The 143,323-nt window shown below is 44.1% G+C and overlaps 1 protein-coding gene, 1 non-coding gene and 1 pseudogene across 5 annotated transcripts; 2 read left to right on the top strand and 1 right to left on the bottom strand.

Moving 5' to 3' along the window:
• The first annotated feature begins 4,349 nt into the window (after positions 1-4,349).
• On the top strand, positions 4,350-5,943 carry LOC100350633 (peptidyl-prolyl cis-trans isomerase A pseudogene; annotated as a pseudogene). Its single transcript, XR_016230375.1, has one exon. The product of XR_016230375.1 is annotated as a peptidyl-prolyl cis-trans isomerase A pseudogene (transcript).
• Positions 5,944-39,682: 33,739 nt separating this feature from the next.
• On the top strand, positions 39,683-125,112 carry PPP1R21 (protein phosphatase 1 regulatory subunit 21). Of its 3 annotated transcripts, XM_089327683.1 has the most exons (23): positions 40,211-40,414; positions 40,777-40,853; positions 54,713-54,781; positions 58,982-59,128; positions 60,863-60,961; positions 62,975-63,139; positions 63,315-63,373; positions 64,653-64,747; positions 69,517-69,569; positions 70,045-70,194; positions 74,407-74,508; positions 74,597-74,685; positions 79,660-79,796; positions 91,842-91,934; positions 97,772-97,899; positions 102,371-102,523; positions 103,610-103,702; positions 108,179-108,421; positions 116,183-116,215; positions 117,367-117,483; positions 120,241-120,339; positions 121,292-121,420; positions 124,372-125,112. In XM_089327683.1, the coding sequence occupies exons 4-23, from the start codon at positions 58,994-58,996 to the stop codon at positions 124,399-124,401; spliced, it is 2,202 nt and encodes a 733-aa protein (XP_089183809.1). In that variant the 5' UTR covers positions 40,211-40,414; positions 40,777-40,853; positions 54,713-54,781; positions 58,982-58,993; the 3' UTR covers positions 124,402-125,112. The 3 variants fall into 3 exon arrangements, with proteins under 3 accessions (XP_002709766.2, XP_089183810.1, XP_089183809.1); XM_002709720.6 differs by lacking the exon at positions 40,777-40,853 and having other exon boundaries at positions 39,683-40,414; XM_089327684.1 differs by lacking the exons at positions 40,777-40,853; positions 91,842-91,934; positions 97,772-97,899; ... (6 more) ...; positions 121,292-121,420; positions 124,372-125,112 and adding an exon at positions 81,863-81,972 and having other exon boundaries at positions 39,683-40,414.
• LOC127490454 (small nucleolar RNA SNORA19) lies at positions 99,982-100,110 on the bottom strand. Its single transcript, XR_007918403.1, has one exon. It is a non-coding gene; the product is annotated as a small nucleolar RNA SNORA19 (small nucleolar RNA).
• Positions 125,113-143,323: the final 18,211 nt, after the last annotated feature.

Here is a 143,323-nt window from a genome sequence, read left to right as displayed (position 1 = left end):
AAGGTTATTTCTAAGTATAGCAATAATATTTTAAAAGTACCAGTAATACCACCTGTTTGAAAAGTGGAGCATCCATTATAAAATGAACTACTCTCCAAGCAACGTTTTGATCTTAATTTGCCATCCATCTGAACTTCTATACTAAATACTATTTTCTATGTGGAGTTATGGATCAAGTGAGACAACCTTTTCTTTTTTTTTTTTACAGGCAAAGTGGATAGTGAGAGAGAGAGAGAGAAAGGTCTTCCTTTGCCGTTGGTTCACCTCCAATGGCCGCCACGGCCAGCGTGCTGCGGCTGGCGCACTGCACTGATCCGAAGGCAGGAGCCAGGTGCTTCTCCTGGTCTCCCATGGGGTGCAGGGCCCAAGCACCTGGGCCATCCTCCACTGCACTCCCTGGCCACAGCAGAGAGCTGGCCTGGAAGAGGGGCAACCGGGACAGAATCTGGCGCCCCGACCGGGACTAGAACCTGATGTGCCGGCACCGCTAGGCAGAGGATTAGCCTAGTGAGCCACAGCGCCGGCTGACAACCATATTTTAAATAACTACTTTCTAAGGCATCCTTTTGAAAATACCAAGTAACTTAAAATCATACCTTTTGGGAGTCATGTATTTCTTTCCTTAAAAGAGAGTTTTACTCTATTACGAACTGTGGGTTAAAAATACAAGTAGTCGGGCCCAGCGCTGCGGCACAATAGGTTAATCCTCCGCCTTGGCACAGCATTCCATGTGGGCGCCAGTTCTGGTTCCGGCTGCTCCTCTTCCAGTCCAGCTCTCTGCTGTGGCCTGGGAAAGCAGTAGAAGATGGTCCAAGTCCTTGGGCCCCTGCACCCACATGGGAGACCCAGAGGAAGCTCCTGGCTCCTGTCTTCAGATCTGTGCAGCTCTGGCCATTTCGGCCATTTGGGGAGTGAATCAGCTGAAGGAAGACCTTTCTGTCTGTCTCTCTTTCACTGTCTGTAACTCTACCTCTTGAATAAATAAAATCTTAAAAAAAAAAAAAAATACAAGGAGTCTTCCTTACAAATTTCAAGACACACTAACATGATGGTTAACTTTTTAAAACAGAGTAAATCTATTATACAATGTCTAAAAACATTTTAAATTATTGAAAAACTTTAGGAGGAAAAAATTTAACTACTGTGTATTCTTTCCATAAAATAATTTAAGTTTTTTATTTGTTTTAAAGACCGAGTTACAGAGAGCATGAGAGACATGGAAAGAGAGAGATCTTCCATCTACTTTTTAACTCAAATGGCCACAATGGTGGAGCTTGACCAGGCCTAGGCAGGAGCCTGGAACTCCATCTGGATCTCCCACGTGGGTGGCAAAGTCCCAAGCCCTTGGGCCATTTTCCACTGCACTGCCTTCCCAGACACAGCAGGGAGCTGGATCCAAAGTGGAGCAGCCAGGACTCAAACTGGCACCCATATGAGATGCCAGCATTGCAGACGGCAGCTTAACCCAGTGTGACATGATGCAGGCCCCAAAATTTTAAAAGAGAAATGTTTACAAGCTGCCAATTGAAGTTAAAATACATGCAGAACATAACTCATATTTAAGAACAATTTGTTTTCCAAAAGTTTGTTTACAAGTCTGTTGAAACACAGGAGCAGTTTTATAGTGAACTGAACTCAAGCTATAAAGCTGTAATGCAGTATGATGTAATTCCTCCTTAACTGGAAGTGAATCTTTTACCAAAAAATTGCAGAAATGGATTTAGTCCCATTAAAAATTTTTCTCAATCTTGAGATGTTGGTTCAAGTTAATATTTAAAAGTCAGAGTATTGGGGAAGATGTAATAAATAATCCAGGGGCTGGCACTGTGGCTTAGGCTAAGCCACCGCCTGAGGTGCCAGCATCCCATATGGGCACCGGTTCGAGACCCAGCTACTCCTCTTCTGATCCAGCTCTCTGCTATAACCTGGAAAAGCAGTAGAAGATGGTCCAAGTGATTAGGCCCCTGCATCCACGTGGAAGACCTGAAGAAATTCCTGGCTCCTGGCTTCCAATCAGCACAGCTCCGGCCGTTGTGGCCTTCTGGAGAGAACCAACAGTTGGAAGACCTTTTCCTCTGTCACTCCCTCTCTCTGTAACTTCAAATAAATAAATAAATAAATAAAATCTTTTAAAAATCAGAAAAAAAAGATTATAGGAAGTAGAATTAACATAGGGGAGATTTATAAAACTGGAGAAAAATGATTCTTTTGGTTGAGAATTCTGGGGAAACTGTAGCTAGAAACTACTCTGCTAAGTTCATATGATCTTGTGTACTGGAGAGGAGTTGAGAAAAATGTCCTCAGCTTCAGAGAACTGAGCATCTCCTGACTCAGCTTTGAATACCCAGCCCCAAGCAATGTGCTTTAAAGTGTTGGACATGCAATATTCACCAAGAAGCAAAAATAGAAATCCCTCTCTTACCTGTAAATATGAGATAGTGAATTGTGATGATTGTCATGGAAGAAAAAGTGGGGCCTATAAACATGTGACATTTAAGCTGTGATTATCAGGAGCTACCCTGGGAAGCTACCCTGAGAATGTGATTTAACATGAGCCCTAAAAGATTCGAATGTTAACTTGGGAATAAAATGTGAATTGTTCCTGGCAGGGTAATAGTATTCTCTTAATATTTTTCCCTAATTTAAAAAATTTTTATTTTGTTTATTTTAAGATTTACTTTATTTTATTTGAAAGGCAGAGTTAGAGGGAAGGAGAGACAGACAGATCTTCCAACTGCTGATTCACTCTCCAAATGGCCACAATGGCTGGGGCTAGGCCAGGCCAAAGCCAAGAACCCCATCCATACAGGCCACCCATTTGCATACAGGGGTGCAAGCACTTGGGCCATCTTCCACTACTTTCCCAGGCAGATTAGCAGGAAGCTGGATTGAAAGTGGAGCAGTCAGGACTTGGACCAGTGCCCGTATGGGATGCTGGTGTCTCAGGCAGCAGCTAATCCGCTATGCCACATCAGTCCTCCCCCCACCTCTTTTTAAGGAATAATTATATTCTGAGAGTCACATCAAACTCATGATAATTACTACAACACAGTTCTCATCAATTCTCATGTTAATGTGATATTAATAGTAAAAGAGAGATTCAAAGTTCATAGAATTCTAAGAAAACAATGATACTTCCCTTCCTCCCTCCCTGGAATAGGAGAAAACATTCAGTGAATTAAAAGGCTAGTGTGCTAATTGATTATAATGATAGGACTAAGAGTCAAAGGGATCACATAAACAAGACTAGTGTTTTCAAATATTAACTGATAGAATAAAAAAGGGAGAGAACTATCCAACATGGGAAGTGGGATACACAGCAGACTCATAGAATGGCAGATGTCCTAAACAGCACTCTGGCCTCAGAATCAGCCCTAAAGGCATTCGGATCCGGCTGAAAAGCCCATGAAAGTATTTCAGGCATGGAAAGCCAAGACACTGTGGCAAAACAAACGAACAAACATAAATGAAAGATCTCTGTGAGTGAGATCCCAGTGGAAAGAATGGGCCATCAAAGAAGGAGGTACCTTTCTCTGAAGGGAGGAGAGAACTTCCACTTTGACTATGACCTTGTCTAAATATGATTAGTCAGTGAAAAAAGGCCTCCATAGTCTTGGCAACTCATGACAAGAGCCTAGGGTGATTACTGATGCCATAAACAAGAGTGTCAATTTGTTAAGTCAACAACAGAAGTCACTGTGCACTTAACTCCTCATGTAGGATCTCTGTCCTTAATGTGCTGTACATTGTGATTTAATGCTATAACTAGTACTCAAACAGTATTTTTCACTTTGTGTTTCTGTGTGGGTGCAAACTGTTGAAATCTTTACTTAATATATGCTAAATTGATCTTCTGTATATAAAGATAATTGAAAATGAATCTTGGTGTGAATGGAAGGGGAGAGGGAGCAGGAGATGGGAGGGTTGCGGGTGGGAGGGAAGTTATGGGGGGGGGGGGAGCCATTGTAATCCATAAGCTGTACTTTGGAAATTTATATTCATTAAGTAAAAGTTTAAAAAAAAAAAAAAGGCTAGTGTGCTGGCATCCCATATGGGTGCCAGTTCTGGTCCCAGCTGCTCCACTTCCCATCCAGCTATCTGTTGTAGCCTGGGAAAGCAGTGGAGGATGGCCCAAGTGCTTGGGCCCCTGCACCCGCATGGGAGACCGGGAGAAAGCACCTGGCTCCTGGCTTTGGATCTGCATAGCTCCGGCCATTGCAGCCATTTGGGGAATGAACCAAGGGAGGGAGGACTTTTCTTTTTCTTTTCTTTTCTTTCTTTCTTTCTTTCTTTCTTTCTTTCTTTCTTTCTTTCTTTCTTTCTTTCTTTTTATTAGGCAGAGTTAGACAGTGAGAGAGACAGAGAGAAAGGTCTTCCGTTAGTTCACCCCCCAAATGGCCGACACGGCCAGCGCACTGTGCCAATCCGAAGCCAGGAGCTAGGTGCCTCCCCCTGGTCTCCCATGCGGGTGCAGGGCCCAAGCACTTGGGCCATCCTCCACTGCCTTCCCGGGCCACAGCAGAGAGCTGGACTGGAAGAGGAGCAACCAGGACTAGAACCTGGCACCCATATGGGATGCCGGCACTGCAGGCAGAGGATTAACCAAGTGAGCCACAGCGCCAGAGGACCTTTCTCTCTGTCTCTCCCTCTCACTGTCTGTAATTCTCTCTCTCAAATAAATAAATAAAATCTTAGAAAAAAAAAAAAAAAAAGGCGGTTTTGCAGACGCCGTTGTCGCCCGCAGCTGCTCTCCGTCAGCCATGGTCAACCCCACTGTGTTCTTCGACATCGCCGTCGACGGCGAGCCTTTGGGCCGCGTCTCCTTCGAGCTATTTGCAGACAAAGTTCCAAAGACAGCAGAAAACTTCCATGCTCTGAGCACCAGAGAGAAAGGATTCGGTTATAAGGGTTCCTGCTTTCACAGGATTATTCCAGGATTTATGTGCCAAGGTGGTGACTTCACACGCCACAATGGCACCGGCGGCAAGTCCATCTATGGAGAGAAGTTCGAGGATGAAAACTTCCTGCTCAAGCACACAGGTCCTGGCATCTTGTCCATGGCAAATGCTGGGCCCAACACAAACGGCTCCCAGTTCTTCATCTGCACTGTCAAGACTGAATGGTTGGATGGCAAGCATGTGGTCTTTGGCAGAGTGAAAGAGGGCATGGGCATGGTGGAAGCCATGGAACACTTTGGGTCCGAGAATGGCAAGACCAGCAAGAAGATCACCATTGCCAACTGTGGACAACTCTAATGCGTCTGAGTTTTATCTCACCCACCTGACCATTCCTCTAGCTCAGGAGAGCGCCCTCCGCCCCATCTGCTCGTGACACCCTGAATTGTGCTCTCCCTGCCGGTCTTTGGTTCCGTGTTTTCCTTACTTCCCCTCCAAGTCTAGCGGAATTGCAGAGTTAAAAGTTATGATTATGAAATAAAAACATAAAAAAAAAAGGCTAGTGTGACTGCAAAACAAAGGAGCTGGGACCAGATCTTACAAAGCCACAGGAGTCCAAAATTTGGGCTTAAAATACCTGTTGTTTTTTTTTTAAAGCCCTAGCCTGCAGCACCAGTTTGAGTCCTGGCTGGTCCACTTCCTATCCAATTCCCTGCTAATGCACCTGGGAAAGCAGTGGAAGATGGCCCAAGTCCTTGAGCTCCTCCTGCACCCACATGGGAGACGGAGACCCGGAAGAAGCTTCTGGCTCCTGGCTTTGGATTGGCTCAGCTCTGGCCGTTGCAGCCATTTGAGGAGTGATCCAGTAGATGGAAGACCTCTCTCTGTGTCTCTACTTTTCTCTGTAACTCTTTCAAGTAAATAAAATAAATCTTTAAAAACAAAAAATCCTGGGGAAGCCACTAATATTCACACAAATTAAAAATGTTTGCTTTCCATTATGAAAAAGAAAAGGCAAAAAACAAAATGGAATAAAATATTCACAATACTTCTGACAAATGATTGTATTCTTTTTTTTTAAGATTTATTTTATTTATTTGAAAAAAGAGTGTGAGGTAGAGACAGAGAGAGAGGTCTTCCATCTGCTGGTTCACTCCCCAGATGGCCTCAACGGCAGGAACTGCGCAAATCCGAAGCCAGGACCAGGAGTTTCCTCCCAGTCTCCCACACGGGTGCAGGGGCCCAAGGACTTGGGCCATCATCTACTGCTTTCCCAGGCCAGAGCAGAGAGCTGGATCAGAAGAGGAGCAGCCGGGACTAGAACCGGCGCCCATTTAGGATGCCAGTGCTTCAGGCCAGGGCTTTAACCCACTGCGCCACAGCGCCAGCCCCAACTGTATTCTTAATATATGGAGAGAGCACTTCTACAACTCAATGAGCCATAAACCCAGTAAGGAAATAAGTAAAGCGACTAGTGTTGTGGCACAACTGGTTAAGCTACCGCCTGCACACCTACATCCTTGGTTCAAGTCTTGGCTGCTCCACTTTCAATCCAGCTCCCTGCTAATGGCTTAGGAAAGTGGCAGATGGGGGCCCAATACCTTGAGCCTCCCTTCTCACGTGGGAGACCCAGATGTGGTTGCAGCCTCCTGGCGTCAGCCTGGCCCAGGTGTTGGCTGTTGTGGCCATTTGGGAAGGAAACCAGTGGATGGAAGATGAAAGATCTTTTTCTCTCCTCTACCCCTCTCTGTAACTCTGCCTTTCAAATAAATAAATAGATCTTAAAAATAAAAATAGGAAGGAAAAACAGAAAATATTTAACAAAGTGTTAACCAAAGAAGATACATGAAGAGGCAGTAAAAAGAAGATGACATGCAAAGAGGTTCATTGGTTATCAGGAAAACGCTTAATAAAACTACAGTGAAACACCCCACTACATACCCAGTTAACTCAGGTCTAAAATTAAAAAGACTGACAATATCAAATGGTTTTGAACATGAGCCATTGGAGATCTTCATGTAGCTAGTGGAAATGTAAAATGGCACAACCACTTGGAAAACGGAACACTGGTTTCTTCTAAGCACACTACACTTGCTGTAGGGATCCAGTGTGTAGCTTGGGTTGCCATTCCAAACACTGCAGGCTGAGTGGGCTAAACCATGCAATTTATATTTATGGTTCTGCAGGTTCTGAAGTCCAAGGTCAAGGTATCTTCGGGTTTTGGTTCCTTCTAAGGCCTCTCCACTGCCTTTCTCAGGTGTCTTCTTGACATTTCTGCTTGACAAACAAACATCAGATCCAAATTTTCTCTACAGTATAAGAACACCAGTTAGACTGGATTGGGGCCCACCCTAGTGGCCCCATTTTTAACTTAGCTTACTCTGCAAAGGCCTTATCTCTAAATATAGTTACATTCTGAGAGAGGCAGGGCTTTGAAATGTGAAGTTGGAGTAGGGAGAGAGACACAATTCACTCCATAACATCCAGCAATTTTGCTACTGGTTATTTACTCAACAGAAATGAGTTGTACATGAATGTTCATGAGGCAAATGCTTATAGCAGTCTTATTCATAACAGTCCCAAACTGGAAACAATTGCAATGTTTATCAACTGGTGACTTAAACACATTATGGTGAATCCTTACAATGGAACACATCTCCTAAAAAAGAAGAAGAAACTGCTGATAGCTCAACAATGTACATGAAACCAGTCCAGACACAGGATCCCATTTACATGGCATTTTTAAAAAGATTAAGCCTCTCCATTTTTTAAAAAATATTTATTTATTTGAAAGAGTTACACATAGATAGGAGAGGCAGAGAGAGAGGCCTTCCATCTGCTGGTTCACTCCCCAGTAGACCACAGTGGCGGAGCTGTGCCGATCCGAAGAGAGCCAGGAGCCAGAAGTCTCTTTCAAGTCTCCCATATGGGTGCAGGGGCCAAAGGACTTGGGCCATCTTCTACTGCTTTCCCGGGCCATTAGCAGAGAGCTGGATTGGACGTGGAGCAGCTGGGACTTGAACCAGTGCCCATACGGGATGCTGGCACTTCAGGCTAGGGCGTTAACCTGCTGTGCAACAGTGCCGGCCCCAAAGCCTCTCTATGTTGACAGCAGATCAATGATTGCCTAAGGCCCAGGCTGCGGGGTGGGGGTGAGAAAGTTAAGAACCTATACGCATGTGGCTTGTGGCACAGTGGGTTGAGCTGCCACCGGTGACACTGACACCAGGATCCCATATGAGCACTGGTTTGAGTCCAGGCTGCTCCACTTCCAGTCCAGCTCCTTGCTAATGCTCCTGAGAAAGTTGTGGAAGATGGCCCAAGTCCTTGGCTGAGCCCCTGCACCCATGTGGGAGACCTGCAGCTATTTGGGTGGTGAACCATCGGATGGTAGAGCTCTCTCTTTCTTCCCCTTTCTCTCTCTGTAACTTTGCCTTTTTAGTAAGTAAATCTTTTTAAAAAGAAGAGAATTTTCTTGGTATTCTAATTTATTTTTTGCAGAACAAAAAAACCCAACTTGCCCTATTTGAATTTCAGAGTAAGAAAAAAAAATATTTACTAGCAACAAGAGAAATTGAAATACATCAAACAACTTCTATTACTTTCAGAGCTGATAGTTGTATGAACACCCTTCAAGTCATGCTGATGACTCCCAGGCAGATTTTGAGATGGACTGGAGAGAAAGAAACATTAAGGAACCCTCTGATGATGGTTAGGGGTGACGGCCAGGGTGAGGGGTGGGGTGGGGTGGACAGGAATGGTTGCTAGGAGTTCAGTGGCTTTTTTATTTTTTCTTAAAGAACCATTTGAATTGTACTTAGTTATCTGTGATAGTATTATCCTGGAATGCTGTAACTACTATCTAGTGAATGTTTTCTGTTTTCCCGTCACAGTAAGCACACAGCCAAGCCTTTATATATATTGTTTGTTATTTAATGTAATCCTTGCATGAACTCTATGAAGTAAATGAGATCAATATTTTTTATTTATAGATGAAGAAACCCAGACTCAAACAGCTTAAATTGCCCATGGTGACACTAGCTACTAAGTGATTTAAAAACCAATTCTGATTCCTAAATTTGTGCCTTAATTACCAAGTTTCATTGCCTCTAGGTTACAGGAATATCTAAGCACAAGAACATGCTTGGACATTTCTTCATTTGTTTAGCAAATCTTATTTAAGTACTTAGTAAATATCTACCACTGTGTTGGGTCCTAGCGGTTTGGCATGAATAAAACAGGCAAAAGTCTTTGTTCTCACAGAACTTTTATATTCTAGTGGGAGGAAGCTGACAAAATTAAAATTTGGGGACCAGCACTGTGGTGCAGCAGGTTAAGGTTTCATCTGCAGTATGGGCAGAGTCCCAGCTGTTCCACTTCATATCCTGCTCCCTGCTAATGCGCCTGGGAAAGCAGAAGATGGCCCAAATGCTTGGGCCCCTGCACTCATATGGAAGACCCAGAAGAAGCTCCTGGCTCCTGGCTTTGACCTGGCCCAGCCCTGGCTGTTGCAGCCATTTGAGGAATGAACCAGCAGATGGAAAAATCTCTCTCTCTCTCTCTCTCCCCTCTCTCTGTAATTCTGCCTTTCAAATGAATAAATCTTTTTTAAAAATTAAAATTTGGTAAATTTTAATTTATCAAAAGAAATGATAACTGCTATGCAGAAGATTAAGGTGAGGAAGAGGAAGCAGAATGGCCACTTTCAGATGACAGAGAGAAACACTTACCAAGGGTGGCTCCTGCGCAGGGATTGGAATGGAACTCAGAGGGAGATGTCCAGATATCCAGGGGAGGCTTCTCGGGAGGGACCAGCAGAAGTAGAGGAAGTGGTGCTGTAAGCAGAGGTGTGGCCTTTAGTGGTTTACAGGAGCAACAGAAGGACCAGCTGTTTTGCCCAGAACAGACCATGCAAAGGAAAGACTGGTGGGAGATGATGCCGGAGAAGCATTTGGGTTCTGGGAGCCACACAGAATCTAATTATAGTTAATAATTAATCTAATTGTGGAATCTAATGTATATTTTCAGAGGCCAACCATCATACTAATAGAGGGCTAACAGCAAATCTAAAATGCAAATTCCTAATCAAATGGCTTTCTGACATCTAACCTATTATAATCACTTCAAACCACAACTCCTGAACCTAGAAATGTACAATCAAGGAAGTTTAGAAAGGAGTAGTTTCTCTGAACTGGTGTACATATTACTGAGCCTTATTAACAAGTTATTTTGTAGAGTAAAATCTTACCTATTCCCACCTATATGAAATCCAGCCCACATTACTGACAAGTTTATTAAAACACATACTTACTACTTTTACACATAATTGGAACTAAACCACCCAAGCTTTTTAGGCATTAAAGGCATAGAGAAGAATCGTTTTATAATTAGCCTGACAGATTTCATTAATCTGAGCATTCTCTTAAGGTCTTGCCTAAAGGACTGAATTTCTTAACAGGAAGAGTAAAAGTAAATACAAAATTGATTCTTGACCAAATTGTACTATTGTCAGTTTTACAACACCATTACTTAGCTCACACACTCACTGACGCTTCAAGTAACCATAACCAGGCACTTTAAGGGCTCCAGGGTTCCACATCTTTCTCGTCAAATGAGCAAACCCCACGTCAGCAGAACTTCCCCTCGTATCATATGCAGATTTTAAAAGAATTTCTACCCACTCTGCACAGCAAGCTGAATTTTTAAAAGAAATTATATGACATTTGAAAATTGCTTTTTTTCTCCCTAAATGAAAGTATGTGAAGATCATTCTCAGGATAAGTGTTTCCTTATAAATTACTTCTGTCTACATACTCTCTCTTCTTTTAGACAAATTTCCCCCAGGAAATGTGAGGTCAGCTTCAATTCCCTTGAAGAAACACGTTGGTTGTTCAAATGAGAAATTATGATGCTTCAATTCTTACAGCCGGCTTTGGTTAGAGCCTGCAGTGTAGTAGACACTCCAGCTGACGTGCTACAGGTTCTTTATCAGTGGAGGTAAAAGCAGAGCCATATATAATTTATTAGTTCTCTCTCTGTGTAATTGCTTTCCAGGAGAATTACAGAAAGAAATTCTCATTCTCTCTTCTCTTTCCCAGGGGGGTTTGCCTTTGTCACAGCTCAACCATAAGCTTTATATGGAGTTGAAGCTTTTGAAATAGAGCATTAATTGGAAACAATTATCCAATCATACCAGCTGTGACTATGCTGTATACTGAATATATACCAAGAAAAGAAAGCATTTAACAGATGATTTAATGTAGCAGCCCGGCATAATGAATCTGCAACTGACACTGCAATCCAAAAACTAATGTCTTCAATGGATGAACTAATCAACAGCACATAGTGTAAGAAAGAAAAGAAATACTGTTTGTTTATTAAAAAGAAAATAAAGACTATTAGGCTTGATTTTCAAAGCAAGGCAAACATGCATGTTGTAAATTTCAAAAGTAATCAAAGAGCTTATGCCTCTTATCTAAAATGCATGGGATTTCTACAACTGTTTAATTTTAAAGGAAAATATCCTTTCAAGTTTAATCAATTTTTTTTCTTTTACTCTTTTGATGCCTCATGCATGTACCCTGAGGTCTAGGCTGTCCTTGAAATTGATGCTTTGGAGCCACTTTAGGTACTTCTCAGATAAGCACCAAGAGGAACCTGCCTTGTGTGAAATTCCACTCTGCAAGAAATGGCTGTGATAATGAGCTTCTGGGCAGTCATTTTCTGCCTGTAATCTATTCAGCTTCTCAAGTGCTGACCAAGTGCTCAGCACCGGCAGCGAAAGGCTTTGGCTGGGCTTGCATTGATTAAATGTACATGGAGATAATCCGTATGCCGTCAAGGAATATTTTTATGGATAAAAAATCCACTACCAACACCTGCAACATTGGCTCTATGAGAAATGGAGAAAATATTTCATCTAATTTGTTATCTCCACATTAAAAAAAAAGGAATCAAAACACTTTGCTACCAACTCTTGAGTCCCCTTACTGGTGCTGTCTTGACAAAGAGATGCCATTCCTTCATAGGCTGTGATGTCACCTTTGGCCAATCATAACCTTCCTTAGGAGACGGGAGGATAAGTCTGGAGACAAGGTGAGTGACAGCAGGAAGCAATGCAGCAGTCACTAGGCAACCAGAGCGAGCCTTTAGTGGAAGAGAATTTTAAAACATTTAACCCTCCCGCTGTCTGGGCTTCTTGTTGCTGGCACGGCAGGAATCTCTGGACAGAGCCCTAATGTGAATAATGCAGCCTGTTCCAAAAGCCAGGGAACTTCCCTCTTAGACTGAGAACCCTTACTCAGCTTGAAAAGATGATAATATAAGAAATTTGTAAAACCTCTTTTTCCCAAGAGTCACAGTCTAAACCACATGAGTATCAGCCCATAAGCACAGGTGTGTGTGTGCTCTGAGCAAAGTCACACTACAGGGGCATTACGGGGAGCTGAAATCGGCCTCGCCAAGGTACCTCCTTCTTAGGCAATCTGGAGAATGCTTTTCCTCATTTGTTGCCCTGACGGGGTGCCAGTTTGTAATTTGTCTGCCTGAGGAGGTGCTTGTTCCAAAGCTGGGCAGAGTTGCTGTGTTTGCTCTTGGGTGGGAGGCCTTGCAAGCACATCTTGTCTTTCCAACCAGTGGGAGGCTCTGCACCATTGTCCTTCCTCCTTCACTTGACTCTGCTGTAGAAGTTAGCACCGGGCTGGACAGACCCAAGTGTGGACTGGAGAGATTGGTTCCAACTGGTTATCCAGAGTTATCTCATTGTAAATTAATTCTGTATAAATACTATCTTGCCCTTCCTCTAGACAAATTTTACCCAAGAAATGTATGGTCAGCTTCAGTTCACTTGAAGAACCATTATTTGCGTTTGTTTCCAGAAAAAAAAAAAAAAAAAGGTTAGACTTCTCTCCTAAAGATAATTTTTTTAAAACTTAATTTTCATTTTGTTTAAAAGGTGGAGAGATCTTTCATTCATTGGGTCATTCCCCAAATGACTACAAAGACCAGGACTGGACCAGCTGAAGCAAGGATCCAGGAGTTTCATCTAGGTCTCCCACATGGGTGCTGGGGCCCAAGTACTTGGGCCATCCTCTGCTATGTAGCAGGGACCTGGATTGGAAGTGGAGTAGCCAGGACTCAAACCAGCGCCCATATGAGATGCCAGCATTGTGGGCAGCAGCTTTACCTGATACACCCACCACAACACTGGCCCTGCAAAAGACATAATTTTAATCCACTCTATATTCACAGCCGTAATTCACCGCTAATCTTAATATTTAACAAGCAAAAAGTAGGAATGATGTAGGCAGGCATACAAGTTAAAATTGATTAGGTTGGTGAGCTGGAAGTCCACGCCTTCACCACACCCCTGTGTCACCTCATGCCTCTACCTGGCCAATCAGGTTAATTAACCACTCCCCTTTGAAAGTGGATTAAAAGCCTGGGACATGGTATGCCTGCCCTTTCCTGTCCTTGGCCTCTTGCCAGTATAGGGCTTGCTGCAGCCCTGCACCTCCAGGGTGCATGGCCTTCAGGCCACCCACCCCATACTTCCTGGTTTAGATGTTCCTCCACGTGGCTGGATTAAGTTCCCAGCTGCTGGCTTTGGCTCCAGGTGTTGCAGGCACTTGGGGAGTGTACCAGAAGTGGGAGTTCTCTCTATATATTTGTCTCTCTGCCTCCCCAATAAATAAATAAATATTTTTAAAGTGGTAAAATTAATATCACACAAGATAGATTCTAAGGCAAAAAGTTATAATAAGGAAAGATACTTTATTTTGACAAAAGTACAGTCTACCAGGAAAATGGTCTGATAGCCCTGAATATTTGTGGGCAAAATAGGTAAAGCAAGACTGGTTACAAAGAGTTTGACAAAATCACAATTAGAATGGTAACTTTAATAAGTCTCCCAAATTTACAGGATACATAGAACAAAATAATTAAGATAAAGTTTGTATGTATACTTAGTAAGCTTGAATTAATAGATGTAGCACTTTGTATTCAACAAAAATATATATTCTGCTAAGTAGACATCTTTTTCATCATTAGCTCCCACTGGAATTATTTTTTTCTTTTTGTTTACACTTTTTATTAGAACAAAGAGAAGATGTTTCATGTAGTTCATAGATACAATTCTAAGAATATAGCAATAATTCCCCTATCCTTTTCAAGTAGACGTTTGAAAAGGTAAATACTATCACATTCTGTGACCAAGAAATTAATAAGGCGACTTTCCCTACCATCAAATTAAATAACATGGAACTAGTCATACAAATTTAAGACACAAAGGAAATATAATCTGAAATTATAAATTATAATCTAGACATTAACAAATGAAAATTCATAGCAAAATATGTATTCTGGGGGGAATTCATAAAGATTAAGCTTTTGTAATAAATATGATATGAGGGTAAGTGCTATGACGCAATGGGTTAAGCCACCTCTTAGAACACCAGTTCAAATCCTAGCTAATTTGCTTCTGATCCAGCTCCCTACTAATCCACCTGGAAAGGCAGCAGACGATGGCTCAAATCCTTGGATTCTGGCCACCCATGTGGGAGACCCAGATGGAGTTTCTGGCTCCTGACTTCAGCCTGGCCCAGCCCAGCTATTGTGGCCATTTGAGAATAAACCAGTGGATGGAAGATCTCTTTTTCTATGTCTCTCCCTCTGTCACTCACTCTGCCTTTCAAATAAATAACCATTTAATACAAAATAAACTTGAAGTGCTGAAATAAATGAAAGAGGGTGGAAAGAACTAGTATGAAGCTGAAATTAAAAATTAATAAAAGGATAACAGTAGACTATAATTTCTTAGAAATGAAAATAGGCTTAATACATAAACCTATGAATTATTAGTTTGAAAGACAATGAAATAAGGAAACTTCTCACAAGTATGATTATGACAATAAAAGAGACTACAAATACACAATGATAGAAGCAGAAAAGTGGTGTAATGATTGGTACAATAAATTTTATTCTTATAAGAATATTATATGTTTTAAGGTGATAGCTCTGAACATTTAGATAAAATAAATAATTTAATGGAAAAAATACAAATATATAACTTACCTTAGAAAAATGGAAAAGTTTGCCAAATACACACTTATCTCCATTTTTAACAAAAATACTACTTCAATGGTTTAATAGATGAATCTACCAGTCTTTCTAGAAGCAGGTACTTTCTTATGGCAATTGCTCCAAAGACTAGGAGGGGAGGGAAGGACAGTGTCTTGGTTTATTTTCAAAGCTATAAAACTCTAATACCAAACCAGCAAAACACTACAAAAATGCTACAGGTCAGTCTCCAGAAGACAGTGTCTTTTTCATCTATAAAATAGACAGGTTTACAAGGGTGATGTAACTTGATGTTGGCTTGGTGTTAGTAGGTGTATACACTGGTACAACCTTTATGGAGGGTTGTCAATGCAATTTTTTTTTTTTTTTTGACAGGCAGAGTGGACAGTGAGAGAGAGAGACAGAGAGAAAGGTCTTCCTTTTGCCGTTGGTTCACCCTCCAATGGCAGCCGCTGCCGGCGCGCTGCAGCCGGCGCACCGCACTGATCCGATGGCAGGAGCCAGGAACCAGGTGCTTTTCCTGGTCTCCCATGGGGTGCAGGGCCCAAGCACCTGGGCCATCCTCCACTGCACTCCCTGGCCACAGCAGAGAGCTGGCCTGGAAGAGGGGCAACCGGGACAGAATCCGGCGCCCCGACCGGGACTAGAACCTGGTGTGCTGGCGCCGCTAGATGGACGATTAGCCTAGTGAGCCGCGGCGCCGGCCGTCAATGCAATTTTTTAGGGTTCCCATTTAACCCAGAAATTCTATTTCAAGAAACTCCACCCAAAAATAGAATAAATATTTTATTTATTTTCAAATGATTTGTTTAAAAGAGTGACAGGGAGGGAGGGAGAGACAGAAAGAGAGAATTTTCCATTGGCTAGTTTACTCCCCAAATGCCCACAATAGCCAGGGTTAGGCCAGGCAGAAGCCAGAAGCCAGGAACTCCATCTGGGTCTCCCACATGGGTGGCAGGAACCCAATCATTGGGCCATCACCTGCTGCCTCCCAGGCACATTAGAATGAAGCTGGATTGGAAATGTTGAGGAGCTGGGACTCAAACCAGGCACTTTCATACAGGATGCAGGCATCACCCAAGAGTAGCTTAACTCTCTGTGCCAGAACATGCATCTCAGGTTAAGGATTTTAAAAACTGATTGCAGGGGCCAGTGCTGTGGTATAGCAGGTAAAGCCACCATCTTCAGTGCCAGCATCCCATATGGGCGCCGGTTCGAGTCGCGGCTGCTCCACTTCTGATCCAGCTCTCTGGGAAAGCAGTAGAAGAGAGCTCAAGCCCTTGGGCCCCTGCACCCTCATGGGAGACCTGGAGGAGGCTCCTGGCTCCTGGCTTCTGATTGGTGCAGCTCCAGCCACTACAACCATTTGGGAAGTGAACCAACAAATGACTCTCTCCCTCTCTCTCTCCCTCTGCCTCTCTGTAACTCTGCCTTCCAAATAAATAAATAAATCTTTAAAAAAATTGATTGCAATATAGTATAGAATATAAAAAGTTTGGAAATAACCCTAGTATTCTCTAAGTCCAGTGATTATAATGAAATACTTAATTGTTGGCCGGCGCCGCAGCTCACTAGGTTAATCCTCCACCTAGCGGCGCCGGCACACCGGGTTCTAGTCCCGGTCGGGGCGCCGGATTCTGTCCCGGTTGCCCCTCTTCCAGGCCAGCCCTCTGCTGTGGCCAGGGAGTGCAGTGGAGGATGGCCCAGGTGCTTGGGCCCTGCACCCCATGGGAGACCAGGAAAAGCACCTGGCTCCTGGCTCCTGCCATCGGATCAGCGCGGTGCGCCGGCCGCAGCGCGCCGGCCGCAGAGGCCATTGGAGGGTGAACCAACGGCAAAGGAAGACCTTTCTCTCTGTCTCTCTCTCTCACTGTCCACTCTGCCTGTAAAAAAAAAAATACTTAATTGTTGGGATATTTAAAATATTGATTTCTTTTTGTTAAAGATTTATTTATTTATTTATTTGAACAGTGGTTACAGAGAGGCAGAGGTAGAGACAGGAAGAGAGGTCTTCCACCCACTGGTTCACTCCCCAAATGGCTGCAATGGCCAGAGCTGTGCCGATCCAAAGGTAGGAGTCAGGAGCTTCTTCCAGGTCTCCCATGAGGGCACAGGGACCCAATCACTTGGACCATCTTCTACTACTTTCCCAGGCCATAGCAGGGAGCTGGAGCTGAAGTGGGGCAGCCAGGACTCAAACTGGCACCCATATGGGATGCCAGTACTGCAAGTGGCGTTTTACCCTCTATGCCACAGCACCAGCCCCAAAATATTGACTTTTTAAAATATTTATTTTATTTATTTGAAAGGCAGAGTTACAGAGAAAGAGGGAAAGAGACAGAGAAATAGATCTTCCATCTACTGGTTCACTCCCCAAATGGCCCCAATGTCCGGGGCTGGGCCAGGCCTAAGCCAGAAGCTTCTTCCAGGTCTCCCACATGGGTGCAGGGGCCCAAGGACTTGGGCCATCTCTACTACTTTCCCAGCTGCATTAGCAGGGAGCTGGATCAGAAGTGGAGCAGCCAGGACCAGAACCAGCATCCATATGGGATTCCGGCTTTGCAGATGGCAGCTTAACCCGCTATAAAACAATGCTGACCAGCATGATCTATTGTTAAGTGCAAAAAGAGTTTATACCTCAGAATGTATAGCACTTACTTATTTGCTTAGAACAAAGTCAACAAATACACTCATATGTGTGTTCACACATTGAGACCTCCTAAGAATTCTGCAACAAATTAGTAGGAAAAGTTATCTCTGGGGTGTGAGGTTAGCTGACAGGAATGTATTTTATGTAATTCTGTATTGTTTGAATTTTAACACTGAGCATAAGAGGTAAAAGTAAGATTACCACTTTTGTAAATACATAAGTAGGAAAGTCAGTAGACAAGATAGGAAATAAAGCTATTAAGTTTCCTATCTCTCTTGCCCTTACAGAAAAACAAATGAATGCATATGTAGATAAATACAAGTATCAATGTTCTTCTTTCTTCCCTATTCATATCCTTCAGGTCAGATACAATTCCTGACTCTACTCGTTTACACTATTGTGATCATACCAATAGCACTGGCTTTCTCTCTTCCTTTGCCTGATTTTTTTTTTTATGGACACAGAAAGAAAGGGGAAATAGTGCATCTGATGGCCGACTTTGGAGCTGTGGTCCTCAAAGTTCTTCCAGAAATTTCTCTCATTTTCTTCAGTTTTGCTCAGAGTTTTAAGTCATTTAATACCCTGTAATTAATTCTTTTTATTTAAGCCAATTAGAATGAATTCTATCTCATATGACACAATTCTGAATGCACAGGGAGTTATTAATAGCCATAACGAAAACAGTGGTTCACAAATCAGCTTATTTTGCAGATATTTTTAAGGCCATTATATCAAGTCACCAAAAACCAAAATTGAATTATTTTACATGAAATTTATTGTGTTAATAAATAAGTTTAAGAGTTGGGTTGGGGCGGGAGTTGTGTCATAGTGGGTAGAGCCACCACTTGCAGCACCAGCATCCCATACGGGCACCAGTTTGAGTCCCGGTTGTTCCACATGAGAGACTCGGAAGAAGCTCCTCGATCCTGACTTCAGCGTGGCCCAGCCCTGGCCGTTGCAGCCATCTGGGGAGTGAACCAGCGGATGGAAAATCTCTCTCTCTCTCTCTCTCTCTCTCTTTCTGACTCTCCCTCTCTCTCTTTCTGACTCTCCCTCTCTCCATAATTTTGCCTTTCAAATAAATGGAAAAATTAAAGAGAAAGAAAGAGAAAGAGAGAGAGAGAGAGAAAGAGAGAGAGAGGAAGGAAGGAAGGAAGGCAGGCAAGAAGGGAAATACTGCTGATTGCCAGTGGTAATTATAATCCAGGTCTGGCTGCATGGATGTTCCTAAGTTCCCCAGTTTTTCTGGATTCATCTTCCTTAAATAAAATTGCTAGCGTTAAAGTAGCATTGATCTCACTTCTATGGCACACAACTAGAATGTGAGTACCACATTGTTTTATTCAGTAATATATCCTTCTATTTACAAAAATGCTTGGCACATAGCAGATAATCAATAAACAGTTGCTAAAGGGATCACTTCAAGTGAATGCTGTGTGTCATATGGAATGTACCATCTTTATTCCTTAACCTACTATTACTGGTTAGAATAAGTTGGAAACAACCACATCTGGCTGGTTTCCAATGTCTTATTAGTATAAATCAAGCACTCACCAACATTCTTGGTTTTGTATTGTTCAGTATAACCTTAGTTATTGTCTTGATATAAATTCTTAAAAGAGAAATTGCTAGGTAAAAAGGGATGAACTTTGAAACTTTGAAAAGTGCTGCCAAGTTGTCCTCTGGAGAGAGTTTTGAAGCAAAGAAAGAATTAGAAATTTCCAAGTACAGAGTTTTTTTAAATTATTTTGCATATCTCTGGATATTTCCCAGTTCCAAGAATTGGCATGGCTTCAGCCCAAGAACAATTTCTGCAAGGTGGAAAATAAAACAAGCATACTTCAGGAATGTTTTCTGGGGTACAGTTGACTGAAGGAAATGGAAGGGAAAATAAGTAACTCCTCAGCCCAAGAAACCTCAGCCCCAAGAGAACAGACTCCTCTCCAAGCACCACCAAGAAGAACTGCACAGCACAATACAACTCTTTTTGGAGTACAAACTCGGTACAGCTCTGTGCTGGCTCTCATACCCAGCATATCCCTCCCATAGCATTGGCCTCTTTAGGGTATAGTGGCCCAGCTCTCCCCTTATGCCCAGACCATAAGCTCCAGGGGAAAGACCTTGTTGGTTTCATCTTGCATCCCTGGCACCCAACATAAGAAACACAGTAGATGCAGTAAGTGTTTGTGAAACTGATCAGAATTCCCCTAGGAGAAGTCTAGCGGGATTGGCACAAACACTGGAAAACACACACACTTGTAGTCATTTGAATGACTATCAAATGTAGGAAGCTAAACCACTGTCATCTTGACTTACCACTCTAGATTTACGTCAGTTTTGGGGTTTGAGTCCCTTATCCTCAGATGAGTCTGCTTCCTCCAGATTTGTTTAGTTTCAGGATGTAGGTAGAGGAGATCATGTGATGAGGCTTCCCTCTGCTCCTTTGTATTAAACAGCAGCCCCCAAATCGAAGCCCACGTAAGCTTGAGACCCTGAGCCAGGTAATTGAAAAGATTACCTTCCTGGGGCCTGCGCTGTGGCACAGTGGGTTAACGCCCTGGCCTGAAGCACTGGCATCCCATATGGGAGCCGGTTTGAGACCCAGCTATTCCACCTCCAATCCATCTCTCTGCTGTGGTCTGGGAAAGCAGTAGAAGATGGCCCAGGTCCTTGGGCCCCTGCACCCATGTGGGGGACCCAGAAGAAGCTCCTGGTTCCGGATCGGCATAGCTCCGGTCATTGCAGCCAATTGGGGAGTGAACCATTGATTGGTTAGAAGACCTCTCTTTCTGCCTCTCCTCTCTCTGTATAACTCTAACTTTCAAATAAATAAATTAAAAAAAAAAAAAAGATTGCCTTCCTGTCTTAAGATCTGTGTGTTGTATCCACACTTGGGGCTGCAGCAGGTTCCCTGGGCACCAGCACTGGGTAAAACAATTCAGTAGAGGTGGCTAACTGCCTACTCAATATCCCTCCATTCATATTCTTCACTGCATAACGCAATATTATTAGAGACAGCGTGCACTGAATATGTTCCATTTCCCAGCTTACACTGAGGACAAAGTAGTCAATGAGGTACAAAGAGAGCTGTTGGGCGGAACTTCCAGGAATACTCCTGAAGGAGGCTTTTTAATCTGCCAATCTGCCAAGTTGCTTTGCTCTTCCCTCCTTCCTCTTTTTTTTCTTTTTCCTCCTTCCTATCTAGATCACAGACATAATGCTTCAGCAACCAGTCTGTGACCATGAACTTGATGATGAAAATCAGTGGTGAGGTTGCCAGGACAAAAAGGATAGGCAGTTTAGACAAACCAGCCCAAGACTGCCTGCTTCCAAATTTATTTAATTTGCAAGAAAAACAGACTTCTATCTTGTTTCAGCTATTGATACTTGAGGACTCTGTTAATAGTAGTCATAGATAATAGCAAATAGAATGGTTTTCCATGGGGTTAAGAGCATAATATTGAAGGCATCTGGGAAATTTGGTGAGGGTTGCAATTTTCGTTGTTGTCCCAATCAATGGGAGCACTATTTATATTTGGTAGATGAGAACCTTGTATATCCTGTCACAGAGGTTCACGTAGATTTTAAATAAAACAATTTTAAAAAGCAAAATGTTTACAGTTACCTGTGCTTTGAACCTGTGTTTTGAACCCTGTTTTTATTTAAACACAACATATTTTTTTTGCATGGATTTAGACATACCTAATTTTTCAATTCAGTTGCCATGTAAGACAAAGAAATCTTGTATTTGCTTTTGAAACTTTCATAGGATTTGCTTACCATTTGCAAATGTAAAGTGACATTGGCAACACTAATTTTATCTAATACAGCACATCTGTATTAATCTATGGTTACAGTTACCCCATTCGTGCTGAATGTGAGAATAGACAAAGCATTTGACTCCTTCATCGTACCTCCTAATGAGTTGGGCCCAAGTACTTTCATATTGAAATACATGTTACTTTATTTTAAATTACCTTCCTTTTATTTTTTCTTTGTATCTTTCCAGGCAAGGCATTATACTAACCCTATCTTTAAGAAGGAATGGGTAGGTAGATGTATTAGTCATATTTTTGTTACTATAACAAGTACCTCCCACAGGCTGTTTATGAAGAAAAGAAGTTAATTTTGGTTTATGATTTTGGAGGTTCCCTGGTCAACATCAGGCAGGCTCCATCGGTTTGGCTCTCTGGTGAGGCCATAAGATAGTGAAGGAAGGATCCCACGGCAAGTCAGGAAGCAGAGAGAGAGAGAGAGATGCGAGGCTTCTATAAGCAGCTTTTGATGAGAATTTCCTTCTGGGGGCATGGGCCTCTGACCAAAGGACCTCCCAGCAGGCTCCACCTCTTAGCCACCATAATTGGATCAATCTGTCACAATTGGATCAAGCCTCTATCCTGTTAGTACAATCATTCTAGGACTGCATGAGTTCGGGAGCCAAGTCATGTTCAGACTATAGAAGTAGATTATATTATTTATAAATTTCATTTCAGGGTCATCATAATTGCTCTATAAACTGAGCAGGGAAAGAGCATTGGTCTTCTCAGTGCCTTTCGTTCTAACTGCCTTAGTGCTCAGGTGCAGAAAGCACTGACTATTGGGAGCCTAGTGTTGGGGTCTGTGCTTCAAAGCAAAACAGCCACAATTTCTACCTCCATCTGGGGCAGCCTGGCCTTGGCACAAATGCAGAAGATGCTTCATATACAGTGTCTACTTGGGAGCTCATTCTCTGTGAGAGTTAACAATCCCACACAACATAGATGGAGCCAGAGCTCGGTGTCTGTGGGCGTGGAGGCAGGGCCAAGACACAGCTCTGGAACTCCAGGGACTCAGAGAGGAAAGGGTGGGGGAAGAGGGAGCTGGCCATCTGGGGGCAGGGAAGGAGTGCCAGGGCCAACAGCATGCACTGGGCCACCGGAGGACTTGCGCCAGCCCTGCCAACTTCACCGTTCGCCTTGGTCAGTCCTCTGGAGTGTCTGAATTAACCACATCGCGCTCCTTAATTGGAGCAGATAATTGGTGAGCTGGCTTAGTGCTCAGGAAATGTGTTGGGATGGATTTGGCCGAGCGGAACAGGAAGAATGGGGACCACCTGATTTCATCCTGTGCCAAGGAGGGCCATATAAAGCAGCAGTGTCTCCTATGGAGCCTGGCCCAGGCAGAGCAGGGAGACCAAGAGGATCACAGGGACACAGGCTGGCCGGGCGCCCTGGGGCTGGGCTCTGGGGTGACAATGCCTCTCTTCTGACCTCTGCGTCTGTTTCTTCTGTGATGAAATAGATGAGGGTACACATGTTACCAGCCCCTGACAATCACGTTACTCCAGCCCATCCAATCCACAATGCCACTTGGATTCCCGTCCTGTGGGTAGGAACTGTGAAGGGTGGAGTATGGGGGTGGGGGCTCAGCCTCCCTCCGGAGGATGCCCTGGAGGAGTAGGAGGCACGAGACTCACATCAACAGTCCTTGCAGGGCCCTCTGGCGCCTCGCCTTCTCCCCAGAGAAATCCCCACCGCTTTCCCTTCAGCTTGGGAAAGGCGGTCAAACCTCCCGCCCCTGCCCTTTGCCCAGCTGCTCTCAGAGGGCCCCGGGGAGAGGGCTGTTTGGAGGTGGCCGTTGCCAGGGTAACAGGGCCGAACAGCGGCAGAGGTGTCACTGTTGCTTGGGATGCAGGCAGTGATGTGTGTGCCTGATGACCGCCTTGACCGCCGCACGCTCTTGTCTAGCTCCTTTTTTGGATTTTTCATTGTTGGACAACCTTTTGCTGTGCACACAAACGCAGGCATGTGCACAATGTTGGTGTATGGATTTTCTCCTGAACAGCCAGGAGCCCTGGTTGCAGCTGGCCCACACGGAAGGCAGAGCCAGTGCTGGCTCTTGTGGTTCTTTGTGCAGCCAGAGGTTGACAAAGTGAGACCCTGGGCAAGTCTCTTGACTTCTCTTATTGCCAACATAGCAGTGAAGGCTTTTATGTTCTTTAAGATGTATTTATTTAATCTGAAAGAGTTGCGGCTGATGCCGTGGCTCACTAGGCTAATCCTCCGCCTAGCGGCGCCGGCACACCGGGTTCTAGTCCCGGTCGGGGCGCCGGATTCTGTCTTGGTTGTCCCTCTTCCAGGCCAGCTCTCTGCTGTGGCCAGGGAGTGCAGTGGAGGATGGCCCAAGTTCTTGGGCCCTGCACCCCATGGGAGACCAGGAGAAGCACCTGGTTCCTGCCTTCGGATCAGCGTGGTGTGCCGGCTGCAGTGCGCCGCCTGCAGCGGCCATTGGAGGGTGAACCAACGGCAAAAGGAAGACCTTTCTCTCTGTCTCTCTCTCTCACTGTCCACTCTGCCTGTCAAAAAAAAAAAAAAAAAAAAAAAAGAGTTGAGAGAGAAAGAGATCTTCTATCCACTGGTTCGCACGTGCCCCCAGATGGTTGCAATGGCTAGCACTGGGCCAGGCAGAAGCCAGGAGCCAAGAGCTTCTTCCAAGTCTCCCATGTGGGTACAGGAACCCAAACACTTGGTCATCCTCCACTGCTTTCCCAGGCCATTATCAGGGAGCTGAATTGGAAGTGGAGTAGCCATGAGGGACATGAACTAGCACCCATATGGTATACCGTTGTTGCATGATGCGGCTTTACCTGCTATACCACAACTCCAGCCCTGGCTTTGGTATTCTAAAGGGAAACTTAGGGACAGATTACCAAAGAACACAAAACCAAATTTTTTAAAAAAGAATGTATTTATTATTTGAAAGGTGGAATTACAGAGAGGCAGTGAGAGAGAGAGAGGTCTTCCATCTGCTGGTTCACTCCCCACACGGCCACAATGGTCAGAGCTGGGATGATCTGAAGCCAGGAGCCAGAGCTTCTTCTGGGTCTCCCCCATGGGTGAGGGGCTGAAGGACTCGGGCCATCCTCTACTGTTTTCCCAGGCCATAGCAGAGAGCTGGATTCTAAGTAGATCAGCTGGGACTTGAACCAGCGTCCATATGGGATGCCAGCACTGCAGGCAGCAGTTTCACCCACTATGGCACGGCGCCAGCCCCATAAAAACCATACTTCTGACATTATTATTATTGTTTACCTACATTAGAGTACATGGGTTTAATTCCCAGCTCTGGCTCATGATCCCAGCTTCCTGCTAATGTAGACCATGGGAGGCAGCAGATGGCTCAAATAGTTGGGTCCCTGCCATGTGGGAGAACTGGGTGGAGTTTCTGGCTCTCAGATTCAGACCAGCTCAGTCCCAGTTGTTGTGAGCATTTGGAGAGTGAATCAGTGGATGAGAGATCTTTCTGTTGTTGTCTCTCAAAAGAAAAACAAATTTATTCATTATGATCCAGCAGTTATTCAAATGAGCATTTTCTCTGAGTAGACCCAGTTGGTGTAGAGCTGTCCACTAGTAATAGTAACATCCATTACAAATGTGTAAATGCAGAAATTCATTTGTATTTTTATTAAGCTTGTTCATCATGCACAGCTTAGTGTGAATTACAGACATTAATCTCATAAGAGCTATAAGTGGCATACATTTGTAGAATTTATTTTGTAAATAAATAAGCTATAAAAATCATCAAATCTCTCCAAAGGTACAATGAATCAGGGAGTTACATGTCATTCTGTGACCAGCTTGTAAATGACTTATTAATCAATTTCCATAATTATATTCTTCACTGGTACATTGTAAAATTTCAACCAGAATATCAAACTCTTGGTGCCCTTTAGGCATCTAATAATTGAGAATTATTACTACTAAGTTCATATTCTTAAAAACTGATACATGTGCAAAGACACACATCTTTTTGTACACTTGTGTACACACTCCTTCCAGATAGAGTTTCACTCTGGTGGAAATGGACAGAAACTGTCTTCAGAATCCCAGCATGGAAACTGGACATTTATTTTTTGTTTCCGTGCTGTCCGTCCTCTTATCCCCCTCCTGTTCTGTCCAGCACTCCCCCGCTCTCCTCCTTCCTGGAATTGAGAGCTAGGTCTGGAGAGAAGGGCTCTGTGTGGTCCTTTTCAGGGAGAGTGGATCACAGCTGATGTGCAGGTCACTTCTCCCGGGAGTCCAACCTCCGGCCACAAGCACACAAGCCTGGCTTGCACAGCCTGAAGACTCGCCACACGGGCACCCAGGCAGCCGCCTCCTCGATGAAGAGGGGCGCATTCCACAGAGGTTGTTTCCCCAAAGCATTGATTCCTCCTCTGGATACAGACACTTTGGACTGCGGGGTGGGGGGTGGGGGGAGAGATCGGAGCAGGCTCGCTGGTGGGGTCAGACTTTTCATCAATGAGCTGATTTGTCAAGTGACAACAAACTCGCACAACATGCCCCAGGTTCACTGAGCTACAAGCATGGTCAGAGAGAGAGAGGGAGGGAGAGGGAGAGACAGAGAGAGGTCTTCCACTTGCTGGTTCACTCCCCGGAAACAACCCAGATCAAGTCCCGCCCTGCGTTCACGGAGAAGGCCGGGAAGAGGCGGTAGTGGGACTGGGCTGACACCACAGAAACTGGCAGACGCCCCCAGCACTCCCTCGGACCGTGAGCCGGCCTCTCGCGGTACCAGGCCACGTGTCCGGAGCTGCGGGAAGACCCGCTGCAGTCTGACGTCATCTCCTGCTTCCCTCGCCCCTGCTCCCGCCACACCCGCCCCCTGCTGCTCCCCACTTCCGGTGTGTGCGGCCCTGCTGTTCCCTTGCCCCAGACAAGCCCGCCCAGTGAGGCTTCTCTGACCACCTCCCCGCGAGCCTAACCCCTCCGCGCCTCCCCTGGCCCCCACCCCAGCCCTGGAGTCTGCTTCCTTGGATTTATTACTTCTGCCCACGTTCGCAAGATGGTGACCGCTTCTTCACGCGGCCTGGCAAGGCTGGCCAGATCAAACACCGGGCCCTCCAGAAACCGTCCCTAAACTTCGCTCCTCTGCCTCTCCAGCCGCGGAAGGGCCGGGTTCTTGTTCCTGGAGATCCCGGAGCCCCCCTCAGAATGAGCAGCCGCTCAGATAGACGCTCCCGCTCTTTTTCTCCGCCTCCGCCGGGCCGCGGCACCGGAAGGCCCAGCCCCGGGCCTGGCGCTATGTCGGTGAATACTGGTGTGCAAGGGAGGGTAGGCAGAATGCAGTTCCACGCAGTCCCCTCGGTGATAGCGGTGCTGGGAGGCCTGAGGCGGGGAGGGATTGGCAGTCGCAGGGGCCATCTGTACCTGGGCTCTGAGCAAGGTGCTCCTTATTTATGTTGCGCTCCACTTTTTCCTCGGCCCTCTTCCCTGCCTCTCACTGGCTTGGCAACTCCCAGGTTCCAGGCTACGGGTAGTTTTCCACCCGGGAGAGAAGGCAGCTACCTTCCAGGTATGATGGGAGGGGATTCTGGAAGGTTCCATGTTTCCCAATACTTTCTCCACCCCAGTGCCACTCTCTCTTTTTCCTTAAGATTTTACTTATTTAAGAGATGGGGGGGATTTTCCATCAGGTGGTTCACTTTCCATGTGGGCTGGATGGCCAGGGCTGGGCCAGGCCAAAGCCAGGAGCTCAGAACTCCATCAGGGTCCCCTGCGTGGGTGGAAGAGGTCCAATCTGCTGCTTTCCTGGCAGGGAGTTGGCTCAGAAGCGGAGCACAGGGGACTCAAACCGGCCTGCCAGCATCACAGGTGCAGCTTAACCCACTGCGCCCCAGGGCCAGCCCCTCCCGTGCCACTCTCCTGGGGGACCTCTCAGGGGTGTGATGGGCGTGTGAAGGATATCAGTCTTAAGGGTTCCACCGAGATGCTTCTGTGTGGGGATGTCAGAACACAGGGCTAGGAGTTGTGGCAAAAAGCTCTGAAGACAAAGCTCAGGATGCAGCAGGAACCCCTGGGAGCATGGGAGGGGGCAGGGGTGGAGTCCTGGGCAGAGGCAGCAGGCGCCACGCAGGGAGCACAGGGCAGAGCAGTCAGGAGGGGCCGAGGGTGCAGGCCTCCTAGAGATTCTGTTCCCTCCCTCATAGCCGCGGGTAGCCCTCCAGGAGAAGGGTCTTCTGGGGCAGGAGCTACTAGGATCAGATCTGCGGTTGGGAGTCCTCTCCCGCAGGCCCTGGCTTCCCCAGAGGCATTGGTTCCGCAGCAGGAGCTGGCCAGAAGGGACCCCAAGGCCCAGGGATGTGCTGGGAGTCAGTTCCTGGGGCCTAGGGAGCACAAGCAGGTCCGAGCGAGTGGTCCTTTCCTACAAGAGGTCTCTCCCACCAATGTGGCTTCTAAAGGTCAGAGCCAGATAGAGGCCTCTGTCTGTCCCCAACAAAGCCCCCATGCACCCAGGCCAGCGCTGCTCTTGCCCTTCCTGCAGATAAGGGCCCACACCTTAAAGCCCAGCTTCAACGCAACCTGGAAAGTCCCAACGCGTCTGCAGGACGAGCTGGTAATCTTCCAGTCACTCATTTGCCTTACCTGCTCTGTTCCCACTGGCTAATTGATTCCTTGAAAAGGGTATGGTGGGATGAGCTCATCAGAGACGTGCCTGAACAATGACAAACGCCGCGCGGTCCCCAGTTACCCCGACTGCTTCGACTCCACGCGGACAAACCCGGGGAGGGCGCGCCCCCTGGTGGTGGCTCGAGATTTTTCCAGGCAGAAGGAAAACGCTCTTGGGCAGCCATGGCTCCTGTGGGAACCGCAGAGAAAGGAAAGGAGGGGATTTTTAGGAACCTGCCCAGCCGTGTACCCATGCGTGATAATTTCTCCATAGCTTTTGTTGATTGAAATATGAAATAAAAGTGATGGGTACAATCCACTTCTCACTATGGCCTTGAGATGTGTTAATTTTAGCAGGAAGTGAATCTTCAGCCAAGGCAGAAAGCAAGCAGGTTGAGACTGTCCCTGGTCCCATAAGTAAAGAGAACGTGACCTCGAGGGCTTCCATCGACTTTGCTTTGACATTGTGAGTTTTGCATTCTTTTTTTGCTTACCTCAGGTAATTAATCTTTTATTATGAAAATTTTCAAATATATGCATATTGGTGTCACCTGAGTTCTGGAGTATCAAAAACGGGGCCCTCCCCCCCTACACCTCCCCCCCCCCCTTTTTTATCTACTCCCTCCCTCCTTTGTTATGATAACCCAGACATCACGTTGTTGCTCTGTCCTAAATGCCGCAGTCTGCATTTCTGGAACAGTGGGCATCTGCTCACGCTGTCACACGTCGGTGTCACACCTAAAACTCCCCAGTTCCTTGCAATCATCTAACTGCCCCTCCGGTCTTCAGCAGGCAGTCTGGATAACATTTTGCAGGTGCCAGGAGCCTGCACATTGTTTGTTAGGTCTCTCAAAGCAGCTTCTCTGTCTCTCTCTCTCTTCCCCACACTACTTGATGGGTTCCTGCTTCCAGCGAAAGGTGCAGGAATGAGGCATGCGGTGGGTGGGCTCTGACAAATGTGTACACCTGCTACCCCGCACCTGATCAGATGCAGAACATTCACGCTGCCTCAGGAAGTTGCCTCCTACAGTCAGTCCTCTCCTTGGCCCCATCCATCCACTGCTCGAATTTCTTTCACCATAGGTGGGTTTTGTCTGCTGTAGAGTTTAGTATATAATAGAAACCTACAGGATGTCCTTGTTTTGTGTGTGGGTTTCTGCATTAATCAAAATGCTCTTTAAAAAAAAAAAAAGGTTTATTTGTTTGATAGACAGACTTAGAAAGAGAGAGCTCTTTCATCTGCTGGCTCACTCCCCTGAATGACCAGAACTTCTTCCTGTGCCAGCATCTTTCCTTCCCCTCCTTTGATGGAGAGAGTGGTCCCTGAAAGTGAAAGTAGAGACAGATACTTGGCAGCCTGACAAGTGTTGAAGTTATGTTTTGGGTTGCAGTCAGCACTGGCAAAAATACAATCATTATTCATCTATCTGACAGGCAGGCAGAGAGACAAATAGATGCGAGAGAGCTCACATCAGCTGGTTCACTCCCCAGATGCCCGCAAGGGCCAGGGTTGGGCCAAGGCCAACACTGGGAGCTTGAACTCAGTCGATGCTTCCCACCGTGAGGGGTGACCAATGACATCACTGCCTCCCGGGATCTTCCTTGGCTGGAGGCTGGAATCAGAATCAAACCAGGATTCGAAACGAGATGTTCTGGTACGAGATGGAGACAGCTTAACCTGTAGGCCAAACACCCATGCTGCAAACATTAAATTAAGTTAAAAATACCTTGTCTTCTCAGTGGTTTGCTGTGGAGGCTCTGACAGGCCAAAGACTCCCCTGGGCTCACGAACAGACCATTGTCCTGAGAGACTGGGCCTCCAGAAGGGAGGGGCATGGGCAGGGGAGGGAGGAGATGCGAGGAGAGAGCGGGAGAAGGCAAAACTGGAAACCCACGCAAGATGACTTTTTTCCAAGATTGAATTTATTTATTTGAGAGGCAGAGTTACAGAGAGAGAAAGGGAGATCTTCCATCCACTAGTTCACTCTACAAATGGCCACAACAGCCAGGAGTCAGGCCAAAGCCAGGAGCCAGGAGCTTCCTCCAGGTCTCCCACGTGGGTGCAGGGGCCCAGGCACTTGGGCCATCTTCCTCTGCTTTCCCAGGCTGTAGGTGGAGAGCTGGATTGGAAGTGGAGCAGCCAGGATTCGAACCGGCAGCCATAAACTGGCTGAAAGGTGAGGAGGAGGTGTGGAAGCACTGTCTGTAGGAGAGGGTTGCGGCTGCTTCCTTCCTGAGGATGGCCCGCCCAGCACATCCCTCCGGGTGCTTGGCCTGCCTGGGACTTGCGGCAGGTGTTTGCTCCCTGATGTCAGCCAGTAGAAGGGGCTGACAAAGGCCTCCTCTGTGCAGATCTTGCGTTCTAGGATAGGTGTGGCGTGACAGGCAGTTCACACGCAAGGATGTGAGTGTCAGTAGTGGTCCTGGTTTTGAAAGTGCCCAAAGGGTGGCAGAGAAAGCATGGCTGGGACAGAGAGGAGAGGCTGTGTTGGAGAAGGATTTGTGGAGGTGATGGGGGGGGGGGTGGGAAGAAAGGCACCTGGAGCAGGGAAAGATGCAGAAGGTGTGGGCAGCTGACTGAGAATCATAACTACCAGAGAGCCAGGAACGAGGGCCGGCTCAGGAGTCAGGGGCTTCCTCTGTGTGGACAGGAAGCCGTGCTCACTCTGCCACTCAGAGCCAGCAAGAAGGAGCGAGGGGCTGGCGCTGTGGTGTAGCTGGTTAACGTCCTGGCCTGAAGCACCAGCATCCCATATACTGCTCCACTTCCAATCCAGCTCTCTGCTATGGCCTGGGAAAGCAGTTGAAGATGGTCCAAGTCCTTGAACCCCTGCACCTGCATGGGAGACCCAGAAGAAGCTCCTGGCCCCTGGCTTTGGGTCAGCACAGCTCCCACCGTTGCAGCCATCTGGGGAGTGAACCAGCGGATGGAAGACCTCTCTCTCTCTCTCTCTCTCTCTCTCTGTCTCTCCTTTCTCTCTCTTTGGCTCTCTCTCTCCCCCTTTCCTTCTCTGTGCAACTCTGGCTTTCCAATAAATAAATAAATCTTAAAAAAAAAAAAAAAAGAAGAAGGAGCGAGGCCTGGGGAAAGAGAGGACAACGAGGAGGTCACTTTAAAGTGGACGATCGGCCTCAGGCGAGCCCTCATGGCCACTATTTCTAATAAACTACCAGAAACCTGTAAGCACCTCATACATTATATACATCTGGGAGTTGTGTTTGGCCGTTTCCTGCCATTAAGACAGACAGGGAAAAAAACCATCTGGGAGGAGGAAAACACCAATGGAAGCAAAGACACGGGGCGGGGCAGGGGATGAGGTGAGAGCTGTGAAGTGCTTCAGTGGTTGGGTTGTCTGAGCACCCCCCGGGCCCTCAGACCAGCCCCCGCCTCTTTCCCAAGTAAAGAGTTCCAGTGGCTCTATCTCATGCGAGCACAAGTTCAAACACGCTGGCAAGTGCAGCGGGCCTCAGCACCCTTACCCTGCCCTGGGCCCTGACTCTCAGGGTTTCCCACGTGCGGGGCTGGCGCTTAACCCAGGCTAGAGAGGATTCAGTCCACACCAGAGGCTCCTGGTGTGATCTGCCCGTGGTCGCCGTGCCACCTGGGACCAGCTGTGCCGGGCTCTCTGCTCGTTCTGTCCTGCTGTAACTGAGAGGCTGGGGCACAGCCAGAGGAAGGAGTTACGAAACTTCCGAGGACAGAACTCCTATTTTTAGTAGGACTCCTTGGAGTTGCAGATCATCAGATTCTCAGATTTTTGCCTTGCTGAGCATTCATTACTAAACCTGACCTTGGGAGCTATCTGCCCAGGAGAAAATCACGCGCAGAAAACCTCTTTTTTTCCTTGGCCTCCCCTCTCGGCTTCTTTCAATCTCGTGGTAGAAAGATGTGCATTTTTCTCACCGGGTTAAAAGTAAAAATATTGGTGGTGGTGGGGCAGGGGGTGCCTAGCACTCTGGTGTACTGGATAAACCTGCTGCCTGCAATGCTGGCATCCCTTATGGGCCCCAGTTCGAGTCCCAGCTGCTCCACTTCTAATCCAACTCCCTGCTAATGGCCTGGGAAAAGCAGCCCAGGATGGCCCAAGTGCTGTGAACTCAAGCCTGAGCAAAGCTTATCATACCGCTGTATGTCCTCCGTCAGTCACATCACAGCCTTGTTGTGCTTAGGGACGTTGTCTAGTGCTAGACAGCACTCAGTACTGCATGGGCCCTCCTGAACAGCAAACCACCAGCAAAGGTGGGACACTGAATGCATCGCAGGAAGCACGCATACTTGCAGCGCGAGAGTGGGAACGCGAGCGAGACAGTGGCAGGCTTTGTTGCTCTGCAGCCGGGAACGTGGCCTTTGGGTGGCTCACATCTTCTGTTCTGTCCCTGTTTGCAAGTGACATGGAAAATGTTGTGATTTGGGGATTACCGATATACTTTGGGCAAATTTTCAGATACTGAGTCTGTGAATAATGAAGATTAGCTAAACAGTGTACACCAGAGCCTGCTGTGAGTTGGTAAAATCCAATTTTTGCTTGTGTTATGTGAATTTTTAGAGACGTGAGAGTTAAATGTGTAGTATTCAGATATAAGCCACTCACTATTAGCTTTGGTAAGCTATTAAAGGAATGGCATTGCATTTAAAATAGTCCTCAGGTCAGGAGCTGTTCTTCATAATAAGATCTAAGACTCCCAAAATTGTGGGTTCCCGAGGCCACTTGGGAGCTCACTTTTCATCTTTACCTCAACCACGCTCCAAAATCACAAAACAGGTATGAGCCCCACAACTGTAGATCGTCTGCCCACCCATGCCACGGCTCCAAAGGATCCAATGTGTGTGGTGAGGAACGTGCTTCACAGAGGGGCGACACCTTGAGCCGGGACCGGGGTGATCCTGCTTTTCTTTCCGTATCTTCCCTGGGGTGACCTCACCTTGCGCAGTCTCCCGTGTGGGAGCTGCAGAACTTGTACTCCATCACAACCACTCCACAATGCACGGGAAGCCACCAGGTCCTCTTTCATGCCAGCCCTGTTGTTCGGAGTGGAGGATGAAACATAAACATACTGACTCCGGCCTATGTGGTCTGACCGCAGTGGATTCCCATATGAGGTACGCAGAGAAAATGGACCCTTCCTTCCTTCCTTTTTTTTTTTTTTTTTACAGGCAGAGTGGACAGTGAGAGAGAGAGACAGAGAGAAAGGTCTTCCTTTGCCGTTGGTTCTCCCTCCAATGGCCGCCGCAGCTGGCGCACCGCGCTGATCCGAAGGCAGGAGCCAGGTGCTTCTCCTGGTCTCCCATGGGGTGCAGGGCCCAAGCACTTGGGCCATCCTCCACTGCCTTCCCAGGCCACAGAAGAGAGCTGGTCTGGAAGAGGGGCAACCGGGACAGAATCTGGCGCCCCGACCGGGACTAGAACCTGGTGTGCCGGTGCCGCGAGGCGGAGGATTAGACTAGTGAGCTGCGGCGCCGGCCAACCCTTCCTTTCTTTAGCATGGATCTAGTCTTCCCCGAAGTCGCCTCTCTGTTGACAGTGCAAAGCCTAACTCATAAATGAATCACATTCTAGTCTCTTAGTGAAAAATTCACTTTTGGTTTACAGTAACCCCTCTTTGCAGGAAACGTGTTTGTCCCCACTTCCATCCCCTTCCTCTCTGCTCTTAGGTCACTTTTGGGTGTGTGGAGAGCACACTGTGCCCTCAAGAGTATGGTAGGGACCGTGGAACTGTAGCAACTGTGCCCCCGGGGCAGCTTTCTGGCTCTCACTGGCCGTGGAGTGTCCCTGCTGACCCTGGTGGCACCTATCACAAAAGCTTTCATCTGGGCAAAAAAAAGTGGTTTGGTCTCTCATGACATGGCTTGATCTTGGGGGGAAGGGGGCGTGTCCTGCTAACCTGCCTCTCCTATGTATTGATGACCCCATGTTAGAGCTGACTGCTCCAGGGATGGGCACCTCGCCAGGCAGCACCCATCAGAGACCTATCTGAGGAATTTTCAGATTGGAACTTAGTTTGCCTCTGGGGACAAGGCTGTGAAATGGGAGCCCAGGCCCTGTGTGCCGCTCTGCTTGCTACCCTGTAGAAGCAGAAGTAGACCTGCAGGGCGGGGCAGAGACAAAGAATGAGAGTTGAAAAAGCATTCAGACCGGGGCCTTGAGATCCTGCAGCTCTGTTCTTCCTGTTACTGCGTGAAACACGCGACTTCCAGTAAATTCCCCTTTTGGGTGTAAGATAGTTTGAATTCAGTTTCTCTTAACAACTGAACAGCAAAAACACCCAAACCATATGCTTTTAAATGTTTTAGTGATCATTATAGCACTTGCATATTTTCAGTAATTCTAGGACTTGCATTTATACTATTCTCCATAAATATACTGTACTTTTTGAGAACTATTATTGGCAAATATGAAACAATTGAAATTTTTTTTAAAAGATTGATTGATTTGAAAGGCAGAATCACAGAGAGGGAGGGAGAGAGATCTTCCATCTGCTGGTTCACTCTACAAATGGCTGCAGTAGCCTGTGCTGAGCCAAGTAGAAGCCAGGAGCCAGGAGCTTCACCCAGTTCTTTCTCCCATGTGGGTGCAGGAACCCAGGCACCTGGGCCACCCTCCATTGCTTTCCCAGGTGCGTTAGCAGAGAACTGGAATGGAAATGGAGCAGCTGGGACTCAAACCAGCACTGATATGGGATTCTGGCTTCACAGGTCATGGCTTTACCCACTACGCCACAGTGCCAGCCCCAATTGAGATTCTAAAAAATTTTCTTATGAAATGTAAAACCCACACAAGAAAGTGCACAAACTAAACCTATACCTCAGAAGGAAGTATCATGAAATTAACACCACATAGGTGAGAAATAGAACATTGTCAACACCCCCTAAACTCACCTCATGTCCCCTCCCAACACTTGTCATTACTTCCCCACAAAAAGTCACCATGCTTCTTTGATGGTGATTGCATCCTTACACTTTTTTCTTCTTCTAGTTTGGTCACCTGAGCTGTTAGCTGAATTCTGCTATTTTAAAATATTATATTAATGAAATCGTACAGTATAAGTTTTTTTTTTTTTTTCAGAATCCAGCCTATTTTTCTCTGGATGACTTTTTCTGAGACTTACTGAAAAACTAGTATAGCTGCAGCTTGGTCTTTTTCATTGCTGCTTAGTGTCCCATAAAATGAATGTGCTCGTTCATTCAGTTATCCACTCTGTGCATAGACATTTGATTTTCTTTTATTTATTTATTTGAAAGTCAGGGTTACAGATAGAGAGAGGAGACAGAGAGTGAGAGAGCCTCCGTCTACTGGTTCTCTCCCCAGATGGAGCCAGGAGAAAGGAGCTTCTTCCTGGTCTCCCATGTGGGTAACAGGGCCCCAAAGACTTGGACCATCTTCCGTTGCTTTTCCCAGGCCATAGCATGGAGCTGGATTAGCAGTGGAGTAGCCAGGACTTGAACTGGGGCCCACATGGGTTGCTGGCATTGCAGGCGGCTATACCTGCTATGCCCCAACGCCAACCCATGAAGCTTTTTTGGTTTTGTTTTTGGTAATTAGGGTTAATGCTGCTATGAATATTTCTGGTGAAAACTCTTGGTGAAAATGCTCACATTTTTACAGGGTATATACCTTAGAATTACTGGGGCCTGTATACTGTATGGATCCTTTCAAATGAGTAGATAATAACACATTTTTTCCCAAATGACTACACCCGTTCACATTCTTACTCGCATTTTATGTATGTTTCTCTAGTTCCATATCTTCCCTAACACTTGTCACTCTTTAATTTTCGTCATTTGTGTGGGGTGCAGTGGTATCACTGAGGTTTTACTTCTACTTCCTCCTGATGACTAATGGAACGGAGTATGCTTTTGCATGTTTCTTCATTATTTTTATATCTTCCTTTGTGAAGTGTTTTTTGACGTCACTTGGTCATTTTCCATGTGGTTGCCTTTCTTCTTTATTGATTTGTGAAAGCTCTTTATATATTTGGATAAGGGACCTTTGTAGTATAAATATGTTGCAAGTGGAGTCTGTACTGTGGCATAGTAGGTCAAGCAGCTGCCTGTAGTGCTGTCATCCCTTATGGGCACTGGTTCATGTTTTGGCTGCTCCACTTTCTGTCTTTTTTTTTTTTTTTTAAGATTTATTTATTTATTTGAAAGAGTTACAGAGAGAGAGAAGGAGAGGCAGAGAGAGGTCTTCCATATGCTGGTTCACTCCCCAACTGGTTTTGAACTGGTGCCCATATGAGACTCCGGCACTGCAGGCGGCGGCTTAACCTGCTACGCCACAGTGCCGGCCCTGGCTGCTCCACTTTCAATCCAATTCCCTGCTAATGCATCTGGGAAAGTAGCAGAGTATGGCTGAAGATCTTGAGCCCCTGTGCCCACGTGGGAGACCTGGAAGAAGCTCCTGGCTCCTGGCTTTGGCCTGGCCTAGCCCTGTCCATTGTGGCCATTTTGGGGAGTGAAAAAACAAATCAATCAATCAATCAATCAAGGACTTAGGCTGTCCTCCGTTGCTTTCCCTGGCATTTTAGCAGGGAGCTGGATCAGAAGTGGAGCAGCTAGGACTGGAACCAGTGCCCATATGGTGTGCTGGCACTGTAGATGGCAGCTTTACCTGCTGCACCATAGCACCAGTCCCTCAACTGAAATTTTAAAACAATGCATTTGACAGAAGAAATAGATTGGAGAGTGGAAAGTACATTTAGAAATTCAGCAAAATGAACTTATACAGGTTCTCTGACTAAAGTTGCACATTTTTTATGATTAAAAATTCTAGGGGCTGGTGCTGTGGCACAGCAGGTTAATGCCCTGGCCTGAGGCGCAGGCTTCCCATATGAGCGCTGGTTTGAGACCCGGCTTCTCCACTTCCAATCCAGCTCTCTGCTATGGCCTGGGAAAGCAGTAGAAGATGGCCCAAGTGCTTGGGCCCCTGCACCCGTGTGGGAGACCCAGAGGAGGCTCCTGGCTTCAGATTGGCCCAGCTCCGGCCGTTGCGGCCAGTTGGGGAGTGGGCCATCGGATGGAGGACCTCTCTCTCTCTCTCTCTCTCTCTCTCTCTCTGCCTCTCCCCAAAAATTCTATTGATTTTTTAAAAAGATTTATTTATTTATTTGAAAGGCAAAGTTAGAGAGACAGAGAGAGATCTTCCAAACACTGGTTCACTCCTTAAATGGCTGCAATGGCCAGGGATGGGACAGGCTGACATAGGGGCCAGGAGCTTCTTTCGGGTTTCCCATGTGGGTGTAAGGGCCAAACTTGGACCATCTGCTGCTGCTTTCTCAGGCATATTAGCAGGGAGCTGGATTTAAGTGGAGCACCTAGGACTCAGACCCATATGTGACCTGCTGCGCCACAGTGCCAGCCCCCCAAATTCCATTCTTTTACAACCATGGAAATATATTCACAATATTTAATTGTCCCACTTTGTTGGTATCACAGAAAACTAATAATAATAATTTAAATATCCATTGTCTTAAAGGTACTGGACTGTATGATTTGTCTATCACCAAACTGAAAAATGTAAACATTTTTAAAAAGTTTATAATTTACTTACCCATTACAATGACTGATATAACATGTAGACTCAGCCCTTCTCTGTTAAAGTCTTGGCTTACTCACAAATGGATTAACCCAGGGTAGTGCAAATACATTTTTTATTTTATTTTTTAAGATTTATTTATTTATTTGAAAGTCAGAGTTACACAGAGAGAGAAGGAGAGGCAGAGAGAGAAAGAGAAGTCTTCCATCCACTGGCTTACTCCCCAATTGGCCACAATGGCTGGAGTTGCACCAATCTAAAGCCAGAAGCCAGGAGCTTCTTCCGGGTCTCCCACATGGGTGCAGAGGCCCAAGGACTTGGGTCATCTTCTATTGCTTTCCCAGGCCATAGCAGAGAGCTGGATCGGAAGTGGAGCAGCCAGGACTTGAACTTGAACTGCCCGTATGTAATGCCAGTGCTGTAGGCCGTGGCTTTACCTGCTACACCACAGTGCTGGCCCCGCAAATACATTTTTTAGAAAGATGTATTTATGGGGCTGGCACTGTGGTGTATGGGTTAAGCCACCATCTGCAGTGCCAGAATCCTATATGGGCACCAGTTGTAAAGTTGGCTGCTCCACTTTCAGCCCAATTTCCTGCTGATGTGCCTAGGAAAACAGAAGAGGATGGCCTAAGTGCTTGGGCCCCTGCAGCCCCTGAGAGACCCAGGCCTAGCCCAACCATGGCTATTGTGGCCATTTGGGGAGTGAGCCAGTGGATGGAGGCTCTATCTCTCCCTTTCTCCCTTTCTTTCTGTAATTCTTTCAAATAAATAAATAAATCTTAGAGAGAGAGAGAGAGAGAGAAATCTTCCATTCACTGGTTTACTCCTGAAATGGCTGCAACGGCCAGTGCTGGGCCAGGCCAAAGCTAGGATCCAGGAGCTTCCTCTGGGTCTCCCACATGGGTGGCAGAGCTCAAATACCTGGGCCATCTTATGCTGCTTTTCCCAGACCAATAACAGGGAGCTGGATTGGAAGCAGAGCAGCCAGGACACAAATGGGCACGCATATGGGATGCTGGTGTTTCAGGTGGCAGCTTTACCTGCGATGCCACAACACTGGCCCTGCAAATACGTTTTTTTAACCATGGAGAATTTCATTCTGAAGTGGAAATATTAAATATTTACATTAGAAAATTTAAAGAAAGAAAATAACATTTATGATCTTTTGTTCTTTCCAATCACATTATCTTTTCCCCTTTTCTTACTAGAGGCAACCACTATGCAGAGTTTGATGTGTATCATTCCAGTTTTTGTTTCTGTGTTTTTAGTACATGTTCAAGCATCTATGAACAATACAAATTTTACTTTATAATTTTATTATTAGTTATTAATGTTTAGGATCTTCCATCTATTTCATTCTCCAAATGCCTGCAACAGCCAGGGCTGGGCCAGGCCAAAACCAGGAGCCTGGACCTTCAATTAGATCTTCACCATTACCTGCTGCCTCCTGGGATGCACATTAGTAGGGAGCTGGACTGGAAGCCAAGAGTCAGGACTCAAACCAGCACTCCTATATGGGATGTTGGGATCCTAAGGGGCACCTTAACCCCACAGTGCCACAACACCCACCTTGTTATTTTGAATGAATTTTTTATACTATAGTGTACTGCAGTTTGCTTTTCATATTTATCATGGTGTTTGGCCATGTTGATATATAGATATATGCAGATTTGTGTAGACTCTAGGTGGTTGTTTTAACTGCCACAATGTAACTTAACAGCAGTTACTAACTTATTTAGCCATACCTTTATCAATGAACATTTCAATGCTGCGATGAATTGTAATGCCTAGAACAACTCTAAAAATATTTAATGAATGAGTGGAAGCGGTATAATTTTATAATTCAAGCAAAAGCAGCAAAAATAAATAAATAAATAAATGGTCTCAGCAGGTTGGTTTTGTTTCAATTTACCCCCACCTGTTTTTTTGTTTTGGTTTTGCAGTTAACATCCATTCTCCATACGCAAGGCGACAATCAGCACCTGAAATTTCCCAGCGGTCTATTACTCAGCCACTGTGAAAGCTCTGGTGTGGTGTGTGTTTACCAACAGGGATGGGGGATGGAGTGAGTACAGTATGGACACAAACAAGTAATATCAGAACACAAGCCATCTAGTGTTTGGTCGGGAGCAAGAGCGAGTGGCAGCAGCAAGCGTTACAAATTTTGGGGCGGTCTGAGAGTTTACAGCGAAGGGCAAGCGCGGCGCTGCCATAACCCGATGAGGAGATAGCACAATACAACGGACTCTCCCCATTGGGGTTCTGAAAGATGTAACCAGCCAACGCCAGTCGGTTGCCATGGGAACCACGGGGCGGGGTACGGCCAGAATTCCTGAAGCGCTTAGAATGTTTCTTCTTCCGGTCCTCCGCCCTTCGCAACCACTGCCCCTCTCCTCAGTACCCCGCCCATTCTGTAGCTTCTCATTCTCTTCCTTTTGAATCCGCTCTCTCCGTTCCAGGTCGCCATCTTCGACCATGCGTCAAGATGGCGCCCTCGGTCCCAGAGCAGAGCCGAGGCGCGCGCGGCGTGCCGGGGCGCGGGAGGGTGGGGCGGCGGCACTGAGACGTCGCCCCGCCTCCGGGGGTCGCTCCGCCCTCGGCCCCACTCCACCTTCCTCCCACCCCGCGAACCCGGAAGTGGAGGAGGCGCGGCGGCGGTGGCCGAGCAGGCAGACGCTGGCAGATCCGTCCCCGGGAGCGAGCCTGGGGTTGGGGGCGGGGGGTGGGGCGGAGCGGCCTGGGCATCCTGGCCTGGACGGGGCGGGGGAGGCCATGGCCTCGGCCGAGTTGCAGGGGAAGTACCAGAAGCTGGCTCAGGAGTACTCGAAGGTACCCATCGTGGGCGGGGAGTAAGGGATCCCTGGCCCTGCGGCCTCGGGTTGCCTTGGCAGCGACTTGTCGGGACGGTGGGGGCTGCTGAGGGGGCACGCGAGCGCCCCTCTTCTCCCCTCTGCTGCTCTGTCCACCATTACCGCGCCTCCACCTGCAGCTCCCAGGAGATGTGGCCGGGCGGTGTCTGGGTCCGTGTGCGTGACTGCAGGAAGGAGCTGGAGTTCGGTCCTTCCTTCTCTGAACTAGCGGGCTTGGGACTGCGATGTCAGAAATCCTGGCCGCTGCTCTGGTGTTGGCCGGGAGGGGAAGGGAAAGGTGTGGGACCGCCCCTCATCTCGCTGCTTCCTTAATTTTTCCAGCCCAGTGATGGGGAAGATCAACCTTTCTCCCTTCCCACAGGGATGCCATTGAAGATAGAGACCTCCAGTTTGGGAGGGTAAATGGAGTCCTTCGTTCAACTGCCTCACTGCGAGTGGGTGGTTCCAAGTGTGTTGCGTGCATTGGCAAGGTGTTGTCTGGGATGATTCTGAAAACATGACTTCTAGGGCTGTGTCCTCTGCCTCTTGTCCCTCGGTCTCCTGGAGTGAGGCAGAGCACTCAGCAGGTGTTCAGTACATGTTGAATTAAGCAAAATAAGGATCTGTCCCTTTGTGGTGTGTATGGCATCCGTTTTCTAGAGGATGGAAGGAGCCCTGTGTTTGGAGAAGGGTGGTGCAGTTTCTGGACAGGGTGGTTCCTTCTGAGTATTCTAATGAACTTATTACAACAGAATCTTGGTCTTTGGCCATGCAGCAGTCATGAAGCTTAGTTTTCAGTGGTCTTGGCCTTCATGGAATCTACCGAGGGACAGCCTCCTTAATACCATTTGGAGAAACTGAAACAAGTTTTTTTCTCCTTACGGTTTTACTCAATGAATATTCAGCAAGGTGCAACAAAATGTTCTTTGAAAAGTAAATCCTATGCCTAAACAGACACATTCACTATCAAATAGAAGCCTTTTAAGATACTAGACTTAGTCCAGTGGTGCAACCCTTAGCAAAAGTATTTTGCATTTCCATCTGTGGCACGGTGTCAGTGATGGCAAGTTTTCATCCTTTGAAGGAGGATTTCCTGGTTCAAGGGGCCAGAAGTTGTTTGGAGCAAATCCCTGTGATGAAGTGGGGTGGGGGTGGGTGGAGATGGCAGTGCTCAAATTTGTCTCTGTGTGGTTGAAAATATTTCATCAGTATGAGGGAAACAGAATTTCTTTACCAGAAAGTAAACAAGCTTAGAAGGCAATTCCAAGTCGCAAAATAAGATTTCCAAAAATGTTTTGAGCAATGATCACATTGCTGAAATAATTGTGTAGCCTCCTCAAGTAATAAAAACTTGGGAAGATTTTATTCTTTGTGGCATGTCAGCTTGTTCAGCAGACACTATGTTATGAGCCCCCTGTGAGCAGTCAGCCAGGGTCTGTTGAATGAGGCAGGGTTCCAGCTTAAGGAGTCACCTTTAACAGAGTGTTCAAACATGGTACATAATTATGATACAGTATGACAGGTGCTAGTTCAGTGAGAACAGAGGGGACATTGTGGGGAAAGGTGTCAGTTACTTAGATTGGGGAGTAGGGAAGGAGGAGGGAAGGAGAAGGTGGCAGCTTTCTGTGCAAAGGAGTAATTTGTTTGCTGACATAGAAGCTCCTTAGATACATGGCAGAGAGTGGGAAAATGCGCTTGGAGAGGTGATCTGGACCCAATCGTGGTGGTGGTGGGGCATATTGTGTGAACTTTATTTTTTTTCTTTTTAAAGATATTTATTTACTTATTTGAAAGAGAGCAGGAGAGACAGAGAGGGAAGGAGAGAGAGATTTTCATCCATTTTCATCCACTGTCCAAATGGCTACAAGGGCCTGGCTCAGACAGGCAGAAGCGAGGAGCCAGGAGCTTCATCTGGTTCTGCCATGTGGGTGGCAGGGGCCCAAGTACTTGGGCCATCTTCTGCTGCTTTTCCAGGTACATTATTAGAGAGCTGGATTGGAAGTGGGGCAGCTGGGACAAGAACTGGCACCCATATGGAGTGCCCATGTCATAGGTGGCAGCTTCACCTGAGCCACGGGGTTGGCCTTGAACTTTACATTTTGAGAAATGGACATATGCCAAAGGTTAGTTGGGGAGTGACATTACTCCTGGGAAGAAAACTGGCAATTGTATGGAGAGTGGATTGAAGTAGGGAAAGATTGCTGAAAAGAAGTCTGGACCATAGGCTCTTGGAATAGTTTCAGGGAGCGTAATATAGGATTAGATAAAGTTAGTGCCTTGTGAGATAGGAAGATCTAGATTCAGGAATTACGGTTAAAAAAAAATACTAGGCTCTGTCCATTTTGAGTACCTGCTTTGTGCATAGCACTAAACCCGTGAAGAGTGTGTGAGACACTCATCCTGTGTCTCCTTTCTTGGGGTTTGGTGAGTGAGGGAAGACTCAGAGTTGATCCTGAAATTTTGAGGTGAGGGGTCCTGACTGCCCCTGACAGAGTGAGGGCCGGCAGGAAGGAGGACCTGTTTGGATATGTTACAAGTTAGATGCTTCAGGGCTGGAAGGCACATTGAAGTTAAATTAATGGGGCCAGCGTGGTGTAGGGGCTAAAGCTGTCGCCTGTGATGCTGGCAACCCGCATGGGCACTGGTTTGTGTCCTGGCTGCTCCACTTCTGACCCAACTCCCTGCTAATGGCCTGGGAAAAGCAACTGAAATGGCCCAAGTGTTTGGGCCCCAGCTACCTGTGTGGGAGACTTTGGAAGAAGCTCCTGACTTCAGCCTGGTCCTGCCCGGCTGTTGGGGCCATCTGTGGAGTGAACCAGTGGATGGAGGATCTCTCTCTCTTTCCCTCTCTGTAACTCTTTCAAATAAACAAATCTTAAAAACAAGAAGTTAAGTTACCGTTTACATACTAGCTTTAGGTGACATTGGAGATAATTGCTGAAAATTTGTAATGGAGATGGAGTGGCTAAAAGTCAGGACAAGGACTAGCATGTTTGGAATAGTTCTGTAAGGATGAACTTGGAGAGTTAATCAGGGTAGAAATTGCAGGGTATACCCGTGGGAAGGATATGCCAGAAGGAAGAGGAGATGCTAAGGAGACTGTAGAAGACTGATAGACTTGGGCTGATTTCCCCTATCAGGCCTGAGTATTTTTTTATTTTAATTGTAATGTGATGGAAATTTCAGAAGATGAGAATCGAGACTGGTCAAAAAGCCTCATGAGTTTTTTTGTCCTGTGTCTGTTCTCATGCCAGGCTGTGTCTAGATAAGATCTCTGCTGCCTCTGGAAGGGGTATTTCACCTTTTTATTACTTTCCCTGCTGCAGAGATCCTGTTACAACATTTTGTTTATTTAGCATACAAAGTAAAAATATTAATCTGTAGAAGGAAACCTCCATATCGAGAGAGCAGCAAATAAGGAAACCAAGGACATTCAGAGAACCTTCTCCTTCTGTTTTTTAAAAATGTCTCTTTATTTTTAATTTTGTTTGAAAGGCAGACAGAGCGTGAGAGCGTGCACAGGCACTCTCTTCCACCTGCTGGCTCACTTCCCAAATGCCCGCAACAGCAGGATTGGACTAGGCTGAAGCCAGGAGCCAGGAACTCCATCAGATGGGTAGCTGGGACCCAGGTACTGTAGCCATCATCTGCTACCTCCCAGGAGGCCTTAGCAGAACAGTGGATCTGAAGTGGAGGCAGGTGTCCTAAGCAATGGCTTAACTCCTGCTCTGCCACAGTGCCTCCCCTTCCTTCTTTTACAATGCTGATTTCAGTCTGTGTTTTAGGAAAAGGCCCATCCCTTGCTCAAGATCTGTGCTCATGATCATTTTTCCTTTTGACAATGGGGCGGTGGGGAGGGGAGAAGCAGTCTGAGGAGCTCCCATGAAAGAGACTGAGGATCTAGTTAGACAAAAGATGAACCATGGGGCTCCGGGCTGTGGCATAGCAGGTAAAGCTGCTGCCTGCAGCGCTGGCTTCCCTTATAGGTGCCAGTTCGCCCTGGCTGCTCCACTTCCTATTCAGCTCCCTGCTAATGTGCCTGGGAAAGCAGCAGAAGATGGCCCAAGTGCTTGGGCACCTGTACCCGCAAGGGAGACACAGAAGCCCTTGGCTCCAGGCTTCAGCCTGGCTCAGCCCTGGCTGTTGCAGTCATTTAGGGAGTGAACCAGCAGATGGAAGATGTCTCTATTTGCCTCTGCCTCTCTGTAACTCTGCCTTTCAAATAAATAAACAGATCTTTAAAAAATAAAATGAACCATGGAGGCTGAATAAGGTGAGAATTGCTGAGGCAACCGGGTTGACAAAACAAAGCATTGTGGAAGGGTCAGCAAAATGGAGATGAGAACCCCAGTACTTTGAACCATTAGGAGGTCATTAGAAGTTTTTAAAAATTTGAGGTTCAGTGGAGTAGGTGGGAGAGGAAAGGTATGCAAATGTTGGTTTTCAGAGATTTAGGAAGATAACCAGTAAGAGATACAAGTCATCGCTTTGAGATGTGAGGGAAAGCTTATCAAGACCTTAGGTACTACACTGTAGATGAAGAACGAAAGACCGTTTGTTTCTTGCTTGTTGTTTCTTTGGCCTGCTGTGCATCGGGTGCCCTGGTGTATCTTGTTAGGAAGAAGAGATGTGAAAAGTGCTCAGCTCTGGCTTGATTTCGGCCTGCTTTGTTTTCAGGAGCATACTTGCCTGGTACTGTGGTATATGTAAGCAAGTCTCCAGTTCTGTCTTCCCCATGTTGGTGTTATCCTGGGTCAGTGTATTAAGTCAGCTTTTCATCACTGTAAAATAAATAGCTGAGAAAAACTCACTTACAAAAGAAGTTTTGTTTTTGCCCATAGTTTTGTAAGTTCACAGTCCAGAGTCAGGTGGCCCCAGTGGTCTGGCATCTGGTGAAGACAGTGAATGTTGGAGTGTTTGCTTAGGAATAGTCACACGGCCAGCCAGGGAGCAGAGAAGAGTGCATGTTCATTCTCTTGTTAGGAAGACACCATGAAGGGCTTGTGTTATGGTACAGTGATTAACTCACTGTTAGCAATTCTGGAATCTCATATCAGAGTGCTGATTTGAGTCTCAGGTGATCTGCTTCTAGTCCAGCTACCTGCTAATGTGTCAGGGAAGGCAGCACAGAAGATGGCCTAAGTACTAGGGCCTCTGCCATCCATGTGGGAGACCAGAAGGGAGTTCCTGGCTCTTGGCTTTCACCAGGCACAGACCTGACTTTTGAGACCATTTGAGGAGTGAACCAGTGATGGAAACTCCATCTCTCTTTCCTACTGTCTCTTCCTAATAACCTAATTTGATCTAATCACTTTCCAAGGGCCCACTGTTAATGTAATTGGATTGATACTGGGGATCAAACCTTTAACACATAGGCCTTTGAGGGACACTCAAACTAGTATCTAAATCATAGGTGTTAATAATTTTCAAAGTGTGGGTCCTGGACCAATCATAACATGATCTGAGAATGGGTTAGAAATGCAAATTCCTGAATTCACCCTGGACCTACTGAATCTGAAACTGGAAATGGGACCCAGCAATCTGCGTTGTAGCAAAACTGTCCAGGGGGAGCTGGTGTTGTCCTATAGCAGGTAAAACTCCCTTCTGCAGCGCTGGCATCCCATATGGGCATCAGTTCAAGTCCCGGCTGCTCTGCTTCCAGTCCAGCTCCTTGCTAACGTGCCTGGGAAATCAACAGAAGATGGCCCACATGCTTGGGCCCCTGCACCTACATGGAGCCCCAGATGAAGCTCCTGGGTTCTGGCTTCAGCCTGGACCACCCCTGGTGGTTGTGGCATTTGAAGAATGAACCAGTGGACGGAAGATTCTCTCTCTCTCTCTGCCTCTATCTAACTCTGCCTTTCAAGTAAATAATTAATCTTTAAAAAAAACCTCTCCAGGGATTTGGATACCCAATAAAATCTGAGAATCCTTGCTTAAGGAATGATATCAGCATAGAAGCTTCTGTCAGATCATTTTTTTCTAAAGGTTTATTTATTTTATTTGAAAGGCTGAGTTAGAAGGAAAGGGAGAGGGAGGGAGAGAGAGAGGGAGAGAAAGAGATTGATCGATTCCATCTGCTGGTTTACTCCCCAAATGGCTGCTACAGCCAGATTGGGACAGACTGAAACCAGGAGCTAGGAGCTTCATCTGGGTCTCTCAAGTGGGTGCAGGGCCCAAGCACTTGTGCCACATTTTGCTGCTTTCCCAGATGCATTAGTAGGGAGCTGGATTGAAAGTAGAGCAACCAGGAATCAAAGTGGCATCCACATGGGTTGCCAGCATTGCAGGTGACTGCTTAACCCACTACGCCATAGTGCTGACCCCTCAAATAATCTTTTTAAAGTTCTTTCTGCGGCAAGAGAAACCAGTGGGTTTACCTATCACTTGGGATGCTGGCATCGCATATTGGAGCACCTGCTTGAGTTCCAGCTGTTCCATTTACAATCTAGCTACCCACTTATGCACCAGGGAAGGCAGTGGCTGCCACCCCCTTGGAGACCCGGATGGAATTCCAGGCTCCTGGCTTTGGCCTGCTTCAGATCAGGCTGTTGTGTCCACTTAGGAAGTGAACCAGTGGATGGATGATCTCTTCTCTATCTCTCCCTTTCTCTGTGTCACTTTGCCTTTCAAGTAAATAAATTTTAACAACAGTGGAAAAGCTAAATTATTTCTTCAACAGTTTACTTTTAGTTACCAAGAAGACTGCCTTTGGAAACTTTTTAGAACTGTATTCTTTCATTTTTTAAGATAAATTTTTATTTGAAAGACAGACAGATGGACAGATGGAATCTTCCATCATTGGTTCATTCCCTGGGGCTGGGCCAGGCAAAGGCTGAGAGCTGGGGACTGAATCCAGGCCTCCCACATGGGTGTGGGGATCTAAGTACTTGAGCTATGATTTACTGCCTATCAGGGTGGTAAGCAGGAAGCTGGAATAGGAAGTGTAGCCAGGACTCAGGTACTCCCACATGGGTGCTCAAGTGACATCTTAATCACTGTGCTAAATGCCCACCCCAGGACCTGTATTTTTTATTTTTTAAGATTTATTTATTTGTTTGAAAGGCAGAGCTACAGAGAAAGAGGGAGAGACAGAGATCTTCCATCTGCTTGTTCACTTCCCAAACGGCTGCAATGGCCAGGGATAGGCCAGGCTGAAGCTAGGAGTCCAGACTTTCTTTAGGGTCTGCCATGTGGGTGCAGGAGCCCAAGCACTTGGGTCATCTTCTACTGCTTTCCCAGGCACATTAGCAGAGAGCTGGATTGGAAGTGGAGCCGCCAGGATTCTAACTGGCACCCATGTGGGATGCCAGTGCTGCAGGTGGCAGTTTTCCACTGTGCCATAGCGCTGGCCCCAGGACCTTAATTTTTAATGCAGAACTACTTTTATTGGGAAAGGGTCAGTTTTAATCCAGAATATTTCCTCTCCAGACAGCAGGGCTTGACACAAACTGATTGCCAGGGACTGATTGTCCCTCCTATAAGACAAATAGATTTAGGGCCTGGATTGGATTAGAATCAGGACCCAGCTCTTTTTAACCTTGATGTGTAGGGTTCACTACTAAAGTTGGATTGGAGAAAATGTTCATGTTCAGTGCTATCCAATATAACTTTGTTTGAGAATGAAGTATTCCATATCTGTATGACCAGCAGGGTAACCACTAGCCATGTGTGATTATTGAGCCTTCAAGATGAAGCTAGTGTGACTGAGGAACAGAATTAGGTTTTATTTAATTTTTAATAATTTAAATGCATGTGTTGGACTCTTGGTTTCCCTGTTGGAAAGTGCTAGCTTAGATTCTAGATCAGTGCTTCACAGATGAGAATGTCTATGTGCCCCACGTGAGGACTGTGTTCAGCTGAAGATTCTGGTGTGGTTGCTCTGGGGGGAGGCCTGAAGTTCTACTCCCAGGTGATGCTGTTGGAGCTGTCGATGACCACACATGGAATACATGAATCTAGAGAGAAGAGGTGGCCTGTTCTTCCTCTTCAGTTCAGCTGACTCACTGTCCCGTCACTGCAGGGGCAGCTGAACTGCAAAAGGGTGAGGGATTTATCCGAGTTCCCTTATATGGGAGCAAGAGGAAAGGTTCTTGTTGAGGACAGATTTGAGAGGAGGTTTTTCCCTGCCTCAGTGACAAATAACTCCATCCACTGGTACATGGTCTGTAGCTTGCACGTACTTTATCCCTCTCTAGAATAGGAACAAGTAAGTAGGAAGAGATAAAGACCAAGTAGTATCCCCAGTGCTTTAGAACACTTAACGTGTTAGAATTGGAGGGAGCTTAGGGATCCTCCAGGACCGATAATGATGCTAGGACTGCAAATGAACTCAGTATCCTGAAGTTTTGAATCAGGGTTTTGGTGAGGCTTAGGGTTGTCTGTTGTCTGTTATAATCATTACTTTGTATGTTTCACAGTTTGTTTATAGGATTGTAAGACTGTATCAGTATCAAAATATCCATTGCATGAAAAAACCATGTAAGAATGTTTTTAACACAGAAGATTGTTGAGGATTAGATGAAAAAACATGTATGGTGATTCCTCACCACTTTCCAATTGAGTAATACATCCTTAATTGTAGGTCAGTTAGCTTATCACAGGTGCCCTAATGGCATGGAGAGATCACAGTTGGCTGATCACCATTCTGCTTTTAGAGAGAGAGAGCTTTGTGATAAGCCTGACTGAGACCCAGCTAATCCAGAACCACATTACATAGGATTGGTCTGGGCAGTGGTCATTAGAGTTAGCCTCAGGACTTTTGAGGATTCTTTGTGTCCAGTGGGATCATGAGGTTCAAATCACTTGGAGAGGGATCTTAGAAAGGAACTGTTGAAATAATGACAGTGTCTTATATAATGCCCTGCATTGAGACACCTGTTTATATAGTACTTAACTGATTAAGTAAAAATTTATTGAGTGCCTTCTGTGTCCATAGCATTGTCCTTTGCTTGTTAGGTAGGAGGTACAAGGAAGTATACTATAGTCTCTACCATGAAACAGTTTAAGTTGGGAGATGATTACCGAAGTCGTACATAAATTAGTCAGTGTAAATTTTATTCTAAAAACTAAGATTAAAACTTAACAGTTTAATAAAAGATTTGTTGTTATGATGAGTTCCAGAGGAACTGAGGGGCAGGCTCACTGGGCCACAGGGAGTGGTTGGGAAAAAATTATGGAGGGGGTAGGACTAGAGGTAAGCAGTAGGCTCCTAGAAGAAAAAAATGAGATTTCGTTGACTAAAGTAAAGAATGGGTGTCTTCTTTCCTTCTTTCCCCCTTCCTCCCTCTGTCTCGTCTCGTCTCGTCTCGTCTCGTCTCCTCTCCTCTCGTCTCCTCTCCTCCCCTCCCCTCCCCTCCCCTCCCCTCCCCTCCCCTTCCTTCCTTCCTTCCTTCCTTCCTTCCTTCCTTCCTTCCTTCCTTCCTTCCTTATTTGGTTAGTTAGTTAGTTAGTTATTTGAAAGGCAGAGTTACAGAGAGGAAGAGGCAGAAAGAGAGAAAGTTGTCTTCCATCCACTGGTTCACTCCCCAAATTGCCCCAATGGCCGGAGCTGGGCTGATCTGAAGCCAGGAGCTTTTTCTGGGTCTACCACTTGGGTGCGTGGGCCCAAGCACTTGGGCCATCTTCAGCTACTTTTCCAGGCCATAGCAGAGAGCTGGATTGGAAGTGGAGTAGCTGAGACTCGAACCGGCGCCCTTATGGGGTGCTGGCACTGCAGGTGGCAGCTTTACCTGCTATGCCACAGTGCCAGCCCCGGGTGTTTTCATAGTAAATGAAATGCTAATCAGAAAATTACAATATGATGAAAAGTTAGATTTTAAAAGATAAAGAGAGCTTTTGGAGACAAGTGTTTGGTATAATAGTTGAGACACCCACATTCCATATCTGAGTGCCTGTGTTTGATTGCGTGTTCCACTCCTGATTTCAGCTTCCTGCTAATGCAGATCCTGGTTGGTATCAGTGATGGCTCAGCTCGGTGGGGTCCCTGATGCCCACATGGGAGATCTGGATGAGTTCCCAGCTCCCAGCTTTGGCCTGGCTCAGCCCAGGGTGTTAGCATTTGGGGAGTGAACCAGTGGGTGGGAGCTCTTTCTCTCTCTCTGTTTCCAAAGTAAAAAAAAAAATTAAGATTTATTTATTTGAAAGACAGAGTTACATGAGGAGGGGAGGGAGAGAGAGACAGAGACAGAGAATATATGAATCTATCTGCTGGTTCATTCCCCAAATGGCTGCAATGGACAGGGCTGGGCCAGGTTGAAGCCAGGAGCTTCTTCCAGGTCTCTCATATGGGCCGTCTTGTGCTGCTTCCCCAGGTGCATTAGCAGGGAGCTGGATTGGAAGTGGAGCAGCTGGGACTGGAACTGGCACCCATATGGGATCCTAGCACTGCTGAGCCAAAACAAAGGCTCCTCAAATAAAATAAAGTAAAAATGCAGAATCTTAGGTACCACCCCAGACCTACTGAATGAGATTATGCATTAAAAAAGAAAAGGAAAAAAAAGATGGCATGGGTTTGGAATTCCAATTTTCTCTTCCTCCCCTGAATCCTGAATGGATCAGAAGAACTTGGCAAAGAGCTGTGGTAAATAGGCTGGCTGTATGGTCTTCAGGAGAGCTTTGTGTTCTAATGGAGACCTTAGGACAGTTATGTGTGCATGCACTGGAGTCCCCACACTTATGTGCCAGAGGCATTCATGACCATCTGGTGATCTTGTACCTACATCTGAGACAGAACCACAGTGCATTTGCCTCCCCTCCATGGTGAATGCTGGTGAGGAGATGAAGATTCCAAAAGACCAGACTGATCGCACAGCAGGATCAGCATTTGACAAACTGCTCCTTCAGTGATGGTGGCATTAGTGATGCCGAAATGCAGGAAATGTCAAATGCCACAAAGTGTCCTTAAGCTGACGGGTAGAGAATGGCAAGTTTATCGTCATCCTTTCCTACCTATTAAAAGGTGTTGTAGGTATTTCTGAGACCTGCATTTTCTGTTAAGCAGTTTCATTGAAATGGTGTTTGAGTTGTCAACTTAACAAGCAGTATTTCCATAAGCAAAATCCAAATCACTTTGTGTTAATAATTTAATAATAGATTAAATTTTAAATAAGCACTACTTTGAAAATTTTGAAAGTGGGCTGTTCAGTTTGCTTTAAGTAACTTTTAATGTGCCTTAGCAATGAAAATTGAGGTTCCCTCCCTTTTTATTAATTGCTGTGGTTCTGATCCTACAAGAAATAATCAGTTTAGTGAACTTCAAGCTTCATCCTTTGTGAAACAGCCATGAGGAGGTTCTAAGTGCCACACATAGAAGACTCTTAGAGATTAAGATCAAAGTTAGGATAGCAGAATAAAATGAGACCAGACGTGTGAAGTCGGATTGCTGTCTTTTGGGTTTGAAATTACTTACTGCATTCTATCTCAGTATAGAACATTATCCCTGAACATGTTGGTGTTGCTTAACAAGTAGAACATTCTATGGTGGAAGTCAACATGAAAGTGGTAGTTTTCTTTTGGACTTCCGGAACAGAAATTGTCAGACGGGGTCTGTAAAGGTCCAGGTAGCGGCCGGCGCCGCGGCTCACTAGGTTAATCCTCCGCCTAGCGGCGCCGGCACACCGGGTTCTAGTCCCGGTCGGAGCGCCGGATTCTGTCCCGGTTGCCCCTCTTCCAGGCCAGCTCTCTGCTGTGGCCAGGGAGTGCAGTGGAGGATGGCCCAGGTGCTTGGGCCCTGCACCCCATGGGAGACCAGGAAAAGCACCTGGATCCTGGCTCCTGCCATCGGATCAGCGCGGTGTGCCGGCTGCAGCGCGCCGGCCGTGGCGGCCATTGGAGGGTGAACCAACGGCAAAGGAAGACCTTTCTCTCTGTCTCTCACTGTCCACTCTGCCTGTCAAAAAAAAAAAAAAAAAAAAAAAAAAAAAGTCCAGGTAGTAAATATTTTAGGTTTGGGGCTATATGGTTTCTTTGTAATTACTCATTTCTTTGGTTGTACACAATAGGTAAATGAATGAATATGGCTATGGTCCAGCTAAACTTCAGAATAGGTAGCAGGGCAGTTTGGCCCTCAGATCTTAATTTGCTGGCCTCTGTTTAAGAGAATTCATGTATATACTATATTTTTTTCCCTTTAAAGTAGGAAATGCTAGTATTGTTGATTGTCATGTAATATTTTAAAATTTGACTTCTTAGAAACAAGGGCCATATCTTTGCTTCCTTTTCCCTCTAGATATCATTTAGTACAATGCCTCATACCAGGCAAACTATAATAAATATATCAGTTGTACCTTTGAGTCATTCTGACTATCAGAGCTATTTCCATTTGTGGAACATTTTAATGTAGAAAGTGCTTTGATATAGCTTTCTTATCTGGTTCTCAGAACTGCCTCAGAAGAAGTAAGGAAGGGTAGATGTACTCAGCCATTTTGTAGATTGTATAGCTGAAGTTCAAAGACTGAGTAGTTTCCCAAGTTTATATTGTCTAGAAAACGGCAGAGCAAAGATTCAGATCTGCTTTGTGTTGTAGAGAACTGTGGTCTTAAACTTTCTAAAAATGGAGGAAGCTCATCTTTTTAGTCTTTCTCTGTTGCTGAATATCCTGTAGCATTCCTGCTTTTATCTTAGCATCTTAGCTAAACTTTCTGTTGAGTTTTAAATATTCAGTTTAAGGTTTTACAGTCAGGTTTTCCTGCTGTTGGCACAGAAGAGTGTCATTTCTGTTCTCTGATCCCAGGAGACAGATCTGAGCTATTCAGAATTAGAATAGATAGATAAAATTGTCCCATTCTTTGACTTTCTCAAAGAAGACTTTAATGCTGTCTGTACTGAGCCCTTGGAATGTTAGTCTGCGTGCTTTTTGCTTGGGCTGTGTTGGGCTTAGATGTTTATACTTAAAGCTGAGTTCTCTTTGCTGAGAATATTTTCCTCTTTACTATAGAAGTAAGTTTTGTTTTTTAAAGATTTACTTATTTATATATTTGAAAGACGGGATGATAGAGAGAGACACATACAGAGAGATAGAGAGATCTTCCATCCATTGGTTTACTTCCCAAGTGCTTACAACAGCCAGGCCTGGATCAGATTGAAGCCAGGAGCCAGAAATTCTATCTAGGTCTTCCACATAGGCGGCAGGGATCCAAGAATATGGGCCATAATCTGCTGCTTTCCCAGGTGTATTAGCAGAAAACTGGATTGGAAATGGAGTTGCTGGGATGCGAACTGGCACTCTGATATGGGATGTTGGCATCACAAGTGGTGGCTTAACCACTGAGCCACAGTGCTGGTCCTGAATTTTATATTTTAAAATGCTGCCAGTGGTAGTTATACAGATGCGTTTAAAAGTAAAAATTCACCTGGCTGTCTAATTTTTGACTTGTATACTTATAGTAGTTGTACTTCAATTTTTAATAATTTACTATAAAAAATAAAGTCCAAATTCTGCTACTTCTCTGAGGGCATCTGCCATCTCTCCAGCTCACTGCTTTTCTGCCTTCAGCATAACTGTGCAAAGCAGTTTGCGGTACTGTCTAACTGGCATTGTAACTCAAGTCAAAACTGCGAGGGTCTGAATCTCAGCGTTGCCCCTGTCTTCTCTGTGCATCAGTTTCCTCACCTGTAAATGGAGGTAGAGCACCTGCTTCCTAGATTCTGCGGAGTAGATGAGCTAATTTTTGGAAAACAGTACAGTGTCTCCCATGTAATTTTTAAATGGAGCCACCCTAGTGGCTTTTGTATCTGCCTCAGCTGGTGCCCGATCACAGGTCTGCCGTTCCTGAGGCCATTATCTGTGATGACACTTGCATGTCTAATATTAGGCACAGTGTCCTATTGCATAGGTTAATGTCCCACATTTTGCTTTTCTGTACAATTTTTATTCTATAATTAGTCCAATTGCATGTATTTTGCAAATGAATGGTGTGCCAGAATTTTGAGGAAATTAGCTTATTTTGTACCTTGTTATTTATTGTATTAGTTTCTATTTAGGAATGTGACTTGATTCCATAGGACAAGCAATGCACTAGAAATAATGGGATTTGGATTTTAGCCCCAGTTTTGCTGTTGGTTAGTTTTCTGTCATAGGGGAACTCAGCCTGTGTGTCCTTAACTGTAAATGGTGAGTTATATCTCCTACCCTCTTTGGGGCTAATGTCTTTTTGTTTTCATAAATAGGTGAGAAGATATTTAGTTACTCAGTGAATGATTCGTGTGAAGTAATTTGGAGTGATTTTCTTGCTGTACCAGATTATAAAAAAATAATGATTGTTTTCTCTGTTTTCAGCTTCGGGCTCAGAATCAGGTCCTGAAAAAAGGGGTTGTAGATGAACAAGCGAATTCTGCTGCTCTGAAGGTACACAAAGGGGTCTTTGTGTGGGGAGGGCGAAGGTAGTATTTGGTGGTGCGCAGAGCTCACAGTGAATTCAGCTGTTTTTCTGGGTTAAAGTCTCAACTCTGACACTGATTCACTAGGGCAGGGGATGATAGTGTAGTTTTTTGTGTTTAACTTTCTGAATTGCTTAGGTATGAGTATGATCTTTGTTTGAATATGATCTTTGCTTTCCTTAGCCAAACATTACAAAATAGTATTATTTGGTTTTAATACATTTCTTCTGTACCTCAGGGCCTTCATTTAGCTACATTCATCTAGATTAATAGGGCTTCTTATCTGTCATCATCACTGGACAGCACTCTCAAGAGTCTGTGTCATACTCATATTTGTATCCCCAGCATTTCTTTTTTTTAAATTTTTATTTAATAAATATAAATTTCCACAGTACAGCTTTTGGGTTATAGTGGCTTTTTCCCCCCATAACTTCCCTCCCACCCGCAACCCTCCCATCTCTCGCTCCATCTCCCATTCCATTGACATCAAGATTCACTTTCAATTAACTTTATATATAGAAGATCAATTTAGTATATATTAGGTAAAGATTTCAACAGTTTGCACCCACACAGAAACACAAAGTGTAAAGTACTGGTTGAGTACTAGTTATAGCATTAAATCACAATGTACAGCACATTAAGGACAGAGATCCTACATGGGGAGTAAGTGCATAGTGACTCCTATTGTTGACTTAATAATTGACACTCTTGTTTATGGCATAAGTAATCACCCTAGGCTCTTGTCATGAGTTGCCAAGGCTATGGAAGCCTTTTGAGTTCACCAGCTCTGATCTTATTTAGACAAGGTCATAGTCAAAGTGGAAGTTCTCTCCTCCTTTCAGAGAAAGGTACCTGCTTCTTTGATGGCCCATTCTTTCCACTGGGATCTCACTCACAGAGATCTTTCATTTAGTTTTTTTTTTTTTTTTGCCAGAGTGTCTTGGCTTTTCATGCCTAAAATACGCTCATGGGCTCTCAGCCAGATCCGAATGCCTTAAGGGCTGATTCTGAGGCCAGAGTGCTGTTTAGGACATCTGCCATTCTATGAGTCTGCTGTGTATCCCACTTTCCATGTTGGATCATTCTCTCCTTTTCAATTCTATCAGTTAGTATTAGCAGACACTAGTCTTATTTGTGTGATCCCTTTGACTCTTAATCCTATCATTATGATCAAATGTGAACTGAAACTGACCACTTTGACTAGTGAGATGGCCTTGGTACATGCCACCTTGATGGGATTGAATTGGAATCCCCTGGCACGTTTGTAACTCTACCATTTGGGGCAAGTCCAGTTGAGCATGTCCCAAATTGTACATCTCTTCCCTCTCTTATTCCCACTCTTATATTTAACAGGGATCACTTTTCAGTTAAATTTAAACACCTAAGAATAATTGTGTGTTAATTAAAGAGTTCAACCATTGACTCCAGCCAGGATTATTAAAAAGAAACTTTATAGTCAGAATTTGTTACTAAGTTGTTGTTTTGTTGAAATCATTGAAGGGATGACCATTATCTCTCTTAACAATGTTTAAAACGTATTACTGGGAAACATTCCTTTTGTAGCACTGGGGAAAGTATTTCCTACCTTGTCATAGTAGCCAGCTATTTTTTTTTTTATTAATTTTTTTTTTTTTTGACAGGCAGAGTGGACAGTGAGAGAGAGAGACAGAGAGAAAGGTCTTCCCTTTGCCGTTGGTTCACCCTCCAATGGCCGCCACGGCTGGCACGCTGCGGCCTGTACACCGCGCCGATCCGATGGCAGGAGCCAGGTACTTCTCCTGGTCTCCCATGGGGTGCAGGGCCCAAGCACTTGGGCCATCCTCCACTGCACTCCCTGGCCACAGCAGAGAGCTGGCCTGGAAGAGGGGCAACCGGGACAGAATCTGGCGCCCTGACCGGGACTAGAACCTGGTGTGCCGGCGCCGCAAGGCGGAGGATTAGCCTATTGAGCCACGGCGCCGGCCGCCAGCTATTTTTTAAAACAATTTTTAAAAAAACTTATTTATTTGAGAGGCAGAGAGAGAAAACTCTTACTGATGGCCCTCAATGGCCAGGACTGGGCCAAGCTGAAGTTGGGAGCTGGGAAGTGAATCCAGTCAGTGAGTAGGTGGCAGGAACTCAATAACTTGAGCCATCACTGTAATCTCTGAGGGTCTGCATTAGCAGGAAGCTAGAGTCAGGCATTGAATTCTGGCACTCGCACTCTGATGTGCGCTGTGGGCATCTTAGCTGCTAAGGCTGCATGCCTGCACCTGCTCTGGGTTTTGACACCCCCCTGTTTCTGGTTGTGTTGGATTAACCTTATGAGGGTGACATGATAGTACTGGTGGTGACAGTGATGGCAGTGGTAATCATGGCAGTTGGGTCCATCGAGCACTCACTAGGTACCAGGCGTTGTGCTAAGTGCGTTGTGTCTGTTATGTCATTTGGTGTCTATAAAAGCTCAGTGAGAGTAAATAACATTTTCATCCCTGTTGCAGAATCCAGGGTTTAGAGAGGTTGGAATGAATGTCTTTAAAAATTAATGATAGGTTAATGGGCTGGAGCATTAGTCAGCTAGTGATAAGTAATTATAAGGATGTAAAGACCTTATTTTTTGTTTTTCTATTTGTAACAGTTGTCATTATAATTAGAGTAGAAGTGACAATGTGTCTGTTTGCTAGATGTGATTGTTATGAGGTCCTCTGGTACAGTAAGCTTTTGATTTTATTGGGTTTGCTTCTTCAGTGAGTTGTTTTATGTAGTAAAATTAGTCATTGATTTGAAATATGTGATGATTTGAACTTGGGCTGGTTCTAAGTTTACCTTTGAACTTCAAGTAAAAATGAAAGACCTATTAAACAAACAATAGAGAAGAAAAACACTTTTCTATGTAATGAGAGTATTTCGTAACATCCTTTAGCACTGCTCTCAATATGAAAATAATGTCAGTAGGTTATAAACACTAGCCTATGGTTTTTGTGTTGCTGTTTCAATACAGCCAAATCCTCTGTTCACTAAAATTTGATCTCTTCTCAGGTTTATAATTGTTTCAGTGAAAGTAATGCAAGTGCAGTTCTTAAAATAGTATGTGGCTATCTGTGTTTGATTATCCATGAGTACAAATTGTTCAGAACATCTTAAGTAAAATATAGTTAGAATAATATTTATAAAAAATAGAATGCAACTAAACATTTCTCTTCAGTTTTCAACTTTCTTACCCATTATAGTAAGCAGTAAGAATGGTCAGCAAAAGATGTGTTTTGTTGTTTCTAGACTTTGCTTTTATTTTCATCTAGCTTTAAAGCAAATGTAGGGGTAGGTGTTTGGTGCAGTGGTTAGGAGACCACTTGGGATGCCCTTATCCCATGTTGTCTGAATCCTGGCTATTCCACCTCTAATCCAGATCCTTACTATTAAGTACCTTGGGAGACAGAAGGTGATGGATGGCTCAGGTACTTGGGTCCTGGCCACCCATGTGGGATACTCAGATGGAATTTGGTCTCCTGGCTTCAGGCTGGCTCAGCCCTGCCTGTTGTGGGCATTCGGGGAGTGAAACAGCAGAGGGAAGATCTCTGTCCTTGTATCTGCCTTTCATATAAAATGAAAACAAATAACAAAAATTAAAAGAGAAGTGAATTAATGTATAATAACGTGAAAAAATTTTTGTGTTGTGATAATACTGGTTTTTATCTTGGACAAATCAGAAGACTTAAAGTAAAAATAAATATATTGAAAAGACTTCATTTTGACTGATTGAAAATTCAGAAAGTATTTTTAGAAAAAAGAAATACAAATATATTTCTTCTAAATACTGTTCACTGAAGGGTATTATCAGTGAGTCAGAAATTCTTAAAAATTCAAGTTTATAAATTATGTCTGTTCACTGTCTTAGAGTTAATAACATACTTGTTCATATTTTACTTTAAGTTGATGATGATCTATTACTTCAATATATTTGCTCTTTTATTTTATTTTTAAATTTACTTGGTTTTGCCAAAACTTGATTTTTGTCACAAAATGGAGCTGAAAACATTATAAGCACTGAAATGATAATATACAACTGAAATTCCCTAAATCAAAAGGTTTTTATTATATTTTGATGAAACAGAAATAATACTTTTTTATTATTATTATTTCTAAACCTTAAGGCCAAACTGAAGAATGATCTATTTTCTTTTTGATATAGGAACAACTGAAAATGAAGGATCAGTCCTTGAGAAAACTACAACAGGAAATGGACAGTCTGACATTTCGGAATCTGCAGCTTGCCAAGAGGGTAGAACTACTTCAAGATGAACTAGCTCTAAGTGAACCCCGAGGCAAGAAAAACAAGGTAGGTCAAAGAGAGGCAAGTTGGTGTGGCTGTGTTGTGAGGAGCAGACATCTACACGCCATCGTGGTTTGAACAAAAGACCCTACTGCCAAATCCTCTAGTGTCCCATTGCTACATCTTAGACATCATTTACTGTTAATATATACCAAGAATTAGGAGCATTTTCATAAGAAAGTCAGTTTTAAATCATTTGTTAGGAGCAAACATTATGTCGTTGATTCAGTAGCTGAGAAAAATTGATGGAATAGCTCATGTTGGTCACGATGTTGATGTCTTTTAATTACACCAGGTCGCCATTAACCCAAGATAGTGTAGGGCTTAGTGATTGAGGCGGTTGATCTCTAAGTCTTCTGTGTGTGTAGGACCACACTTCACAAATATGTAGGTTGAAGCAGTAATAATAGGTTCGATAGAAGGGAGGGAGGCACACAGTGACTAAAAATAGCAATGTAAAGGGAAGAACCCAGGATTTGTAGTTAGGCCCAGCCGCCATATATACATCTGTGACTGTAAGCAGATGTTTTAGCCTTGCAGCCTCAGTTTCCTCATCAGAAAAGTGGGGGTGAGTTTCAGGCTTGTTGTGAAGATTAACTGGGATTATATGTGCTGTGTAGTGGACAGTCACTGTTTGCCAGCACCTTTCCTGTGTGCATTTCCCCTATAGGGAAGCAGTTTCTAGAGTAGGCAGTGTTCCAACACAGGGGAAGAAAGGAGGCCCTAACAGCTGTGTTAGGAAATGTCACATGTATGTGCTCTGGAAATTCTGAAAGGTCTTTGGGAAGGAATAGCCATCTCAGCTTCAAACATATTTGCCTCCTAAGACTGTGAAGCTAAGGCTTAGGTGTAACACTTATGAGTTAATTTGAGTATTTTCCAAAGCTGCTGAATAGGTTATTTAGCAGTGTTCCTTACGCATCTCCTGTGTTCCAAACATGTTAGATGTTTAATTTTTTTTTAATAGCTGCTCCATTTTCAAAGGGCTTTTTAATCACTGATTTACACTGGATCAGTAGGTGATGAAAAATTCAGAGAAGGGTGGTGACTGATGTCTGAACACAATTTGTATTGTTGAACTGTCCCTTGAGTAATCTCATTTCTGTGGATGACATGAAAACAAATGTTCATTATTAGGTCTTTTAAATAGTGCTATTCTTCTATATAGAAAAAGTTACTATTAGCAAAAAGCAAAAGGAATTGTTCATAATCTTTGAGCTTTTTCTGTTTATAATAACTTTATTAAAGTATTTTAAAAGAATTTTTAAAATTTAGAAATTTATATGAACTCATGTGTAAATTTACCTTTTTAAGTCCTGTTATATAATTTATTACAAATTTTTAAAGGAGTTTAATAACTTGGACTCATGGAATTGCTAAAACTCCTTTCTCAGATGAAAAGACCAAGTTGAAATGACATTTATTAGCATGTGTATATTGCTAACTCTGTGGGTCTGCTTTGTCCCCCAGCAGAACTACTACTGAAGTCATCTGCAAAGCATCATTAGCTTTGTCTTCTCTCTCTCTCCATGAACTTTTCCTGCCTGTCGCAATATTTTCAGTTCCAACTTGTGTCACATAGGAAAAGTTAAATGATGGACTGTATACCTTTTGCAGGATTGTTTGAGAATGGTGAACACGTAGAAGAAACGAGCTACTAAGGTGATAGAGAATCTGTGTACCTTAAGATTTTCTCTAAAGGATGAAAGTTATGTGGACATAACTTATTCTTTCCACCAGAAAAGTGGAGAATCTTCTCAGTTGAGTCAAGAGCAGAAGAGTGTCTTTGATGAAGATCTGCAAAAGAAGATAGAAGAGAATGAGCGATTGCATATACAAGTGAGAAATCGTTCTGTTTTTCCATATGCAGTAAAAAATGGGCTTTGTGTGATTTGCAGTATGGAAAAACCAATGCAGATAAGAGTGTTTTCTGTCTGTATGAGTATTTTTTTTTTTTTTTTTAGATTTATTTATTTGAAAGGCAGAGTGATGGGGAGGGGAGAGAGTGAGCGAGTAAGAAAGAGAGATCTATCTTTCATTTGCTGGTTCAGTTCCCAAATGGCAATAAAGACTGGTGGCCCATGTGGGTGGTAGGGGACCAAGTATTTGGGTCATCATCATCTGCTTTCCTAGGCACATTAGCAGGCAGCTGGACCTGAAGTGGAGGAGCTAGGACTTGGGGGCCACAATACCAGCTCTGTCTTTGTGGGCATCTTAATGTTTCCTCTGGTCTTTCAAGTATGACATTTGTGGTTGTCTTTTATTCATTTCTTAAACTTATAAATATCATAATGTGGACATGTGCTTTGAAGTGAATGTATTTATTCAGAGCAGAGCAGCATAGTTGTATAACAATACAGAAGTACACTGGGCACTGTTTTATACAGGAAATGGTTGAGAGGATCATCTAGATAGTAGCATTGTTTTTTTAATTTATTGTTATTTTGTTGTTTTTTGTATACCTCTGTTAGAATGTGAGGCCTCTGAGGATGTGGACTCTGTGGGTTTTGTATGCCCAACCCTAGGACAAGGGCTTTCTCATGGCAGGCAATTAGGTGTTTATGGAATATTGAAAAGTCACTGGGGCAGACATTTGGCCTAGCACTTAAGACACCAGTTAAGATGCGCATGCCCCATACTGGGATACCTAGGGTTGAGTTCCAGCCCTATCGTTATAACTGTAGCTTCCTGTTAATATGGACCCAGACCACAGCAGTGATGGCCTCTGTAACTGGCTTCCTGACACCCACAGGGAAACCTGGATTGAGTTTCTGGCTCCTGATTTTAACCCTTTCAAAACCCAGTCTCTTGGCCCCTGCAGGCATATGGGGGGTGAATGAATAGATGGGAACTCTTTGTTAGTCTCTGCCTCTCAAATAAAAATTTAAAAAGTGTTGAATCTCTCCCCAAACCTTTGAATATATTGTGAAAGTAGTGTAGTGTATCTGATTACCTAATTTTTAAAAAACTGTCAAATGGTAGAAAACAGATATACACTAAATCTAAGTCTTTGAAAATGTTAAAATAATGAACTTTTGACCTCTGTGTATTTTCTCTCTAAGCCTGAAAATTCTTAATTAATATTGTATTCTCATTCAGGGAAAGAGCATTAATAACATGTACTTTAATTTGATTGTTTCATTGTGCAAGTTAGCCTAGTAGAAAAGTTATACCCTGGGGCTCGCACTTTGGCACAATGGGTTAAGCCACAGTTTGCAGTGCTGGCATCCCATGTGGGCGCTGATTCAAGTCCCAGCTGCTCCACTTCCAATCCAACTCCCTGCTAATGTACCTGAGAAAGCAGTGGAGGATGGCCCAGGTGTTTGGACCCCTGTACTCACTGGGACACCCAGAGGAAGCTCCTGGCTTCAGCCTGGCCCAGCCCTGGTTGTTGCAGCCATCTGGGGAGTGAACCAGCAGATGGATGTTCTCTCTGTCTCTCCTCTCTCTCGAACTCTGTCTTTCAAATAAATAAATAAATCTTTAAAAAAAAAAAAAAAAGTTATATCTTGACCAGTAGAATACCTGTGTGCCAAAAACTGTTGGAATTCCAAATTCATGAAACTGAGAGGAAGGAGGTATGGCCTTTGGTGACATTTCCTATTTTAAATCTCATGTCTGCTCTGTTTTAGCTGTGAGACATTAGAAATCTATATAACCCCTTTGAACTGAAGTTTCCGCATCTGTAAAAGAAAGATCGATAGTAACACCTCTGCTACACTGTGGGGGTGAAATGAGATGATGCCGAGTGGGTTGAGCACAGCGGGAGTTGCTCAGTGAGTCTCTGCTGTTGTTCTGTCACTTGTATGTGTTAGGATAGTGAGAGAAGAGAAAATGGCCTTTTCTTTTCAGTTTTTTGAAGCCGATGAGCAGCACAAGCACGTGGAAGCTGAGCTGAGGAGTCGGCTGGCCACCCTGGAGACAGAAGCAGCCCAGCACCAAGCTGTGGTTGATGGCCTGACTCGGAAGTACATGGAAACCATTGAGAAACTGCAGAATGACAAAGCTAAACTGGAGGTAAGCACCACTGTTTGTGAGAGCAAGCTAAAAAGTAGCTAAAGCTTTTGTAAATCATCTGTGTGCTTTATGGAACATGGTGAGCCACTCCAGGCAGAAGAATTGCCTGCAGTGGCTCTAGGTATGCTCCCATTTCTAGCCTGAGCCATGTGCCTTTCTTTGCCTTCTCATTTAGATAAAATCTCAGACTCTAGAAAAGGAGGCCAAGGAATGTCGACTGCGGACAGAAGAATGGTACGTGGAAGCGGGATCCCAGGGGCCCTGATGTAAGACTCACAGGACCTGAGATTTGGTGTTAGCAGCTCCTCTGTGTTAACTATGCCTCTGCTGAAATAAGTAGGAACTCTCCAGGGTCCTTTTCAGTTCTGGGATCTCTGTCTTACGGCACGTTAGGCATTAGTCCTCGGCCTGCATGTGTTTTGGGCTGTGGCAGATGGTGTTCTGGGGCTGCTGCACTGAAGATTTCATACTTGTTGTTTCATACTACCCTAAAGAGAGGAAAAAATGACTAATAATCCCTATGCCAGCTTTGTCATGGTACATTCTGAATAAGATACAGGTTATGTGACCTAATTAGGAGATTTCTAAATCTTTTTTTTTTTTTTTTAATTTAAAGAGTCATTTATCTGTTTGAAAGCCAGAGTTACAGAGAGAGAAGGGAAGAGAGAGAGAGAGGTGAGCACCTATCTGCTGGTTCACTCCCCAGCTGGCTGCAACGGCTAGGGCTGGGCCAGGCCAAAGCTAGGAGCCAGGAGCTTCCTCTGGGTCTCCCATGTGGGTTGCAGGTGCCCAGATACCTGGGCCATCTTCCACCACTTCTCACAGGTGCATTAGGAGGGAACTGGATTGGAAGGGGAGCAGTTGGAGCTCAAAGCAGTGCCCCTGTGGGATGCTGGCATCAGAGGTGGAGGCTTAATCTGCCATACCACAATACCAGCCCCAAGATTTCTAAAACTTAAACTGTTACTTAGTAATGTGTGATAAAGGCAGACTCCAGCAATTTATTTGGTACATAACTTAATATTTTAGGTTTTAATAGGATCCATCACACAAATTTCTTATTTCAATTTAATTGTATTAGTAGAATTGCACACTATTTCAGTGTATATTGCTGCCCTTAATTGATTAAAAATCAGAAATTATTAGCTTTTGGGTTCCAGGGAAAAGAATATCAGATAATATTAAAAAAATTTACAGTTACAGTTATTCTTGAATATTTATGTCATACAGAGAAAACTTATGATTTTGAAGTGACTCTAAGGTTACTTTGAGTTTGTGGATATATATTTATATAGTTCTGGTACTGTGATAAATTCTGGATCTACACATAACTTTGCAGAAGTCTCAGGGGCGTTGGTACTGAGACTTGGTGTTTTCTTATGTTTCTTTTAACAACTTTCCACGAAGTTTATCCCAGTTTTCTGAAAGCCTGGTACCAGCTGGTGAGTTAGTAATCAAATGAGGATTCAGTGTCTGATTGGTGATAATCTAGTTTTGTATTTTTTTCTTTCAGTCAATTACAGTTAAAGAATCTTCATGAAGATTTGTCAGGTAGATTAGAGGAATCCTTATCAATCATCAATGAAAAAGTACCTTTTAATGATACAAGTAGGTATTGTGTTTCCATTATTTGTAACTTTGAATCTCTCTGTGGTAGCCAACTGATTATAATAATCTGCTAGGCAAAAAATTTAATTTGTCCAATGGAGGGTTGCATTCTTTTTGTTCTTTTGATCAGCTCTGACTCTCCTGTTTTATAGGGATTTTTTTTTTTTTTTAAGATTTCATTTATTTATTTGAGAGGTAGAGTTACAAACAGTGAGACAAAGAGAAAGACAGAAAGGTCTTCCTTCCGCTGGTTCACTCCCCAAATGGCTGCAATGGCCAGAGATGCGCCAATCTGAAAACAGGAGCCAGGAGTTTTTTCTGGGTCTCCCACAGAGGTGCAGGGGCCCAAGGACTTGGGCCATCTTCTGTTGCTTTCCCAGGCCATAGCAGAAAGCTGGATTGGAAGTGGAGCAGCCGGGACTAGAACTGGCACCCATATGGGATGCCGGTGCCTCAGGTAGAGGAGTAACCTACTGTGCCACACTGCCAGCCCCTTATAGGGAGTTTTAAAATTGTCATATAGCTACTCCAAAGCCAGTCTTCTTTGAAGAAGCCCAAATCCATAATTTTTGATTGCATGTATTCATCATATCCAAACTTAAAAAACAACCTGCACATAAAATAGTTGACTTTTTTTTTTTTTTTTAAATTTTTTTGACAGGCAGAGTGGACAGTGAGAGAGAGAGACAGAGAGAAAGGTCTTCCTTTGCCATTGGTTCACCCTCTAATGGCCGCTGCGGCTGGCGCACCGCGCTGATCCAATGGCAGGAGCCAGGTACTTATCCTGGTCTCCCATGGGGTGCAGGGCCCAAGGATTTGGGCCATCCTCCACTGCACTCCCTGGCCACAGCAGAGAGCTGGCCTGAAAGAGGGGCAACCGGGAAAGAATCTGGCGCCCCGACCGGGACTAGAACCCGGTGTGCCGGCACCGCTAGGTGGAGGATTAGCCTAGTGAGCCGCGGCGCTGGCCAGTAGTTGACTATTTATGTAAGAAAAGTTGTTGCTCATTGTAGGGCTAACTGTGGGAGGTGGATCGCCTCCGTCTGATATCCCCTGCCTCTTGGTCAATCCCCAGTGATAGAAGGAAGTGACTTGGGTAGGCCCTGCTTCCTATGCATCCTGGGTATGGTCTGGTAATCTCTACTCCCAAGAGCAGCAAAATCAAACTTTTTCAAAAAGACAGAACATCATTTGCCAATTGTGTAATCTTTAGACAAAAATTTGAAAAGGTTCTTTGAAAGCAAAGCAAATATTTGATTAGATTTTGGAACTTACATTCAAATGATACATATTTCCTTTTTCTATAATCATGGTTGAAATTAATTTTGTTAAGATTTTATTTGTTTATTTGAGAGAGAGAGAGAGAAGAGAGAATCTTCCATATACTGATTAACTCCCAAATGGATGCAATGGCTGGGGCTGGGCCACACTGAAGCCGGGAGCCTAGAACACCATCTAAGTCTCTCACATGGGTGGTGGGTGCCTAAGTACTTTGGCTGTCCTCTATTGCTTTCTCAGGCGTATTAGCAGGGAGCTGGATCAAAAGTGGAGCAGCTGGGACCTGAACCAGCGCTTTGGTAATTGCTGACTTCAGCTTAACCTGCCACTCCACTGCACTGGCCTGAAATCAGTTTTTTGCTTCTCAGTTTTTCTTGGGGAAGATCTGAAAACAAAACAACAGGAAAGAAAAGAAATTAATGAAAAATAGCAGTTTGATCTTACCCTAAAATCAAGAATATGTCATTATTGTATTGAAAACCTAAATTCCCCTTTTAAAAAGACATCTGTTTCTAGCTTCTACAAAAATGTAAATAACACTGGCACACTTTGACATGCTGAATTCGAAACCTTTACGTTTCATTTTCTCTAAAATCTTTGTATCAGTGAATCATCAGGTTCTAATAATTTCCTTGTGGATTTATCCTTCTTTTGTCACCTGGTTTCAGGTCATTATCACACCACATATGGGTTATTGCTTCTTAGTCCTGGTCATTTGCTGGTGCCTAGATGGGTTGGTGGTACAGGGGATGCAAAAATTTATGACAAAAATCTCTACCTATAAGGAATTGATAGTGTAGTAGAGCACAGATAGCTATAAAAACATCTCAAATGTGTACTAGCCTGGGCCATAAAGAGCCTCTTAGGGTTTCGAGGCAGGAAATATCACTGCTGGGGTTGTTTTGGGAAGCCTTGCTGGAAGACGTGTGCTTTGACCTGACCCTGGATCAGTGAACAGGTTTTACTGAGCAGAGATGAGGGGATACAAACCGGGGAATTGCGTGGAGTGTGGTGTATAGGACAGAGTGTCCATGTTGTTGAGAATAGTAGTGAGTCTACCAGGAAGCTGGGGTAGGTGGGATGTGGTGATGGGCAGTGATGGGTAAGTTGGGAAGGGGGAGGTAGAACTGGACCCTATAATTCTGAGCCAAGTTCCTGGGACTTCACTCACAAGACTGTTGTTTGAGCCAGGAAATGTCACAATGAGATTTGTGTACTCACGAGGTTAGTCTAACAGCAGAGGGTGGACTGCCTTGGAATGGGAGAAGGGAGGCTAAGACTGTTGTAACGATAGTTCTGATGTGCTGTTTTGGAGGCATGAGCACGGCTTGTCAGGGGGCTGCAGACGATCTGTGGAAGGAGAAAGAGCAGCTCGGTCCTTCCAGGGAGGCAAAGGAGAGGGAAGAGACAGTGAAAGGGGACGATTGTGGTGCTACAACTGACAGAACTAACAGGCTCTGTTGTTTAATGTTCTGGAAGACCCTGGGAAAGAAACTGAGGTTGATCTTTTAAGACAGATGCGTCTCCATTTTGGGAGAGGTGAGAATGAGGAGTGCACATTCAACGAGGCCTATGTAGGGACCTTGGATGTATTGGCAGGAAGCTGGGAGAGGGAGTATTTTCAGCTTGAGGGAGCTGGTCTGTTCTACACATTGCCTGGAGGGCTCAGAGAGGATGGGTTTGGAGACTACTAGTTCTTGAGATAAGCACTTCTATATAGGATGGAGGTATTCACCAGATTGCTGGTACAAGGATTTGAGGTAAATGGGTGCTGAGGAGGCAGGCAAAGCAATGCTGATTTTTTTTTTTTTTTTTTGACAGGCAGAGTTAGACAGAGAGAGACAGAGAGAAAGGTCTTCCTTCTGTTGGTTCACCCCCCAAATGGCCGCTACGGCCGGTACGCTGCACCGATCCAAAGCCAGGAGCCAGGTGCTTCCTCCTGGTCTCCCATGTGGGTGCAGGGCCCAAGCACTTGGGCTATCCTCCACTGCCTTCCCAGGCCACAGCAGAGAGCTGGACTGGAAGAGGAGCAACCGGGACAGAATCCGGCGCCCCAAACGGGACTAGAACTCGGGGTGCTGGTGCTGCAGGCGGAGGATTAGCCTAGTGAACCGTGGCGCCGGCCAGCAATGTTGATTTTTAAGCTGTAGGAATGAAAGGAATGGAAAAAGAAGAGAGGACTGAAGTAAAAGAAAAGGTTATATGCACTGCAAGTGGAGGATGAGGGCAGGGAACTGAGTATGATGGAAGCAAGGGGAAAGAAGTCACTGTGGAGACAGAGTTAAATGTCTGCAACAAATGCCCTTTTTGCTAGACAGGTGAGGCTGAAGATAGGAGGGAGGAGGTAACTGATGAACTAGGACGCTGGCCCACTCAGAAGCTGTTGCTAAGGGCCTAGGAGGAGATTGGCTGAGGCAAGGATATTTGAGCCATGGAGTCTGAGATGGAGGTGGGGAAATTTAAGAACCCTTCTGTTTTTGGCTGGGGTCTTCATGACATAGTAGGAGGGAAGCCATCCCATCCATAACACTGAAGAGAAGAGGAGGACTGATATTGAAGGCTTAAAATGGAAAAGATTGGCAGTAGATCTCATGGGAAGTATGAAAGGATGCAACAGTGCAGTCATGGAGTGCTGAGTGGAGCTGAAGCTTCCTTGAAGTTTAAGCAGGATACGTTGTAGTGGTTTGGTGTTAGTATAAAAACATTGTTGAAGGGATGGACCAGGCTGGCAAGGAAAACAAAGAAGGCTGAAAGAGGGCTAAAGAGAGAAGGGACAGGCGCTGATGGATGGGAGATCAAGCAAGGGAGATGTAAGAGAGCGGGTGAGGTGGCACGGGAGCTTTCAGAATCAGATTTTGGTGCTGAAGTTCATTCTGATTAAGGACATGGGGAAAGGAGAGCAAGTTTGAGTGGTTGGGGTCCTGAGTAGATAAAATCATTAAAATCATGAGGTTGAGGAAGTGTGAGGCTAGGTGTTAAGGAAGCTGTCAGGTTGTTGACAGACCTTGAGTAGGCAGAATTGTGAAAGAGGGAAACCATTCAGGAATATTAGGATTGAGTCATTGGCATCAGCAGAGCAGAATGGATTTTCAGGTTTGTAGTGTTGGGAAAACAGTAACGTTTTTGGATGATAATGTAGCAGTCATGTGCAGGGTTGTTTTAGAAGAGAGAATGACTGATGACAGCAAGAATTGAGCCTTCTAAGAAATCCTGATAGGCTCCAAAGAAGTATTTGAAATGATTTCTTAGGAATAGAAACCGAGGAATAGTTTATTTTCTTATACTAAAGTTTAAAAAAAGAAATAGCAGAAATTCTTTTTATCCGAGAAACCACTGATTCTGTGTAAATTTGGTAGTCTATACTGTGATTACGGTGCTGGTTATTTAAAATCCTTATGTAAAGCTGATTTTGCTACAGAACACTCAGTTTTGCAGTTGTTTCTCTGTTATTGCAAATTTGAGCCTTACCACCCATCATTTTTGTTTTGTAGAGTACAGTCAATATAATGCTCTCAATGTTCCACTCCACAATAGGAGACATCAGGTAATACATGAAGTGCATGTTTTCATTGTCAGCATGTATATGTCAGACTTTTCCAGAAACAACACTTAGTTATTTGGGCCTGTTTATTGTTCTAAGTAGTTGTGTTAAACTTGTATATTACTTTCTCATACATTTCTTTAAATTGTGTAACTTTTTATTGAATTCATTAAATAGTATGGATTTTTGCTGTCTTTCTTATCTCATAACATTTGAACTGTGTTGTGAAATGCAGTCCTTTTTTGAGCTATACTTTCTTCTAGGTTGCTGGACCTTGCACTTGAATGGTCAGGTTAAGTGGAGGATTTGGGAAAACTGGTTAGCTGGGAATATTAAAATTCAAGTGAAAGTGAATGAATTTAAATTAAGGAATAATCACACTAGAATTGAAGTGTTTTCTCTAGAAGCAGACTTAAGAAAGTTGTTTTAGAATAATATTTTCATAGTTGGCTCTAACTGTATACTTTTCATTTTAAAGTTAAAGATGAGAGATATTGCTGGGCAGGCCCTGGCTTTTGTTCAAGATCTGGTGATGGCTCTTCTCAACTTTCACACCTATACAGAACAGAGGATTCAGATCTTTCCTATTGATTCTGCCATTGACACTATATCTCCATTGAATCAAAAGGTAAGTTTTACTCCTAAAACCTTCTGTTGCCTTGAACAGATCGAGAGTTGTTTATTTTCAGATCATTTCTGTGCATCAGGCAAATGCTGTGGATTACATGGGAAAAAGCCAAGTCATGATCTTTACCCTCAAGGCAAAATATTCCAAAAATAGGAATTCTTAAGTTCAATACTGAGTGGGGGGTGCTGACAGATCTCAAAGGGAGCGAGTGGTAGGAGATGATCTCGGAGGAGATTGCTGTCAGCGGTTGTGTCTGAGAAGGTTTCTTTGGGGATCTGAATGAGCCTCAAAGAGTCAGCAAGGTTTGAAACAGGACAGGAGTCTCAGGTTTTCCCTTCAGAAGAAGAGGGAGGGAAAGACAAACAGAATCGTGGAGCAGGAAAGCTTAGGGGGTTTAGAGGAGAGGGAGGGGGAGGGGTGGGGAATGGAATGTGAGGTCTCTAGAAGGGAGGAATGGGAGGTAAGGTTGAAAAAGAGGGGAAAATGGTGCCAGCTTAGGACAGAGCCCTTTGGGCAGGCCCAGGCATAGACCTTCACTTTGTTTATAGACTTGAGGTCTTTGTAACTGTTTTGACCAAGAGGTGACATGATGAAAGGTATCATTTTATTTTGCTGGCATTTTTCTCTCTTCTTGTTTGTACTTACTGTGTAACTTTCATCATTGATATATTTGAAAACAGAAAGACCTGTGGAGTAGAGTTGGTCTTTTTCTTCCCACTAGGGTTTGGAGCAGGAGTCATACTGCTTGTCCAGTTGAGCTGGAGGGGATTTTCAGGGTTTGTAAGGTTTATTTATTTTTATTTTTTATTTATTTATTTTTTTTGACAGGCAGAGTGGATAGTGAGAGAGAGAGACATAGAGCAAGGTCTTCTTTTGCCGTTGGTTCAATGGCCGCCGTGGCCGGCGCTCTGCGGCCGGTGCACTGTGCTGATCCGATGGCAGGAGCCAGGTGCTTCTCCTGGTCTCCCATGGGGTGCAGGGCCCAAGCACTTGGGCCATCCTCCACTGCACTCCCTGGCCACAGCAGAGAGCTGGCCTGGAAGAGGGGCAACCGGGACAGAATCCGGCGCCCCCACCGGGAATAGAACCCGGTGTGCTGGCGCTGCAGGCAGAGGATTAGCCTATTGAGCTGCGGCACCAGCCTGGTTTGTAAGGTTTAAATGAGGAATAATAGGAGGTTTAAATATTGCTTCCTTCAATCCATTTGCTTTTTGGAGGGCCTATTAGATTTTGCTTCTTTCCTTTTTTCTCCTCAGCTAATTCTAAGAAAGATTTTTTTTTAAAAGATTTATATATTTATTTGAAAGTCAGTGTTACACAGAGCGAGAAGGAGAGGCAGAGAGAGAGAGAGAGAGGTCTTCCATCCACTGGTTCACTCCCCAGTTGGCCACAACAGCCAGAGCTGTGCCGTTCTGAAGCCAGGAGCCAGGCTTCTTCAGGTCTCCCATGTGGGTACAGGGACCCAAGGCCTTGGGCCATCTTCTACTGCTTTCCCAGGCCACAGCAGAGAGCTGGATCGGAAGTAGAGCATATGGGATGCCGGCATTGCAGGCGATGGCTTTACCTGCTACACCACAGCACTGGCCTCTCTAAAAAAGATTTTAAGGTGGCTTGCAGTTTTTTATTTAGCTTAAAAGAATAAAATAAATATTAGCAAGTATATTAGTTTTGTATTGCTATGTAATAAATTATCCCAAAACTTAATAGTTTAAAGCAGTAAACATTTATAATCTCACACAGTTTCTTTGGGTCGGGAATTCAGGACCTAACTTACTATCTGGGAGCAGGAGAAATCTGGCTTATGATCTCTCATAGAAGATTTCAATCATGATGACGCCGGGGGCTGTATTCACCTGAAGGTTCAACTGGGGCTGGAAGTTTTATGCCCAAGGTGGCTCACCCACATGCCTGATGAGTTAGTGCTGTTGGCTGGAAGCTTTAGTTTCTCATGCATGCAGCTCTCCATAGGGCCGTTTGAATGTCCTTATGACATGGTAGCTAACTTCCCCGAGTGAGTGATCCAAGAACAAGGTGGAAGCCACAGTTCCTGCTATGACCTAGCCTGGCTACTCTTAGCACTTCTGTTGTATTACATTCATCACACAGACCAGCCGTGAGACAATGTTGGTAAGGTGGTGCACAAAGCCAAACATCCTGGGAGGTGGGACTCACAGGGGCTTTCTTGGAGGCTGGCTCCCACAGGGAGGAAATTGAGGGTTCTTAATACAGATGTGTCTTCTAAGTGCCCCATAAGAAGGCCATCTGAAATGAGTCATGCCATGTGTTGAGCTTGACTTGCTTCTTCTTCCTTTCTGTTTTTGTGCATCATGGAGTACTTCTACGGTTTGAGTAGAGTTTATGCCCATAGGTTCCCTTTGTACCTATTAATGTGGCAAACATTTGGATTCTGTAGTCAAGACTTCTCAGGTTCGCAGTCCAATTCTGCCACTTTCTAGCTATGTCCCCTTAGGAAATTTACTTAGTCTCTCAATGCTTCAATAGTGTGTATGTTTGAGAGTTAAATTAGATAATACATGTAAAGCCCTAAGAACAGTGCATGGCACAGAGTAAGCACTTGCTAAAGGTCAGCTCTCAGCACCATCCTTATGCCTCACATGCAGGAAGCTTTCAGTAGGTGCTTTGTTTTCATCAATGGTGGCCTGACTCCAAAAGTCTCTTGAAGTTTATAAAATTGGACTTTGGATCTTTGAAATGCTCTTTATTTATTTTTTAAAGATTTATTTATTTATTTGAAAGAGTTACAGAGAGGCAGAGAGAGAAAGAGACAGAGTTCTTCCATCTGCTGCTTCACTCCCTAAGTGGCCAAAATGGCTGGAGCTGGGCCAATCCGAAGCCAGGAGCCAGGGGCTTCTTCTGGGTCTCCCACACGGGTGCAGGGGCCCAAGGACTTGGGCCATCTTCCACTGTTTTCCCGGCCATAGCAGAGAGCTGGATCGGAAGTGGAGCAGCCAGGGCACAGCACTGCAGGTGGTGGCTTTACCCACTACACCACAGCGCTGGACCCTGAAATCCTTTTTAATATCACTATGGGAAAAAGCTTTCAGAAAACCTGGAGAGAAAAAAGTTGTACATTTTTGTCTAGTTATACTTAATATCAAAAAAATTTTTCTGCCCAATACTGTTAGTCTGTTATGGGAGTTTTCTTTCAACATCTTGTCATATTATATCTACACAGTGAGAACCGAATGTACTAATTTTTGTTTACCTGAAACATTTCATACTTTGAAGAACTTCTTTATTTCTCAGTATTTCACCCCTGGCCTTTGGGCCTGGGAAAGGCCCTGTTTGCTTTTTCTAGTAAGTCTATAGTGTTGAAGGAGATTCAGAAGCCATTTGTTACAAGATGACTAGAGTATTTAAACTCGTTCATGGAATTATAAAGTAGCCCTGTAGGCTTAAAAGTTGACCTTAACTTACAGCTCTGAAGACTAAAGCCCAGAGATGGAGCTACCCAGAGTCTCACTTCAGGGTAGTTTGCAGCGGAGTCAGTTGAATCGCATTTCTGCAAAATGAAACTTTACCTTTATGTACTGAGAAATCAGAATTTGAACCATTATATACTACCTAGATACCTGAGATGGTTCATAAATGAAAATGAACTTTCAATTATGTATAAGTATGCCTGTGTAAATCTGTGCTTCATACTGAATTACTTCTTTATAAATACTAAGGTATCAGTGATAATTATAAAGGTTTTATTTCCTCCTGTTGATGATAATTACATTTCTGGAATTTGTTAACCCCAAATATTGTATACAGTGAAAGTAAGAAACCACTCTCCCCAGTAGACTTGATTTTTGAGAATAAGGCCTATAACACAAAAGTCTTGTCTCACAGTCTTGATTTTCAAATCCCCCCCCCCCCCCCCCACAGTGAGTTAACTGCTTCTGCATAAGCAGGGGTCAGGGAAGCTGACCTGCTGGTGCTGGCTGGTGCTGCAGCATCCCCTGCCCTTTGCCTCTGGTGCCTGGTGTTAGTCACCTTCCCCCTCTTCTCACTCCTCGACTGGGAAAGGGATTCCGACTTGGGGGATATTGTCTGGGACGATTAGAGGGGAGCATCTGTGTAAAAGCCACTTTCCAGAAAAGCTTTTGAAAGGATTTAGTTGTATAACTCAGTGGGTCCGTTTACAAATGTGTTAGTGTTTGTTTTTTCCGCTGATCTGATTCACAGTTCTTTCCTCCTGTTTAGTTCTCCCAGCACCTTCATGAAAACGCGTCCTATGTCCGCCCTCTGGAGGACGGAATGCTGCATTTATTTGAGAGTATTACTGAGGATACTGTGACTGTTCTGGTAATTGTCTTCCTCGTTTTACTTCTGGAGCTGGGTTTCCTTTTTTGTCCAAAGCACTTTTAACTCTGTAATTATTTTTCTTTTCCAGGAGACAACCGTGAAATTGAAAACTTTCTCAGAGCACTTAACCTCCTACATATGTTTTCTTAGGAAGATTCTTCCATACCAGTTAAAAAGGTACTTACCCGGGAGGCCGGAGAGCCTGGGGAATTGTGGTGTAGCTGGAATCCAACTACTCTGCAGTTAAGAAAATAGTAGTCTGCTACTCTTGTGACCTGGCTGAGCTTTCTGCACTACCACTGATTTGGACTTTTGTGGAAAAGGAATAGCATGACTGAGCACCGTGAACATACATTTAGGAAGGCTGAATTGTGGTCTATGTGCTCTGGTTTTTTTTTTTTTTTTTTTTTTTCTCAGTAGTTTTATTCTGTGGTTACTACTGTAACCCTAGAATATTAAGAACCAGTATTTTCAGTAGTTGTGAATGACACAGTTATTGAAAGGAATATTTCACTTTGGGCTTTTTATTAAATGTTTAGATGTAAACAGCTATATCAGAGTTTTACCAGTTAACTTCTACATTTGGATCTATTATCTTTAGGTTTCTTTGAAATGGCATATTCTTGTTTTTACTGTTGATGACTGATTAAAGTTATAAACAAAAGCTTTATCTACTCCAGCTGTAACAGGATGTCACTGAGTAACCTTTAATATTCTATCTTAAATATTTCTGGAAAGGCAGAAAACTGTACGTATAACTGGAAATTTGATTTTAGTTTTTAAGTTTTTATACTTCTGATTTAAAACTACTGAGACTCTACCTAAACTTTTTTTTTTTAAGTTTATTTTATTTTATTTTATTTATTTGAAAGAGTTACACGGAGAGAGGAGAAGCAGAGAGAGAGAGACAGAGGTCTTCCATCCGATGGTTCACTCCCCAATTGGCCTCAGTGGCTGGAGCTGTGCTGATCCGAAGCCAGGAGTCAGGAGCTTCCTCCAGGTTTCCCACGGGGGCGCAGGGGCCAAGGACTTGGGCCATCTTCTACTGCTTTCCCAGACCATAGCAGAGAGCTGGATTGGAAGTGGAGCAGCCAGGATTCGAATCTGCTCCCATAGAGGATGCTGGCACTTCAGGCCAGGACGTCAGCCTACTGCGCCACAGCACAGGCCCTAAACTTTTCTTGATAAGATTTAGCTTTTAAAAAATAGTTGGGGGGCCGGCGCCGCGGCTCACTAGGCTAATCCTCCGCCTCGCAGTGCCGGCACACCAGGTTCTAGTCCCAGTCGGGGCACCGGATTCTGTCCCGGTTGCCCCTCTTCCAGGCCAGCTCTCTGCTGTGGCCAGGGAGTGCAGTGGAGGATGGCCCAAGTGCTTGGGCCCTGCACCCCATGGGAGACCAGGATAAGTACCTGGCTCCTGCCTTCGGATCAGTGCGGTGCGCCGGCCGCAGAGTGCCGGCTGTGGCATTTGGAGGGTGAACCAATGGCAAAAGGAAGACCTTTCTCTCTGTCTCTCTCTCTCACTGTCCACTCTGCATGTCAAAAAAAAAAAAACAAAAAACAAAAAACAAAAAAAACACAAACAGTTGGGGTATCAGTGCTGTGGTAAAGCAGGTAAAGCTGCCACCTGCAGTGCCGGCATCCCATATGGGCGCCAGCTGCTCCACTTCTGATCCAGCTCTCTGCTATGGTCTGGGAAAGCAGTAGCTGCAAACAGATGGGAAGACCTGGAAGAAGCTCCTGGCTCCTAGCTTCGGATCGGCACAGCTCTGGCTGTTGCGGCCAACTGGGGAGTGAACCATCGGATGGAAGACCTCTCTCTCTCTCACTCTCTCTGTGCTTCTCCTCTCTCTGTGTAACTCTGACTTTCAAATAAATAAATAAATCTAAAAAAAACAAAAAAACAAAAAAACAAACAAACAAAACCCAAAACTGGAGATGTAGTGTAACAGGTTAAGCGGCTGCCAGCTGTGCCATATCCCAAGCAACATCTTGACTGCTATGCCAATTCCCTGCCCCAAGGATCTATTTAAGAACTTGTATAGGGGCTAGCATTGTGGTGTAGAGGGTTAGGCTGCCACCTACAATGCCAGCAGCACATATGGGCGCTGGTTTGAGTCCTGGCTGTTCCACCTCCAATCCAGCTCCCTGCTAATGTGCCTGGGAAAGCAATGAAAGATGGCCCAGGACCTTGGGTCTCTGCAACCACATAGGCAATCCAGATGAAACTCCTGGCTTCTGGCTTCAGCCTGGCCCAGCCTTGGCCCATGTGGCCATTTGGGAAGTGCATCAGCGGAGGGAAGATCTCTCTCTGTCCCTGTTTCTGTGTAACTCTGTGTGGGGAGCAACTCGGACTAGACTGTTACTGGAATTAAGACTTATTGTATGCATCTGCTCTCCCACAATATGGCGCTGAGAAGGGAGTAAACAGCTTCTACACAGCTGCCTTTTACCAACTTGACAAGCTGCAGGACCTGCTCCTGATTGGAGGAGAGCAGCGTACTCGGCGTGTGGGTAGCAGAGTTGGGATTGGTGGAAGAGGACTATAAAGGAGGAGAGAGACAACATGCACCGGGAATCTATCTGAAGGAACACCTGAGCAGCCCCCGAGAGAGCCGGCCGGCGGTGTGCCGCTCCCCCGCGGAAGTGGGGAATGTGGCAGGGGGAACCGCCCTTCCACGGAGGTGGAAGGGTCGGTAGCCAACCCGGGAAGAACCAGCAGCAAACCCGGGGAGGGCCGAGCAGACAAAAGAACAGCGCGGGGTCCTGTGTCATTCCTCCGCGAAGAGGGGGAGCGACACTCTGCCTTCAAATAAATAAAATCTTTATAAAATAAAGAACTTTTACAAAAGTATTTACTACTTGAAAGAGTTATACATGTTTATTTTAACTTTACATGATTATATTTTTTATTTAAAAAAGGTTTGTTTATTTGAAAGGCAAGGTGAGAGAGAGAGGGAGAGGGGAAAGGGGAGTGAAAGAGAAAGCTCTTCTATCCACTAATTCACTCCCCATAAGCCTAATACAGCTAGGACTGGGCCAGTCAGAGCCAGGAGCCTGAAACTCCATCCAGGTCTCCCACATTGTAGCAGGGACCTAAGTACCTGAGCCATTAAGCACTGCTTTCACAGATACATTGACGGGAAGCTGGATTGGAAGCAGAGGAGCCGGCACTCAAATCCTGACTCTGATAAGGGATGCACGTGTCATAAGTGGTAGCTTAACCCATTGTGCCACAATGCCCAACCCCATGATCACATTCTTAAAAACACTGGGTAAGTCCTTTCTTGATCTACAGTTCCTTTCACTGGACTCTTCTATTCTGCATGTTTTCAGCCCTCCTTCACTAGGATCTCATGCTTCCTGGGCAATTTGGAGGAATTTATATACCCCTTTCTTTGATAAGGTGACCTGTTCTTTACTAGTAACTGGACTTAAAATTGAGTTAAATATCTTTCATAAATATAGTAGAAGTGGCAAGGGGAAAAGATATGATTATAATTGTTAACTTTTCTAGTTTTGTCTAAAAAGCTGTTTTTACTTGATTACCATCACATCTTAAAATAAATACTGTTCAGAGTCCACAAGTCCACATTTTTTTTTTTTTTTTTTTGCAAGCAGAGTTAGACACTGAGAGAGAGAGAGAGACAGAGAGAAAGGTCTTCCTTCCATTGGTTCATCCCCCAAATGGCTGCTACAGCTGGCGCGCTGCACCCATCTGAAGCCAGGAGCCAGGTGCTTCCTCCTGGTCTCCCATGTGGGTGCAGGGCCCAAGCACTTGGGCCATCTTCCACTGCACTCCCATGCCACAGCAGAGAATTGGACTGGAAGAGGAGCAACCAGGACAGAATCCGGCGCCCCAACTGGGACTACAACCCAGGGTGCCGGCGCCGCAGGTGGAGGATTAGCCTAGTGAGCCGCAGCGCCGGCCTAGAGTCCACATTTTTTATCTTATACTTGTTTTCCAAATTAACTATTTGAAACTGAAAGTGGTAAAATGTGGTTTATGAATATTAAGCATTTACTTTTAAATTTGAACTTTTAAAAAAAGATTTATTTATGTATTTGAAATAAATTTAAATAGATTTAAAGAGAGGCAGAGGCAAAGCCAGAAGCAGAAAGAGCCATCTTCCATCTGCTGGTTCATTCCTCAAATGGCTGCAATGGCAGGAGCTGGGCTGATCCAAATCTAGGAACCAAATCCAGGAGCTTCTTCCAGGTCCCCATGGGGCCTAAGCACTTGGGCCATCTTCTGCTTTCACAGGTCATAGCAGAGAGCTGGATAAAAAATGGAGCAGCCAGGTCTTGAACTGGCGCCCATATGGGATGCTGGCACCGCAGGCGATGGCTTTACCAGCTAATACCACAGCACATGCGCCTAAATTTGAGCTTCTAGATGGTTTTTTCCAATCTTTCTTTTGAAAATACACTGAAGAGATTTTGTAGTGATTGTCTCTGCTACTGTCAATTTCAGTAATACCAGTTCTAGTTTAATTAATTATTTTTTTAAAGATTTATTTGATAGGTAGATTTAGACAGAGAGAGAGATCAGAGAGATCTTCCATCTACGGATTCACTCCCCAAATGGCCACAATGGCCAGGGCTGGGCCAGTCAGAAGCCAGGAGCCAGGAACTCCATCTGTGTCTCCCATGTGGGTGATGGCCTCAAGTACTTGGGCCATCTTCCACTGATTTTCCAGGCCCATTAGCAGGGAGTTGGATTAAAGTGGAACAGCCAGCACTTGAACCAGCTCCTACATGAGATGCTGGCATTGCAGATGTTGGTCTTATCCACTGCACCAAATGCTGGTCCCTAATTAATTCTTTTTAGAAATATTTCTGTCCTGTAACTATTTTAAAGATTTGTAATACTCAAATTATTAAAAATATTTTAATTCTTTGTACTGCTGAGGATGGAAAGATCATGGACAGATGCCTTATTCTTTCTTTCATGCAGTCCTTTGTCACGCCATTGGCATTTGCAGCAGAAGCTGTGTGTATCATGGTATAAAAAGTGGGGCCGTATAAAAAAGTTCAAATCCTTTTTCTGCAGCCTCTCCTTGGATACAGTCGTTTGAGACATTAGATGGTTTCTAATAGGTAATTGAAAATCACTTAGCATGCTCACTTAAAAAATCTCCCCATTCCTAGTTTAGAAGAAGAATGTGAATCCTCGCTTTGCACATCTGCGCTAAAGGCCAGGAATCTAGAGCTGTCCCAGGACATGAAAAAGCTGACAGCTGTGTTTGAGAAGCTGCAGACTTACGTTGCTCTTCTCGCCTTGCCAAGTAAGTATGTTTGTTGCTCATGATTCAGCTTGAAGAAAGACTTGAGAGTACAAGAAGTTGGAAAAGGGAGATGGTTTAACTTGGTAAAGTGAGATGATCTGGAGTCAGAAAAACTCGAATTCAGATCCTCTGGCTCCTTACACATTTATGACCTTGGTGAAATTACCAATAGTGCATCATCTATTTGCCCATTTATAAAATAGAGTTGAATGTTGTAATTATTAAGTTAAATTAAGAAGATAGAATACCAGGCATTGAAATGTACTAAATGTGAATTTCCTTTCTTTCCTTCCTCTTTTTTTAAGTACAGAAGGGCAATTCTCAAGAATTTGTAGCAACTTCCCAACAAGCACCATAGTGGAGCTTTAGTAGTAAAAATAGTTTGTTTCTCTTTGGCCTAATTTGAAAAAAAATATTTTTGAGTAACTGATTAGAACTCAGTTTAAATGATGTTTGTAAGAAATCATGGCAAAGTACTGTGATGTTTTTTTTTTTTTAACAGCTTTCTTGTGATAGAATTTATGTATCATACAAGTTACTCATTTAAAGTATATAGTTCAGTAGCTTTTTTTTTTTTTTAAACGCATGGTGGGGAGCGTGCTGCCTGCCACCGAGGCGAACACGCGGCACGGGCCACTGTTGGGGTCGGTGGGGACTGGCTATCCGAGGCCAACCAAGGCTCCTTTGGCGCTGCCGTATGGTTCTGTCTGGGCGGGATTCTGACTTAGAGGCATTCATTCATAATCCCAGTAGCTTTTTCAGTATGTTCACAGAAACGTACACCATTGACATGGGCAGTGTTAGACCATGGAAACTCTGGAAAGTGGCTGTTGCCCTTCTAGACTCTGATTCTGCCTCTCCCTTGCCGTAATAAGCTACTAACCTACTTTCTGTCTATAGATTTGCTTATTCTGGATATTTCATACAGATGGATAATATAAGGTGTGGTCTCTTGTGACTGTTTTCTTTCACTTAGCACAATGTTTTTGATTCACCCAAGTTGTAGCATGTACTGTTCCTTCATCCCTATTACAGAATAATATTTCATTGTATGGATGTACTGCATTTTATTTATCCAATCATCAGGTAATGGACTTCTGTGTTGAGTGGCTGTTTTGAATAATGATGCTATAGCTATTTGTGTCCAGTTTTTTATGTGGACATACATTTTCATATCTTTTGAGTATATACCTAAGGAGTGGAATTGCTGGGTAATATAGTAATATAGTTCTATGTTTAACTATTTGAAGAATTCCTAGATTGTTTTCTAAAGAAATTTTCTAAAAAATTTCTACCGGTGGAATATGAGGGTTCCAGTTTATACATCCTCTGCTGACATATATTGCTGAGTGACTCTTTGGTTTCAGTGAAGTGGTATCAGCTTGCATTTTCCTGATGTCTAATGATGTTGAACATCTTTTCATGTGCTTATTTGTTGTTTGTGTATCTTCAGAGAAATGTCCACTTGGACCTTTTCTCCATTTTTCTATTGCTTGTCTTTTCTATTATTATTATTTCTATTGTTTGTTTTTTTATTATTGAATTGTAAGAGTTTTTTGTATTTAACATACAAGTCCTTTATCAGGTATATGGTTTGCTGTACTTCCAGTTTGTAGGTTTTGAAAATATTTTTATTTAATTTATTTGAAGGGCAAAGAGACAATGATCTTCTATTTGGTGGTTCACTCCCCAGATGCCTGCAACAGCTGAAGTTGGGCCAGGCTGAAACCAGGAGCTGGGAGCTCAATCCAGGTTTCCCTCATGGGTAGCAGGGACCCAACTACTTGAGCCATCACCTGCTGCCTCCCAGGGTGTGCATTAGCAGGGATATGGAAGCTGGAACTTAAAGCCAGGCACTCCAATATGGGATGTAGATATCCCAAGTAGCATCATCTCAACTGCTACGCCAATGTTCCCATTTAAAAAAATATATATATGTGTGTGTGTGTGTGTGTGTGTGTGTGTGTGTGTGTGTATTTGAGAGGCAGGGAGAGAGAGAGAGCACGAGCGAGTGAGAGAATGAGTGCTGCCATCTGCTGGTTCATTTTCCCAAATGCTCTCAACAGCCATGGGTTGAAGCTGGGAGCCTGGAACTGGGAGCCATCACCTGCTGCCCCCAGGGATGTGTATTAGCAGGAAGCTGGAGTCAGGAGGCGGAGCTGGGACTCCATGCCAGGTACTACAGTAGGGGGTGCAGACATCATAACTGGCATCCTAACTGCCCACTTCTCTTTTCATTTTTGTGATAGTGTACTTCAAAACATTACAGTTTTAAATTTTATGAAATTCAGTTTATTTTTGTTGTTGCTGTTGTTGCTCATTGTTTTGGTGTCATATGTAAGACTCTATTGTCAAATCTGAGGTTCTAGAGGCTTACTCCTCTGTTTCCTTCCAGGAGTTTTGTGCAATTTGAGTTAATTTTTGTATATGGCATATGGTAAGGGTCCAGCTTCATCTTTTGTGTCTGGATATCCAGTTGTCCTAGTTCCATTTGTTGAAAAGACTATTCTTTCCCTCTTGTTTGGTCTTGGCATCCTTGTCAAGAGTCAGGTGACCTTGGCTGGCGCCGCGGCTCACTAGGCTAATCCTCCGCCTGTGGTGCCGGCACCCTGGGTTCTAGTCCCGGTTGGGGTACCTGATTCTGTCCTGGTTCTCCTCTTCCAGTCCAGCTCTCTGCTGTGGCCAGGAAGGCAGTGGAGGATGGCCCAAGTGCTTGGGCCCTGTACCCGCATGGGAGACCAGGAGGAAGCACCTGGCTCCTGGCTTTGGATCGGTGCAGCGCGCTGTTCGTAGTGGCCATTTGGGGGGTGAACCAACGGAAAAGGAAGACCTTTCTCTCTGTCTCTCTCTCTCACTGTCCACTCTGCCTGTCAAAAAGAAAAAAAAAAAGAAAAAGAGTCAGGTGACCACAGATGTATGGATTTATTTCTGGACCCTTAGTCCTATAGCATTGATTTATAACTTTGTTGTATGCTAGTACCACACTATCCCACTGTCTCTTACTGTGTAGTAATTTTTTTGAGAACAGGAAGTATGAGCTTACCTACTTTCTTCTTTTTCAATATTGTTTTAGTTATTCAGGATTTCTTGCAATTTCATTTTAATTTAGGATCAGCTTGCTTGTTTCTGCAGAATGAAGGAAGCTGAGATTCTGATGGCAATTGTCTGTTTGGGGGAGTATTGTGGGTTGAATTATGTCCCTCAAAAAGAAGTGAACTTCTAACCCGCGTACCTGTGTGTGTCAGTCCTTATTTGGAAACAGGGTGTCTGCAGAGGTAATTAATGCAGTGATACTAGATTGAGAAGAGCCCTCCATCCAATGACTGGCATCCTTATAAAGAGAGAGATATTTAGAAACAGACAGTGACACAAGAGAAGGCTGTGGAAAGACAGTGCTAGTAATTGGAGTTATGCTGCTGCAGGCCAGGGAGCAGCCGAGGCCAACAGAAGCTGGAAAAGGCCAGAAGGAATTCTCCCAAAGAGTTTTGAAGGGAGCATGGCTCTGCCAACACTTTGATTTTGGACTTCTGACTTCTAGAACTGGGAATACATTTCTGTTGTTTTAAGTCACCTTGTTTGTAGTCATTTTTCATAACAACCCTAGGGAACTAATACAGTGAGTATTGCCATCTTAATAACATTAAGTCTTCTGATCCATGAATGAGGAATATTTTTGCATTTATGTAGATCTCCTTCAATGTGTTTTTTTTTTGTTTGTTTGTTTTTGACAGGCAGAGTTAGACAGTGAGAGAGAGACAGAAAGATCTTCCTTCCATTGGTTTACCCCCCAAACGGCCACTATGGCCGGCGCGCTGCAGCTGGCATGCTGCCCTGATCTGGAGCCAGGAGCCAGGTGCTTCTCCTGGTTTCCCATGCGGGTGCAGGGCCCAAGCACTTGGGCCATCCTCCATTGCCCTCCTGGGCCACAGCAGAGAGCTGGACTGGAAGAGGAGCAACCGGGACAGAATCCCACGCCCCAACTGGGACTAGAACCCAGGGTGCTGGCGCCACAGGTGGAGGATTAGCCTAGTGAGCCATGGTGCTGGCCTCCTTCAATGTTTTTTTAAACACTCTTTTCTAGCTTTTGTTGTTTGACAGTGGGATGTTGCTTCTCAGAGTGTTCAGCATGGGTACTCAGTCACTCTGGGTTGACCGTGGTTTTGGCAGGGCTCTCCTTCACTGTCTCCTTCCCTGGTTACACCCAGGTTTCACCTCCACTAATTGCTGACTGGCTGTCCTCTTGTTTTCAAAATGCCTTGGGTCATACTTTTGTGCCTGATCGAGTGCTGACAAGAGGAGCACCACACAGGCTGAGAGTGTGCTCATGCCCCAAAGAGCTCTTGATCCTGAAGCCCAAAGCAACAGGGTTTATAAAGGCAAAACCCGCAAAATCGGCAAGAGAATACATGTTTGCTAAGATCAAGCGGGAGTACATAGTTACTGGGGTCAAGCTGACCTAAAACCTATGTGAAATTAATGTCAATTATAATCTTGACAATACCAGTTATAATCTTAAGTTTCAATTATAATCTTGACATTAATCCAGATATTGGTTTAAATCATATATAGGACATAGACAAATTACATTTTTATCATTAACCCAGGTGCAGCCTATCTACTTCCAAGCTTGAGTGATCATGCTAGGGGGTTTTTATGCTTTGCCAAGTGTGATGTAATGGACTGCTGTTGTCCGAGAGTTTTAAATTATAGTTTCAGACCAGAGTTCATGGGGGTGGGGTGGGGGGAGATGCCTTCCCAGAATGGAGTCTCAGATGCTCCAAAATGGAGTCCCTACTGTCGAGGTGTTACTTCATTCTCCCTTTTGTGTTTTGAGACTAATCAAATCTTTGATTCAGCCACATCATATGGATCAGGAAGGATATTTAGAGCAGAGTAACAGGTATTCATATACATGAGTTTAACAGAAGCTATACTTTGTTTAATGAAATCTAGTAACCAGTTAATTAGGCAGGGTCCTACAGTCAGTCTGAGGAGAAGGAAGACTAATGGTCCTGTCAGGCCAGTTAACAGGGTGGTCAGCCATGGGTTACAGTTAAACATATGACTATACCACGACTGTGAGTCTTCGTGCTGTTTATGGTGAGTTTCTAAGTTTTGTTTTGCCTTTTGGAGGGAGTCAGTTATAACTCCTGATTGATTAGCATAGAAACAGCAAGCCTCTCCCAGTGCAACACATAGGCCGCCTTGAGTCAGAAACAGGAGGTCTAGCCCCTTCCTATTTTGCAGTACCATGCCTGCGAGAGAACTGACCTGGTAATTAAGGTGTTCAATACAGCACTGGAGGTGACCTAAGTCTGCATCAATGGCCTCGGTTAAATAATAATGAGACCCACTTCTTTTCATATTAATGCAGCAGTACTTAGGGCTGCTGTTCCAGCAAGTCCCAAGCCTACTAGGATTGGGGCAACCAGAGGGGTGGCTCCTTTTGCTCGGTTTAATTCAGTGAGAGAACTGGAAAAGGAGTAGGCTTCCCTCTGAACCAGAATAGGCATACACCTGTGTTGGGGTCTTAAGCCTGAGGCTGGCCCCTGACCAGCAGGGGCAGTACAAGCACTCCCCAACAAGGCGAACGGGAGAGGTAAGGTCGACGGGTCATGAACACAACACAAGCACCTGTGAGTTCCATCGAAGCAGGAAGTACTTTATTGAGGAAGTGTACAGGCTTATAAAGCTTATGAAAGACATGCGCAGTAGGGGAGCCAATCAGTGAAAAGGTCATGCAGGCGTGGGTGGATCACGCACGGGGCATCTTAAGCAAAGTATAGGGATCATGCACTGTCCACATGTCCGGAACTAAAGTGGACCTATCCCTGCTGGTGGTCTGATCTTATGTAGCTTAACCGCAGCAGCCGCAGACACGCCCCTCGAACATCTGCCAGGCGCCATAATGTAATGGAGGTTTTAGGCAATGCCCAACACACCTGCAGAAGCACATGTACTGATACATATGAGAAAAGGATTACAGGCTTTTCATTTGTAAGAAACTTAATACAGCGAGTTAAACCCATTGCTCAAGCAAACCACAAGTTATTAGTGGGGTGGTAGTCTTTCGTTGAAGGGAAAGAAACATTAAGAGCATGTTCTGGCATGCAAGTATTAGTGCAAGGAGAGTTAAGAAAATCACAATCAGTTAAATATGCAAGAAGCATTTCCTTGGATAGATCCAAGAGAAATAGAAGGTCTTATAGCAAAACATGGAGTGTTAGAACTCACTATCTGGTGAGGGCTTCCTATACCTATGTAATATGGGGAACTTGCTCGGAGGCAAAGCCAACAATCTCATGCTAAAGAGGGCTGGGTATGGTTTAAGAGATGACGCATGTCCTGTAGAATGGGGAGCAGGCTTGAAGCCATAGAAAGGAAGGGCTTAGAGGGTAACCCAGAGTCTGAGATGGGTCCTGGCGTGGGCGGAGCCTCGTGGGTGACAGTAAACAAGTCTTCTAGGCCGGCCAGAGGACCAATAGGCTTTTCTTGTTGAACAGGGGAGATAAATCATTGCTGTATGTGGAACATGGACCCAGGATCTCTGGAGGGCCCAGGCTTGTGAACACATATGCCCAAGGTCAGGCCAGTACTCCATATGGAGTGATCAGGATGAGTCACTCGAATGAAGGCTGGATTGCACTTCCTTCCTCTCCTATAGTAATACAGAGTTTTTCCTCTCCAAAAACTAATAGTCTTTGTGTCATTTCCACCCACCCATGAGTTGGTGGCGAAAGTCACACAGTCCTACTATGGACAAAGGAATTCACTGACATCATTACAGTAGACCTTGACTGGGTTTCCTGGGTAGAGATAAAAATCCTGGTAGGCAAAGTAGGAAGCCCTATTGGTGAATCGGTTCCCATCCCTAATGTGCGGGAAGCGATCTACCAAATACAGAGAGAAAATGACAGGGCTCATCTGATTCCCGGGACCATAGTTTGATCAATTGATCTTTTGGAAGACAACCACTCTGGTGGGAAAGCAACTTAAACTCATAGCCATTTATCGCCATGTTGACAGGAGCAAAGACCAGAGGAATGATTACAGTTATGCGAACTATTATATACAAATCAGTCTCTGTTTGAGGGGATTTGAGTCCTTTGCAACTCTCCATGCTGATGATATACATTCTGAATCTTCCAATGTCTGGCCGTCTGTGTCAGACTGCAGGTGACGTGGGCTTGACTCGTGAGTGTTGAATCCAGGTGGGGATGCCGTCAACCTTTACAGTGGAGAGTGGAGTCAGAATGACAATGTGAGGGCCTCTCCAAGCTGGAGCCAGTCCTTTTGGAACTTCTTGATGAGAACCACATCTCCAGGCTGGAAAGGATGACAGCGAACAGATGACAGCGGAGGGAGTGTAGGACAGACCTGATGGTGGACTGACTCCTGGATCTGTTGTAGAGACTAGAGAGACTTTAAGAGAACATGATTATTGATTTCTCCTTTCTTTACATCTATAAGTTTGGGCAACAAAGGGGGAGGTTTTCCAAACATAATTTCAAAAGGAGTGACTCCTGCTTCAAGAGGAGTACATCTGGCCCTCAGCAGGGCAAAGGGAAGCAGTGAAGTCCACCCCTCACCAGTCTCCCAGACTAATTTAGATAAAGTACTTTTGATGGTCCTGTTCATGCGTTCCACCTGTGCAGAGCTCTGGGGCCAATAGGCACAGTGTAGCTTCCAGGAAATATTAAGTGCCTTACTGGCCAGCTGAGTAATGGATGCAGTGAAGGCCAGGACCATTGTCTTACCCAATAGAGAGGGACAACCCATATCGGATTAATCTGATGGAGTAAAAACTTGGGCAGTTTCTGACCGAGAAATTTTTGCCTCCACCCATCTGGAAAATGTATCTACCAGGACTAACAAATATTTGTATCCTTCCTGAGGGGGTTTTATTTTAATAAAATTTATTTCCCAGTGTACTCCTGGGGACAGCCCTCAATATTGTATTCCTGGAGTTTTCCTTGGTTTTTGACTCGGGTTTACATGGGCACAGGCTGGGCACCTGAGGGCTGTTTACTCAGTCATTTGGCATAGCCGAGGAAAGAAAAACTGTGACTTGACAAGCTGGTACAGTCGAGTGGCCCCCAAATGTGTGGCTGGCGACCAAGGCTGGTTGGTAATACTATTTGTCCCTCCAGTAATATCCACCAGCCTTTAGAGTCTTTTCTTTCCTGTTTATTTTTACCTAGAGATTCTTCTTCAGTTGAATAAATGGGTGTTTCTGGTAATTTTAGGGTAGGAAATCCCTTTAGAGGTAGAAATGTTAAAGGACTTACTGGGAAGAAAGTTACTTCTTTGGCTGTCTTGTCAGCTAAATGATTTCTCTTGGTTATTGGGGAATCCAGTTTTTGATGTCCCTTACAGTAAATGACTGCCACCTTTTTGGCAGCCATACAGTTTCCAATAAGCTTAATATTTTTCTTTGTTTTTAACAGTTTTTCCTTCAGCCGTAAGTAGTCCCCATTCTAGGTAAATAGCAGCATGAACATGAACTGTTGCAAAAGCATACCGGCTATCAGTATAAATATTGAGTTCTTTACTGTGGCCCTAATGCAAGGCTGAGTGAGAGCAATGAGCTCAGCCTTTTGAGCAGAGGTCCCTTGGGGCAAGGCCTGAGCTCAGAGGACTTTATCTTCAGTAGTGACAGCAGCCCCAGCTCTTCTACCCCCATCTCATACTGTGCTACTCCCACTCCCATTGGTGAACGAAGTAAATTGTGCCATCAGCCATGGCATATCCCTTAGGTCAGGCAGAGGCAACTGGTTTAAGACTAACAAATCAAAGCAATATCTATACTGATAGCCGGTATGCTTTTGCAACAATCAATGTTCATGCTGCTATTTACTGAGAATGGGGACTACTTACGGCTGAAGGAAAAACTGTTAAAAACAAAGAAAAATATTAAGCTTATTGGAAGCTGTATGGCTGCCAAAAAGGTGGCAGTCATTCACTGTAAGGGACACCAAAAACTGGATTCCCCAATAACCAAAGCAGTCATGCAGCAGAGAGTTCAGATCATCGTCTGGTAAAAGGGTGGCCGGGTTGAGGCGAGCTGTTTTAGAAAAACTTCAGTCTAGGTTGATCAAAAGTGGAGTCTGGTATTGGGTAAGGTGGGTGTTTGACATCCAGCACACGCTGGCATCCTGTGGCAGTGCTTCCACTGCATGGGGGGCTGAGAGGCATACATCTTGTCCCAGAGTTAGTTTGTCTGCTTCTTTTACCAGTATGGCAATGGCAGCAATAGCCCTTAAGTGCGATGGCCACCCTGATGCCACTGAATCTAGTCTTTTTGATAGGTAGGCCACAGGTCTTTTCCAAGGTCCCAAAGTTTGGGTTAGAACCCTTCTTGCAATATCCCTTACTTAATAGACATTAAGATGGAAAGGCTTAGAGATGTCTGGGGTAGGGGGGCAACACTGCCCCCATGAGTTGCTGGAACGCTCACTCTTCTGTCTCCGTCTTTACCAGGAGCTGATCACCCCAAGCTGTGACTGAGTATAAGGGCTTGGCTATTTCAGCAAAACTTGGAATCCAAAATTGGCAATAGCCAGCTGTTTCCCGAAATTTTCTTACCTGTCTTTTGGTGCGTGAAATGGGGTCTGCAGTAGAGCCTCTTTTTGGGCATTTTAGAATGTTCTGTTACCTTGGTAAAGCTCATAACCCAGCTAGATGGCCTTGGGGCAATGTAGTTGGGCTGCCTTTTTGGAGACTTGATATCCAAGTTTTTGTAGTAAAGTCAGAAGATCTTTAAGGGCCGGCACTGTTGTGCAGCAGGTTAACACCCTGGCCTGAAGTGCCGGCATCCCATATGGGCGCTGGTTCTAGTCCTGGCTGCTCCTCTTCCCATCCAGCTCTCTGCTGTGGCTTGGGAAAACAGTGGAAGATGGCTCAAGTCCTTGGGCCCCTGCACCTATGTGGGAGACCTGGAAGAGGCTCCTGGCTTCTGGCTTTGGATCGGCGCAGCTCTGGCCATTGCGGCTATCTGGGGAGTGAACCAGCAGATGGAAGACCTCTCTCTGTGTCTCTACCTCTCTCTGTAACTCTATCTTTCAAATAAAATTAAAATAGAATAGAATAAAATAAAATAAAAATATATATAAAAAAAGAGAAGATCTTTAGCTCCCTGTAAGCAGGAGGAATTGTCTGGAAGTGCCAACAAAATATCATCAACATATTGCAGTAATGACAAATCTGGGTGTTCAATCTGGAAGGATTGTAGGTCCTGTTGTAAAGCTTCCCCGAATAAATTGGGAGAGTTTTAAATCCCTGTGGCAACCAGGTCCAAGTCAGTTGTTGTATGTCCCCAGCCACTGGGTCAATCTATTTGAAAGCAAAAATTGGTTGACTTATTGGCACCAGAGGGATCTAGAAGAAAGCGTCTTTAAGGTCCAGCACTGTATAGACAACATGGTCAGGTGAGAGCAGGCTGAGGAGGGTGTAAGGGTTAGGGACTGTAGGGTGAATGGTCTATACCCTCTTATTTACCTGCCTCAAGTCTTATATAGGCCTGTAGTCCTCTGTTCCTGGCTTTTGAACTGGAAGCAGGGGCATGTTCAAAGAGTACTTACATGGCTCTAGGATACCCACAGTGAGAAGGTGACAGATACGAACAGCTATTCCCATGCGGGTCTTTTGGCTTATGGGATATTGCTTAACCCTTACTGGCCTGGTGGTGGCCAGAAGGTCGACAACCACTGGGGTGTGGTGTCCTGCCAGGCTTGGGGGATTGTCTTCAGTCCACACCTGAGGGAATTCAGCTTGAAGAGACATTAAAGAGTTAGACACAGTTTCTTTGATGATGGATTCACCAAGTACTCTGATTCTTGTCCCAGCTGATCAACATGAGTTCAACGCTGAAAGAGGTGTGCCAAGCAGATCTCAGGCTGTTTCCCTACACCTTCCATCAAATACTGAGTTCCTAACAAGGAGATGTCAATCAGAGAAATACAGCTCCCACTCCCAGTACCAGAACACCAAGTACTCCTCTGATAATGGAACAGCAACTGTCATCTGATAAATGGGCAGGGTGGAAGATGAGAAATATAGCCCTCCTGCCTGGAGTTTAGCCAGAGGGAGTCCTGTGTTCTTGGTTATCCTTTGAGGGCTGGGGTTGCTGTCACCATGAGCTGGTAGGGGAGGGAGAGGGTAAGGTTTGGTAGTGCAGATTCTCCTGTTGTTACTGAGTTGTCAAAGATTTTCTTGAGTAAATGTTTCTCCAGTTGTTATATGTCCTTAGAACCATTTCCAGAGATCTTAAATTGATTCTTCTTTTTTTTTTGTAATTTCCACATGTCTTTCCAGGGAGCATGTCTATACAGCTTCTCATGCTGTCATACCAGAAGTAGAGCTCCATGATGTTTGAATAATAGCACTGTGTAGGGAATTTTAAAAATGAGAATTATGTTACATAGTGATAAGATAAAAATTTACAAAGATCTTAATTTCAGGAATAATCAGGAAAGATCTCTTCCTGCTTAGCAAATAATTTTGGTTCTTCACCATTAAAAATGTTTGTGGACATGGCACATGCAACATGGTTAGATGTTACTATGTTTGTCACAATTGAATACGCATTTATCCACCCTATATATATATATTTTAAGATTTATTTACTTGAAAGGCAGAGTTACAAAGAGAGAGGGAGGAAGTGGGGTGGAGAGATCTTCCATCTGCTGATTCACTCCTCGAATGGCCACAGCAGCTGGCATTGGGCTAGGCTGAAGGCAGGAGCCTGGAACTCCATCCATGTCTCCCACATGTATAGCAGGGGCTCAGATATTTGGGCCATCTTCCACTGCTTTCCAGGCACATTGGCAGGAAGCTAGATTATAAGTGGTGCAGCTGGGACCCCAACAGGGCTCGTATGGGATGCTGGCATAGCAGACAGTGGCTAAAGCTGCTGGCCATGATGCTGGGTCCTATTTCATGCATCTTACAAGCAATGTTCATTCTCTTTCTTCCCTAAAATAGAAGGAGATAATGGGCATTCAATTTTTCAGAAAAATGCTTACATTTGTGGTTTTGGTTTCCTAGGTACAGAACCAGATGGACTCCTTCGAACAAACTACAGTTCTGTCTTGACAAATGTTGGTGCTGCTCTGCATGGATTGCATGACGTTGTGAAAGGTGAGCCTTGAAAAGAAGATAAATAAGCTTAAAACCTTCATTCCACTCTCTCAGATATTCCTGAATGAGATTGAAACAAGTACTGCCAAGGGTAGCAGACCCCAGATAAAGAAAGGCTTAGTAACATTTGGCTTACATTGAAGCACACAGCTCACCGCCTCCTGCTTTTCCCATCTGCTTCATTTCTAAAGGTAAACAGAGTGCTGAAGGGAAATCCTTGTGCACAGTTCTTTAGGCAAGAATACATTACACTGACTTGAAGGAGGTGTGTGAATTTTACCAAAGCACACTTGTGTTCAGAGGCTTTCAGCAAAATCATTTATACTTGTTAGAACCTAAAGCATGAAGGAATTGAGGAAACCAAAGCTGAAAGTCCCCAGAAGGAATAAACTAACTTTCCATCCTGTGCACCTTGACGTTTCCAGTGCCTGTTTTAAGTCTTGCCTTGTTCAGCATGGACTTAGGAAATGAAAGTGTGTTTTTAAACCTTGATCAGTTTTCAGTTGTTCTTTTGTTCCTAAGAATATAGTCTGAAGGCCAGAGGGGAATCTGTTAAAGCATTTCATGTGTATTTTAGTATGTGATTCTGAGTCCTGTTATAGCTCTTTGTGTCTTTTTTTTTTTTTTTTTTTAAACAAATGACCAGGCCGGCGCCATGGCTCAATAGGCTAATCCTCCGCCTAGCAGCGCCGGCACACCGGGTTCTAGTCCCAGTCGGGGCGCCAGATTCTTTCCCTGTTGACCCTCTTCCAGGCCAGCTCTCTGCTGTGGCCCGGGAAGGCAGTGGAGGATGGCCCAAGTGCTTGGGCCCTGCACCCCATGGGAGACCAGGAGAAGCACCTGGCTCCTGCCTTCGGATCAGTGCAGTGCGCTGGCCACAGCGCACCAGCTGCAGTGGCCATTGGAGGGTGAACCAATGGCAAAAGGAAGACCTTTCTCTCTGTCTCTCTCTCACTATCCACTCTGCCTGTCAAAAAAATAAAGAAAGAAAGAAATAAAAAATAAATAAACAAATGACGAAGCCAATAAACTTTTTTTTTTCCTTAAGATTTATTTATTGAGACCAGCACTGTGGCGTAGTGGGTAAAGCTGCCGCCTGCAGTGCTGGCATCCCATATGAGCGTTGGTTCGAGTCCTGGCTGCTCCACTACCGATCCAGCTCTCTGCTGTGGCCTGGGAAAGCAGTAGAAGATGGTCCAAGTGCTTGGGCCCCTACACCCACGTGGGAGACCGGAAGAAGCTCCTGGCTCCTGGCTTTGGATGGCGTAGCTCTGACTGTTGGCGGCCAGTTGGGGTGAACTAGCGGGTGGAAGAGCTCTCTGTCTCTCTCTGCCTCTCCTCTCTGTATAACTCTGACTTGCAAATAAATAAATCTTTTAAAAAAAAAGATTTATTTATTTGAAAGGCAGTACAGAGAAGCAGAGGCAGAGAGAGAGAGGTCTTCTATCTACTTGTTCACTCCCTAGATGGCCGCAACAGCTGGAGCTGTGCCATCCGAAGCCAGGATCGAGGAGCTTCTTCCAGGTCTCCCACATGGGTGCGGGGGCCCAACATCTTCCACTGTTTTCCCAGGCCATAGCAGAGAGCTGGATTGTAAGTGGAGCAGCCAGGACTTGAACCGGCGCCCAAATGGGATGTTGGCACTGCAGGCGGCGGCTTTACCCACTATGCCACAATGCTGGCCCCAGCTCTGTGTGTCTTTTGGGTTCTTTCTCCCTTTCTTTTTCTTTTAGAGACTATTGGGGTGGGAAAGAGAGGGAAGGAATAGTTATCAAGGACTGTCGGAAGTAGCCCAGGTGCCTAGATGATTCATTGTACTTAATTAACAATTAATGACCAATGGCTAGTTTTGCAAAAAATAGTTTTTACATACTTAAAACTATTAATGTGTGTAATATGTATTAAGAAAGGTATATTAGGGGCCCTCCTGTAGACTGGCACATACCTGTGGCACTGGGGTTTAGTCTTATAAACTATGGTGTTACCAAGCACTTTACCATTCTGCCTGGAGGATGGGCATTTCTGTGACTTATCTTCACTTGTAAAGGACATTGAAGGAAACTATCCTTCTAGAACTAGCCCTGGCTTCAGAATCATAGCTTGGATGGGCAGTCTGGTGGTGATTGACAGTAATCAACTCCAGTGCTGCAGAAGTTAGTTCTGGTCTGTAGAAAAGCTAATTGATATTTTTTCCTGTGTAGTTTTTGGTTTTAGGAACTAAGATTTAGCTGTGACTGTATATTCCAGAATTTGATTTAATTTAGAACTGGATCATTGAAGCCACAAGTAACTCTGTGACAATGAGTTTTAACAATTTTTCTATGCTGATATTATTTTATTCATACTAGTGGTTTCTACAGAATTTCTAAACAGGAGGTGCCAGGCCAGTGGAGTATAGCAATCTGTTGACAAGAATTTTAAAGCTTTGTGAACATAAAAACAAAACAAAACTTGATTTTATGTACATTGCTGTTTTTATCGATAATATATGACATTTTCTAAAGCTGCTTCTGTTTTGCATTATATAAGACTTGAGAAGACATCAAGTAGTCCAAATGAGAGCATGTTTCTGTTGCTGGTTTAACATGAGCTGAGATTGTGGGAGGGTCAGAAACCTCCCTTTATCCCTTTTGTTGTTTCTGTCCTTGAAAATGGACATAATGTAAAGGAAGAATATTGGGAAATGTGAAGGATGGTTGGCAAGCAGAGCATGGGGCCTTCTTGCTAGTGTATAGTTCAAATCTGTCTTCTTACCTAGCTCGGGACATTGTTGTGTATCTCTGATGAAAACGCAGAGTGAGCAGTAACAGGAATTATTTTTAAGAGAATTCTTATTTCAAACTTCTGCCCCTCCTGCTTTGTCCTGAATCATTGCTTGATCTAATTTAGAGGGGAAGAAGGCAGAGAAAAGGGAAGAAAGGGAGACGGTGAGGAAAGATTGCAGCCAGAAGGAAAGTAGGTAGATTGGACTTAACTGTGTATCCTACATGGAAGTAAAATGGGAGTGCATTAGTCTTTTAACAAGTGATATTCTGAGTGAGAATTGTTTGGTCTTTAATCTCAGAGTTGCCTGATGCATATAGACTCACAGGAAACATAAAAGGCAAAAAGTAGCCTGGATCATTGTGGTGGAATGAGAAGGCCATGCCAAGATGGCCGCTGACAAGTGAGCGTCAGTTACTCAGGAATGGCTTTTTAACCCACGTGGCAACAGAGCCTGACTGACAGCAGGCCGTGATTGGATGGTTTCAGAAACTGCCTGGCAACAAGAGCCTGACTGGCAACAGGCTGTGATTGGTTAGGGCATAGACCGCCCCTTGACCCGATTGGCTGCCTTGGCTATGTAAGCAGCTGTAGCAACTGAAATAAACAAGTCTGCGGGCTGCTGGCCTCAGGCCTGCTTTCACCCGATTCCTGGGGTCTGTGTAGTGACTCTGCGCCTCTTTGCCCCCACCACGTTCCTCCCCTCAGAACAGATTCTGTCAGAAAGAATTCAACTTCAACAGATCATATGACTTCTTTGTACATTTTATTTTTTTTTTTAAGATTTATTTATTTATTTGAAAGTCAGAGTTACACAAAAAGAAGATATTTGGACCAAATGAGTAAACAGTTGGGTTGGGACAATTATTATAACCAAACTACAATAGCATGGTATTGTACCTCTTTCATAAGTACTTCAGTTACCTGCCAATCAACTAAGACTGCCTGCTGATCAAGTTATATTATTATGACATTTATAGTTCCAGTAAAATATTGAATAAAATAGTGTGTAGAAAGAAAATGTCTGCTTTAGGAATTAACAAAGTCAATATATAAAAAGCGGTAGGCATTCCAAATGAACTTTTATATGCTTGCATAGCTCATGAATATTTAGAAAATAATTATTTATTTAAAAAATATATTGAACATCACAATGATGTACAAATTAGTTTGTATGTTTACTCTGACATCTGTACTATAGTAATATAAGGTGTTAACAAGGGAGAAAACTGCCTGAAGTGTATATAGAAACTCTAACTTTTCTATAAATCTCAAACTATCTTATATTAGAAGTGTATACACATATATAAGTATGAATAAATACATACATGAATAAATAGCTTTCTAGTTTAAACATTTTAGTGAAAACAGTCTCATTCGAAGAACATAGTCATTTTGTGTTAAGATATGAGTGGGGCTGGCGTTGTGGCGTAATAGGTGAGGCCACTGCTTGAGACAGCATCCTATATAGGATTTGGTTAATGTCCCAGATACTCCATTGCCAATCCAGCTCCCTGCTAATGCACCTGGGAAAAGCAGTGGAGAATGGCTGAAGTGCTTGGGCCCCTGCACCTATGTGGGAGACACAGATGAAGCTTCTGGTTTCTGGCTTTGGCTTGGCTCAGCCTCAGCTGTTGCAGTCATCTGGGGAGCGAACCAGTGGATGGAATTTCTCTTTCTCTGTCTCCTCTTTTATCTCTGTAAATAAATCTGTAAAAAAAAAAAAAAAAAAAAAAAAACCAAAACCATCATTATATCAGATTAAAGCTTAAATACTAGGGTGGGCATTGTGGTGCAGCAGGTTAAGCTGCCCTTTAGGAGGAAGTTGTCACTTGGGTTGCTTGCATCCCATATCGCAGTGCCAGTTTGAGTCCCGACTATACCCTTTTGAATCCAATTTCCTGATAATGCAGCCTGGGAGGCAGCAGGCAGTGGCTCAAATGCTTGGGCCTCTGCCGCATATGTGGAGACCCACAGGGAGTTCCAGGCTTCTGGCTTTGGTTTGACCCAGCCTTGTCTGTTGTGAGCTAACCAGCAAATGGAAAATCTCTTTCTTTCTTTATTGCTCTGCCTTTCAAGCAGGTGAAAATTAAAACAAAAACAAACTCAAATACCATTTCTTTCCAAATAGTTCTATTTCTATTTTTTACTATAGTCTGAAATCAACTAAATTTCTTGTCTCAATAAATAAAATTCTCTGCATAAACACGATAAAAGGTAGTTTTCATGTTTTGTGAAGCTTTATTGGTAATGATAATTAATGCTGTTTAACTGAAATACTCCAAGAAGTTCAGTGGAGGCTGTATAGTGTATAATTACCATTGTAAATCAATATTTCCCTAATAATTCTCCATTTCTCCTCATTTCCAGGACAAAATTACTGTATTTCTCAGAGACCTAGAAAGTTCCAGAGCTTAACTGTTTGGCCAGTCTCATGTAGTGTAATTTCTCTTAGCCTTTTTTATACTTAAGCCTCTCCTCTATGCTTTTTTAACCATAAGCTTTTGTTGTAGTATTCTTAGATTAGAAGTAATAGCACACGAAGCCAGACGCTAGAGTATCCAGTCCTTATTTGATTGTGCTGATTCTTTGTCATTGCTAGTTAGGGTGTGTACTAGTACACTGGCTAAGGTCCAGTAATGATTGTGGGATGTCATGCCTGTATTGGCTGTTCTGTTCCAGCTTTATGGATTGCTTATGTAAGTACAAAATAATTTCTCATTAGTGCCTGCTAGACTATCAAAACAGTGGTTTTAGCTGATAAATACTGGTTAGGATCATTTATCCAATGTAGAATAAGGCCTAATTCTCAAATCAGGAAGAATCAAACCCAGACTGGTTGCTGTAGTAGAGACATCCAAGATGGTGTTGAGAGACACTTCTCTCTAGTCTTTCCACATAGATTTGTGACTTAATTGATATTAAGCATGATTGTGATATTTGTGACCATTCTTTGTCAGATTTACTTTATGCATTTATAAGAATAAATGTGAGATAAATAAATAAATGGGCTGATTTTCTTTATGTGACAGGTGTATGGATAGCAATAAATTTTCATTTGATTGCTTTTACAGATATTTCCAAACATTATAGTCAAAAAGCTACAATAGAGCACGAACTTCCAACAGCAACGCAGAAGCTGATCACAACTAATGATTGTATCCTGTCATCATTAGTGGCATTAACAAATGGAGCAGGAAAGGTAATTGTTTTCTGGTTTATGTTGATATCAAATATGCTCCCTTTTAAAAAATGACAGGAAAATTGATCTGTGAAAGAATTTTGGGATAAAAAGATTTTTGTTATTTAATAAAAAAGAATTGTCTTCCTTTCCCCTCCTCCCTAATCAGTAGTTACAACAATATGGTAATGACTGCTTAGCATTTGTGATAACTAAGTAGATAACTCACTAATTATGTTTTAATTCAAGATTCGGTGGTTTGAAAATTCTAAATAGTATCAATATAGATCCTTGTGTAGATCAGGGATCTGCTGTCTTAAACTTTGGGAGCATATAGAAAAAGAAAAAAAAAAAAAAAAAAAAAAAAACAAAGACCAGTACACCCTCCATTGATACTTTGGGTTTTTTTCCTTTGCTAGTTTTGTTTTTTGGGTACCTTCTGTGATAATGTTGCCTCTCTGGCTTTGTATCTTAACAAGGACTTCAGAGTGACTTCAAGATACGTCATTTCATCAAACCCTTATTATTAGGTAATAATTATTTGGATCATTAAGCACTTAATTATCATTATCAAGTGACCAAAGTACAGTTTCTTTAAAAATCTTTTGATCACAGATTTTTAAAAATATTTTTTCATGTTTTTAAAGATTTATTTATTTGAGAGGCAGAGTTACAAAAAGAGAGGGAGAGACAGAAAGAGAGGTCTTCCATCCACTGGTTCACTCCCCAAATCGCTGCAACAGCTGAAGCTGGGCCGATCCGAAACCAGGAGCCAGGAGTTCTTCCGGTCTCCCACACAGGTGCAGGGGCCCAAGGACTTGAGCCATCTTCTACTGCCTTCCCAGGCCATAAGTAGAGAGCTGGATCGGAAGTGGAGCAGCTGGAACTCAGACCAACGCCCATATGGGATGCCGGCACCTCAGGCAGAGACACTTAGCCCACTATGCCACAAAGCTGGCCCCAGATATTCTGATTGAGTATCTGTAGAGTGTTTGTTCATGTGGCTGTCATCAATACCTTTAATAATTAATAATTCTATTAAGAATTCTTCATATATGTATGAACCCAAAAAACTGTGTTCAGAACTGTCTTAATCCATTTATTTTAGCAGACTCAACATAATTTCTCAGGGAAATGCTAATCTCTTTTTATGCACCATTCTTTTTTCTGATATGTTGGCTATTAAAGGAACAGATTTTCTTCAAATAGTTTTAATCAGAAATGATCATATGTCTTGTTAGGCAGTCAGTTTCATCTTTCCCAAACTTATACCAGTCTTTTTTGCTGTAGTTTGGGGCTGCAATTAGAACATGTTATCTTGGGCCGGCGCCGTGGCTCACTTGGTTAATCCTCTGCCTGCGGTGCTGGCATCCCATATGGGCGCCAGGTTCTAGTCCCGGTTGCTCCTCTTCCAGTCCAGCTCTCTGCTGTGGCCCGGGAGGGCAGTGGAGGATGGCCCAGGTGTTTGAACCCTGCATGGGAGTCCAGGAGGAAGCACCTGGCTCCTGGCTTCGGAACAGCACAGTGCGCCAGCCGTAGCGGCCATTTCGGGTGTGAACCAATGGAAGGAAGACCTTTCTCTCTGTCTCTCTCACTGTCAAACTCTGCCTGTCAAAAAAAAAAAAAAAAAAACAAAAAAACAAAAAAAAAAAGAACATGTTATCTTTGGGGTTCCTGAGCTAAGGGACCTTCCACACCTCCTCGTCTTCTTATCTCCTTCATCCGTGGCATGCCACAAGCTTTCTGAGGATAATCCTAACTTTTATTAAATTAAGAAAAATCCTGCAAAAAAGAGAATGTTGGCATTTTACAGGAGTCTGCATTTGCTGCCTTTTATGGGAACTCTGAAATAGTAAATGCAGGGATATTTCATAGTTTATTTTAGCTTTGCTTTGCCTTAATCCTTAAGATGTTGTCTCAAGGAAAGATATCTGGTCTTCACTTTGGAATTTTTATAAATGATTTTAAACTAAGGTAAGTATTTAAACTGATGGTAGTTGATGACAGCATTAATATTTAACTAATATGATAATATTAGTTAAATCAATCAATTAAATTAATTAATATGATCAAACTACATTTTATGGCTTGTATTTTGTGTATGTGTGTGTGAAGGAGACTGGCAGCATTACTACTTGAAGTTACACGGCTAATTAACCTTCAACTCTTTGAATAACGAAGAAATAACACTGTTCACACATGCAAAAGAAAGCAGGTCAATAAAATGTGCAACCTTGTCTTTTTTTTTTTTTTTTTTTTTTTGACAGGCAGAGCGGACAGTGAGAGAGAGAGACAGCGCACCGCACTGATCCGAAGGCAGGAGCCAGGTGCTTCTCCTGGTCTCCCCTGGGGTGCAGGGCCAAGGACTTGGGCCATCCTCCACTGCACTCCCGGGCCACAGCAGAGAGCTGGCCTGGAAGAGGGTCAACCGGGACAGAATCCGGCGCCCCGACCAGGACTAGAACCCGGTGTGCCGGCACCACAAGGCAGAGGATTAGCCTACTGAGCCGCGGCACCGGCCAATGTTGTCATTTTTTTAAACATTTATTTTATTTTATATGAAAGGCAGAGTGATAGAGACAGAAGGAGAGGCAGAGATCTTCCATCTGCTGGTTTACTCTCCAGATGACTGCAGCAGCCAAGGATGGGCCAGGCTGAAGGCAGGAGCCAGGAAATCCATTGGGGTCTCCCACATGATTGTCAGGGGCCCAAGTACTTGGTCCATCTTCTGCTGTTTCCCAGGAGTATTAGCAGGGAGCTGGATCGGAAACAGCGGCCAGTGCTCAAACTGGCACTGCAATATGGGATGCTGGTGTTGCAGTCTGCAGCTTAACCCACTGTACCACCCATGCCAGCCCCTATGGTTTGTAATTTTAACAAAACCCAGTAGGGTTTGACCTAAATGCAAACATTGGATGTATCTCATGTGGAATAATACTGTATAGTGCAAGATTTTGTAATCTTCACTCTTTGAGTGTAACATGGAATTTTTTTGACATAATAAAACATTAGAAAAATACAACTTTCAGACCATTAGTGATTAATTACTCCACCTTATTGCAGTTTTGTCAAGGTGGACTACCCTGTTTCACAAGTCACTTTTTCTTACTTATCAAAATAGAATGTTCTTAAGTGCAGCCAGTACTAATTTTTCTTGCTGAGACAAAGATACAGCCAGACATTTTTAGTTTTTATTATCATTACGTACCACTGTAGAATCAAAATCTTGCTCAGCAAAATTGTGGTCATGGATCTTTGTGGCTACTTAAATGGATTTAACAAATGTTGATTTTGTAAATGACCAGAATCTACTGAATTTTCAGTCTTTTTCTTATTTTTAATTCACAAATTTAAATTTACCTAAGTAAATTTAACTAGAGATTACATATTCAAGATGCTTATGTTGGGGTGTCACTATGGCATAGCAGGTAAAACCACCGCCTGCAGTGCTGGCATCCCATGTGGGAGCTGGTTTGAGTCCCGGCTGCTCTACTCCTGATCCAGCTCTCAGCTATGGCCTGGGAAAGCAGTAGAAGATGGCCCAAGTCCTTGGGCCCCTGCACCCGTGTGGGAGAAGCTCCTGGCTGCTGACTTCAGATTGGCCCAGCTCCAACCATTGGGGCCATGTGGGGAGTGAACCAGCAGATGGAGGACCTCTCTCTTTCTCTCCTGCCTCTTTGTAACTCTTTCAAATGGATAAATAAATTTTTCTTTTTAAAGATGTTTATATCATGTTCTTCTGTCAGAATATGAAATACTCAAAGTTAAACTATAAATGGAATGTATGGACCCAAACAGATATTTTGAGAACAATCCAGAAGTTAAAGAGGTAAACAACTGATGAAAATCACCTATGGGGAAAATCAGAATGAGTCTTGGTTTTCAGGAAGAATAGAAGTTATCTAGGCTGGCACCGCGGCTCACTAGGCTAATCCTCTGCCTTGCGGCGCCGGCACACCAGGTTCTAGTCCCGGTCGGGGCACCGGATTCTGTCCCGGTTGCCCCTCTTCCAGGCCAGCTCTCTGCTGTGGCCAGGGAGTGCAGTGGAGGATGGCCCAAGTGCTTGGGCCCTGCACCCCATGGGAGACCAGGATAGCACCTGGCTCCTGCCTTGGGGATCAGCGCAGTGCGCCGGCCATAGCGCACCGGCCGCGGCAGCCATTGGAGGGTGAACCAATGGCAAAGGAAGACCTTTCTCTCTGTCTCTCTCTCTCACTGTCCACTCTTCCTGTCAAAAAATAAATAAATAAATAAATAAATAAAGTTATCTAGAGTAGGCTCTGTCAAAAGTTGGTTTTCAGTATTTACACTGGGATCCTCTTCTTATTATAAATAATGTCACTGTCTAGGTAGGCTACTTGAATGAGTAAATGGTGGCTCTTGGGCAAATGTTAGCATTTCATTTCGGTGCTCAGCTCCAAAGGCTATTAGCTATAGATCCTAGATGTATTATTGGAAAACAAAACCTGTCTTCTTGTCACACTTCGTTTAGATTGCATCTTTCTTCAGCAACAATGTGGACTTCTTCATTGCTTCACTGAGCTACGGGCCTAAGGCAGCGAGTGGATTCATCAGCCCTCTTTCAGCCGAATGTATGCTGCAGTACAAGAAAAAGGCTGCTGCCTATGTGAAGGCTTTGAGAAAGGTTTGTGAGCTGCTATTACCATTTAAATCAGAAGAAAAATCAGGCATCTTTCCAGAAAGTGACATGTTTGTCCATGGTTCATATTATTTAGATTTTATTCAATTTTGGGATGCAGGTGTTTGGTGAATATTAGCAGTGTCTTTTGGGAAAAGGGGATGACAAACGCCCATACCTTATTTGATAAGCAAAATATATCTAGTCACATAATACTGTTTACAATAATTTTTTTTAAGATTAGTTAGTGTATTTGAAAGACAGAGTTAAGAGAAGAGGGAAAGGGGAGAGATCTTCCATCTGCTGGTTCACAGTCTAAATGGTCACAACAGCCAGAATTGGAACTGGCCAAAGATAGGAGCTGGACCCCCATAAATAAATCTTCAAAAATAAAGGAAGGAAGTATTTGTCACGTAATACATTTTTGTGTATACTTTTGTGTGTTTCTGGATTTTCTATCCTATTCATCTGTCTGTTTTGGTACAATCCCATATCTGGTTTTAGTTTGTGTACCTTATAATTGATAGGGCAAGTTCTTCTCTTTCATTGTTTTTCTTTATAAAAATTATTATTTTTCTTTTCACTTGTATTAAGGGAAATCATCTGTGTTGGTCTACAGCTGAATTTATTATCACACCCTAGTTAGCATTCTTATTTGTATATGCAAGACCAGGAGGAACAGTGAAACAAGAGTTTAACTTTGGGCCGGCGCCGCAGGTCACTAGGCTAATCCTCCGCATTGCGGCGCCGGAACACCGGGTTCTAGTCCCAGTCGGGGTGCCGGATTCTGTCCCGGTTGCCCCTCTTCCAGGCCAGCTCTCTGCTGCTGTGGCCAGGGAGTACAGTGGAGGATGGCCCAAGTCCTTGGCCCTGCACCCCATGGGAGACCAGGAGAAGCACCTGGCTCCTGGCTTTGGATCAGCGCGGCGGCCATTGGAGGGTGAACCAACGGCAAAGGAAGACCTTTTTCTCTGTCTCTCTCTCTCACTGTCCACTCTGCCTGTTAAAAAAAAAAAAAAAAAAGAGAGAGAGAAAGAAAAGAAAAAAAAAAAAAAGACTTTTACTTTAATCCTTATGTTGCTTTTTCCATAGCCCCTTGTGGAGTCTGTGCCTTATGAAGAAGCACTGTCAAACCGCCGGGTCCTTCTCAGCTCTACTGAAAGTCGAGAAGGCCTTACACAGCAGGTATGGCACCTGGAGTAGTATAGAAATTGTTAAAGGACAGAAATATGAAGTATATAGAGTGATTCAAAAGACTACATAAATAAACATGTAACATTGTTTAGTATATACTAGAAAACACAATTTATTGAAGAACATATGTGGATAATCTATAAATAAGTCATATAATAAATTGGCACTAAAGTAACATCAACACACTTTGGCCATGATCCTTTCTTTCTTTAGGCACTAGATTAAAATATCTGAAATACTAAGGCAAAAATAAAGGGAGAGACTGGAGGCTTGGTGAATTATTTTCATTTCTTTTTTTTAAAGAAAATCTATTTATTTATTTGAAAATTGGAGTTACAGTGGGCCGGTGCTGTGGCGTAGTGGGTAAAGTTGCCGCTGCAGAGCCGGCATCCCATATGGGTGCTGGTTCTAGTCCTGGCTACTCTGGTTCTGATCCAGCTCTCTGCTATGGCCTGGGAAAGCAGTAGAAGATGGCCCAAGTTCTCGGGCCAGTGCACTCATGTGGGAGACCTGGAAGAAGCTCCTGGCAAGGCAGAGCTTCTCCTGTTACAGACAGTTGGGGAATAAATCAGTGGATGGAAGACCTGTCTCTCTCTGCTTCTCCTTCTCTCTCAGTGTAACTCTTTCAGGTAAATAAATAAATTTAAAAAAAAAAAAGAAAGGAAGGAAGGAAGTTGGAGTTACAGAGAGAGAAGGAGAGACATAGGCAGAGACAGAGATCTTCTATCCGCCGGTTCACTCCCCAGATGGCGACAACAGCCAGGGATTGCCAGGCCAAAGCCAGGAACCAGGAGCTTCATCCAGGTCTCCCACTTGGGTGGAAGGGGCCCAAACACCTGAACCATCTTCTGCTTTTCCCAGGCCATTAGCAGGGAGGTGGATCAGAAGTGGAGCAGCTGGACACGAACTGGTGCCCATATAGAATGCCAGCACTGCAGGCAGCTCTTTTACCGGCTGTGCCACAACACAGCTAGCCCCTATTTTCATTTCTTAAATGAGTAGGAATGCAAATTTTCAAGTATTTGGTATTTAGTTGGTCAGTTGAATTGGGTAGTGCATGGAGGTACCTGTGTTTTCAGAAGTTGGTACAAACATACCAATTTAGCTTTTGTGAGAGATTTGGCTTGCTTTTAGTTTCGAAACCAATTTTTTTTTTTTTTTTTTTTTTTTTTTTTTTTTTTTTTTTTACCAGGCAGAGTGGACAGTGAGAGAGAGAGACAGAGAGAAAGGTCTTCCTTTGCCGTTGGTTCACCCTCCAATGGCCACCGCGGCTAGCGCACTGCGGCCAGCGCACCGCACTGATCCCCAAGGCAGGAGCCAGGTGCTTCTCCTGGTCTCCCATGGGGTGCAGGGCCCAGGGACTTGGGCCATCCTCCACTGCACTTCCGGGCTACAGCAGAGAGCTGGCCTGAAAGAGGGGCAACCGGGACAGAATCCGGCGCCCTGACCGGGACTAGAACCTGGTGTGCCGGCGCCGCAAGGCGGAGGATTAGCCTAGTGAGCCGCGGCGCCAGCTCACAATTTTTTATTTTTTTATTTTCTTATTTTTTATTTTTTTACAGGCAGAGTGGACAGTGAGAGAGAGACAGAGAGAAAGGTCTTCCTTTTTGCCGTTGGTTCACCCTCCAATGGCCGCCGCGGCTGGTGCGCTGCGGCCGGCACATCACGCTGATCCAAAGCCAGGAGCCAGGTGCTTCTCCTGGTCTCCCATGTGGGTGCAGGGCCCAAGCACTTGGGCCATCCTCCACTGCCTTCCCGGGCCACAGCAGAGAGCTGGACTGGAAGAGGGGCAACTGGGACAGAATCTGGCGCCCCAACTGGGACTAGAACCTGGGGTGCTGGCACCGCAGGCAGAGGATTAGCCAAGTGAGCCGCGGCACCAGCCAACATCTTGTAAGGATTAATTGAGCCAACAAGAGGCAGTGTGGTATAGCAAAAAGACTCAAACTTGTGAGCTAGACACATGGAGCCCAACTCCTGGCTTTGCATTTGCTGGCTTGGCAGGTGGTCAAGCTGCTGGGAGCTGTAGCTTCCTTTTTGAGATCTAGAACTGCTTTTGTGAGATAATGCAAAGGTCCCATGAACAGGGCCTGGTACTTGGTAATTGTTCCATCATGATAGTTGGTAAAGCATTTGGAATTCACCATAGGATTGCTATTACTTGTATATAATTCTTTAGCTTTTATTTGTCCTGAGAATCAGGGTTTTAAAAATGTCTATTTATTTACTTGAGAGGCAATGAGAGAGTGTGAAGAAGCCAGCATGAGTGAGCACAAGCACAAGCCCCCATCTGCTGGTTCATTTTCCAGATGCCCACAACAGCTCCTGACTAGGGCTGGTGCCAGTATCTGGGAACTCAGTCCAGATCTCCCATGTGGGTGGCAGGAGCCCAATCACTTGAGCCATCACCTGCCTCCTTCCCAGGTCTGTGTTAACAGGTCTGTATTACGCAGCTGGAATCAGGAGCTGGAGCCAGGCACTATATGATACAGGATTCAGACATCTCAGTTGGTTTCTTAACCACTAGGCCAAATGCCTATCCTAGTTTTTGTTTTTATTGTTGTTGTTTTACTTCTTATTAAAGGATAACATACTTACAGGAAAGTATATAAGACATTAATGAACATCCCAATGAATATTTACAAGTGAGCACATTACTAGCCCAAGATTTAAAACCAAAATGAGGGGCCAGCACTGTAGAGTAACAGGTAAAGCCATCGCTTTTAGTGTCAGCATCCCATATGGGCACTGGTTTGAGTTCCTGCTGCTCCACTTCTGATCCAGCTCTCTGCTATGGCCTGGGAAAGCAGTAGAAGATGGCCCAAGTCCTGGAGACCCAGAAGAAGTTTCTGGCTCCTGGCTTCAGATTGGCGCAGCTCTGGCCGTTGTGGCCATATGGGGAGTAAACTGGCAGATAGAAGACCTCTCTCTCTGCCTCTCTGTAACTCTGCCTTTCAAATAAATAAATAAGTAAATCTTAAAAATATAGTAAATATATTTAAAAAAATAAAATAACATTTTTCTGCATAAGTTCAGAAGCACATGCCCCTTTCCAGTTCCTGTTCTCTTCCCAAAAGGGGGTACCCTTATCCTATATTGTGTCACTGTGGATTAGTTTTATTGCCCGATATTCAATTTGTTTTAAATATATTTGTGTTGTACGTGTCTTTCAGGTCTGAATTCTTTGTTTAATATGTTTCATTTGTTTGAAATTTTCTTTTATTTTTTTGAAAGACAAAGTGACAGAGAGGAAGGGAGGGAGAAAGAAAGAGAGACCTTCCATCCTCTCTTTCACTCCCCAAATACCTGCAACAGCCAGGGCTGAGTCAGGTCAAAGCCAGGAGCCTGGAACTCCAACAAGGTCTTTCTTTTTTTTTTTTGACAGGCAGAGTGGACAGTGAGAGAGAGAGACAGAGAGAAAGGTCCTCCTTTGCCGTTGGTTCACCCTCCAATGGCCGCCACGGCTGGCACGCTGCGGCTGGCGCACCGCGCTGATCTGATGGCAGGAGCCAGGTGCTTCTCCTGGTCTCCCATGGGGTGCAGGGCCCAAGCACCTGGGCCACCCTCCACTGCACTCCCGGGCCACAGCAGAGAGCTGGCCTGGAAGAGGGGCAACCGGGACAGAATCCGGCGCCCCGACCGGGACTAGAACCCGGTGTGCCGGCGCCGCAAGGTGGAGGATTAGCCTAGTGAGCCACGGCGCCGGCCACCAACAAGGTCTTTCATGTGGGTGCACGGGCCAAGCACTTAGGCCATCTTCTGCTGCTTTCCCACGCATATTAGTAGGGAGCTGGATGTGAAGTGGAACAACTGGGACTTGAAACCAGCACCTATATGAAATGCTGGTGTCTCACATGAGATGAGGTGGCGGCTTAACCCACTGTACCACAACACCAACCCCTGTTCAATATTATATGAATTAAAGTTCATGTGTCCCACAAACATGCCCACCTTCATATTTTAATTATAATCCAATAAGAAGTTTAAGTTGCTTTTCCTTGATAAATAGTAAAATTGAGCACCTTCTTGTCATTTGTTTATAGTCTTGTTTATTGCTTATTCATGTCTTTTGTTGGTGGTGGTAGGATGAGTTTTTTTGTTCCTTTGTTTTTATTTTTGCTGATTGCCCTAATGAATGCCTTCCTTTTTCTTATTGATTTGCCAGAATTCTTCATATGCTCTGGGTACTAGAGCTCTGTTAGATACATGCTTTACAGATTCTTCTTTTCAATGTCTTAAGGATGTCTCTTGATTAAAAAAGATTTTTTTATCTTACTATAGTTCACTTTCTTGATTTATGGTTGTGCTTTTCATGTCCTGTTTAGTGATTACTCCCTGTTTCAGCACTAGGATTTATTGTTTTTACCTCTGTGAAATAGTTTTGGTTTACATTCTGTAAAGTATTTTTTGACCACTGAGTTTTGTTTGCATCCTTTTCTAAGATGCAAAACTATGTCACTTCTCAAGGTTCAGCAGAGTTTGGAAAAGATTTCTAAACTGGAGCAGGAAAAGGAACATTGGATGTTGGAAGCACAGTTAGCCAAAATCAAGCTAGAAAAAGAAAACCAGCGAATTGCAGATAAGCTGAAGAATACAAATAGTGGGCAGTTGGTTGGACTGGCCCAGGAAAACGCTGCGGTATTGAATGCTGCTGGTCAGGATGAAGCTGCTGCCAAGGCTGTGTCTGAGCCGGTTCAGAGCACCAGTCTCGTAAGTGCCTTCATGATTGTCCTCACTTTGCTTTTTTAAAAAATGCTGATTTTTTTATACTATATTTAACTCTTTACTTAATATAGAGATAATCTCTGTGTATAAAGTTAATTTGAAATATATCTTAGTAAAAAGTAAGACTGGGAATAGGAGAGGGAGGAGGAAGAGGGGTGGGAGTGTGGATGGGATGGCAGATATGGTGGGAAGAATCACCATGTTCCTAAAGTTGTATTTATCAAATGCATGACATTTGTATTATTTAAGTAAAAGGTTTCTTTGGGGGAAAAAAATGTTGTTAACCTAGTATTCAACATCAGTCTATTTGGGCTGCTGTAACCAGACACCATAAACTGAGCAGCAGAGATTTATTTCTTACAGAGGCTGGGGAGCCCATGGTCAAGGCCTGCACAGGTTGGGGTGTGGTGAAGGCGTGCTTCCTGGTTCCGAGATGGCTGTCTTTGTGTGATATTCTCACATGTCAGAAGGGGGTAATAACTCTGGGGCCTCATCTGAAAAACACTTAATTTACATCACCTGCGATAAGCCCCCCTTCCTTAACCATCACCTTGGAGGTTAGGATTCCAACTATGAATTTTGGCAGGGATAGGAGGGTCATACAGTATTCAGACTGTAGCAGCCATTTAAATTATGCATCCAATTATAACAGGAATGATCCATGTATTCTCAGGAAAAGCAGGTTAGTATGCAAGATGTCTCCTTCACAGAATAATTCCATTGAGTTCTCCATGATTGTATGTGAGACTTCCCCTGGAGAAGGTAGCTAGTCAAATTTTAAGATGATTCTGTTTAACATAAAAAAATTTGTGATATGGCATTATGTTTTTTTGTATGTTTGCTTAATTTCATTTTATTTGAAACAGAGAAAGAGATCTATCTTCTGTTTCATTTCCCAAATGCCTGCAATAGCCCGGGCTGGACCAGAAACCTAGAACTCAATAGGGTCTTCCACATGGGTTTCAGGGATCCAAGGACTTTAGCAGTTACCTGCTGCCTCCCAAGGTGCACATTAACAGGAAGCTGGCTCAGAAGCAGAGGAGCCAGGACTCAAATCAGGTACTCTGATCCAGCATGCAGACATACCAAGCAGCACTTTTTTTTTTTTTTTTTTAAGACTTATTTGCTAGGGCTGGTGCTGTGGTGTAGTGGGTAAAGCTGCCTCCTGCAGTGCTGGCATCCCATATGGGCACCCATTCAAGTTTTAGCTGCTCCACTTCCAATCTAGCTCCCTGCTAATGCACCTGGGAAACCAGAGGACGATGGTCCAAGTCCTTTGGCCCCTGTACCCACATGGGAGACCTGGAAGAAGCTCCCAGCTCCTGGCTTCAGATGGGCCCAGCTCTGGCTGTTGTAGCCATTTGGGGAAAGAACCAGTGGATGGAAGACCTCTCTCTCTCCCTCTGCCTCTCTGTAACTCTACCTTGCAAATAAATAAAAAATATTTTAAAAAGATTTATTTACTTATTTGAAAGGCAGAGTTACACAGAAAAAGAGGGAGACACAGTGAAAGAGATCTTTCACCTGCTGGTTCACTTCCCAAATAGATGCAACAGCTGGGGCTGGGCTGAGCTGAAGCCAGGGGCCAGGAGCTTCTTCAAAGTCTCGGACGTGGGTGCTTGGCCATCTTCCACTGCTTTCCCAGGCAGATTGTGGGGGTGCTCATATGGGATGCCTGCATCACAGTGGTTGGCTTAATCCTCTATGGCACAACACCAGCCCCCCAAGCAGCATTTTAACTGCTGTGCCAAATGCCAACCCTGGCATTATATTTCCAAGGACCAAATGCCCCATTCATATATATATATTATATATATTACATATAATAATATATATTATAGATATATTACATATAATCTTTCAGTTTTATTTTGAAGTACCTTCCTACATCTTTTTTTAAAACTATTTATTGATTTATTTAGAAAGAGTTACAGAGAAGGAGGGATAGAGGGGAAGAGAGAGAGAGAGAGAGAGAGATCTTTTATCTGCTGATGACTGCAATGGCCAACACTGGACCAGGCAGAAGACAGGAGCCATAAGCTTCACCTAAGCTCCCACATGGGTGGCAGGGCTCCAGAAACTTAGGCCATTTTCTACTACTTTTCCCAAGCCATTAGCAGGGAGCTGCATGGAAAGTGGAGCAGCTGGGACACGAACTAGCTCCCAGTGCCATCCCCCAAATACCTAGCTTTTAGTAGAAATGAGCACAAATACAATTTTTAGCCAATTAAATGATATATTCCTAGGGAAGATAAAGCTTTATAACATACACATAATGCAGGAGCCCATCTGCTTAATTCCTTTTCCTAAGACAGGATGTTGGCAAATTATTGTTCAGCTTTATGTTTCTTGCTTTAATTTTAACTACAGTGATTTAGAAGGTAAAGAAACATCCCTGTTTGGGGAGTGGATGGAAGTCTCATAGACTGTCTCAACCACTGTTGTGGTTGTTGTTGTTCTCACAGAAAGAACTTAGTTGCATTTTTAAAAGTTTTCAAATTAAAATATTCTGCCCACTGTTAAAAACGATTAGGAAAAAAAAAACAGCCTCCCGACCTTGAGGCAGGTCCTGGTGCCTCTTCGAGAGCTCATCCTGAGCCATGGCCTCTCTGCTGACTCTACCCCTGGAGCATCGCCTTCCACCTGATTCACAGCATACCCGACAGGAAGGCAGGCACGCCAGCTCTTGCTTTCAGGATGGATATAGACGTGACCACATCTTAACAGTGTCAGGGCCTCAGATGACTGTTAATTTTTCTAGCAGTGGTATTATTATTTGAGATACCATCATCATTTTTTGGAGATAAATGTCAAAGTACCCAGGGTAAGGCCTTGTAATGTCTGCAACTTACTTTCAGATTGTTCAGGAAAAATACATGCACGAAGATCAGTAAAACAAACGTAACACATTAGCAGTTGTCAGCTCCAGATGGTAGGTATATTTGAAAAATTTTTTTGTAATAACGGGGAGAAAAAAAATGAATTGAAAGTTTTAGAAAATCAAGAAGTAAAACTCGAGCTTCTGGATTTTGACTTGAATGGTCACTGCTCCTGGAGGATCCTATAGGCTCCTACTGGCAAGTCTACATCCCAGCCACAAGTCCTGCGATGACTAAACGTTTATCCAGGGTGTAAGTGAAGAAATGAGAGGGATACTAAACACATAACAGAATTTTAAGTAGCTTTAGGGCAGCATAGCACTGCCCTAAGTCATTCGTCTTTGGACTTTCCTTGAGGCCACCTTGTTGATGGGGTTAGACCGTTCTCCCCTTCTTTTTCCTGATCCCCTGTTCACCCTCCTTCTCTCTTTTACTTGCACCCGCAGTAGATGGTAGCCAGGGGGTAGTTGTGGGACCACACTAGACAGGGAGCACCCTGCTAATGACACTAGAGACTGCAGTAATTGTGTGCCACGCATAGGTCTAAGGACTCATCAATCCTCATAGAAGATTCTAGGTACTATGAGATTGTAGGTACTATTGTATCCCATTTTATAGTTGAGGGAACTGAGAAAAGAGAAATAACTCATCTAAAGCCACACACTTGATAAGCGATGGGTTATCTGGGTCCACACCCTTCTTTGTTAAGCAACACAGCGTTGTGCTTTGATCAGTGTCAGAAAGTAGACTGGCTGATGTAAACTCATTTGCTTACTGCTTTTTTTGTGAGGTGCTGGAAGTTGGAAACACTGGTATGTTTGAGACATTAATCATAGTTGCTGAAAATTGATGCTTTTTCATGTAAGCATTTTCAGTAAAAGCACTATCTTATATTTGTGAGAAAAATCTACATGGACCTGAAAAACCTTTAGTCCTGAACACTATTGGACCATGAATGGTGATAACTTTATCTGGACTTGTTGAGATTGGAAGTTGTTATTACTAAAGTAGACTGGCTAGTTAGCAGGTATACGTATAGCCTTCATTTCTTCTAGTCTCTGATTGTCTGCATCTCTTAAGGGTCTGTCTGTTTCACCCATTTTATGTAGACTGTCAGAGTAATTTTCCCAAGGTATATTAATTATTATGCTCTCTCTCACTTCTGGACTTCGGTGGCTTCTTGTTAGCTATAGACTGTAATTCACTCATGCATTTGGCAGTGTAGGTTCTTGGATACCAAGTTCCAAACTACTTTTCTAGTTTCTTCATTTCCTTTTACAAACCCAAACTGAACTGTCTGTTCTGCTAATCTTTGTAATTTGCCTCCCTGTCCGTATCCAAACTATTTCTTCTGCCTTGACATGTTTGTTTACATTTCTGGTTATATTTCTTTCACCTTCCAACTCCTTTTTCCTTCTTCGTGACTTCTTGAATCCAAAACCCTACCCATAATTTAGGGCACAGTGGAGAGACCACATTTTCCATGAACCACCATTTCAAGCATTGTCTTTGATGATCAGAGTTAGAGAACAAAGCCATGGTCTGGCTCCTTTCAGTTTTCAGTCCAGTCTAATGGACTATATTACCCTTCCTCAGTTGCTTTCAGTCTGATGGACTGAGAGCTTTGGTAGAGATCTATACAGAGTGCTGTGGAATCACAGAGAAGGTCCCTAGAGGGGCTGAGGCGGATGTCACTGGAGAGATGAAATGAATGGGCTTTAAAAGTGGGTAGGAGAGCAGAGAAGGACTATTCAGGTTCATAGAAAGATCTTGCCTTACAATTCCTTTCTGCACCTGACAGATTCCTGCCAAAAATGACCTGGATTTTGCCTTGCGCATAGTAGACAGTGGAGATAAGAAGGGGACAGAGTTTTCTACCTGCCTTGGTATTTTTACTTTTCAGCCTTTTTTTTTTTTTTTAAAGATGTATTTTTATTTATTTTAAAGGCAGAGTTACACAGATAAAGAGAGGGAGAAACAGAGAGAGAGAGAGAGAGAGAGAGAGAGAGAGAGATCAACCATCCACTGTTTCACTCCCCAAATGGCCGCAAGGGTCAGGGTTGGGTCAGGCTAAAGCCAGCCACCAAGTGCTTCTTCTGGGTTTCCCACATTGATGCCAGGGACTTGGGCCATCTTCTGCTGCTTTGCCAGGTGCATTAGCAGGGAGCTGGGTTGGAAGTGGAGCAGCAGGTTTTTTTTTTTTTTTTTTTTTTTTTTGACAGGCAGAGTGGACAGTGAGAGAGAGAGACAGAGAGAAAGGTCTTCCTTTGCCGTTGGTTCACCCTCCAATGGCCGCCGTGGCCGGTGCACTGCGCTGATCCAAAGGCAGGAGCCAGGTGCTTCTCTTGGTCTCCCATGGGGTGCAGGGCCCAAGCACTTGGGCCATCCTCCAAAATGCCTTCCCGGGCCACAGCAGAGAGCTGGCCTGGAAGAGGGGCAACCGGGACAGAATCTGGCGCTGTGACCGGGACTAGAACCCGGGGTGCCAGTGCCGCAGGCAGAGGATTAGCCTATTGAGCCACGGCGCCAGCCGAGCAGCAGGGTCTTGATCTGGCGCCCATATTGAGTGCTAGCATTATAGGTGGAGGCTTAACCCACTACACCACAGTGCTGGCCCTCAGCCTTTCTGTTTACACCCATCTTCCCTTAAATAAGCTTAAGTGCATGTGTGTCTGACCTTTCTGTCTTCCTCTGTGTCCATTTCAAGGCTACTTTACTAAGAAAGGAAACTTTAAGCTACCAGAAGATTACTTTGGTTCAAGTACATTGGCCTGAAAAAGTAACAATAAAAAAGCAGACTTATTATTTCTAAATTTGCAGCATTTCAAAAGTTAAATGTTTACTGTTTTCATTAAAATATCCAGTTCTATAATTTGAACATTCAGCCCCTTGCTATTTAAAAAAGAATAGCAATGATTTCAAGAAAGAAAAGCATAGGAAATGCAATTTATTTTTTTGGCTGGGGTTAAAAAGCATTGCTTAAATTCATAGAGTTTTTAAATTATATTTTAAGTGTAAAAATAATGCATATACATTATAGGTAACTAAAAAATAATAAGGGTAAAGGAAGAAAATAATGACCATCATCCTACTGTTGAGGTTTTTCCTAAAAAATGTTATATGTGCTTGAGATTGTACTGTAAAAGATTTCAAATCCTTTAGCATGTTAATATGCAAACTTTAATCCTATTATTAGTAACTCTATATAAACTTCACTATTGGTTCTGTAGAATTCCCTATGTAGTACCCTGTAGTTTAGGTCTGATTAGACGTTGCTTATGATTTTTGCTATTTTAAATTGAATCTCATTTTCATGCATAATATTCTTTCTGCATGTTAGGTGATTTCTTTAGGATGTAGTCTCAGGGTTGGAATTGCTGAGTCAGAGACCATGAATGTTTTTCAGTTCCTTGCTATTTGCTGCCAAATTATTTTCTAAAAGGGCTGGATCAGTTTATACTCTCATTAGTTCCACTTAAAAAAGTGTTGAAATTATCTGTGTTAAACCATTCCTTCCATCTGTATAACACCATTCCTGGGAAGGACCTGGTGCTGTATCATATCTCCCAGCAGTAAGGCTGTAAGGCTGGTAAGTGGAATAGATGCATCCTTGCAGTTTAATTCATCAGTTATATGTGAATATATAAAGTCAAATGATTGGCATGTTATAGTAAGCACTTTTAACTAATAGAGAAAGAGTAATTGCTACTCTTGCTTCATTGAGTAGAAAATTATGGCTCTTTGATTTAAAAGTCTCATAAAAGACTCCTTTACAGTCAGGTGGGCATAACATTTATTAGTGCACATTCAGCTGATGTACAGCTTGCTGCTTGGGATAACACTGGTTAATAAAGTGGTTTAAAGTGTTTGAAGACTGTCCATCTCTGGTTAACAGAATCCATTGAAACAGAGTTCTCAGTGGTTGTCTTAAGTCACTGTGCTCAAGCATATGCCCTTCCACCTTGAATAATCACCTGAATTCAGTAATCATGACTATTTCTGAAATCTTAATCCACAAAAGCAAGCTTTGAAAAAATTAAGCAGCACTTTAATATGTTTAAGATGTTTTTTTCATTAATTCAAATCTGAAATTAGTGTTTATTAATATCATAACATTATATCAAAGTGTATTTATTCCTTTTAATATTAAAAAATTTTTTAAAATTTTATTTGAGACACTGCTCATTTACTGGTTCACTCCTTAAATGCCTGCAGTAGTCAGGGCTGAGCCAGGCCAAAGTCAGGGGCCCAGAACTCCATCTGGGTCTCCCTTGTGGGTGACGGGGGCCCAGATTCTTAAACCATCATCTGCTGCCTCCCAGGGTGCACATCAGCAGGGTGCTGGTTTGGAAGTAGAGGAGCTAGGACTCTACCCAGGCATTGCTATGTGGAATGTGGGCACCGAAGTAGCATCTTAACTGCTGTGCCAAATGCCTGCCCCCATTTTCTTCTTTTGAGCTTTCAGCCAGAGTGTTATTTGTGTTTTCTGTTCAGATTGTTTATTATGGTCACCATACAACTGTCTTTTACCCTTCCTTGGCTACTGTGGAAAAAGGCATAGAAATGATAGGATGAAGTCAAAAGCTGATCTTTCTGTCTTTCCAGAGGATTTGTTGGGTTTAGTGATAATAATTAATCAACATTTTAGTAGAGGATTTAGTGTCTCATGGCAGAAATAACAAATGCGTTGTCTGTGTGCAGGTACAATGTCTGTGTTAAAGCCAGTCTGAGAGTGACCTGCATCCCTGCACTCCCATTGCTCTGTTGAGCAGTATTAACCGAGCTGAGAAAACATTACTGATGTTTAACCTATTGTGTTTGCAATGTAAATGTGCTGTTCTAAAGATTTTTCCCCTTTATGTTCTAGATTGGGATTTTAACCAGGACATCTGACGATGAGGTACTGTGTGCTTGGCATTTTGTTGTTTGTTAATAAATATCTAGAAGCATGTTTATTGACAAAGTCCTGCAAAAGCCATCTTTGTCCAATTGTTTCCATCTGGAAATTCTAGCAAGTGAGCCAGTGTTTCACCCAGGTATCGATGAATCCCTGTTGCTTTTCTCTTTGGTTCTGTTTTAATTGTCACCAACAAATTACAGCCTGTCTTTTGTAATTTTCTTGTTGAAAATTGGCAGTTTAAAGTGTGGCAGGTACCTTGGCCATCCGCTCACTGGCATTCCATGTGCAACTGCACGTGGCGTTAGTCCTCTCCATGGGCAGCTGCAGAAGCAGGGCTTTTCAGGGTTTGGTGAGAAGAGGGCTTGGTTTCTCTTTCCAACTCTCAAAGTGAATGAACGCAGGTCAGATCTGGCTTGTCAGATAGGTTTGCATGTTCAAATTTTGAATATTCTAAGATGTAACTTTGTAAGTGACCGTGAACCATCTTGAAATAGTTCAGCTTGCTAATCAGTATGACACAGTTATAACTCTAATTCAGGTAGGTTGATAAATCCTTTGATTTCATTGTCTTGTAGTATAGATAATTCTGAACTTCTGCATGAATTTTGAAATTAAGCTCAATAGTGTGTTTTTGCTTGAGTAACTACTGGGAACACTGGTCTGGAACAAAGGCCATACTGCTCAATAGAGAGATAGTCTAATTTAATAGTATATTGAAGAGCATTAGCGTTGACTTAAGATCATTTCAGAGAGAAAACCAACGTTTAGATTTTAGAGGTTTCAGAAATACTCTCATTTCCATTGACCTTTTCCCATGAGAGGAGAGGACAAAGGAGTAAGACAGGCGGAGGGCTTGACAGTCAGGTATGTGGCTCATGAAGGTGGGGTGGGGACATGACCCCAGTGGGCCTCCCAGTACTGCACATCAGCTGTGTCGTCTCGAAGCCACTGCTCTGTTGTGAGGTAGGCGGGATACTGAATGACAGAAATTTCAGATCAAGACTTGCCTGTCATGTGTGAAGTCTCTCAGAGGCAGGAAAACTGTGATTCCTTACCACCTTTTCCAGGGAAAACATACAGAATGTTGTCTTGTTTCTTCAAGGATCGCTTCATCTGACTGGTGTTTGTTTCTTTGTGTGTACTCTGTCCAGGCTCCAGATGTGGAATCCCGAGAAGACTTGATTAAAAATCACTACATGGCGAGGATAGTGGAACTCACGTCACAGCTGCAGCTGGCTGACAGTAAGTCAGTGCACTTCTATGCCGAGGTGAGCAGCGAGTTACCTGCTGCTGGTTGTTCCTCACTGCTCTCAGGGGTTGGGTCACTGTCCAGCTCTCCTGTTCACTGGATGAGACACGTCAGTGCTGTGCGTTCTGTGTCTATAAATTTGGTTACAGTTCATGTAGATTAGTCTGAATACCAAAATCCTCATTTTAATAAGCATAAGATTGATTTGTCATTCCCAAGTTACTGTTAAGGTAGCTGGGACATGTACAGGTAGTCATTCCTATGGTCACATAATGTGTGCTTTGATACATTACTGTAGATTATGGGGTTAGAGGTGGTGGAAATCACAGATGCAGGTTTTTTTCATATAGGCAAGTTAGAAAGTGGAAGATACCTCATTTTTTTTAAAACAGTACTCTCCAATTTCTTTCTTTTCTCTCTCTCTCTTTTTTAAGATTTATTTATTTATTTGAAAGTCAGAGTTAGAGAGAAGAGCGGTAAAGAGAGAGAGGGAGAGGTCTTCCATCTGATGGTTCACTCCCCAGTTGGCCATAACGGACAGAGCTGTGCCAATCCAAAGCCAAGAGCCAGGAGCTTCTTCCAGGTCTCCCACATGGGTGCAGTGGCCCAAGAACTTGGGCCATGTTGTACTGCTTTCCCAGGTTGTAGCAGAGAGCTGGATCAGAAGTGGAGCAGCCGGATCTCGAACCAGTGTCCATATGACATGCTGGTGCTTCAGGCCAGGGTGTTAACCTGCTGCGCCACAGTGCCGGCTCCCTCTCCAATTTCTAGATGGCAAGTTTGTAGAAATGAATTCCTATAAATAATAAAATAAAAAATATTCCCTTATTCAACTTTTAAAAGCTATAAGATCTTTTTGTTACATTTTCTTCTTCCCTCACCAAATAATTCACTGTCTTATGAGAATTAAAAACATTATCCAATATGATCAATAAAATTATATATAGCGTACAGAGTAGAAAGAGAGGAAATGAGGGAAGAGAATCCAGATAGCAGAGGAACAGCAAATGACGGGATAATGGATGGATGCCACTCAGCATGCAAGGCCTTTAGGTCTCTAGTTGGAAACCTCAAAGATAAATTATAGATGGCAGGAAGAGAAGGGCAGCACTTAAAATTATTAAATAAATTGGAAAGGGAAACACCTTTATTGGGACCTGACTTGATTTTCTCCTGCACTGCAGTGATGGAGAGGTTGACAGCAGGCTGGTGTGCCCAGCTCCGTGTGGTTTGCAGACAGCTGTTGCACACTTGTTTGAGAAGCTAATGAATAGGAATAGCTTGTTGGCATGCAGAGAGGGGGAGGAAGGCCACCTGGATGACTGGCAGTGGCAAGCTTGTGGGCTGTCGTATTTCCTACCTGGCCTGATAGATAAGCAGCTCGTTGTGTGGTCCCCTAACTGCTTGCCACGTTAGGGTCCCTGCCTGATTATCATCCTCATGAGGGCCTGCACCTTGCATGTCTCTCTCCCTGTTTGCTGGGTTCAGTGCTGAGCATGGAGTAAGTAGATGTTTGGTTAACAAGAGGTGGTGGGTTTGCTTGGTGAAACTGTCCAGAAGTTTTCTCGAGAAGTGAAATGAAATGGGATATTTTTGAGGCTGTTTCATTTCCAAGAGAATTGCTTATTTTAGGAAATGTCTTCGGCACAATTCTGATAGAAGACTTTTTGGATTGTCCTAGCTTTCCCTTATCTATAAACAGGAAGTGGTTGACCCCCTGGATGACTTTACGGGAATGGTTAGTCTGAGCGCCTGCTGTTGACACAGCATTCAAATATGTCCATCAGATCAGATCCTCGTCTGTCTAAATGGCCTTACCAGAAAGTTCAATGACTTCTGACTGTACGCTATTTTTCAACAATAGTGTGAAAGAGGCTTTTTCCTTTTTCTTTTTTGTTCTAGCCTGTCTCTGGATATCTGGGTTTGATGTGAACTAAAGAAAGTGGCTGTGACCTTTATAGTCCTAGGCTCATTTGTTCCTCATGTAGACAAAGCATAAAACATCAGTAGGACTATAAAGCTTTTTTTTTTAAAAAAGATTTATTTATTTACTTATTTAAATGCAGTTACACACACACACACACACACACACACACACACACGGGGCGGGGCGGGGGGACGGCCAGGGATCTTCCATCTGCTGATGGTAGCAACATTCAGAGCTGGGCTTATCTGAAGGCAGAAGCCAGTAGCTTCTTCCAGGTCTTCCACATGGGTGCAAAGGCCCAAGGACCAGGCAGGGAGGTGGATCAGAGGAGAGCAGCTGGGACTCGAACCAGCACCTGTATGGAATGCTGGTGCTGCAAGCAGTTGCCTTAACCTGCTGTACCACAGCACCGGCCCAGGACTATAATGCTTTTATTGCTTCTGTAATGTAGTCTCTAGTAAAGGACTTTAAAACACAAGAAAAGTATCTTTGGGTTCATACTGTATGGTTAGAAGCCATTGATGACTTTCAAAATTATCATTTCCCTTTTTATCAATTCTAAGTATAAGTGAATCCTGGGTAAATGTTCAACCCCTAGTTATCAGGCTAGTCCTAGGAGGAAAGACAAACATGGAGGAACTTGGGTTCCTAGACTTTCTCCCCTTTACTGAAATGCTGAGAGTTTGGGGCACGGCTTCTTCTGTGTACTCCAGTGCATGCATGATATGCTGTGGAGTGAAAGATTGAATGAATGAGGGCTCCTGGCTTTGGACAGTGTTTTCTAGTACTCTCCCTGGAAGCATTTGGAAAATGCCCCCTCTAGTAAAGAAATGTTTTCCACTTTTACAGTGCCGGGCACTCTCTAAGAGACTGGCCTTGGCAGAGAAGTCTAAGGAGTCACTGACAGAAGAGATGAAAGTTGCCAGTCAGAACATCAGCCGACTTCAGGTGAGTCCCTGCGAGTTACCTAAGCAGTGTCCCTGTTGTTTTTGCAAGCTCTTGGTCAGCACAGTCAGCATTTCCTTTCCCAAGTGGTAACACGTGACCCTTGGACTTGCTTTTTTCTAACCAATTTATTTCTAACTCACTTTAAAAGTAGTATCTTAATGTCAGTGCTTGTATTATTTGTTTGATTTAATTTTAATTTTAATTTGTTTGATTGAGTCAGCATTTGCTTATTTTTTACTTATTTACCCAAAATCCTTCCTTTCTTCCCCTTTCTTATACATACCCACCGTGGTGAGCTGTAGGCTTGTTTTGTACACATTATTCCATTCTTTCTCGTTCCTGTTCCATAAAATTGAAAGGTGGGGCTGCAAATATTCCTCTACACTCACTGCCTTGTTTTCAGAAAGCCCCTGTTAACAGAAACGCCCAGCCACACCCACTTCCTCCTTGTTTCCTTGTTTATCAGATTAGTTAGGAGCACAGCATTAGAGTTCAGGGGTCTAAGAGTACATGAGAAGTGGGAAGAGAGACGAAGGGTGCCTGTTCCAGGCAGGTGCCACTGGGAGGGCTGTGGGCTGGGGTGGCATGGGTGGTGGCAGTGGATCTGAGGACTCACCTCAAGCTGAAGAAAACTTGAGGGTACTTGGAAAGATCATTTAGTCCTGTGGTTTCTCCGATGGTTTTGCATTTGGCATGGACAGAAACTTGTACATTTTTTGTAGTGAAGTTAAGAGCCTGATTGGAAGGCCGAGGACACCCTTTTTTTTTTTTTTCCATTTCTTTTCACCTTATTCTTTTGCGAGACCTGTGCCTTATCCTCATGTAAGTGATCAGATAGACCATCTTGATAGGTTGCCCTTCTGCATTGTTAAGGCCAGTTGGAAAGCTTCAGAGTGATATGACTGGTGGGTTTTGGATTTTTCTTTTTTCCCCTCTTTTCTCTGCTATGCAGGATGAGCTAACTACCACCAAGAGGAGTTACGAGGATCAGTTAAGCATGATGAGTGACCACCTGTGCAGCATGAACGAGACATTGTCTAAACAGAGGGAGGAGATTGACACACTGAAGATGTCCAGTAAGGTACACGTGGGGAAATGAGGTGGCCCCTCTGCAACAGTACATTTAATATATTTCATATAAATTAGTTCATTGTTTTGCATTTCGGGAACAAAATGGTAGGAGATTGAAAGTGTTTATAAACCGTGTTCCTTATTATCATTTGTCTTCTTGTACAAAGGTAAAATGGAGTTTCTCTGAGTTCTAAGCTGAGCAGGTCTGACCTCTAAGGCTGTGAAACCGTTTGGCACTTCTGCTACTGTTAGCTAATGGGGGACTCACAAAGGACCTTATTTATAGGAGGGTCTAAAATGGTGCTGTTGAACAGTAACTTTTAGCACATTTATTCTTTTTTACTTTTTTAAGATTTATTTATTTATTTGAAAGTCAGAGTTAGAGAGAGAGAGAGAGAGAGAGAGGTCTTCCATCTGCTGCTTCATCCCCCAATTGCCTGCAACAGCTGGAGTCAGGAGCCAGGAGCTTCTTCTGGGTCTCCCACGCAGGTGCAGGTGCAGGGGCCCAAGGACATGGGCCATCCTCTACTGCTTTCCCAGGCCATAGCAGAGAGCTAGATCGGAAGAGGAGTAGCCGGGTCTCAAACCAGCACCCATATGGGATGCTGGCGCTTCAGGCCAGGGCGTTAACCCACTATGCCACAGCGCCGGCCCCCAGCACATTTATTCTCATAGATATCCCTATAACCTAGGAATGACTTCCCTTTTAACTCCAGATTTTCTTTGTGTTAGCCTTTGCTTGTCTGGGCCATTGTTGGTAGATATTGGGTCCTAGGTTCAGGGAGCAATGCATACCCACACGGAGTGTCTCTGTCATTGTAACAGTGTATGTATAAAGGGTAAGCTTGGGAAGGTGGGCCAGGGGCTAAACACATTTTGGTAACTCAGACAGATATTACGCCACCACTAGGTGGAGCCCACAGTCCCTAGCCTGTGTGTACTCAGGACAGCTGCCGCCACTTACTGATTCGGCAGGCAGTGATAGAGTTTGTTTCCACTGGGGAAGAAGGAGAGATAAAGAAGCATAGCTGTTTTGACATCTGCTAGCAGGCATAAAGCCACCATATAGGGTGGCTTGCTTGCTTGCTTTTTTTTTTTTTTTTTTCATTTATTTGAAAGACAGAGTTACAGAGAGAGGTAGAGACAGAGAGGTCTTCCGTTTGCTGGTTCACTCTCCAGATGGCTGCAACAGCTGGAGTTATGCCGATCTGAAGCCAGGAGCACGCGGGTGCAGGGGCCCAAGGACTTGGGCCATCTTCTACTGCTTTCCCAGACCACAGCAGAGAGCTGGATGGGAAGAGGAGCAGCCAGGACTAGAACCAGTGCCCATATGGGATGCTGGCGCTTCAGACTAGAGCATTAACCTGCTGCACCACAGTGCCGGCCTCTAGGGTGCTTTCTACTTAGTAGGGTCTCCTTGGAAAATATATCATATAAATACATTGGAATCTGTTGTTTTTCAGCATAGTTTCATGATATTAAGTGACCTCTCACTACGTTGGAGGATGTTTCTGATGCTTCTTTGGACCATCTCTGTGATGATTATAACCAGCCAATGTGGTTCTGATTATGGTTTGCCTGTTACTTGTGCTGCAAGAAATTTGAGCTTGGAGGTAGGGGGTGGGAGGCTGGTTCTCTTGAAGAATGCCTCGCTTGGCCCCTTTGGCCTCTTGGTGTTCAAGCAGAGCAACATCTGAGTTCTGGGTTGTATTTCTAGTAATGGCAGAAGCACACGCATTGAGGAGTGACTGTTTTGCTTTTTCTCCTGGTGTGTGTCATATGTTTCAGCATTAGTAGGAGAAATCCCACTGTAGCACCTAACATTTAGAAAGAAGGTGACAGTGATTCTGGGGAAATTCTTCACTCTAGAGTTGCAGAAGTATTGGTTTTGAATTGGAAAGGGTAAATGCTAAGTACCTCAAAGCTCATTGGGATTGCAGCTACTTCAGAAGTTAGGGGATTTGCAAATTTTCTCAGAGCTTTTAAATCTATTCTATAAAAGACCTGTCATTAATAAAACTCTGAGTAAGGGACCCAAATTCAGATATTCAGTTTACATTATTAACTTTTCTTTGATTACCTGTAATCCCTATAGTTTGCCTTTTCCCTTTTGTTTATGAGTAATTTGTATTGCTGTAGCAGCATCGGATGGCTGAGTTGACATTGTCTCCCTTGGATACCAAGTAAACATCTTCAATCATTTGTTTGTCATTATCTTGCTTTCCGTGTTTGTATTTTGCAATTTACTTTCAAGAAGAAAATTTGTTGAGAGCCAGTGACTTTGGGATTTAATTAGAACATATTCCTAAGAAGTGAACTACTCCCAAAAGAAAAGTCACGCAACTCTGCAAAGTCCAAATCTCTGTATTCAAGGGAATTGGGAATCAATTGAGACCTTTTACCTGTACCTTGTGCTCAGCCAGGGTCTGAGCTTACTTTTGACAGTAATCAGTGCCATTTGGGTGTTGGTTGGCATGTGTTCAAGATTATTACCCATAAAGACCTCTAAAAGATCTTAAACAAGAAATAAATATGTTTATGTTAAAAGTTTTTATTCAGCTTCATGCAATTTCATATTCCCCTGTTTTGGGGGAAAAATGAATAGGTTTTTGATAAATTCAAGATAGTTGCTTTCTTTTCTTTACTGTGTAAACTCATTCCCCAGAGAATAGGGGCCCATGGAATTACTCATATATATGATTCCACAATTTTTTGTGCCAGTGTCAGCTTATAATTCCTTTTCCACAAACCTTTTGAAGTGCCCTCAGACAGAGGGGTAAGTTAAGAAGAACAAACTTGCTTTGCAGTTACTAAATAAAAGTTTACAAAGCAAGGTTATTGGCTGTTTTCCCCCTTGGAAAGCTCAAGTTTCCAAAGTAAAACATGCTTTCAGACAGCTTGGTTTGCAAACTGTGTTTCTGGAAGTGTGTGTTCTTATTGTTGATATTTTTGTTTATGCAGGGAAATTCCAAGAAGAATAAGACTCGATAGCTTACACAGAGCTGGTGGGCGACTGTTCTTCCCAGAGCTGCTGCTGCCGCTGCAACAGACCTGCAGGGCCCAGACTCCATGTCCAGCGCTGGTGGCCTTCAGGAAGCTGAAGGCTGCTGGACCTAGTAAACTCGGCAGTGTTGTAAATGGCCTTGAAACATTTAAACTAGATTTGTAACCAGGAAGGCAAATACTGAATTTGATGTTGACAGGAAAATGGAAAACAATACATATACCATGGATATTGTAGGTTTCCTTATGCTGTTTTTACTGTGCACTTTTTAAAATTAGGTTTTAATTTCGGTATGTAAGAACAACAAATATTTTGTATATTTTCAAACTCAATTATATGCTAATCAATTTGGTATCTATGGAATAGATATATGTTTCTGGATAAAATGCTTAAATTGTTCAAATGTCATTACTTCTTACTGTGAATGAAAGCAGTCTGCAGATTGTTTTTTAAGATTTACTCATATTCTCTTTTTCCCTGTCTCCCCCTCCTCCTTCCCTCCTCTGTTCACCCCCTCTCCCTCTTCTTTCTTCTCCCTTCTGTCTTCTACCCCAACCCCAGCCCAGGGAGGAGGGAATCTGCCTTGCAAACTTCAGATTCTGTGGGTTTATTATCATGTCTTCAGCTCCTCAGTACCCTCTCTGTGTTAGAATAATAGCTAAAGGAAATTCATGTGAATAAATTCGTTCTTACATCAAGCTTTCAGTCTCTCTATGAAACCTATCGAAGTAGACTTTATAAAATTTATCAAACCCCAATTGGCTTAGATGTAATCCAATTCCTTAAATTGGAATAATTAATCGTTAATAATTAATAGTTAATCCTTTGGTAAAGCTTACGGATTTTGCTCCAAGAACTACTTAGAACCACACTTCCGGTAAGGACCCCGAGCCCTCTCAGGCACCCCTTGGTTTATCTCATAAACACTGCGTCACTTCAGTGTACACGTGAGGGGTGTCCCTCCCAGCCCACCCCCACCTCCAGCCCCTAACTAGACTGCAGTTTTCTGTGTTGCTGGCACTGGCCCATTTCAGCCCTGCATCCAAGCCCCCAGATTAGCCCAGGGGTCCCTGAAACCCCTTCCTCCAGCCTGTAGCTCCATCTCCCTTGAGACTATTCCCCAGGCAATTGCCAGTCACCTGCGGGGGCCAAGTGCCCATTCACCTGCGAGCCCCTCTCCACCTTCTCCTCTGAACTCAGTACAAAGACCAACTCCTTGCCATCTGCCAGAGAGACTCCAGTGGTTATGCTCAGCCCTCACACAGTGCAAGTGTTTGGATCCTGACTTGAGGGACTCTGGGATTAATTGGTCAGTCCCATTCTTCTTGGAATTCAGGCTCCTGCCCCCTTGCTTTCCCTTTTCTGTTCCCTGCAGGTGCACCTAGGTCTGCAGTCATGGAAAAGGAGACATCAGAGACCTGGGCTGACCTGCCCCACTGTGCTCAGGGTGGCTGGTCCCTCCCAGGTGCTCATTGATCTGTGACAGTCTTTGGCATTTCTAGTCCCTTTCTCTTCTAAGCTTCACCTGGGGCTGCCCACTTCTCTCCTTGTCCTCCTCATCCTTGGGCTCTGCACAGTCAAGTTCACAGCCTGTCGGCAGTGAGTACTTCTTACCTGCCACACTTGTTTCTGCATTTCCTGCTGTCCCCTGCTTGTAGAGGCAGAGGTGTCCTTGCCACCCTCCAAGCTAACCTGCTGCTGTGTGCTTAATGCCCCTCCTTTTCCAAGGTGTGGCTTGTCACTGAGATCTTCCATTTCTCGGTTTACTGACTCCTCTCTCTGCGCTTCCAAACTCAACTTTAAAAAGTTGAGAGTGTAGCCTTTGAAGCCAAACTCCCTATACATACAGATGACTTACTTAGCATTTTTGTACCTCAGTTTCCTTCCCTGTAAAATGGGACTATTAACAATATATACCTTGGGGCCAGTGCTGTGGTGTACCGAGTTAGGCTGCTGCCTGTGACACCAGCATCCTGCATGGGTGTCACTTTGAGTCCTGGCTGCTCCATTTCTGGTCCAGCTCCCTGCTAATGTGCCTAGGAAATCTGCAGAATATGGTTCAAGTTCTTTGGCCCAGCACCCTTGCAGAAGAACCAGATGAAGCTCCTGGCTCCTGGCCCTTGGCTTCCCTCTGGCCCAACCCTGACGATTGCGGCCATTTGGGGAGTGAACCAGCTGATGGAAGATATCTCCCCATCTCTGTAACTCTGCTTTACAAATGAATAAAATAAATCTTTAATACAGATGCAAAGAGAGAAGGAGAGAGATCGATCTTCCACCCTTCCATCCACTGGTTCACTCCCCAAATGGCCACAACAGTCAGGCTTAGGCTGAAGCCAGGAGCTCCTTCTGGGTCTCCCATGTGGGTTCAGGGGCCCAAGGACTTGGGCCATCTTCTTGCTGATTTCCCAGGTGCAACAGCAGAGAGCTGGATCAGCAGCGGAGCAGCCTGGACTTGAACCTGCTCCCACATGGGATGCCAGTGCTGCAGGAAGAGGCTTAACCTTCTACGCCACAGTGCTGGCCCCCACCACTAGACTTTGTGCAACATATTTTTGTTGTCTTCCCATCTTCAGTGTGACCCACTGACCTAGCATAGTCGAGTTCCTTTGCTTACCTTTTGATTTCAATGAAATCGTTCAAACATAAGTTGCCGGCATCCACCTAAATGCCAAGTCCAGCCGCTTCTTTGCATCTGTGTTCTTGCATAAGTTTTCTATAATGTGGACCACTCTTGCCTGATTTTTCTTTTAAGACCTGTTCTTCCCTTGGCTTTTCAGCACTTATTTCTCTTATATTCTTTTTCTCCCTCCCTGTGCAAAGTATTTCTCAGTTTCTCCTCTTCCTCTTTCCTTTAATCATTAGTGTTCTCCAAGGTTCTGTACTAGCTTCTGTCAGCCATGCTGTTCTGAGTCATGTCAGATCTTACCTTTCTTTGTCCTCTTCTGGGCTACCTGAGCACCTGCTGCTTTATGAACCATTTACTGGGATACCCCACAGGCGGCTCACAATTCAAGAGGTTCATTCAGTGTGAAACTCACTCAGTTGCTCCCTTTCCTCTAGTCTTCTTGCCATCCCACCAGGCCTGTTTCTTACCTTCTATTTCTCTGTTCAACACATATTTTTCAGTGCCTGTTGTAGATCAAGTATTGGGATATGAGAAATGGACAAAGATTCCTATCCTCGTTGAACTGTCTTAGTGTAGGGAAAATACAAGGTAAGTAAAAAATGGAATGTGTTTTAAGTGTTGAGAAAAAATAAGGCCAAGAAGGGGGACAAGAACTTGATAGGATGTTGCCTTTTTAGATAGGGAAAGCAAGAAAGGACTGGCAAAGATGAGACCTTTGAGTAAAGTTCTGGAAAAAGTAAAGGCAGGGTGATGTTGGCTTGGGCTGAGGTGGATGCCCTGTAGATGGCAGGAATAGCAGATGCTAAGGTCCTGAGGTAAGAGCATCCTTGAGACCCAGATCAGCAAGGAGGCCGGTGTCCACGGTGTCCAGTCCAGGGAAGTAGATCGTGCAAGGGTGACACAGGTAGGTGAGGTCAGAGGGTGGTAGTGGGTCAGATAACTGTGTCCTATAGGTCATGGGAGACTTTGGCCTTGACACTTTGAATGTTAATGGGAAACCTCTGGAGGGTTGGGGACAAAGGAGTGATATCATCTGACTTACATTTTAATTGACTTATTGGCTATTTGGTGAGAAGAGACCACAGGGGAGCAGAATGGAAACAGTTAGGAGTTTACTGGGGTAAGAGGGAGCTATTGAGAGGTGATGGTGGCTTGGTCCATAGTGGTAGCAGTGGAAGTTGTATGGAGTCTGCTTCTGGATTCACTTCAGAGATAGAGTGGGTAAGATACGCTAACAGATTTTTCCACACTGCAACTCCTCCCCCTGTAGATTACTTCCTGTAGTCTAACATACGTTCTTTATATTTCTGGTTCTGTTTGTTGCCTCTGCCGACCCGTAGAAGATAGAGCAGGAAAGCAGATACTGCTGTCTGGCCTGCTCACTGCTGCATCTCCTGTCCCCCCGGCCACTACCAGCATGTAGTGAATATTTGTTGAGCGCATGGTGATGATGGGATCTGGGGTGTGAGAGAGAGAGGAGTGGGAGAAGAAGCCGAGGGTTTCGGCCTACACAAACTTGACTGAGGGGGAGGGTTGAAGGAGGAGCAGTTAGCTTCCACCTTGTAACTGAGGCCAGAGAGCCGGCAGTGCCTTCGATTCCTTTTCGCCTTGCACATCTCATTGGCTCTCTTGTGTTACTGAGTCTTGCAGTGTCTCTTCTCATCTCTCTTCACTCAGTGTCTTAAATTTGGCCCTGGCTGCCTATTGTCCAGACTACTCATCTGGCCTGCTCTGCTTCTCCCACCCTTTGCCAGATCTTCCTTCTACAACATCTCTCTGCCTCGCCATTAGTTCCTGACAGAAAGCCTCGGAATGGCCCCTCGCTGCCTGCTGAGCAAGGTCTGCTAGTGGTGTGGGCACGGGAGGCTCGCAGCCCCCCTTAGTGCGCCCTCCCGCCTTTGTGAAGACTCCAGCCCTGTCCCCCAGGAGCGGTTGTACTTCTCCCGAGCAGTGGGCCTGTTTTCCTCGCAGAGACACCAGGAATCTTGGAATTGTTTCCCTTTTTACTTCAGTGTTGGATCGCTGATAAAACTGTGCCCTTTGGCTTAACTGCTAAGATCTTGGTCATCTTGGCAAAATCGGTTCCCCAGGCATATAGTAACCATCGCTGGTTAGCCACTTACTTTAACTCGGGCATAGGTAAGACTTAACAAATTATTTCACTGAAACCTTCCAACAACCATATCTTGGACATATTACCCCCAGTTTACAGGTAGAAAATGGAGGCTTAGGGGGATTATTGGCAGCTTTTCCAGGATCACAAAGGTAGTATATTGGAGCCAGGATTCAAACCCACCCTAGTCTGACTGCTGAGCCTACATTGTTCACAATTACAGTATGAGCATTTTTTTCTCAAGATTTATTTATTTGAAAGGCAGAGTGACAGAGAGAGGGAGCTTGAGTGAACTTGCATCTGCTGGTTCATTTCCTTATATGGCCACAACAGCCAGGGCTGAACCAGGCCAAACCAGGGGCCAGGAACTCCATTCAGATCTCCTATGTAGATGGCAGGAACTGAAGTACTTGATCCATCATCCACTGCTTCCTGGGTGCATTAGCAGGAAGGTAGTTTAGAAGTGGAGCAGCCAGTGGCTGGCACTGTGGCCTAGTGGGTAAAGCCACCACCTGTAGAGCTGACATCACATATGGGTGCTGGTTCGAGTCCTGGATGCTCTACTTCTGATTCAGCTCTCTGTAGCTCCCTGATAATGTGCCAGGGAGAGCAGTGGAGGATGGCCCAAGTGCTTGGGCCCCTGCACCCTCATGGGAGACCTGGAAGAAGCTCCTGGGTTCAGAGTGGCCCAGCTCCAACCATTGAGGCCATTTGGGGAGTGAACCAATGGATGGAAGATCTCTCAATCTCTCTCTCTCTCTCTCTCTCTCTAACTCTGCCTTTCAAATAAATAAACAAATATTTAAAAAATAAACTGGAACAGTCAGGATTTGAACCAATACACTGATATGGGATGTGAGCATCTCTAACAGTGGCTTAACCTGCTGTGCCATAATGTCAGCCCCGGTATAAGCCTTTTAAATTGAAGGCTTCCAACTTCTTCAGCTACTATATATTTGGAGGATAAAATATTAAATTTTGGGGCCAGTATTGTGGCCTAGCAGGTTAAGCCACCACCTGTGGTGCTAGCATCCCATCCAGGTGCTGGTTCCTGTCCTCACAGCTGTGCTTCAGATCCAGCTCCCTGCTAATGCACCTGGGAAAGCAGCCCAAGGTGGCTCAAGTGCCTGGGCCCCTGTCATCCACGTGGGAGACCCAGATGAAGCTCCTGTTAGGATCCTGATTCCAGCCTGGCTCAGCCCTGGCTGTTGCAGCCACTTGGGGAGTATCCAACCAAATGGAGGATCTCTCTAACTCTTTCAAATAAATAAATAAAATTTTTTAAAAAAATTAATTTTCGAAGTAACTCTTGTATTTCAGTCAGCTTCCCCTTTCCACATCTGAAGTAAGTATCCATTTTCCCTTCTTACTGGCTTTTAGGTGGCTTCTTAGACTAACTTTAAAAAAAAATGTTTACTTATTTGAAAGGCAGAGCAATAGAGATGACTTAGAGAGAGAGGGAGGGAGGGGAAGTGAGGAGGTGGGGGTAGGTATCTTCCACCTACTGGTTCACTCCCCAAGTGGTTGCAATAGCCAGGGATGGGCCAGGCTGAAGCTAGAAGTCTGGAGTTCCATCCTGGGCTCCAGCATAGGTGGCAGAGGCGCAAGCACTCTGCCTATCCCTCTGCTGCCTTCCCAGGCACATTAGCAGAAAGCGGAATTGGGAGCAGAGTAGCTGAGACTCTAAGCAGCACTCCAATTTGGGATGCTGATGTTACAAATGGCGGCTCAACCCTCTGCACCACAACGCAGCCCCTCTTAGGCTAATTTAAAGGCTCTGGTACAAAGTTTCTCTTTGGCATGATTTTTCTCATCTCTGATTCTTCATTTTTTTTTTTTAATTTTCATTTAGTTTCATTTTATTTGAAAGGCAGAAAGGCAGGGAGAGAGGCAGACAGGGAAAGACCTTCCATCTTCTAGATCATTCCACAAATGCCCACAACAGCCAGGGCTGGGCCAGGCAGAAGCCAGGAGCCCAGAACCCAATCTAAGACTCTCGTGGTTGACAGGGCCATTACATGCTGCCTCCCAGGGTGAGCATTAGCAGGAAGCTGGATCGGAAGCCAAGGAGCCGGGACTTGAACTGGGCACTACAGTACAGGATGTGGCAACCCAGGCTGCGACTCAGCTGCTGCAATAAGTGTCTGCTCCCCAACTTCATTTTACTTTACACATTCCCTGTCACACCAACCTTGCCAAACACCAGGCGCTGAACGTATTTATGCCATGATGCTGCCCCTTCCTACTGGCCTTTCTATGCCAACTTTGCTGTTGTCATCGTTTCATTAGGGGAGGTTCCTAACTTAGAAAAATATAGCACAAACCCCATGTCCCTGTCCCTTGTGATGAACACCTGCCAATCTTTTATTGTTTTTCCACATTTATGTTTTTCCTGGAGAATTTTCAAACAATTCCCAGACACTGGGTTATTCCATCTGTACAAAATACTTCGGTTCTACATACCTTTGGAAAGATGGCGAGCTCTGGCTTCTGAACTTTCTGACCCTTGGTGAATCATTCATTCACCAGGGGTGTATTGAGTGCCTGCTGTATGCTCAGTGCCAAGCACACTGTGATGAGCAAAACAGACATGCTGGCTGCCCTTGAGAGCTGAAAGCCCGTTAGGCAAAGAAGTGATCACATAAATGCACAATCACCAACACTTCTTTTCCATCCAGCCTGCCCTGGGATCATCTCAAGGCAGTAAGCAAGGTTAATACATAAGGGCTTTTTTTTTTTTTAACAATGAAATGTTTGAATTTTTAAAAAGTATGAGCTTAGTTTGAGTGAGGCAGTTCTAAAATACTTCCTACTAAAAAAAAAAAAAAAAAAAAAAAAAAAGAAGAAAAACAGCTCTCTCCCATGTTCATGTTCCCCAGAGAAAACCAGTTCCACTCAGAATTTTGGTGTCTATATTTCCAAATAGCATGCTATTTTTGCATTTCCTGTTAGACATTACTAATTGACTTTGCAGTTGGAAACTAAGGATTTGCTTGTTTCAACTGCCTTCTCCCACCACTCAGATCACTCACATACAAATATTCTTTCTCATTAAACTAGCTAGGTCAACATCTTGACTAGGTCAATATCCAGTATATAATCCATTATGACTGTTTTAATACCACTGATAGAGCTGGGTCATGTCATCTACCATGATTATTTTTTCTTTCCTATAAAACTTTAATGCTCTCTTTGGAGTTGCTAGTTATCTTTCATTTAAAAATACATTTATTTCCTATGTTCTGTGATCTTTAGAAGTGAATTACTCTTTAGGTGTGTAGCTCTTCGTCTTCATGTGATCAGACTCAGATCTTCAGCCAACCTCATGTTCTGGAAGGCCCAGCTAAGTGCTCCGCCACCTGCTGCAGGCACTGTTCCCTGGGCTGGCCGCACTGCTGCAGTCTGGGACCTCCCTTCTCCATGTCCTGAAATAACCTCTGAACTCTCAGTGCACTGCTTCTGTAGCTGCCTTTGCCTCTTGGCTTCCAAAAGAATTGTCTTTCCTGTCCAGCCTCTTGTGACATGGAAAGTGAAAAATGAGAGGAAATTCTCAGTCTAGGCTGAGCAGAGAGGGCCACACCTTCTTTCTCCTGATTACATATCATGATGCTTATTTCCTGATGTTCATTGTTAAAAATGTGAGAAATGAGAAAAAGACCAGGAGTATGCATATCTTTTTTTTTTACATTTTAAAATTTTTTAAAAATTTTTTGACAGGCAGAGTTAGACAGTGAGAGAGAGAGACAGAAAGAAAGGTCTTCCTTCTGTTGGTTTACCCCCCAAATGGCTGCTACAGCCAGCACACTGCACTGATCCGAAGCCAGGAGCCAGGTGCTTCCTCCTGGTCTCCCATGTGGGTGCAGGGCCCAAGCACTTGGGCCATCCTCCACTGCCTTCCTGGGCCACAGCAGAGGGCTGGACCGGAAGAGGAGCAACTGGGACTAGAACCCCGGGGTGCCAGCGCACAGGCGGAGGATTAGCCTAGTGAGCTGAGGGCGCCGGCCAAGTATGCATATCTTTGTAGAGATGCAACAATTAACATTTTTACTTCTGCTCTTATGCATATGAAATATTTTAATCAAAATTGGGATTATAAGACATTAAGGCGGGGGGAAGAGTTTAATACAAAAGGGAAAGGAGAGTACATTACCTGGCTGTACAACTTCAGGGGGCACCATTCGCTCTATGTTCTTTAGGAAACACAGTGAGAACCCAGTGAACCTGGGTAAAGGCAAAAGAGCCACTGGGAACAGCCTGAGAAACTGGTAAATAGCATAGGTCTTGTTATGTCATTTGTCAACACCACCCCCTATTAATTTGTCCATGCATTACTACTAATTTTTTAAAGATTTATTTATTTATTTGAAAGGTAGAATTTTGATAGATAGATGAATGGATGGAAAGAAAGAAAGAAAGAAAGAAAGAAAGAAAGAAAGAAAGAAAGAAAGAAAGAAAGAAAGATAGATAAAGAAACAGACAGACACATAAATCTTGCTATCTGTTGGTTCACTCCCAAAGTGGCTGCAATGGTCAGAGCTGAGCTAGGCTGAACCCAGGAACTTGAAACTCTGTATCTTCCAGATGGGTGGCAGGGGCTCAAGCACTTACTTGGGCCATATTCCTTTGCTTTCCCAGGTGTATTAGCAGGCAGCTGGATCAGAAATGGAGTAGCTGGGACTCCAGCATGGGATGCTGGTGTCACAGTTTGTGGCTTAACCTGCTGCACCATGACACCTGCCCCCATAATACTGCTCACTTTTTACAAAGCTGTTAGAACTAGATTCTTTGGGTAAGATACTAAGTCTTTCAGTTAACTAACAGATACTTTTAAACAATATAACCACTTTCCAAGTTCATTATTCTTTTTGTTTCCCCCAAAGAAACTGTTATTTAATGAGTACAAATTTTATAAGTACAACTTTAGTAATATAGTGATTCTTCCCACCATACTCGCCCTCCACACACACTCCCACCCAACCTCCTCCTCCCACTCCCATTCCCAATCCTGTTCTCCATTAATGGGGGAAAAAAAAAACAAAAAACAAAAAACAAAAAAACAAAAAACCAAACAACTTTTCCTTAACAGTCAAGACAAGGGCTGTTAAAGTCATTGCTTCTCAAAGTCAATTTCACTTCTACAGATTTCCTTTTAGGTGCTTTATTAGTTGTCACAGATCAAGGAGAACACGTGGTATTTGTCCCTTTGGGACTGGCTTATTTCACTAAGTGTAGTTTTCCGGATTCATCCATTTTGTTGTAAATGACTGGATTTCATTTTTTTTTTTACTACTGTGTAGTATTCCATAGAGTACATAGCCCTTAATTTCTTTAAACAGTCTTCAGCTGATAGGCATTTAGGTTGATTCCATTTCTTAGCTATTGTGAATTGAGCTGCAATAAACATGGAGGTGCAGATAACTCTTTCATTTGCTGATTTTATTTCCCTTGGGTAAATTCCTAGGCGTGGGATGACTGGGTCATATAGTAGGTCTATATTCAGATTTCTGAAGTATCTCCAAACTGATTTCCATAGTAGTCTTACCAGTTTGCATTCCTGTCAACAGTGGATTAGTGTGCCTTTTCCTCCTACATCCTCACCAGCATTTGTTGTTTGTTGATTTCTGTATGAAAGTCATTCTAATTGGGGTGAAGTAGAACCTCATTGTGGTTTTGATTTGCGTTTCCCTGATGGCTAGTGATTCTGAACATTTTTTCATGTGTCTGTTGGCCATTTCAGTTTCTTCTTTTAAAAAATGTCTGTTTAACTCCTTTACCCATTTCTTCACGGAGTTGTTTGTTTTGTTGTTGTTGAGTTTCTTGATCTCTTTATATATTCTGGTGATTAATCCTTTACCAGTTGCATAGTTTGCAAATAATTTCTCCCATTTTGTCAGTTGCCTCTTTGCTTTCCTGAGTGTCTCTTTTGGAGTTCAGAGACTTCTCAATTTGATATAATCACATTTGTGAATTTTGGCTTTGATTACCTATGCCTCTGGGGTCTTTTCCAAGAACTCTTTGCCTGTGCCAATGTCTGGCAGAATTTCCCCATGTTCTCTAATAATTTGATGGTATCATGTCATAGATTTAGGTTTTTAATCCATTTTGAATGGATTTTATTGTATAAGGTGAAAGTTGGGATCCTGCTTCATGCTTCTGTATATGGAAATCCAGTTTTCCCAGCACCATTTGTTGAATAGACTGTCCTTGCTCCAGGAATTGGTTTTAGTTCCTTAGGCAAATATAAGTTGGTTGTAGATGCTTGGATTGATTTCTGGCATTTCTATTCTGTTCCATTGGTCTATCCATCTGTTTTTGTACCAGTACCAGGCTGTTTTTGATTATAACTGCCTTGTAGTATGTCTTAAAATCTGGTATTGTGATGCCTCTGGCTTTGTTTTTGTTGTATAAAATTGCTTTATCTATTTGAGGTCTCCTGTGTTTCCATATGAATTTCAGCATCAGTTTTCCTAGATCTGAGAAGAATGCCTTTGGTATTTTGATTGGTATCGCATTGAATCTGTAAATTGCTTTTGGAAGAGTGGACATTTTGATGATACTGATTTTTCCAATCCATGAACGTAGGAGATTTATCCCCCCCCCCTTTTTTTTGTATCTTCTACTTCTTTCTTTAATGTTTGTAATTCCCATTGTAGAGATCTTTGACATCCTTGGTTAAATTTATTTCAAGGTATTTGATTTTTTTTTTTTGTAGCTATTGTGACTGGTATTGATCTTAGAAGTTCTTTCTCAGCTGTGGCATTATCTGTGTATACAAAGGCTGTTGATTTTTGTGTATTGATTTTATATCCTGCCACTTTACCAAACTCTTCTATGAGTTCCAATAGTCTCTTGGTGGAGTCTTTGACTCCCCTATATATAGAATCATGTTATACGCACATAGGGATAGTTTGACTTCCTCTTTCTCAATTTGAATTCCTTTGATTTCTTTTTCTTGCTTAATGGCTCTGGCTAAAACTTCCAGGATTATATTAAATAGCAATGGTGAGAGTTATCTGTTTCTGGATCTCATTGGGAGTGCTTCCAATTTTTCCCCATTCTATAGTATGCTGGCCATGTGTTTGTCATAAATTGCCTTGACTGTGTTGAGAAAAGTTCCTTCTATACCCAGTTGGCTTAGATTTTCATCATGAAAGGGTGTTGTATTTTATCAAATGCTTTCTCTGCATCTATTGAGATAATCATATGGTTTTGTTCTTTAGTTTGTAAACGTGATGTATCACATTGATTGATTTGTGAATGTTGAACCAACCTTGATACTAGGGATAAATCCCACTTGGTCCAGGTGAATGATGTTTCTGATGTGTGGCTGGATTTGATTGGCCAGAATTTTGTTGAGGATTTTTGCGTCTGTGTTCATCAGGAAACTGGTCTGTAGTTCTTGTTCTGTGTTGCGTCTTTTCCAAGTTTAGGAATTAAGGTGATGATGGCTTCATAGAAAGAATTTGGGTGGATTCCCTCCCTTTCAATTGTTTTGAATAACTTGGAAAGAAGTGGATTTGGTTCTTTTTTAAATGTCTGGTAGACCAGTGAAGCATTCTGGTCCTGGACTTTGTTGGGAGGCTCTTTATTGTGATTCAATTTCTGTCTTGGTTATGGGTCAGTTAAGGTTTTCTATGATTTCATGGCTCAATTTAGGTAGTTTGTATGTGTCTAGGAATCTATCCATTTCTTCTAGGTTTCCCAGTTTGTTGGCATACAGCTCTTTGTAGTAATTTCTGATGATCCTTTTTATTTCTCTGGAGTCTGTTGTTACATTTCTTTTTTCATCTCTAATTTATTGATTGGGATCTTCTCTCCCTTTTTAGGTTAGTTAGCCCAATGGTGTATCAATTTTGTTTATTTTTTAAAAAAATCAACTCTTTGGTTTGCTGACCTGAATTGTTTTGGTTTCAATTTTGTTGATTTCTTCTCTAATTTTAATTATTTCTTTTCTCCTACTGGTTTTGGGTTTGGTTTGCTGTTCTTTTTCTAGATCCTTGAGATGCATTGATAGCTCATTTATTTGGTGCCTTTCCACTTTCTTGATGTAGGCACCAACTGCTATAAATTTTCCTCGTTAACACTGCTTTTGCTGTATCCCAAAGTTTTGATATGTTGTATTGTCATCTTCATTTGTTTCCAGAAATTTTTTGATTTCTTTTATGACCCCCAGTTCATTCAGGTGCATGTTGTTCAGTCTCTAAGTATTTGCATATATTCTAGAGACTCCTGAGCTGCTGATTTCTAGCTTCATTGCATTATGGTCCGAGAAGATGCATGGTATGATTTAGATTTTTTTGAGTTTGCTGAGACTTGCTTTATGGGCTAGCATTTGGTCAATCCTAGAAAAGGTTCTATGCACTGGTGAGAAGAATGTGTATTTTGCCACTGTTGGATGGGAAGTTCTGTAGATATTGATTAGGTCCATTTGGTCTATAGTGTCGATTAAATCTGCTGTTTGTTTGCTGATTTTCTGTCTGGTTGATCTGTCCATTGTTGAAAGTGGGGTATTGAAATCCCCCATTACTGTTGTATTTGAGTCTATGTCTCGCTTTAGATCCCTTAATATTTCTTTTAAATAGGTAGGTGCTCTGTAATTAGGTGCATATATGTTTTTAATAGTTACATCTTCCTGTTGAATTGATCCTTAATCATTACAAAGTATCTTTCTCTCTTTTATTTTATTTATTTATTTTGAAAGTCAGAGTTACACGCAGAGAGAGAAGGAGAGGCAGAGAGAGAGAGAGAAGTCTTTCATCTGCTGGTTCACTCCCCAGTTGTCCATAATGGCTGTAGCTGTGCCAATCTGAAGCCAGGAGTCAAGAGCTTCCTCTGGGTCTTCCTACATGGATGCAGGGGCCCAAGGACTTGGGCCATCTTCCAGTGCTTTCCCAGGCCATAGCAGAGAGTTGGATCAGAAGTGGAGCAACCAGGTCTTGAACTGGCACCCATATGGGATGCCGGCACTGCAGGTGGTGGCTTTACCCACTATGCCACAGTGCCAGCCCTCTTTGTCTCTTTTAACAGTTTTTGTGTTAAAGTCTATTTTGTCTGATATTAGGATGGCTACAGCTGCTTTTTTTTGTTTGTTTCTGTTAGCATGGAATATCTTTTTCCATCCTTTCACTTTCAGTCTTTGTGCATTTTTGTTAGTGAGATGTGTTTCTTGTAGGCAGCAAATAGATGGGTTTTGTTTTTGAATCCATTTATCCAGTCTGTGTCTTTTAACTGGAGAGTTAAAGCCATTTACATTCAAGGTGACTATTGATAAGCAATGACTTTCCCTGCTATTTTTCCATAAATATTCCTATTTTTTACTTTGTATTTCCTTTGTACTTTTACTGGGAGATTTCCTTCCTTTACTTTTTTATTAGTGATGATCATATTTTTGTGTTTCTGTATGCAGCACATCCTCAAGTATCTTCTGCAGGGCTGGATGAGTGTTGACACATTTTTTCAGTTTTCGTTTGTCATGGATGATCTTTATTTCACCTTCCTTCATTGTGGCGTGAAGGGTGTGTTAGTTTTTTATCAGAGGGGAGGTTTCTTCTTGTCTGTTGGCATAGACTCAACTGAGCTCCTCTCCTTGAAGGGGACCAGTGCCTGGGCACTAGCCCCAGTGAATATATTATTCGTCCGCTCTCCCACAAGGACCACACAAAGGTTCTGTGTGGTCCTCAGTGTAAGCTCAGGTTCCCCAGAAATGTCCCTCACCAAGTAACCAGGAAGCCCTGATCGTGTGGAGCCTCCCACAGTGGCTGCCCAGTGATCCAACCACACTTTGAGTCCTCCCACGAAGCCTCAGTGTTTTCACAGTCCTGTCACATAAGCCTCCCACAGTCCTGAGCATCAAACCCCTTATCTGTTTTCCCCACCAGACTCAGGAGTCTCTGCTTGGCTCATTGATGGGCATAGATAGGAGCTTGCACAGCTGTTACATATGTCCAAAATGACGCCTGCTCTCTGTCAGCTTGCTACAGGACACCTTTGCAGGATGATCAGAGAGAGGGAAAACGTGCCCCTCCCCTTGCTTTTTCTCCTCTAATTTGTCAAGTACACTATCCCCCATGGGGCTCCAAGCTGGATTCCCTCTAGGTTCTTCCTTCAGCTTTTTTGCCAGTGGCTTGGGCTGCTGCAGTCTGGCTCACCTCACTCTTCAATGCTGGTGCAGAGGCTCTCGGCTGCTGAGGTCCTGAGTTGTGCATGTCCTTGCCCTCCACATAGGTCCACTGTGTCTCTCCAATTTGTGTAGAGTTTCCTCTGCTGTTTTCTCCCTAACTCTTCCCTGAGACTGCACCCTCTCCACTTTTTTCAACTATCTTTTCCTAGACTACAGCAGTAAGCTCCCTCCCTACTCCACCATCTTCTATATCCATTATTCTTGAAAACAAAACAAAACAAAACAAAACAAAAAAAAAACAAAACAAAAACCATTTCTAAGCAAAAGAGTGAAAAAAGCCTAAGGAAAATGAGGAAACCATTCGCTAAGGAGTCACCCAAGGAGCTGGAGCAAAAGGCTTTCTCCATAGGTGCGTGGTTTAAAGCCCTTAACAGTAAAACTCCTAGACAGAAAAGTGTGCAGTTTATAGTTGTGTTTTATGCAGCATTAACCCCAGCAGTTCCTCCAGGTCTTAAAAGGCTTCAAGCTCTTTTACAACTTCAAAACTGGAAGATAGCAACACAGTTGGTTGATGGTGGCTAAGAAAACTGTCAGAGCTGGAGTGACAAGGGATAGTTTGTTCTATGCAAGAAGAGGAAGTTTCTGTCCTGGGCTAAGAGCCACGTCCTCAGACACCATGGTGATAAATGGACAGCTTGCCAGGATGTGCTTGCCTCTTTGCCTCACATTTTCAAGCAGTTCAGTAATTAGCTCCAAATTAGGAAATTAACTGGCAAGCAAAGACATTGTGCAGGAAAACCCTTCAAATCATTGAGAGAAAATGTTAGCATTAGGACAACTTTCCATAAGAGGAGGATTAGAATTGACTTGTGCGTGGAAAAATACTGGAGGCTCTTGTCTTGTTTGCAGGTGTAGGGACCTCTCCAGTTAGAGCCTTTGTGCTTGTTTTGTCAGGGTCTTTAATTATCTCTGAAGTCAACCCACTGCTGCCCTGTACGACAGGAAGTAGATGCATAGCCTTGTGGTGACATCTTAGAGGCCCAAGAATAGACAGAACACACTTCAGTGAATGGGACAAAATGCCATTGACATACATCTTGCTCAGATGTGGAAGAATAGTCCCCCTCTTTCACTTTCCTGTTTTGTTTTAGGACACCTCTTCTGTGGTGTTATCAACATATCTCACATTATGTCATGTATGTCAATTCCAAAAATAATTACAAATGCTGCAAGGCAGATACCTACTATAAATTTACTCTCCTTTGGTGCCTAACTGAATATATTGTATATAGTTGGTGTTTAATAAGTGCTCACTGGGGGATGGGTATTGTGGCACATTGGGTTAAACCACTGCTTCGATGCCTGCTTCCCATATCGGAGTACCTGGGATTGAGACCCTGACTCCACTTCCTATCCATTTTTCTGCTAACGCAACTGGGAGGCAGCAGAGGATGACATGGGTACTTGGGTTCCTGCCACCTGTGGAGGAGACCCAGTTGGAGTTCCTGGCTCCTGGTTTCAGCCTGGCCCAGATCCAGTTATTGTGGCATTTGGAGAGAGAGCCAGTGGATGGAAGGAAGATCTCTATCTCACCATTTGTCACTCTGCCTTTCAAATAAACAAATAAATAAAACTTAAAAAAAGAACACTTGCAAAAGAGTAAAATGACAATGCAGAAAATGAAAGAAGATACTTTTTAAAATAAAGAAATACATGCCAACTAGATACATTGCAGTGATCAGTGTAGCTCATGCCATATCTAACAGTATCCCATTTATAGGATAAAAGACAGCCCATCTTGGGCCTTCTCAAACCATTTAAGTGAGTGATCATCCCCCTAAATATCACTGATTTCACTGGCATTTGTGACAAAGATACAGGCTTTTTATTTATCTCTGAAAATTGTCGTCTGAAGAGTGTTGGAATTTCTTCATAGAAAGTCAGTTAGCAAGTGTATGTTACTCAAGCCTCAGGCCATAATGCATCACACACCTAAAATGGTGACTTTGTTTTTCCTAATTCATTTCATTTGTTGTTGAAGTCATCTACTGGGTTATATTGTTTTTAATATGGTTTTGCAAGAAGTGTTTACTCTATCTTGAACTAGTGGCTTAACAGAACCTACACAGTTGCACAGCTTTTACAAAAGAATGCTCTTACAATCATCTAGGGCTAAGCTTCTTCCTCCATGTGAATTTGTATTAATTGATCTTGACAGCTTTAGCTGACTTGAGTTTTGAGGAATTCCGAATTAATCTGCTAGGTCTTATCTACAGACACTTTGGGGACCTCTTGTTAAACAGTAGAAGTTCTAAATCCTTGCGTGAAAAGGGAAACCTGTTAGGAAGAGGAGAAGGACATAGTCCCAGGGCCTGCTTTATGGTAGAGCAAGGAAAAGAACTGGAGTAAAAGGAGGTCCCAGCGACGGTGAGCGGCTGTGGTGTCTTAGCTGCTGAGGGAGACTAAGCTGTTTACCACTCGATTTTGATACAAAGAGACACTGCCGGAAAGCATCCTTTGGGAATCTGTGTGGGAGTCACAGGAGACAAATCTGCATTCGTGGAAGTGGCAGCCTTGAGGGCAATGTTTGTCACACCGACGGGCAGGGCTTGTGCTTTGCGAGAGGTGAAATGGTTTTCAACCAACTGTATTTAGTCCTTAGAAAATTATGGGTCATTTGCTTTGCAGACGTGTCAAAACTTCCGAAAGATTCCTCACAAGGTGGGCTACCTACTAATCAAGGCCATCCTGCTTATGCCAAAGAATAAAAAAGAATTCAGAAGGGGCACTCAGAACTCTGTGTCAGTGCAGTGGTGACTGCTATGTGTCAGGAGTGGTGGCGCATGCTGTCGGTCTCCTCTGAGCTGTGGCGGGCCTCCCTGGAAGGTCCACTGGTGAAGGGTGGCTGGACACAGGACCCAGGAGCTTCCGCTCAGCGCATCAGCTACAATGCCTGGGTCAAGACACAAGGTGGCCTCTTCTCCACCTCCTCCCTTTGTCCTTTCCCCAGGGCTGACTCAGTGGCCCTGCCCCTGTCTGCCTCCCTCCTCCACCCTGCACCCTGCACCACCCGCTGGGAGGTGGGTGAGGAGTACCTGTGCCGGAGTCTGTTAATGAAGGGTATCTTTTTTTTTTTGACAGGCACAGTGGACAGAGAGAGAGAGAGAGAGAGAGAGAGAGAGAGAAAGGTCTTCCTTTTGCCGTTGGTTCACCCCCCAATGGCCGCTGTGGCCAGCTCAGTGCCGCGCTGATCCGAAGGCAGGAGCCAGGTGCTTCTCCTGGTCTCCCATGCAGGTGCAGGGCCCAAGGACTTGGGCCATCCTCCACTGCACTCCCTGGCCACAGCAGAGAGCTGGCCTGGAAGAGGGGCAACCGGGACAGAATCCGGCGCCCCGACTGGGACTAGAACCAGAGGTGCAGGCACCGCAGGCGGAGGATTAGCCTAGTGAGCCACAGTGCCGGCCAATGCAGGGTGTCTTAAGCATGAGCACCCTTAAAAATTTTATTCAAGAATAAAAGGATGGCAAATAGGTCCCAGCTGCCTGACTTCGGGCACTTCCTCGCCTTCCCCGAACATCGGTTTACTTCCTCAGAGCCCTGGCTGGTAGTGAAATCAGGTCCTCCGTGATGCCTGAAAGCGGCATTTACAAGATGCTGAGCCTGCACGAGGAAGTGTTCAGTCCGAGTCCCCTGGTTTGCTGCCCCCCGTGCAGCCTTGTGGTTCCCTTCACAGCTCAGCATACCCCCTAACGCCTCTCCTCCCAGGCAGGCCGTCTTGCAGAGTGGAAAACCCAACTAAGGATTTACGAGGAGCCTGCTGTATGCCAGGCTCTGGGAATACACAGTGAATAGGGCACCACTTGGACCAAAACATTCCTTTGCTTACAAACGCAAGGAGTTCCTGTTTCTGCTGCCTGCCCGGCTCCACCTCCCCTCAGCCTGCCAGTCGTGCCAGCCTCCAGAGCACCATGCCTGGGCCCTGGGTGCCTCCCCCGCCCCCGCGGGGAGTCTGCTCAGGCCCAGCTCGCCCTGGGTTTCTGGGTCCCT

Source organism: Oryctolagus cuniculus, chromosome 2 (genome assembly GCF_051225735.1).
Source record: "Oryctolagus cuniculus isolate XC-2025 breed Fujian yellow rabbit chromosome 2, ASM5122573v1, whole genome shotgun sequence".
NCBI lineage: Eukaryota > Metazoa > Chordata > Mammalia > Lagomorpha > Leporidae > Oryctolagus > Oryctolagus cuniculus.
This window is presented reverse-complemented; position numbering and strand designations above follow the sequence as displayed.

Excerpts from the sequence above, each read along its gene's own strand:
- PPP1R21 (XM_002709720.6), top strand. The coding sequence starts at position 40,061 with ATGCGTCAAGATGGCGCCCTCGGTCCCAGAGCAGAGCCGAGGCGCGCG. Across the intron at positions 54,782-58,981 it reads CGAATTCTGCTGCTCTGAAG|GAACAACTGAAAATGAAGGA; the intron begins GTACACAAAGGG and ends TTTTTGATATAG. Across the intron at positions 102,524-103,609 it reads ATGTGAAGGCTTTGAGAAAG|CCCCTTGTGGAGTCTGTGCC; the intron begins GTTTGTGAGCTG and ends CTTTTTCCATAG.